Raw genomic sequence first — 144,179 nt, 5'->3', positions numbered from 1 at the left:
TTTTGTTTCTTAAATTCCATATATGAGTGATATTGTATGATATTTATTTCTCTGACTGACTTACTTCACTTAGCATAATACACTCGAGTTCCATCCACATTGTTGCAAATGGCAAGATTTCATTCCATTGTATATATATTCCACATCTTCTTTATCCATTCATCAGTCAATAAACATGTGGGCTCCTTCCAAAATATGGCTATTGTTGATAGTGCTGCCATAAACACTGGGGTGCATGTGCCCCTTCAACATTTTTGTATCCTTTGGATAAATACCTAGTAGTGCAACTGCTGGGTCGTAGAGTAGTTCTATACCCTTTCCATCTTCAAGCTGTCCTTGATTTAAGTCATATCAACAGGTTGGAGAATTTCACTGTGATTTGTTCTTGCTCTGCACAGTGTTTTGCCTCCAAAATCCCTGTGATGGTGCAAATACACAAGGGGTCAATACGTGTTTTGGGGTTGGTTTATTGAATGATGTGGATTGATCCTCATCTCTTGCCCCAACTCTGCCTGTTGTCACATACAAGGCAAAGAGAAAAATTAGAGAAGAAACTCTTAGGTTACAGAGGTCAAATCTTCACTTGGACTTTTTGCAATATAGTCTGACATCCATTGGAACTTGCCTGCTTTTGTCCACTACTTGTCTGAAAGCTCAAGTATCCCAAGGCAAGAACCTAGTGGCCAGTAACTGACTACTTCACCCATATTGTGAATTAACAGGTGTTAATGTAATCAAAAGCATCTGTTTCATCTTCTGTTTTGCAAATGGATGGGTAAACATTCACTATTCTTTGTTGTACCAAAATCGTAACTATACCAGAGCTCCAATAATTCACTAGCTACATGGGTATATTATTTCTCTCTGAAAGTAAATTTTCTCATTGATAAAATGAAGAGCTTAGATTCTGGTTTAAGGGTTTTTTTTTCAATTTTAACACCTTCCCCCTCCTTCAATGCATTGGACCCCCAAAACAATTTTTGTTCAGCTTTCACGTCTGTTCACAGGGGAAAAAATAAGTTTCCGTCTTTCCATAAATCTGAGGGTAAACTTATTTTTATTGTGCTTTTGTTACAATGGACTTTTCCTTGAAAATAAAATAATGGAAATATAGACTCTTTTATATTTGGCCATTAGGTGTCGCTCAACATCCAGGAAGTGCAAGAAACCAGCCTTGTATTCTAAAACCCCTGTTAGGTCCTCCAGGGCCCACACCTTTCCAGGGTCTGAATCTGTGGTTTGCCTAGTAACGGACCCATACTTGTGCATCCGTGCCTTGCTGTATGGAGCCCCAAATCCCCTCAGCCATCCAGAAAATATGTTTTCCAAATGTCTTAATTTTGCTGTTTCAGTCAACACAGAGTTAGTGAGCATTTGACCTCCTACGTGCCCCGATCAAGGCACTCCATGGCAGAATTCTTCCTTGTCCTTCAAGGCCACTCCCTCTGTGAAGCCTCATCTGACCCTCTTTCCTAACCCAGAGCACTGCAGGAAAAACTTTGTCACAGTACTTTTAAGTTGTGTTTCTCTACAAATCTCTGAACAGATTCTGAATCTCCTTCACAAGAAAAATATATTAGTAAGTAAGTAAATAAATAAATAAATAAAACTACAAAGAGAAGCCATTTTCACTTCGGAGATTGGCAAATATCCAGTTTTGATACTATATTTGGTTTAGAATAACAGGTATTCTTATACATTCTTAATGGGAGTGTATACTGTTTTATGCTTTCTAGGAGACAATTTGGCAATGTCTGTCAAAAATTTTGAAATCACAGCAATTCTTCTAGATATTTTTCCTCGTGATATATGATACTTGCACACATGTGCAAATATCCGTATAAGAAGATATTTACTGCAAAGTTCTTTGTGGTAGCAAAAGACTAGAAATGACCTAAATGTCCATTAACAGGGGAGGGGCAGAGAAAGAAAGAGACACAGAATTGGAAGCAGGCTCCAGGCTCTGAGTTGTCAGCACAGAGCCGACGCAGGGCTCGAACCCACGAACCGTGAGGTCATGACCTGAGCTGAAATCGGATACCCAACTGACTGAACCACCCAAGTGCCCCTAAATTGTACATCTTACGGTGAATTACCATGCAGCTACTAAAAGAAAGAAGTATATTTTTAGGTGTCAACATAAAATTATCTGCAAATATATTATTAGAAAATGGTTAGATGCAGAAAAATGGGAGAAGTTGTAGTAGTCAACATTTATCAAGTATTTTTTTTAATTAATAATTTATTTACTTTTTAATTTACATCAAGTTAGTTAGCATATTGTGCAACAATGATTTTAGGAATAGATTCCTTAATGCCCTTTACCTATTTAGCCCATCCCCCCACCCCACAACCTCTCCAGCAACCCTCTGTTTGTTCACTAAGAGTCTCTTATGTTTTGTCCCCCTCCCTGTTTTTATATTATTTTTGTTTCCCTTCCCTTATGCTCATCTGCTTTGTATCTTAAAGTCCTCATATGCGTGAAGTCATATGATATTTGTCTTTCTCTAACTAATTTTGCTTAGCATAATACCCTCTAGTTCCATCCATGTAGTTGCAAATGGCAAGATTTCATTCTTTTTGATTGCCAAGTAATACTCCATTGTGTGTGTATACATATATATATATGTATGTATATATATGTATATGTATATATATGTATGTATATATGTATATATATGTATATATATATGTATATGTATATATATATACATCTTCTTTATCCACATCTTCTTTATCCACATCTTTATCCATTCATCTGTATATATATATATGTATATATACATGTATATATATGTCTATGTATATATATGTATGTATATATGTATATATGTATATATATGTGTATATATATATATGTATATGTATATATATATACATCTTCTTTATCCACATCTTCTTTATCCACATCTTTATCCATTCATCTGTCAATGGACATTTGGGCTCTTTCCAGACTTTGGCTATTGTTGATAGCGCTGCTATAAACATTGGAGTGCACGTGCCCCTTCGAAACAGCACACCTGTATCCTTTGGATAGATATCTAGTAGTGCAATTGCTGGTCGTAGGGTAGTTCTATTTTTAGTTTTTTGAGGAACCCCCATACTGTTTTCCAAAGTGGCTGCACCAGCTTGCATTCCCACCAACAATGCAAAAGAGATCCTCTTTATCTGTACCCTCACTAACATCTGTTGTTGCCTGAGTTGTTCATGTTTGCCATACTGACAGGTGTCAGGTGGTATCTCATTGTGGTTTTGGTTTGTATTTTCCTGATGATGAGTGATGTTGAGCATTTTTTCATATGTTGGTTGGCCATCTGGATGTCTTCTTTGGAGAAGTGTCTATTCATGTCTTTTGCCCATTTCTTCACTGGATCATTTGTTTTTTGGGTGTTGAGTTTGATAAGTTGTCTATACATTTTGGATACTAACCCTTTATCTGATATGTCATTTGCAAATATTTTCTCCCATTCTGTCAGTTGCCTTTTAGTTTTGCTGATTGTTTCCTTTGCTGTGCAGAAGCTTTTTATTTTGATGAGGTCCCAATAGTTCATTTTTTTAAACTATGAATTTTTTTTAATGTTTTATTTATTTTATTTTTAAGATAGAGCGAGCAGGGGAGAGGCAGAAAGAGAGGAGGACAGAGGACCCGAAGCAGTCTCGGTGCTCACAGCACAGAGCCCAATGCAGGGCTCGAACTCAGGAACCGAACCATGACATCATGACCTGAGCTCAAGTCGGACGCTTACCTGACTGAGCCACCCAGGCACCCCAGATAGTTCATTTTTGCTTTGGTTTCCCTTGCCTCTGGAGACGTGTTGAGTAAGAAGTTGCTGCCGCCAAGGTCAAAGAAGTTTTTGCCTGCTTTCTCCTCTAGGATTTTGTGGTTTCCTGTCTTACATTTAGGTCTTTCATCCGTTTTGAGTTTATTTTTGTGTACGGTGTAAGAAAAGTGGTCCAGGTTCATTTTTCTACGTGTCACTGTCCAGTTTTCCCAACACCATTTGCTGAAGACACTGTCTTTATTCCATTGGATACTCTTTCCTGCTTTGCCAAAGATTATTTGGCCATACATTTGTGGGTCCATTTCTGGGTTCTCTATTCTGTTCCATTGATCCGAGTGTCTGTTTTTGTGCCATATTGTGTACTTTAAAGTGGAGTTTCTCATTTAATCTTCATAAAACGCCTAGGATGTAGGCATTTATTATCAACACATTACAGATACAACTGAGGCAGAGAGAAGTTAAATAATTTGTCCAAATGCTAGCTAGCAATTACAAGAACTGATATTTAAACCCAGTAGTCTTGATTTCAGGAGACAGGCTTTTAACCATTATACTCCAAGTATGTGTAGCAGTGTAGGAGATACAGAGCTCTATAAAAACCTGGTAATGCTGGCTGCATCCAGCAGGAGAATTGGGGGCTAAAGATCAAGGATAGAAGAGGAATTTTCTTTCCATTCTGCACCAGTGGTTCTCAACCTTGGTTGCATATTAAAATCACCTGGAGAGCTTTTAAAACTACTGTTGCCCAGGGGCATCTGGGTGGCTCGGTTGGTTAAACGTCCAACTTTGGCTCAGGTCATGATCTCTCGGTTTGTGAGTATGAGCCCCACAGCTGTGATGACAGCTTCGAGCCTGCTTCAGATTCGGCATCTCCCTCTCTCTCTGCCTCTCTCCTGCTTGCTCTCTCTCTCTCTCTCAAAAATAAATAAACATAAAAACAAAACAAAAACTACTGTTGCCTGGGCCCATTTCAGGTGAATTAGATGAGAAGGCCCCAGGCACTGGTATTTTATTCAAGGCTTCTCAGGGTATTCAAATGTGAAGTTAGCATAGTGAAGAAATGGTCAAAAGACATGAATAGGCACTTCTCCAAAGAAGACATCCAGATGGCCATTGACACATGAAAAAATGCTCATTATTACTCATCATCAGGGAAGTACAAATCAAAACCACAATGAGATACCACCTGACACCTGTCAGAATGGCAAACATGAACAACTCAGGCAACAACAGATGTTGGCAAAGATGTGGAGAAAGAGGGTCTCTTTTGCATTGTTGGTGGGAATGCAAGCTGGTGCAGCCACTTTGGAAAACAGTATGGGGGTTCCTCAAAAAACTAAAAATAGAACTACCCTACGACCAGCAATTGCACTACTAGATATCTATCCAAAGGATACAGGTGTGCTGTTTCGAAGGGGCACGTGCACTCCAATGTTTATAGCAGCGCTATCAACAATAGCCAAAGTCTGGAAAGAGCCCAAATGTCCATCGATGGATGAATGGATAAAGAAGATGTAGTATATATATATAATGGAGTATTACTCAGCAATCAAAAAGAATGAAATCTTGCCATTTGCAACTACGTGGTTGGAACTGGAGGGTATTATGCTAAGTGAAATTAGTAAGAGAAAGACAAAAATCATATGACTTCACCCATATGAGGACCTTAAGAGACAAAACAGATGAACATAAGGGAAGAGAAACAAAAATGATATAAAAACAGGGAGGGGGACAAAACAGAAGAGACTCATAAACATGGAGAATAAACAAAGGGTTCCTGGAGGGGGTGGGGGGAGGGACAACCTAAATGAGTAAAGGGCACTAAGGAACCTACTCCTGAAATCACTGTTGCAGTATATGCTAACTAAGCTGGTTGTAAATTATAAAAAATAAAAAATATAATTAAAAAATAAAAATAAAAAGTACTCCAGAAAATTCAACTTTTAGAAGAGTACTAGAAGAGGACTAAATAGTAACTTGGAAATTTCATGGTAGTAAAAGATGATTCAATATTTTGCACTCAGCAATTTGAAGTGTGCTTCAGTTTTTATTTTCATTTTTCTGGGGAATCTTTCATCAATAGAATTCTCAAAATAACTTCCTATGGGAACTTAACTGTTCATCAGTGAAAAGAGACAAAACACTTAAGGGAAAAATTGGTCACATTACACAACTTACATGGCAGATCAGCGCCTATGACGGTGGACTTTGCGTACAGCCGAGGGATTCTGAATACCAGCCGTGGCACAGTTGTGGCATGTTTGTGTGAGTGTCCGTGGGGGTGCCGTGGGCCTAAATGTACACGTGTGTTTGTAAACCTCAGTCAAAGCAGCCGCGGGAGCTCTGTTTCTGAATCTTGCTTGGCCTATCACATGTTGCATGTAAATGAACATGAGTAAAAGGATGAATATGACTGAAAAAAAATAGAACTACTCTACGACCAGCAATTGCACTACTAGGTATTTATCCAAGGGATACAGATGTTCTGTTTCAAAGGGGCACATGCACCCCAATATTTATAGCAGCGCTATCAACAATAGCCAAAGTATGGAAAGAGCCCAAATGTCCATTGATGGGCGAATGGATAAAGAAGATGTGGCATATATACACAATGGAGTATTACTCTGCAATCAAAAAGAATGAAATCTTGCCATTTGCAACTACGTGGATGGGACTAGAGGGTATTATGCTAAGCAAAATTAGTCAGAGAAAGACAAATGTCATAAGACTTCACTCATGTGTAATTTAAGAGACAACACAGATGAACGTAAGGGAAGGGAAGCAAAAATAATATAAAAACAGGGAGGGGGACAAAACATAAGAGACTCTTAAATACAGAGAACAAACTGAGGGTTGCTGGAGGGGCTGTGGGTGGGGGAATGGGCTAAATGGGCAAGGGGCATTAAGGAGGACACATGCTGGGATGAGCACTGGGTGTTATATGTTGGGGATAAATCATTGGATTCTACTCCTGAAATCATTGTTGCACTATATGCTAACTAACTTGGATGAAAATTTTATTTTAATTTAATTTTAATTTTTTTTAACGTTTTATTTATTTTTGAGACAAAGAGAGACAGAGCATGAACGGGGGAGGGGCAGAGAGAGAGGGAGACACAGAATCAGAAGCAGGCTCCAGGCTCTGAGCCATCAGGCCAGAGCCCGACTCGGGGCTCGAGCTCACGGACCGCGAGATCGTGACCTGAGCTGAAGTCGGATGCTTAACCGGCTGAGCCACCCAGGCGCCCCTTATTTTAATTTTTAAAAAAAGAATCACTTCTTATACTCTTTTGTATCATTTGAATTAATTTTTTTTTCTTTTTAAGTAGACTCCATGCCCAGAGTGGGGCTTGATCATGATCCCGAGATAGAAAATCCCACCCTCTACCAACTGAGCCAGTCAGATGCCCCTTAAACTTTTTTTTTTAAGTAAATGCTATGCCCAACCTGGGGCTTAAACTCACAACCCCGAGATCAAGATTTGCATGCTCTACTGGCTGAGCACGCCAGATACCCCTGCATTTTTTTTTAAACAATAGTTTACTTTAAAAAGAATCTCACGAGGAAGCATTGTGTCTTACAACACAAATCTCTGGAGAACATAGTTTCCTGGTTGACACATTTATTGATTGCACTAAAAATGGTCTCTCTGGGGGCGCCTGGGTGGCGCAGTCGGTTAGGCGTCCGACTTCAGCCAGGTCACGATCTCGCGGTCCGTGAGTTCGAGCCCCGCGTCAGGCTCTGGGCTGATGGCTCGGAGCCTGGAGCCTGTTTCCGATTCTGTGTCTCCCTCTCTCTCTGCCCCTCCCCCGTTCATGCTCTGTCTCTCTCTGTCCCAAAAATAAATAAACTTGAAAAAAAAAAATTTTAAAAAAATGGTCTCTCTGAAAGTTGATGTATTAGATGGGTTAATTTAACAAAAACAAAACATTTAGGTTTTTGGCAAAAATTCTTACTATACATACTTCAGTTGTCAAATTACCCATGACGTGGTATGACTGAGTTTATTCTATTTCCTTATAATAATATAAAAAGCCTCGGGCTTGATGTGTCCTTCAAATAATATAGAATTGTCAGCTATATCTGTTTCTTGTGAAAATAGTGACCAACAAAATTATTTAAGTATATTTTATTTTTATGTTCCTGGCATGTTCATTCCTCTTTCTCTCATCATATCGTTCTGCACAGAAGCATCTTTGTGATCTTATGTGCAAAAGAGCTGAGGTTGCATAAGTCAAAAAGACGCTGGCAATTTATAGATAAAACACTTCCAGAAATGATTTAAGTTCTTCAGTCACAATTCTGTTCTGTTTTTTTTAAGTTTATTTACCTATTTTGAGAGAGAGAGAGAGGAGGAGGAGGTGCAGAGAGAGGAAGAGAGAGAATTCCAAGGAGGCTCCATGCTGTCAATGCAGAGCCTCATGAGGGCCTCAAACTCACAAACCTGAGCTGAAACCAAGAGCCGAATGCTTAACCGAGACACCCCGGCACCCTAATTCTGATCTGTTTTATTGCCATATGACAGCCAAAGATGGGCTTTCCAGAAAATTCCAGTGAAGTCTTTACTAAGGCTGACATAGGACATGCACTTTGCAACCCAAGGGGTAAAAAAGTTCATGCCGAGTCAATGATCAACAGGTCCAAGGCTAGTAAACTGTAAAGATTGGGGTTGAGGAAGAATAACAGAAAGCTTGAGTGCGTTTTCAGCAGACTTGAGTTGGGGAAGGGGAATGTTGGCCTGAGAAGAGATGGGTGGTGCTAAGAATGGCAACTGGCAGGTGGGTGATCAAAGGTCCACTTATACCCCAAGACAAGTGGGTAATTCCTACCACCTTACAGTAGGTGGCTTTTTGATCGTCAACTTGGCGTCTTCTGACATATTTCTCTTGGGAAAAAATCTAGTAGTCACCACCTCCACCCGCTTTCATTCTTCAGAATGCTGCTTTTTATGTCTGAGCAGTGCTTTAAAATCATTTTTAATTGGTTGTGCATTTTACAACTAGCACAGGGAGACTGAGGCATGGACTTTCCCATGAAGTGAAATGCTCCAGTCTAATCTAACACCACATTTCAGTACGGAACCTCGAGTGTAATCGTGATAATGGTGAACTTTGGTTTCATTAGATAAAGACTGAATTTCAGCCCTGCAATTTTTATGTAGCCAATTAAGTACATGGATTCCTTCATTGTTCTCTCTCTCTCTCTCTCTCTCTCTCTCTCTCTCTCTTTAAGGAAACTCTACACCCAACTTGGGGCTTGAACTCACAACTCCGAGATCAAGAGTTGTGAGCTCCACTGACTGAGCCAGCCAGGCATCCCTTAATTGTTCTCATTTTTAAGATTTAAAAAGCCCTTCAGCAAAAGGCTCTCATTTGCCTCTCATGGGGTTGTTACCAGAAAAAGAGAAACCCAGTTACATCCTAAATATCTCCTGCTACCTCAACGATAGATCTGAAACAATGGTGGGCTACAATAAAAATAGAATCATGGAAAAAATGGCAAAGCTAGCTTAGCACAGAACACTTACAATCAATTCATTTTATATGTCACCAGAACTAGACATTTATTTAATAAACCGTTATCAAATACTTGGCCTTTTAATTTTCCAGCTGATTTATAGTTAATAAATATATTTGGATACTATGTATCCTTTGTGTCAGGCAATATCCTGCGCCCTTTATGTATCACCTTGTTTAAGCTTTCTTCCGGCTTTCCGCTTGGATTCCCCTCCTCCAACCTGCCTTTTCCCATCTTACCCCTCATATTTTGCCTCTGACTCCTATTTCTTTCCCCTGTTATTTACTCTGCTCCCTTTATTTATTTTTCTCTCTGTATCACCACTCTGTCCTTGGAAAACTTTTTCTATTTTTCCTCTTTGCCTGCTTTCTGTGTTTACTGATCAATGGGAAGAAAATTCAGAGGAAAGTTACAAATAGGTTTTCTTAAAATATTTTTAATACCTTTTTTTTTTTTTTTTTTTAGAGAAAGAGTGTGAGTGTGCTAGTGGGGGAGAGGGGCAGAGAGAGAGAGAGAATCCTAAGCAGGCTCCATGCTCAGCCCAGAGCCAGATGAGGGGTTTGATCCCACAACCCTGGGATCATGACCTGAGCAGAAATCGAGAGTCTGCCACTTAACCGACTGAGCCACCAAGGCACCCTTTAAAATACCTTAAGTCTACTTTATTCATTTTTCTTTTGTGGTCATTGCTTTCTGTGTCCTAAGAAACCTCTGCCTAATCTCAAGTCATGCTTATGTTTCCCTCTAAGAGCTTTATGGGTTTAGTTATTACATTTAGGTTTGTGATTAGAATCTTTTTTGTGTAGGGGCCCCTGGGTGGTTCAGTCAGGTAAGTGTCTGACTTCGGCTTAGGTCATGAATTCGTGGTTCATGAGTTTGAACCCTGCATCTGGTTCTGTGCTGACAGTTTGGAGCCTGCTTCAGATTCTGTGCCTCACTTTCTCTCTCTGCCCCTCCCCCTGCTTGTAGTCTCTCTCTCTCAAAAATAAATGTTAAAAAAATGTTTTAAAAAAGAACATTTTTGTGTGTGTGTTGTGAACTAAGGGTTGGGATTCATTTTTCCACATGAAGATTTAGTTATTTCAGCATAATTTGTTGAAATTATGATGAGTGAAAGGAAATTGGTGCCTTTTTTGAAAATCAGAAAGCCATATAAGGATGGGTGGTTTGCATTTTAAAATTATCTTTTTGTTATTAATTTTTCAGTTTATTGTCTTGTGATCTGAGGATCTAGGATCTTTTATTTTTGGATACCTTCTTTTTGGGTTACTACATTGTCAGTTTTATTAAATGGTCCTGTGTGCTTTTCAAAGTATGCTTTCTCTCTAATTGTTGGTTTCATAGCTCTCTCTCTCAGTCCTTTGAGAAAGTGTTTTTGTGTTGTACAAGTTTCATACTCTTTAAAAATGTTTTTTTTTTTTTTTTTGGTCTAAGGTCTCATTTTTTGAAATATGTTATAATTTCCTAGCTTGTCATGCTTGTGGGATGACAAGGAGGCCAGTGTGTGACTCAAACACAATAAGGGGGAGACGAGTAGGAGTTGAGATCAAAGGTAGCCAGATGATGTCTCAAAGGCTTTGGATTTTACTATGAGTGAGTTGAGCCATCTTTAAGGGCTGTGGGCAGAGGATTACACTGATAGAATAGAATAGGAATAGAATAGGATGTGAGGGGTGGGATTCTGTAAGAGACCATTGTAGAAGGTCAGGCCATATATATATAACCTGTGCCAGACATAGTACCATTAACATAAATGTAAATTTAATCTTTTAATGTACATTTATATTTGATCATCTAATCTCTACACAAACCTAGGTGATAGGTCCTATTGTTATCTCCAGGTGTAGCCCCTTACTTCTTCTTTAAAAACCATTGTTTTATGGGTGCCTGGATGGCTCAGTCAGTTAAGCATCCCACTCTTGATTTTGGCTCTGGTCATGATCTCAGGGTTCGTGAGTTCAAGCCTCATGTCAGGCTCTGCTCGGGCTCTGAGCTGACAATGTGGAGCCTGCTAGGAATTCTCTCTCTCTGCCTCTTCTGCATGCTCTCTCTCTCTCTCTCAAAATAAATAAATAAACTTAAAAAATAGTTTACTTTCAATTTTTTTTCTCAGCTACCCACTTCCCCTCCCATTGGCAATCATTCTTATTAGTTTCTTGAATATTCTTCCAGAGATATTCTATTTCTTAAATAAGCAGGTAAAAATGGAGAATGCTTTCCTCCTTTTTGTGTTTTTCACAAAGGGTAACATGCTTGACACACTACTTTGTAACTTGTTTTTCCACTTGGATAACTTTCTCTGGGGTCATACCATAATTTATTTAATTGATCCCCCATTGGTAGGCACTTCGTATATTTCCAGTCACCTGTTATTATCAACCGTTCTGCAGTGAATCACCTTGCATATACAGTATACCATTTGCAAAGGTGACAGCCAATAGTAAAACCTACATGGATGAGACCTTAAAGCTACTTACCTTCCACACCGCACTGCCTCCCCGTATGTTGTTGACTGCTTCATGAGGGTGATTCTTCTGAACTCCTCTCAATTTTATGAGAATAGTTTGTCTTTACCCTGTGACCCTTGGCTGCCGGCTCCAGGTGTAATCACTTCTGAACACCTCTTAAGTTCATAAACACTCAATCCCTCAGGGGATCTGGGACCCTCATCCACACTCCTATGACCCTGATGACAGAGTCTAGAAAAGGGAAATCATAAACTCAGAGCACTTGGGAAAGATTTTCTTTGCCTATTGGTTTAAGGCAAATGTACTTCGGGAGATAACCCGGGGGGTGAAAGTGTCCAGGGGAAGTGGAAAACTTTTTTCAAGTGAGACGATGATGTGATTCCTGACAAGATAGATTGCACACCAGTATCTTGAGCAATATATCACCACATCATCGTGACATTTAACATTCATCCTTTTTCTCTTGCACAACTTTTGATCGTGCGCGGGACTAACTTTGTTTTAGATCTGAGTCACGTCCTGTTAAGTTTTACATCCACCTTGTGGTGCTAAAAGGTTAACGGGTCAGATAACTTAGCAACTCTATCTAGCTCTGAACTTTGGTCTAGTTTGTGTTGCAATGACACGTACTCCTTTCTGAACTTTCATCTAGATACCTGTTTCCCTGAAATTACTAATAGTACTGTACATGGGCCTAATAATTCTTTTTAATACTGTATATTAATACTTGAGACATCTAGACATGTGTTATCAGCACATGCATTTGAAGTTAAAACCAGTCTTCCAATCTCAGCCAGAGAAAACAGCACTTGCAAAAAAAAAAAAAAAAAAAAAAAAAGTCCGCACTTGCTTATCTTTTTCATTCTGCAGTGATAGTAATAAATAATATTTATTGAGCCCTCACTATATGCTAGGTATTGTTGTAAGCCCTTTAGGTAGTACTCACAAGAGGTGGGTTCTATTACATTCTCTTCATGTTCTAAGCAAGGAAACTGAAACACACAGAGGTTAAATATTCACTGCAGGCTACACCAGATGGCTATCGGCAGGGAAACATTTGGAAGCCTTGCAGTCCAGCTTTGGAGCCCATACTGTTAACCACTCGGACATGAACTTGTTAGGACACAAAGCCCTCTATCTGCCTTACTGCTACTGCCGTTTCTGATCTGTTCTTCCTGTTTTTCTCTCCTACCCGTCACCACCTCTGCTCTCTACCATCTCAGCCAAATGGTGACAAAGCGGAGTTGAGCAACCAGGAACCCAATCTAGTGATGTGCCAGAAAGTCATGATTCTCTGACTGGGAAATGGTTCTATTACCAACGGCTCTGCGCTAGTTGAGAACGTTCCAGTGAGTGCCATAGTCCTGTGTAGAGGCCAAAAACACTGGTAAGGAAAGTCAAACTATGTTGTGGGACAAGTTTGTATTCTAGGAAGGATCTCAGAATTACCCATGACATTCAGCGTGAGGAAGGTATAGACAAGTTTTAGACTGAGGAACACTTGCTTTCCCACCTCTGGCTTCCTAGAGATTTCAAACTTCTTCAAGGTTTCCATGAAAGCAGACAAAACTAGTTCTTCTTTCAAAATAGCTGTCCTTCCTGAATTTTTTTTTTTTTTGAGAGAGAGAGAGAGAGAGAGAGAGAGAAGGCACAAGTGAGTGAGGGGCAGAGAGAAAGAAAGAGAGGGAGAGAGAGAGAGAGAGAAATAATCCCAGGAGGGGCAGAGAGAGAGAAAGGGAGAGAGAGAGAGAGAGAGAGAGAAGCAGGGCTCACCCCAAGCAGGGCTCGAGTTCACCCAATGTGGGGCTCGGGGTCTCCCGATGCTGGGCATGATCTCACCTGATGTAGGGCTCGTGTTCACCTGAAGCAGGGCTCGCGCTTACCCGATGTGGGATTCGAACTCAAAAACCGTGAGATCATGACCTAAGCCAAAGTCAGGTGCTTAACGACTGATTCATCCAGACACCCCTTTCTAAATATTTCTTGAATCCTCTGGTGATCTTGCTGCAATCTATCCTTCACACTGCTCCCAGAAACCATATAATCTCCTTCAAGGACTCCCCAGCATCACTGTACGAATAAAGGTTAAACTGTTGAGCTCATTGCACCAAGCCTTGATCTGCTTCCGGCCTCTTTGCCACCGCTTCCACCAAATACCCTTCATTTCACTCCCTTCCACAAGTGCAGTGGCTCACCTCTGTTCTAGATCAGCCCCTTAGTATGCTTTCCAAGGATCTCACAGATCTACCTTTCTGTCCTCATCTCCTTCCATCCTCCAGTGTACCCTCTGTCCCAGCCTCACTACACTAAGCTTTCCCCACATATATCCTGCATTTTGCCAATATGGTTCCCTTCCTTGCTCTTCACTCATTCTTGAAGACCCTGCTTCAACACCACCTCCTTTCTGAGAGCTTCCTGGTGCCTAGTGGCACCACACCCCCAGTTTGAATGAGCTTCAGCTTCAGCTCTGTTCTCAGGGCATGATTCTCTATTTAGATTACCTTATCTTCAATGTAGTGGATTTAATCGTTAACAATCTTTTCTCCTCCAATAGATTCCAGGCTCCTTGAGAATGGTGAAGGACACCATTTCATTTCTGCATCCTTCTGCAAGTTCTACTAAAGTAGCTGGTACATGGATCATGTTCATTGGAAATTCCCTGAGTAGTCTATTTCTTACAAGTAAAAGAAATGCCATGCAATATTTGCTAAGTCATTTGTTTTGAGGTAAGTCAAAGTAACAGATGATACAACTCCCTTAATTTTCATAATGAAGGTGTATCTTTCAGGTGTGGCTGAAAGATTCTAGAGTGGCATCGTCCGGTATGGTGGCTATTCAAGTTTAAGTTATTTAAAAATAAATAAAATGTGGAGTGCCTGGGTGGCTCAGTTGGTTAAGCATCCGACTTTGACTCAGGTCGTGATCTTGCGGGTTCGTGGGTTCGAGCCCCGCACCTGGCTCTGTGCTGACAGCTCAGAGCCTGGAGCCTGCTTTGGATTTTGTGTCTCCCTCTCCCTCTCTGCCCCTCTCCCACCCACACTCTACCTGTCTCCAAAATAAATAAACATTAAAAAAATTAAAAATAAATAAGATGCAAACCTCCCTTCCTTAGTCATGTTATTCACATTTTAAGTGCTAAATAGACTCATGTGGTTAGTGGCTAGTATATGGTTAGCACAGATATAGAATATTTCCATCCATCGCTTGCAGGAAACTCTATTAGATAGCATTGATCTAGAAAGATAATTGGTGCAGATCAGTGGAGTTCAAATAAAGTACACATACCATTAAAAAATTATTCTTACAAGGACTTTAGGATTAACACCGATACTACCATCTTGGAAAATATTTGTTAACTCTTTCCCTTTGGAATATTCAACACTTGGTCAGTGACTCAGGGTTACAGAAGAGAAATAAGGAGAAAAATAGAAGCCATTGGTAAAACATATGTGTTAGAAAATTGCTTTGAGGAAAATCTCAGCAATCAGAATCTTCTGCCTTAAAAGCAACTAATGATTGTTAAAGGCAGATCTCCGTGGGCCTTTTCCAAGATATATAGAGTTTTTTTAAAAAGGTATACAGAGTAAACTAAATATGTACTTTCATCTTAAAAATCTGGTCCCAGCAAAAGGCCAACAAGTTTCAGTTCATCATCCTGACCCTTCAAAAAAGAAATCTTTCAATCAAGAGATAATGAAAGTTGGTAAAAGCAATTTCAGAGGTGTGCTCAGGTAAATTTTTTTCTTATAAACCAGTAATACTGGAAACTCTGGACTTCCCATTTGCTCTGAGCTCCTTCTATCTGTCATGTACAGGCCCTGAAGGAGAAAAGAAAGAGGTTGAGGGTGCCTGGGTGGGTCAGTTGGTTAAGTGCCTGACTTCGGCTCAGGTCATGATCTCACTGTTCGAGCCCTGGGTTGGGCTCTGTGCTGACAGCTCAGGACTTGGAATGCTTCAGATTCTGTGTCTCCCTCTCTCTGCACCTCCCCCACTCACACTCTGTCTCTCTCTCAAAAATAAATAAACATTTAAAAAAATTGAAAAAAAAGAAAGTAAGAGGTTGTCTGCAGACAAGGTGCGTAAAGACTGGGGTTTAAAAATGTGTTCATGCATTTGAATTGTCTGGTAATCTTCCTGATGTGTATGTCAAAATAAAAAGTAGCCTATGCCTTTAAATGAGGCAAGGAATGGACCATATTCTACAGATGTCTGATAAACACAGCATTATGTACATTTCATCTTAGGAATTTACATTTGAAGACTAAATATTAATCCCCTCAAAACACTGCCATGAAGAAAGTACAGAGAGAGGTGTATAGAGGCATTTTATACAATGGGAAACAAGAGTATATATATCCTGTATCATTTGTCCTCGATTCTTAAAATGCACACTTTTCAAGGCATTTGGAAGAGAGAGGAAGATTTCCGATTTTTCATCAAAAACGTTCGAAAGGTCAATGGGTCAAGATTTACTGGTGCCAGTGAGAGCTGGCACTTTCCCCAGTGATTTCTTCTGACTCTTTTGGCCAGTTCCCTAAAACTGGGTGTCCTTTAAGGTTTTCTCCTTAAAACCCTCCTTTCTTTTCTCTCTGGACTCTTTCTTGACACTTCACCAAATTGCACAACTCCTAACTCCAATTACTTCCTCCAAGGTAATGACTCCTAAATCAACCTTCCCTACCCCGAGCTCTATGTTCATGGAGGGACAATGAGTGCAGGCTGACGTAGCTGGATGGGGACCAAATTTTTTGTAGCAAGTCTCTAGATAAGGGCTTGACAAACCTTTTCTGTACATGGCCAAATAGCCTCTGTCTCCATTACTCAACTCTGTCATTATAGCATGAAAGCAGCTGTAGACAATATATAATCAAACAGGCATAGTTGTCTTCCAATAGAGTTTTATTTTCAAAAGCAAGAGGCAGGCAGGATTTGGTTATAGTTTGCTGATTTCTGTTCATCACTGATTTTCAAAAAAGAAGCCCCTGCAGAATCCGCTCAGAGAGAAAGAATGACAGGGAATGAACCATTTAACTTTAATCCATTTTGTTTACACAGCTGAGCAAGATCTCATTTGCAGAAAGGGTTTCATGGCCAAAAAGTTTGAAAGCCACTCATCTACATGTTCTCGGAGGTTCATTCTAGGCATATATCGGTCACCTCCCTCAGCTGGTCAGTGTCTGCTTCTGCTGTGATCCATTTTCTGTGCCAGAGTGGTAACATAATTGTCCACTTCTGACCATATCACTTCTCAAACTTCAGTGATTCCCATGAGCCATTCCCAACTTACCTCCTTAATCTCCTTCTACTGGCCTCTAACATACTTTATGGTTCAGCCACACAGGACTCTAGCCTGCCACTCTGCAAAGACGTTTTCTCTTTTCTCTTTCCGCATGTTCTCCCCTTTCCTGTCACCCCTTTTCCCTCCCAACCTGCCTTTCCACTTGGCGATCCTCAAATGCTACTTGCTCTGTGGAGTCTTCTAGAATTTCACCCACCAGAAACAGTCTCCTCTATGCTTCTACGTGCTTCCCTCAGTGGGCTTTTATGTGTCCGGGTTCCAGCTCCCCTACTGGATTAATGTTCCTTAAGGGCAGGGATCACATTTTATGGGATCTTTCTACCCAGCATGGGTACCATATGCCTAGCAGTCACTGGAGTTCCTTATCTGGATTGAAACAGGGCGTGCCCTGGCACAGTGCATCCCACCTGCCCTAGGACTTCTTCACCTGCCTGTCATGTTCTCACTTCTCCCTCCTCTGCCGCCCATAGAGGACCACAGTTACAAGGCACAGGAGTTTCCCGCTATTCCCAGATAATAAGAATAGCTGCTTGATGCTTAGGAGCTGAGAGAACAAGTTCCAGGTAAGCTAGCAGTGAAAGGGACATGAGAAAGGGGTGGAGAGGGAGAGACAAATCCAGAAACCTTGGGTGACAGGCAAACACAAGGCCTCTGGCCCAGATGGGCAAGGTCTAGGAAGGGGCAATTGCCAGGGCTTTGAGAGCCAGAGTCATGCAGGGGAAAGAGAGCAGCAGGGCTCTGAAAGGGACACATCTATGCTGCACATTTACAGCTGTTTAACTTTGTGTTTCTAACTCTCTGAGCCTTATGTGCACATGAAGAATAAAAATATCTTTTTAAGGGGCACATGGGTGGCTCAGTCGGTTAAGCGTCCGACTTCGGCTTGGGTCATGATCTTGCGGTTCGTGGGTTCGAGCCCCATGTTGGGCTTTGTGCTGACAGTCCGAGCCTGGAGCCTGCTTCAGATTCTGTGTCTCCCTCTCCCTCTGCCCCTCCCCTGCTTGCGCTCTGACTCTGTCTTTCAATAATAAATAAATGTTAAAAAAAATTTTTTTAATATCTTTTTAAATGTTCTGAGGATTAGGAAAATAATGTGTCTGTTACAGAATAGGGGCTCAATAAGTGGCACTGGAGATTGTGAAGAAGGGGAGTGAAGAGGCAAAGAAGATTTTTAAAAAAAGAGGAAATGGGGGCGGCTTAGGTGGCACAGTCGGTTGAGCGTCTGACTTTATTTTGGCTCAGGTCATGATTTCACTATTGGTGAGACTGAGCCCTCGCTGAGCTCCTCAAGCTAAGTGTAGAAGCTCGTAGGATTCTCTTTCCCCCTCTCTCTTTGTCCCTCCCCAGCTCGTGTACACGCACACTTGCACACGCCAGCTCTCTCTTTCCCAAAATAAATAAAACAAAAGAGGAAATGTATTTCTCTTTTTTTTGATGTTTATTTTTTGAGAGAGACAAAGACAGAGCAGGAGTGGGGGAGGGTCACAGAGAGGGGTAGACACAGAATCCGAAGCAGGCTCCAGGCTCCGAGCTGTCAGCACAGAGCCCTACGTGGGGCTCAAACTCACAAACCGTGAGATCATGACCTGAGCTGAAGTGGGACGCCCAACCGACTGAGCCACCCAGGCGCCCCGAGGAAATGTATTTCTTAAGATAAATGCTGTTAATTGATTTTCATCTTCACCTGGGATTTATCTAGCAAATTACTTTGGTCTCCTTTCTAACTCTGGTTGAAGGGAGAAGGTTGAAGGGGTCTAGCATATGGATAGGAATCACCTGGGCACCATTAACATGCAGGTTTTTTTTTTAATTTTTTTTATTTTTTTTAAAAAAAAATTTTTTTTTTAATGTTTATTTATTTTTGAGACAGAGGGAGGCAGAGCATGAACGGGGGAGGGTCAGAGAGAGGGAGACACAGAAGCGGAAGCAGGCTCCAGGCTCTGGGCCATCATCAGCCCAGAGCCCGACGCGGGGCTCGAACTCACGGACCGCGAGATCGTGACCTGAGCCGAAGTCGGACGCTTAACCGACTGAGCCACCCAGGCGCCCCAACATGCAGGTTTTCACCCACTGGGTCTGGATGGGTCTGAGATCGGACTTTAATGATGTAATACAGCTGATCCATGCATGAACCACAGTCTAAGTAGCAAGGTGGTGGTCCGCGTAAGCTGTTGACATAAAGGAAGATGGATGAGCATGCTGGCCTGACTGGTTTCCTTTTGTCGCATGTCGAAAAGCTCCTGTTCTTCATTCTTCAAAAGAATGGAGACTTGAACCAAGGGAGGTTAAGGTCGGGAAGCATAGCACCACGTGCTACCAAAGGGCAGGGAAATTACGAGGGAAAAAGAGAACTTTTGTTCTCTGGGGCTTATGTGCAGACCACATTCAGACACAAGGGAACTTAGATCTCTTTGGACTTTGCTTGACTTTGCTTGAAATGCTGGACTAGAAAAGGAGTCAGTGAGAGGCAAGATGGCATCTGAGGGCTTTGCAACAAACCATTAATACCTTTCCCCCCCAGCAAAGTCGTGTGATGAGATGAAGAAAGTACTAACACACATTGTCAACAGACTTCTAGTAAATTACCTAGACCATCTGGATGGTTTCCCCACAACATACTGGAAACAATAACTAAAGCAAAGACAGCAAATTATTAAGCGGTGGGTGTGTACGTGTTCACTGAACAGTTCTTTCAGCTTCCCTGCATATTTCAAAGTATTTATAATAAAACCTTGAAAAAATTATGTTTCCTCCCTCTCTCGTGGTTTCCATAAGGTAGAAATGAGATAAATACAGTAGATGTATCCAAATAATGTTGGCTTAGTCTGAAAAGTGGGTGCCCTCTGAGGGACTTTCTCTCAGCCGTTTTAGAAATTATAAGCATAGGGGCACCTGGGTGGCTGATTTGGTCGAGCATTCGACCCTTGCTTTCAGCTCAGGTCACGATCTCACAGTTTGTGGGATCGAGCCTTGCATCGTGGTCCATGCTGACAGCATGGAGCCTGCTTGGGATTCTCTCTCCCTCTCTCTCTGTCTCTCCCCTGCTTGAATGCGTGTGTGTGCGTGCACTCTCTCTCAAAATAAATAAATAAATATACATAAAATGTATGAGGGGATACATAAGAAAATAGTAACATTAGTGGCCTCCAGGGAGGGGAAGTTTGTAACTAGAGGGCAAGAAGGGAAGGGAAACTTCTCACTGAATTTCCTTTTGCAAGTTTTGTACATCAGATTATATGTACATAGTACCTATTTGAAGATAAATAAAATAAAAATAGATGTAGACCTCTCACAGTCTAAGAGTCTGGCTCTTTCAGTACAATAAGTGTTAAATTGCAGAACTTGCCGTGCCCAGAAGCAAAGAAGTCAACGTCCAGCTCCATGAAGTGGGGCATCATGGGGCCGGACCAACCCAACAGCCACAAGCTGGCTCTGTCTATTTGAGGCTGTTTTTGGCTATGAGCCAAAGGTCTACATTTTCCATTCCTGCTTCCGGACGGCGGTGGGCCAGGAAGTAACCAGGTTGGGTAGCCCAGAAGAATGAGGGGTTCAGAGTCAGACTGGTGGTAGAGCCCATGGCTTTAGGCTTGTATTGAAGGAGGCAGACAGAGATGTGGCATGGGAACCACACTCATGACTGGGGCGTAGTCCTGTGTGAATAGTTTACATATTACATATGTGACTGTTTACAAAGTGTTCGTAACCACTGCTTCCTCTGAGTGACACAACTGCCCTAGGAGGTGAGTATGGATTTTGCCCTGTCTTACTGAAGAGGAAGCTAAGTGTGGTGGCCATGATATCCTTCCAGGGATATCTCAGATATCCTTCCAACCGCAGAGAGCAATTGACTGAGGGCCCCGCTGTGTTCTGAAATCCACCCATGTGTTTGAGCTGCAGCCAGGCTAACGGCTGCCCATGCCGGTGATGGAGTACAGCAGAGATATGAGGGCAGGCTCCTTCTCTGGAGACGCAGGACTTCTCTGGTGGCCTGAGTGCTCCCTGAGAGCCTTGCTGTAATTTCCTCAGAAAACATTGTAAACTAGGGCACCTGGGTGGCTCATTCAGTTAAGCATCCGACTTTGGCTCAGGTCATGATCTCATGGTTCATGAGTTTGAGCCCCATATCGGGCTGTCTGCCATCAGCATAGAAGCTACTTTGGATCCTCTGTCTCTCTCTCTCTGTGCCCCTCCCTCACTTGCACTCTCTCCCTCTCTCTCAAAAATAACATTAAAAAAAGAAAAAAAGAAAAGAAAACACTGAACTATTATGCTTCCACCCCCCCCCCCCCTTCCTTCCTTCTCTTCTTCACTCCCAGGACTGCATTACAGTCTGATGGCTCTCTCAGCCTCTCCTGGTTCCCTCCTACTTTCTCTTAGAGGCATTTCCTGCAAGCTGAATACTGTTTTGGCATCTAACATAGATCTGGGTGATTCTAGTTGTGCTATTTCTTCTTTTTACTTTTATTTTGAGAGAGAGAGAAAGCACACATGCATGAGGTGGGGGACAGGGGCAGAGGGGGAGAGAAAGAGACAGAGGGAGAGAAAGAGAGAAATTTTTAAAAATTTTCTAATGTTTTTTATTTTGGGGAGAGAGAGAGCATGAGCAGGGGAGGGGCAGAGAGAGAGGGAGACACAGAATCTGAAGCAGGCTCCAGGCTGTCAGCACAGAGCCCGACGTGGGGCTAGAACTCACGAACCATGAAATCATGACCTGAGCTGAAGTCAGACACTTAACCAACTGAGCCACCCAGGCGCCCAGAGAGAGAGAGAGAATCCTAAGCAGGCTCCATGCTCAGTCCAGAGCCTGAGATGGGATTTGAACCCATAACCCTGGGATCATGACCTGAACTGAAATCAAGAGTCAGAAGCTTAACCAACTGAGCCACCCAGGAACCCCTAGGCTGTGCTTCTAATCAATGCACTACATTGCCTTTCTTTTCATGAAATTCATTTCACCTTGAGCCACTAGATGGACACATCCTTTTTGCCACCAGCTTGCTGCATTTTTAATACTTCATTATTCAAAATATTTATGTATATGTGATTATGTCTGGCATATTACATAGGCATATAAGTAGAAATAATTCTATCTTGTTAAAGATGGAATTGTGCTTTATTAAATTATGATCAATCACTATTTTTTTTTTTTTGTTAAGTAGGCTCCACACCCATCTTGAGGCTTGAACTCACAACCCTGAGATCAAGAGTCACATGCTCCACCGACTGAGCCAGGCTAGTGCCCCTATGCTCTATTAAATTACACATGTAAACTTAACAAGATTCAGTTTCACGAAGCTTCTGTTTAGTTTAGATGCAGACTTTGAGGTTTCTTTTGCTGTTATTTTTTATTTTAAGAGTTCACATATTCTTTTATTTTTGAGTAAACTCTACGCCCAACCCGGGGCTCGAATTTATGACCCCGAGATCAAGTGTTGTGTGGTCTTCCGACTGAGCCAGCCAGGTGCCACATGTTGCTGTTCTTTGTTAATAATTTGCCATCTACCATTCGCCATCTCCACTTTCCATTGTCTTTATCAATATTCTGGGGTTTGTAATTATGCTGGCCAACTTAGAGATTCTAGAAATGTACACAGGCCAGAAGAACTACCATTTGAGGTCACCTAATGGTTTGGCAGAGAATGTTATAAATCCACAAATGCTAGTCTAAGGAGGAAGCTGTTTAAGTCTATCAAAATGGTGTCACTAGAAGAATGGGGACATTGTAAGCTGTGCACATGTCACCATATAATATGGGGTAGGGGAGGAGGTACAGGAATCAGCAGGCTCTTACTTCTAGGCTCTTCCTGGAACTGGCTGGCAGCAATCTGGCAGGCCTTTGACATGAGTTCCAAGGACTCCGTTGGGAGTTCCTTCTGAATGGACAGAATGTTTTGTCAGAACAATTAGGGCTTGCTTCCTAAAGTGCGCTTGGCCAGGAAAGAAAGCAAGAACGTTTAGGGGGCCAATGTTCTGGGAGTAGTTGGCCCTGAAGGGATGCATAGAAGAAGGGGTACAATAAATAAACATTAAAAAATTTTAAAAAGGCAGGGTGGGGGCGCCTGGGTGGTTGAGTCAGTTGAGCGTCTGACTTCAGCTCAGGTCATGTTCTCACAGTTCGTGGGTTTGAGCCCCATGTCAGATCTGCACTGACAGCTCAGAGCCTGGAGCCTTCTTCAAATTCTGTGTCTCCTTCTCTCTCTGCCCCCTCCCCCACTCGGATTCTGTCTCTCTGTCTCTCAAAAATAAATAAACATTTAAGAAAATCAAAAACAAAAAAGAAGAAGGGCTACATTGTAAGGATAGTAGAGGGGATTTTGAGCAACTTCAATAAGCAGTCTTGTGGAAGCAACCCTCATGGGCAGCCGACCTGAGCATTATAATGCTTACCTCCTGCTCTTATATCCCTAGAGATAGGAAGTGTGGCTGGAGAACAGGAGAGTGCCAAAGCTAGAAAGGCCAGAGGCAAGTGAGAGCTTGAGCAGCAGGACTTGATTTGGTGAAGAAATCACAAGGAACCACAGGAACAATAATACCTCGCCTCTTTACAACAGTCAGAATCTTCAGACATTAACTGTATTTGGGACTCTTCAAGCGTAGGGGTCGTGAATTCCCCATTTATTGCACTGGTTGCAAGTTGGGGCCTCCTTGAATACAATGTATTGTTCTTTTGGGCATCATGGAAGACTGTGTTCTTGGCCCCCCTGGGCAATATGCACTGTGTTAAATGATTTGCATACCCAAGAGCACAGAAGTTCCTCACCTCATCTCCAACATGCTCTGTCCACACGTTTTGAGAACTCTATGTAACAGTTTAGTTTTAACACACATCTTTGACTAAGCATGAGGCCTGTGGTTGCCAACAGGCAATACTAGATTAGACTCCTATGGCCATTAGCCATTTTATGAGAGGCCTGGGAAATCAATTACAAACAAGAAGTGGAGGATGAGGGCTATGGGTGATGGTGGTGGTGGTTGCTGGGGGGGTATGGGCAAGGACCTGAAAGGAAACTGTTCATTCTCATGGGGGGGGGGGTGGCGGGAGATAGTGCCTGCAGACCCAAGAGGAGTCACAGCAAAAGGAAGCCTGGGGGGTTTCCACTTTTCCCAAGATTTATATGTCTAATTTCCTATGTATTCAGAGGATTGGTGAGGAGTTGCCAAGTCTTCTCAGGGACTCCACAGCTGTTTGACGATCGTATTATGGATTCTCAAAGGTGGGCCAGACTTCAAAAGAAAGTTTTTGTGACTCTAATGATGGAAATATGAGTTACCCATGCTGCTTTCTGTGTATTAATTAACCTCGTATTCTGCAATAATCATTGCTATGATCACTTATTCCAGGAATGCTTTTTTCAATTCTTTTGGCTTTTCTACATGGACTATCATGTCATCTGTGAACAAAAACCGTTCATTCCTTCCTTTCCAAACTGTACCTTTTATTGCCTTTTCTTGTCTTACTGTATTAGTTAGGATTTTCAGTACAATGTTAAAAGGGAATGGTGAGAAGGGACATCCTTCCCCTGTACCCGATCATTGTGGGAAAGCTTCAAGTCGCTCACGTTATGATGCTTTTTGTTTTGAAATTTTGTTATGCTTACAAAAGTAGAAATACAGGCTCATTAAACATTTTCATATGTTTCAAGAAATATGTAATATGAAAAGTGGGAGTGTTTTCAATCCCTAACCACTTACCCAAGTTGTCATTGCCAGTTATTTGGTACGTCTCTCAAGATGGCATACTTTGTGATTTTGAAGCAGATTGTGTATGTCTTAGCACACATCTCTGACCAAGAAAAAAAAAATGCGCCACAAACTGAGATTCCTTGGTAGTTTGGGGTATAGGTATCAAGCTGTGTATATGTTTGAGTATAAAAGAGACAGAATAAATGTGATAAAATCGCTCCTACTCTTTTTCTGGGAAGTGCTCTCCAGTTCTTGATTTTTATCTTTCATGGGAAATTGTGCTACAACTAGACGGCTAGATCATTTATTTAACACGGATATGTTAAAATTGACTTCAGTTACAGAATGCCCTAGCGAGAATTACCTATAAATAAACAAAGTAACTGGTTATGAATTATGACCCACATATGCACTCACCTGTTGGACAGCTGTCCAGAACATGGTGGGCTATGTATGGCTTCTGCCCACGGATCCTTGAAGTTCTTATGAATACACGAAGGGAAGAAGCCATATCTTAGATGTCCCCTGGAGGGGAGACTTAAGGAAAATTCTTAAGGAAGTGATTGGTTAGAAGACCCCATCCTGGAAGTGAAACCTTGTACCTTTGGGGATGTACCACCACCAATCAGTTCCAGACATTGGTGCCAGCTGGTTGGGGATGTGTGTTGCTTGGAGAAAGCAGGTGCAGAGGCCCAAAAGGGGTCTAGGAATGGGTCCTGTGATACTGTTGCTGCCCCTGCTCAGTGTATGCTCCCACACCCAACTTTTTCAGAATGTTTGATAGAGTATGTCTTGGTTCATGAAATAGATTTGCAATTTTGAGACTTCCTAAATGGCCATCTCTAAGCAGCTATAGGAATTCCTGGCTCCAGTACATGTGTAAAGTTCAGTTGGGTTTTTTAGAACAGGTAAGCTGTGTCCAGTTACTGGCTTTCTGTAATCAAGTTGCTAGCTAGAATTTAGCAATCATCAAGGACTCCTGTGGCTAGTTGTTTAGCTTTTGAGCATTAAGTATGATCTAATACAAATCTTCATTAAGGGGCACCTGGGTGGCTCAGTTGTTAAGTATCTGACTCTTGATTTCGGCTCAGGGCATGATCTCAGCGTTCATGAGATGAAGCCCTGCCTCAGGCTCTGGGCTCACAGTGCAGGATCCTCTCTCTCATTCTCTCTCTCTCTCTCTCTTCCTCTTTCTGCATCCCCCCTCACTCTCTCTCTCTCAAAATAAATAAAATTTAAAAATCATCATTAAAAAAAGCCTTGGGGCACCTGGGTGGCTTAGTTGGTTAAGTGTCCGACTTTGGCTCAGGCCATGATCTCACGTTTCATGAGCTCAAGCCCCGCGTCGGGCTCTGTGCTGACAGCTCAGAGCCTGAAGCCTGCTTCAGATTCTATTTCCCTCTCTCTCTGCCCCTCCCCCACTCACGCTCTGTATCTTTCAAAAATAAATAAACATTAAAAAACATTTTTTTAAAACTTAAAAAAACAAAAAAAACCTTTTTATTCTATCACAAGTGTTATATTTTATTTATTTATTGTGATATAGTGCATTTTAAAGAATAGAGATAAACAATATGAAAAAAATGAACTGTAATCCTCCTACCCAATGATAACTATAATTAATATTTTTGTATATTTCCTTCTAAAATTCCCATAGTTTAGGGCACCTGGGTGGCTCAGTCGCTTAAGTGTCTGACTCTTGATTTTGGTTCAGGTCATGACCTCATGGCTCATGGGGTTTGAGCTTCACATCGGACTTTGACCTCACAGCACGGAGTCTGCTTGGGATTCTCCGTCTCCCTCTCTCTCTGCCCCTCCCCTGCTCATGCTCTCTCTCTCTGAAAATAAACATTAAAAGTAGATAAATAAAACTTAAAAAAATAAAATTCCCGTGCTTTAATAAGCTTTCAATAAATAGATATTTTATAGTTATATGAGAAGTTTTCCTTCCTCCTTTTATTTCAACTTAGGGATAGCTATGATGTTTCTTTTTTTTTCCCCTCCAGAATTGCTATATTGTTTGTATTTTTCAAAAACAGTTGACCATGAATTATTTTTATTCATCCTAATGACAACCTTGGGGGTTTTAAATACTGTATCTGTTTCCTTATCTTCTAGATAAAGACACTGGGAGCAATGATATTTCTTTATGAAAGTATGAAGATCACTGTGTTAACTACAAGTTCACATGCAAATAAAAAATTGGTTTGCTTTGGTTATTTAAACACACATTCTGTTCAAATGGAATTCTTTTGTACATACATTTTTAGGAAGATAATGTTTAAAAAAGAGCTTTAGAACTATAGACTGAAGTCCTTGGGCCTTGGTTAGCACTGCTTTAGTTTGAATCTAAAAAAGGCTATAACATTTCTGTCCTCCAAATCCAAACTGGGTTTGGGGCACCTGAGTGGCTCAGTCGACTGAGCGTACCACTTTGGCTCAGGTCATGATCTCACCATTCCTGAGTTCGAGCCCCACGTCGGGCTCTGTGCTAACAGCTCAGAGCCTGGGGCCTGTTTCAGATTCTGTGTCTCCCTTTCTGTCTCTGCCCCTCCCTCGCTAGTGCTCTCTCTCTCTCAAAAATAAATAAACATTAAAAGAAATTAAAAAAAAATAAATTTAACCTGGGTTCTGTATTCTCTGCCTCAGTGTTTATAAGTCTTTTGTCTCCAAAGAGACTTATTCAACTAAAGAGTCACATTACTCAGACTGGAGTCATGTGGGCCACTGGGTAAACAGCCAACCTGGACACACAACTGTTGAATATTTAATGTTCAGGATATATTTAGTGAAAAAGCTACCAAATAGTAGTCATAACATAAACCTAGTTTTATGAAAGTATAAGATTAGATAGATACACTTACGTAGAAAAAATATGGAAATGCTATAATCTAAAATATCAACAGTGTTTATCACTAGGTGATATAGAGTCATGGGTGATTATTATTTTATTCATGTTTACATTTAATTTTTTTCTTCAATAGGCATAGATTACATTTTCATATATTATTTTTATAATTAAACACAATTTTATTTTGCAGTAAGATCATAGTCTTTATTGATCAAAAATAAAATATTTCAAAAAAGGAAATTGTTATTTCCAACACATTCTCCCTCCCAATAACTCTCCTTTAAAAAAAAGTTTATTTATTTATTTTGAGAGCAAGACAGAACAGGGTAGGGACAGAGAGAGGGGGAGAGAGAGAATCCCAAGCCAGTCCACGCTGTGAGCACAGAGGCTGACACAGGGCTTAATCTCACGAATGTGAGATCATGAAGAGCTGAAACTAAGAGTTGGACACTTAACCGACTGAGCCATCCAGGCACCCCCCCCCCCCATACCTCTCCTTCTTATCTAAAACTTTAATCTAACTAAGTGCTATATGGTGTCCTCTCAACTCTGAGAGGATGGTTTAAGAAGCAGAAAATTTGCAAGAGTGGAGTGGGAAGAGGAATAAAACACCAGCATGTATTACATGTATGACATTCAATTTAATTCAGCTGTATATTACCTTGGTACATATGCATTTAATTATTTGCACTTTTAAGATTACATCTTTCAACCTGTAAAACCAGCCCAAAGCCCCTTTGTGTGGAAAGGGGGAGGGGGGGAAGACGTGTCTCTGAGTCCATATTCCATTACTGTGCTGTTAGTTATATTTAATCAGAGTAAATGGTGGAGGGGAGGTATAGTGGCTAGCTGATCTATTTCTCAGTTTCAGAAGAATGATTTTCCCTTTCTTCTGGAACAGCAGACTAGAGTGGTTTTAGTTTGCTAAAGCCAAACGTGAAAATTTTTATAGCCTTGGAAGAGCGACATTGTTATCGTAGATGCCATTCTCACAAGCATAACTTTGTTACATGCCTATTTTTTTTTCATTTCAGTATTCTAACATTTGAAGATTATCTAAGACAGATTGATTTTGCTTTATTTGTTTTTACAGATCTGTTAAAATGACGTCAGGATTACTCAATCCCAGTATGGTCTTAAATTTTAGAAGATCAACTCTGAAATCTGGATGAATTTCACAGCATTTACAGCAGTGTGCTTCTGCATATCTGCTGAACTTCGGAGATCATGATATACCCCTTTGTCTTCACTTACTGAAGCCTTTTGGATTTTTTTCTGTAATAAAATACTAAATCGAATGTAGAACTTGAATTAATTGGCTGGGATAAAAGGAATGACTCATCCTGGGTTGACGCAAATTGAACCTGACCTTGGAGGTTTCGTTCTGTAGCTCAGAGAGCAGGGCAATTCCGGAAATGGCACTGGCAGTGGTTCGTAAAGTCATGTTTCCCCTAACTTTCTCAGTTGTTTGTTGAGTCATTAAGGACCGTTAATTTTGGCTCTGTCAGAAGCTAGGAAAAAGAATGTTTGCCAAATCACGTTCCAGAGCTAGGATGTAGAATGACAGGGAACATAACAGCCAAGTCACTCCTGAAATGTTTGGTTCAGTCATCTTTCCAAAATTAACATAGTTAAACAAAACCCCAAAACAGATCACTCCTCTCCTGCCCCTACTTCCTCCTTGCTCTTGACCAATAGGAGGACCCCCAGAAGTGGAAGGCTCAGGCATCTTCACAAAAATGAAGCCAGGCCACAATGACAGGTTCCTAAGGGTGGCTGACCACAGCTTTTGCCTCCGACACAATTGCTTCACCTGAGGAGAAGGCACTTCACTGAGGATCTGTGCCCCAGCCCATTTTCATGCACACAGAAGCACAGACAGACCCACTGGTTAGATAGTCAGTAGGGTTTCTTCCTGCTGCAAAATTCTGTGGTTATCATTTGGGCTTTGTGGCCCCAAATTAAAATGACCTGATCATAATTCTTAATTCCTGAGAAAAAGCAAAAAAGAAATAAACATGGTTACCACAGGCCCAATGTCCTTTGGTAACTGATCAAGCCTGGGGACTGACACATAGGTAGTGTATGGGAGATGGCGTGTGTGTGTATGTGCATGTGTGTTTGGGGCAGGCTTTCTTAATTTCCTGTAACTGAAAGGGCGGACCTACGCCGGCCGACTCCATCTTGTTCTGTGTCCTCCACCTTGAGTGACTATGTCCCCGACATGCCCCCTTTCCAGGAAAATCGCAGGAACCTCAGACCACGCCTCCTCCCCTTGAGGAACCTCCCGTTCACCTGTTCAAACTTCCCGATCAAAACACGCCCGGCGACCTGCGTAACGGGACTCCGACCCTTCCCCAGCCAATCGGCCGAGGCCACGACCCTTCCCCAGCCAATCGGCCGAGGCCATGACCCTTCCCCAGCCAATCGGCTGAGGCCACAGCCATTACCTCACCAACTGCCCCTAGACCCCAATAAAACCTTTGTGCTTTTGAAACTCGCTCTCTCCCTCCGGCATCTCACAGCTGCGTCGGCGTAGGTAGGGGATTGAGCTCAAGCTAGCTGGAATAAAGGCTCTTTGCTTTTGCATCGGACTCGGCTCCCTGGTGGTCTTTGGGGATCATGAATTCTGGGCATAACATAACCTTCTTCCCTATCTACCAAGAACAGTTCCTTTCTGGTCTCCTAAGGAAATGGCCTTCGCCTTTGTTTGTTTTTCTTAGTCACTAGTTCATTCCCTCTTGCTCTTTATTTTTTTAATTTTTATTATTTTTTATTTTTTAGACAGAGAGTGTGGGGACGGGGCAGAGGGAGAGGGACAGAGAATCTTAAGCAGGCTCCACCCCCAGTGCAGAGCCCGATGTGGGGCTTGATCTCATGACTGTGAGATCATGACATGAGCTGCAGTCAAGAGGTGGACACTTGACTGACTGAGCCACCCAGATTCCCCATCTTGCTCTTTATTTTAATGTTCATTCAACAGACATTTACTGGGGACTTTCAGACATTTCTTCTTCAGAGACAGCATGACATAGCTGAAAGAAATTTGACTTTGAAGGTCGCAGACAGGATCTGAGACCCAAACTCCATCACTTCCACACCTGATAAGCTTGGACAAGTGACTTTGAGTCAGAACACAGAATGGGAATAGCATATCCTTCCTACTCCCGTGAGAATGTATTTTGCAAATTGTTTAAAAAGTAGAAAGATTTTTATTAATTTGTAGATGCCCCTAGGGATGGGGACCTAATAAACTTGTCTTTAGCATTTTGGTTTGAATTCATCTATAAAGTGCATTTGACTTTTTTGGTGAGAGCACAGGCTTGTCAGGATTGGGGTGTGTTGGGAGAGGATACCTCAGTAGAGAGACGCAAAGCAGACAAAGAACATTAAACCACCTTGCGAAAGGGAGATTCTTTAAGGAGAGAAAACGGGCTGAATGAATAGGTGAGGGGCCCTCAGAAAATACTTTGCCCACTTCAATTTTCCTGTGGTCAAGCCCTGATTGTTATGACCTGGATACACAGTGGACTGTGACCTTCAGGTGGAGCTGCTTAGGTTACTCAGGACAAAGGCCACTCATTTTGCAAACTGCTATGCTCTAGGAACCCCCAGATCATAAGTTCTTAGGTTGTTAGGTCTTGAGGTTAGGAATTGGTTCTCTTTCTAGCACTGGGGCTAGCCAGTAAGCTTGAATTAGAGTTTTTTGGGTTTCTTTTTAAGTTTAATTATTTATTTTGAGAGTGAGAGAGAGAGGGGGGGAGGGGTAGAGAGAGAGCAAGAGTGAGGATCCCAAGTAGGCTCTGTGCTGTCCACACAGAGCCTGATGTGGGGCTCAAGTTCCCAAACCATGAGATCATGACCTGAACTGAAATCAAGAGTGGGATGCTTAACTAACTGAGCTACTGAGGCATCCCAAATTCAAGTTTAAATTAATAAAAACAGTTGACTCTTGAACAGCACAGAGGTTAGAGATGCTGACCTCCTGCATAGTCAAAAATCTGCATATAAGTTTTGACTCCCCAAAACTTAACTATTAATAGCCTACTGTTGAGAAGCCTTACTGATAATATAAAGTCGATTAACATATATTTTGTGTTAAATGTATTATATACTGTATTCATACAATAAATAAGCCAGAGAAAAGAAAATGTTATTAAGGAAATTATAAGGAAGAGAACATATATTTATAGTACTGTACTGCACTTATTGAAAAAAATCTGTATATAAGTGGACTCATGCAGTTAAGCCCTTGTTGTTTAAGGGTCAACTGTATATACTATAAAGGGCAATTCTTTTTTTTTTTTTTAATTTTTTAAAATGTTTATTCATTTTTGAGAGACAGAGAGAGAGTGAGTGGGGAAGGGGCAGAAAGAGAGGGAGACACAGAATCCGAAGCAGGCTCCAGGCACTGAGCTGTCAGCACAGAGCTTGACGCGGGGCTCGAACCCACGAACTGTGAGATCATGAGTTGAAGTCAGACGCTCAACCAACTGAGCCACCCAGGTGCCTAAAGGTCAATTCTTTGTGTCAAAATGATTCAATGAAACAGACCTGCTGTTGCGTTATACTTTTGTACACTATGTGGGAAGGCCATGGAGTCAGGCATCTCGGGTTCTGGTTTCAACTCTGCCAGCTGCGGTGCCTTAGGCAAATCACTCACAAGAGTCTGGTTTGAATGCAGTATTTCTCAAAGTGTATTTCTTGGATTACCTGCATCAGAATGACCTGGGCTCCTTAAACATTTCTGAACTATTTCTTAAATCTGGTGAAAAAGAATCTCTGGGGATGAGGTCCCAGAATCTGTATTTTTAACAAGTGCCCCAGGCCAGTTGTCATGCACACAGGGACTCACTGGCTAGGACCCTCACGAGGATCTCTTCCTACTCTAAAATTCTGTTCATTTTCATCACCTGGATTTTACTTAGCTCTATTTTCTGTGAACAACATGAAATTAAAAGGAGAAAGGCCATGACATTGGCTAAGAACCTATTTGCCTCATGCTGTTTGGGGCCTTACACCCATTGTCTTATTTTTCTGCACAATAATCCTTTGAGGTAGGTGTTACTGTTAGTAGCATAGTATGTGTAGATTCCAAGTTGGAACTTTGTACAAACTTCTAGCTAAAAGAAGGATAAGTTCTGGGGATGTAATGTATAGCATGGTAACTATATTTACCAGTACTATTTTATAGATTTGCAAGTTGTCAGGGGGGTATATTTTAGAAGTTCTCATCCATACACATACACAAATTATAACTATGTGACATGATGGATGTAATAGCTAACCTCATTGTGGTAATCCTTCTCTCTCTCTCTCTCTCTCTCTCTCTCTATATATATATATATAAACACATATATACAATAACTACATTGTATACCTTAAACAATGTTACATGTCTATTGTATATCTCAATAAAGCTGGGGAAAAAAAGTTGGGACTCTGGTTTCAAAGTCAATGGTTTTTTTTTTTGTTTGTTTTTGCCACAGTATCAGGCTATAGTAAGAAACTACAGAACTTAATATAATTGATAAGCTCTAGTGCTGGCACCTTTATCTTCATACAATAGATTGCTATTTTAAGAACTGTTTCTTCATCCTTTCAGAGGTTCTCCTATTGTGAACATTAATTACCTAATGTGATGATGACAATATAAAAACAGTAAGCAGGGGCACCTGGCTGGAGCAGTCAGTGGAACATGAAACTCATGATCTCAGGATTGTGAATTTGAGCCCCACAATGGACACAGAGCCTACTTAAAAAAATAAACAAACAGTAAGCTTCATTTTAATTACTCTTTACCTTATTTTTCTGACCTATTTAAAATATATTCTTATTCTATGCATTTTATAAGGCAATTTAAGTCCTTTCTATGTGATAGGGAATAAACTGGATATAAATAACAAAAAGCTGTATTATGAACTCATTTAATAATTGCATTCATTAATTCAGAAAAGAAAATACATGAAGTTGTGATAGTCCATGATGATTTCAGTTTATAAAATCTCAAACTTATAACTAGCTACAAGATGGAGGGAAATAGTAATGAATCAGACAAGAAATAGATTTGAAATTTGATGAGATCTATCGTTTGTATGCTTCTACCCGAGGTTACCTACTTCAAACAAAGAAGAGGAGGGGTCCTGGCAGGCTGAAATATATAAAGGTCTTTAAACAAATTTTTTTTTAATTTTACATTTATTCATTTTTGAGAGACAGAGTGAGACAGAGTGTGAGCAGGGAGGGGGAGAGAGAATGAGACACAGAATCTGAAATGTTCAGCACAGACCCGGACGTGGGGCTTGAACCCATGAACCATGAGGTCATGACCTGAGCCGAAGTCAAACACTCAACCAACTGAGCCACTCAGGCACCCCTATAGAGTTATTTTAGAAGGAGAAGGAGGTTGATTTGTTTGGCAACTAAGTTAAGATAAAGTCCATGTGAAAGAGGAGTTGCTGTTTTCTCTCCAAACTATTTGTAGGTGAATAAGAGAAGAATGCCAGAGGATCAGGTTTGGGCATGATTAGGAAAGTACATTAATTGGGTCATCCAAGAAATTTTTCCTGCTGGTGACCAGTTTGAACTGGTCAAAACAGAAATCATCTGGCCTCAATACTTATTACTTGTGATCCATTATCTTTGTCTCTGGTCCGTGAGAAAAGCAGTTTTATCTAATTTCAAGCTTAGATGAAAAGAAAAGATGAGCATAGTATTATTTTTCCTATGTTTGGACAGGTCTGTGTTATGATAAGGGTATAGGAAGAGGCCCCCATGTGGTTTGGAATAAGGTTTATAGAAAGAACATTATAAAGCCATAAAGAACGTAAGGTATTGTTATTTTTTGGATTAAGACAATACAGCTGGAAGGAACCCTAGATACCATCTAACTCCTTCATGTTACAGGAACTGAGGCCTATGAGAGTCAAGTTCACTCATAGCCTAAGAGCACATACCAAGTAGTGGTAAGCAGTATAGATACTGGAGCCTGACGTAACTGTTTGAGGCTCAGTCTTGCCATGTACCAGTGTGTGGCTTTGGGGTTGAGGAGGGCCTCACAGAGGTGAAGGGCTGTGTCGCACAGAGTGAATAGAGTTTGCCAGATGGGCAGGCATTCCAGACCAAGAGACTGAGGGTATGTCCAAAGAGCAAGGGAGGGGAGGGGGAGAAGACTGTAGGAGGAGCCTGTGTGGATGGATGTAGCTGGTGCACACAGTCCTTATGGGTCAGCCAAGAGAAATAGTGGGGGAGGAAACCTGTTGCCCTGGCCCTTCCAGAGGACACTTCATTGCCACATTTTTTTTTTCTTGCTATTTCACTATTGCTTTGTATCAATAAGATACTCAAAGAAGGCTGAGTTGTTACAACTCTAGGACAGTTGTCTTCGGTCAACAGGGTCTCCCTTACTTTGCAGTCCAGGAAGGAAGGCTGGGCAGGAGTTGGGATATTGCTAGTCCCTTGGGATCCCTTCTCTTTTCCTCTGTGAGCTGAGTTCTCTTCACCCAATGCCCAGCATGGTTTTCTTGGACAAAAAAAGCTCTGGGTGTGGTTAGAAAACCTTAATAATAGCTACCATTCCTATGCACCTGACATTGTTCTGTTGAGTGTATTGATTTACTTAATCCTTGCAAAAACCTTATGAAGTAAGCACAACTATATTTTTTCCTTTTCTCAACTTTTCAAAACTTTTCTAGAGAAGTATAACAAATGCAAAAATATATAGAAGTTTAATATATTTTATTATATATATTAATAAATATTATATAAGATTATACCAACATACATTTATGTAAATTTTTAAAATGTTTATTTTTGAGTGTGAGGGAGAGACAGAGTGCAAATGGGGAGGGCCAGAGAGAGAGGGAGACACAAAATCTGAAGCAGTCTCCAGGCTCTGAGCTGTCAGCACAGAACCCAACATGGGCTCAAACTCATGAACCGTGAGATCATGACCTGAAGCCGAATTCGGACGCTTAACTGACGGAGCCACCCGGGGGGGGGGGAGGGGGGCTAAATTTATTTTAGTTTAATAAATTTTCACAAAAAGAGCATAGTCACTAGCTCCCAGCAGAAGAAACAAAATTAGCAGCACCCAAAGGGCCTTCGGTGGTCCCATCCAGTCACCAGTCCTCCTCAGCCCCCAAACCAACTACCATCCTTCTAACAGCAGAGCTCACTGAATTTGTTTTGTACAATATTACTTGTCTGAAGCCTCTTTGATTTACATTTGATTGCATGTAATGACAGGTCCGCTCATTTTCTCTCTTTGCTACATTATTTCCTCTACTGTGTATGTTGAAACATCTTAAGCTCCAGAAAAGTTGAAAAACTAGTACAGTGAACAGTTATATACCCTTTATTTACAGCATGAAGGACTATTATTTTCACTTTATAGATGAGGGAACTAAGACAACAGAAATTAGGTAAGGAGTCCAGGTCATGCCCTTAGGATCTAATCTTGCCTGGCTGGCTGCTAAGTCGTAAGACTGTGGGCAAATCTCATAACTTGTCTGAAGTTGTTCTTCATTTAGAAGATGGGAGTTAACAATCCCCATTTCATTGAGTTTCCAGACTGTCGTGAGGCTCAAATGTGAGGAATATGTGAATGTGCTATGTCAAGAGTAAAGGGGTGATATTCAAAAGGGGTGTTGTTAAAAATGCAGGCTCCTGGGCCTCACTCCCTGGAGATCCTAATTCAGTAGGTCTGGGGAAGGAGGCTGAATGTTTAACAAGTACCCAGGCGATTCTAATGCACTAATTCCCTACCGCACTATGCAAAAACAATTCTTTAAAAAGAATTTTTTTAAGTTTATTTATTTGGAGAGAGAGGAGAGAGAGAGCGCGAGTGCATGGGAGGGGTGGCGAAGAGAGTGAACTCACAAACTGTGAGATCAGGACCTGAGAAGAAATCGAGTCAGATGCTTAACCGATTTAAGATTAGTCCCTGGAGCCCTCACCTTTACAGAAATAAAAAAGCAAAAGGAAGCATGCTCAGCCTTACTGAGGACAAGTGACTCAGGGGTTTAAAACAAAAGAGGACAAAATGGAGCCATTGTAGGTGAAAGGGCAAGAGTTCTCTGTTGCAAAATGAGAGGTCAGATTAGAGGGAAGTAAAAAAAGAAAAAAAACCACTCAACTCTTTATTACTCAAAATTCAATACATTCCTGCCATCTTACATCACAGCAGGGGTTCGATTAACAACTGACACACCAAACCTCTGCAGATAGCCCTAACAAAGCTGGAACAACAACAACAACAAAAAAAAAAAAAAAAAAAAAAAAAAAAAAAAAAAGGAGAGAGAGAGAAAGAATTTGATTGCTTAAAGCATTGAAAATGTCAACATAGTGGGGGAAAACATAAACCAACCCAGTACCTTTTTGGACTTCCTAACATTTATCTTATGGTTTAGTATTGTGTTTCATTTTGAATCGCAGGGTGCGAAGGGAGGGAGAAATACTGTATTCTCTTGCGGAGGGCCTCTAGATGCAGGGCTTCGGTCTTGTATAAGGGATGTTTTTTTTTTTAATGTTTACTTATTTTTGACAATGAGTGGGGGAGGGGCAGAGAGAGAGAGACAGACAGCCAGACAGACAGACAGAATCTGAAACAGGCTCCAGGCTCTGAGCTGTCAGCACGGAGCCTTAGGCGGGACTGGAACTCACGGACAGTGAGAGCATGACCTGAACCGAAGTCGGACGCTCAACCGACTCAGCCACCCATTAAAAATGTACGGGATACATTTTTAATGGTCAGTTTGGAGCTGCAGATATGATACACAGTATCTACGTGCACGCACCATAAGTTAAGTAATGGAGCTGTATGTCTTTTGAGGGCTTTCCACAGTTGAAACGCCGCTGCTTGACACAGCCAGTCGCCAGGCCCCGGGAGGCGGCCATGACCTGGCGGCCGTCCCGGGCACTAGCTCCCCTTCCACCTGTCCCTTGTTTGCCTTCCCCGTGAGAGAGCGCGAGGGGGCAAAGGCTGGCGGCGACATCACGCGGGGATCCCCTGCCGCTGGTCTGTTCGGGGACACGTCCACGGAGCTCCTACCCTGCCCGGGGCCGTTGCAACTTGTTTGCTCAGATAATCTGGTTCAAGTCCCTGCCTTTTAAGACGAAAAAAAACTGGGACGCAAATGTTGACGATGTAACTACCCTTTCTTTCTTTGAAAAAGCGTAACAATTTTTTTTTTACAGACCATCTTGCATAATAAGCACAGGCAGATACCATCCTGGAGTGATTTGGAAATAACTGTTCCTGGGGGAAAAAAAGGAGACCAACCGACGGCATTCTAAAGCCCTTCTTGTGAATTAAATAAGTGAGAAATACATTTGAAAAACTAACCTTAAAGACAAAAAAGCAATAAAACAATCTCTACAGGACCGTCATCAGGTTAAAATGTCACCAAACGTTAGAAGTCATTTACTCGCTAAAAATAATCCCAGAAGCCGTCGTTTCCGCTTTTAAAGGCAGCGCTCTGTTCTGCGGACTGACGATAATCAACAGGTTACGGTTCGTTCGTAACGCGACTCCGCCGACTCCTTTTGCAAAACCGGCGAGGCCGCCGGCGCAACGACGACCTCCGCCACCCGCCTGGGAGGGCGCCCACGCCCGCGGGAGCGCGACCCTCGGGCGGGGCTGCGGCTGCTCCGCGTCGGGGCCGCGGGTCACGTGCTGCGGGGGCGCGGGGGGCGGGGCCGGCGGGGTATATAGCCTGGTGGCCAGAGCCTGGCTTTGAACGTCGCGTGGGGCTCGTCGGACCGTGGTCTCTGCGCTAATATCGGTTGGTAGGTGCGCGCCCCCTCTGTGACCCGCGGCCTGGCCCGGGTCCCCCGCGGGGCTCCAGGCTAGGGGACTGGGCGGTGGTCCCGGAGCCTGCCCGCCTCGCGGCCTCGGGGCGGTTTCCGGGTCCGGGCTGGGAAGGGGCGGTCTCCTGGGCCTGCGCTTTCCAGTCTTGCTTTTTTTTTTTTTCTTTTTGGAATTTCTGCCAGCGGCTTCAGTGCGGGTGTAGCTTCTTGGCTTGGTTGCGCGGTAACAGTTTCCATTTGTCCCCGAAAGTACATTATCGGAAAGGAAATGTGCTAGCAAATCGTCTCCAGGCAGAACTCTGTGGGGTTCACGGCGACAGCAAGGCTGTGGGTGCTGGCGCCTGACTTGCCCCTTCGGGGTGGCTCTTACTCATTTCCTGTGTCACTGGGACCCTCGGCGACCGGAGGGTAGACTGACTAGCCCTGAAGTGGTGGACAGCGGGCCGTGCAGATAGATTCTTCCTTCCCAGGTCTGCTGCTTAGCAGTTGAGGCAGTTTTATGTGGGTGTATAGTCCTTGGAGGAACTAAATGAACATTTAAAAGCCTCCTGGAATGTTTCTCAATTCCTGGGAGCCCGCCTTCCCTCTCGTGCTTTAGTCTCCCCTAGACTAGTTGCAGTCCCTTCAAAGGAAGGAATAAATTACCCTAAAGTGCTCCATTTTATCAATGAGGTATTTATCGGTGCCTCATTTTATCACAGATGGTCCTGTCAAAGATGTCTTCTACTTGAAATCTTTTTTAACAATATTTTACTTTTAGGGGCGCCTGGTTGGCTCAGTTGGTTAAGCATCCAACGTTGGCTCAGTTGGTTAAGCGTCCAACTTCGGCTCAGGTCAGGGTCATGATCTCCCGGTTAGTGAATTCCAGCCCCTGGGGCTCTGTGCTGACAGCTCAGAGCCTGGAACCTGCTTCAGATTCTGTGCCTCCCTCTCTCTCTCTGCACCTCCTGCGCTGTTTCTCTCTCTCTCTTTCAAAAAAAAGAAAAAAGAAAAACATTAAATTTTAATAAAAAAATATTTTTAAGTAATCTCTACACCCAGCATGGGGCTTGAACTCACAACCCCGGATCAAGAGTCGCATGCTGTACTGACTGACCCAGCCAATTACCCCTCTCTATAGTTTTATCATGGATTTTAACTTGGTTCCACAGTTTTTGTGAACAGATGTTCCTCTTCAAAAGGCATTCCTAATATCCTGGTGGAGAACAAGACAAACATCCCAATAACTTTGCTGTTTCCTATGGACCCTGTTTTCTATTGGAATTTTACCCATAAATTCTGAAAGCCGGCCTCAGAAGGTGTTTGCCTAGGGGAGAGCTGCCAGTTTGAGGCTGGGGAGAAATGCAGAAGACCACACCTACTGTATCTTGCATGTTTCTCTTGAAATTAACATTTACTTGAGTGGGGACTGAGTCTGGGAGAGTCTTACCCTGGTATCCTGAAAGAAGTTTCTCTTCCACAGATTTCTTTCTTCAGGAGGAAAAATGGCATCAGTCGCAGTTAATCCACAACCGGTATGACCTTTAAATACAGTTTCTTGATTCCTTTCCCTCCCGTGTGTTTTGAGGAATTAACAATTTCCTCTGCCTTGGTTGCAGAGTGTGGTCACTAGGGTAGCTAACCTACCCTTGGTGAGCTCCACATACGACCTTGTCTCCTCGGCTTACATCAGCACAAAGGATCAGTATCCTTGCTTGAAGTCCGTGTGCGAGATGGCAGAGAAGGGTGTGAAGACCATCACTTCTGTGGCTGTGACGAGTGCTCTACCCATCATCCAGAAGCTGGAGCCACAAAGTGAGTTCTGATTTCTTCCTCAAGATTCAGTCCAAGGGATTGGGCAGGGGTGAGCCAGGAACTGTCTAGAATATGTGAAAGCCAGCCTTAGACTCCTAGCACTTAGAGGCAGCCTCAGGGAACCCCCTCTGCCTTTCCTTAGGTACATACTGCCTTTACTTACAAACTGCTGGGTAGGGGCACTGGGGTGGCTCTTTCGGTTGAGTGTCTGACTCTTGACTTTGGCTCCGGTCATGATCTCACGATTCGTGAGTTCAAGCCCCACATCAGGCTCTGTGCTGACTGACAGTGCTGACTGTCTCCATCTCTCTGACCCTCCCCGTTTGTTCTCTGTCTGCTTGCTCTCCATTTCTCTCTCAAAAATAAACTTAAAAAAAAAAAGCCCTACCAGGTGGCCCTTATTGTTATGGAAAGCGTCTGCCTCATAACAATAGCAGATATTCAAGAGAGTTAAACAGTCCTCCAGTGATGCCTCTGTCAGCAGAGATCGCAAGGGGAGCTAGTGGGTGAAATGAATAACTGATTTCCTTGGGATCACACAACATGCATGAACTATTGTCAAAAGTAACATATTTTTTTTTTTCAACGTTTTTATTTATTTTTGGGACAGAGAGAGACAGAGCATGAACGGGGGAGGGGCAGAGAGAGAGGGAGACACAGAATCGGAAACAGGCTCCAGGCTCTGAGCCATCAGCCCAGAGCCTGACGCGGGGCTCGAACTCACAGACCGCGAGATCGTGACCTGGCTGAAGTCGGACGCTTAACCGACTGCGCCACCCAGGCGCCCCAAAAAGTAACATATTTTTGATGTACAATTAACACACCATAGAACTCAGCCACTTAAAGTGTACAATTAAGTAGTTTTTAGTATATTCACAGAGTTGTGCAAGTATCTCTATAATCCATTTAGAACCTTTTCATCACCTCAGAAAGGGACCTCATACCAGTTTCTGTTTAGGATGTTGAAAAAGTTCTGAAAATAATGTGATAATTTCATACCATTGTGAATGAATTTAATGCCTCTGAATTATGCAGAGGTAAAACCATTCTTGTTTTAAATAGTGAAAATGGTGAAGTGTATGTTTGTATTTTGCTACAATTAAAAAAAAAAAGGATGAAACCTTACACCCATTAGCAGTCTCTCCCCATCTCCTTCCAACCCCCTTAGGCAACTACTAATCTATTTTCAGTCTTTATAGACTTCTCTTTTCTGAACATTTAATATAAATGGAACCATAAAAAATGTTTTTCATGACTGGCTTCTTTCATTTAGCATAATGTCTTTGGGGTTTACCCATGTCATGTTGTATCAGTGCCTTATTTTATTGTGGAATCATTTTTCATTGTGTGGATAGATTGCATTTTACTTATTCATCAGTTGATGGACATTTGGGTTCCTTCTACTTTCGGCGATGCTAAATCTTTTTTTTTTTTTTTAATTTTTTTTTTTTAATGTTTATTTATTTTGGGGACAGAGAGAGACAGAGCATGAATGGGGGAGGGGCAGAGAGAGAGGGAGACACAGAATCGGAAGCAGGCTCCAGGCTCCGAGCCATCAGCCCAGAGCCTGACTCGGGGCTCGAACCCACGGACCGTGAGATCATGACCTGAGCTTAAGTCGGACGCTTAACCGACTGAGCCACCCAGGCGCCCCTCGGCGATGCTAAATCTTGAATGTTACTGTGAACGTTCGTGTACAAGATTTTGTGTGGATATATGTTTTCAGGTGTCTTGGGTATATACCTAGGAGTGGGATTGCTGGGTCATATGTTAACTGCTGAAGTTTTTGAGTAACTGCCGGCTTGTTTTCCAAAGCAGCTGCACCGTTTTACATTCCCACTAGTAGTGTAGGAAGGGTTCCATTTTTTCATGTTATTAACTGCTTTTGAGTAAAGGTTTAGATACTTCCTCTAAATGGTTAAATCGTGGCCTTCTGGGATTATAAGGAACCGTTAGGGACCAATTTTCCAACTCTGCTTCTTCCCAGATGGATTTGTTACTAGTGCTTGGCTTGGCCATCATTGGAAGGGAAGCTTGGAATCTGTGCTTTGTTGGTGACATTCAGGGTGCTGTTAGCATGCTTTTTCCTGCTAATAACCCAAAATACATTTCCACTTACTGAATTAAGTGTAGGTAGGGATTAAACTGGACAGGAAGTGCTAATTTTTAGAATTTTCAGATCCCTCATTCCCTGAATGAGGGTTCAGTTGAAGCCTGGCTTCTCTTAGCATTAACCTTAGATACCAGTTGGTGAGGAAGAAGCTTCTTAGCCAGCTTCCTACCTGGCACGGCGTTGCCACTGCCTGCTGCTCTCTTCCACTTCCTTATTTCCTTGTCTGTAGAAGACAATTGCCAGCAACCTGCTAAGCCTCTTCCATCTGAGCTAGAGAAACTAGGCAGTGCATTGTATTGTAAATGAAGATCAACATTCTTCCAATTTTTATAAAAATGCCAAAGGTCCAAGGTATAATAGTATACGTTCTTATTTGCACTTAACATTGTCTTCATTTGTGATTCTTCTAGTTGCGGTTGCTAATACCTATGCTTGTAAGGGGCTCGACAGGATTGAGGAGAAACTGCCTATTCTGAATCAGCCAACAAACCAGGTGAGCTTGGTTGGGCAAGAGTGCCAAGGCTTGCTGCCTCACACGTCTTCATGTTCTGTCTGGTTAGCCCAGGCTGTGCGTGTCATGAACATGCCATAAACAAGAGAAATAAATTCTCCTCCTGAATGTATTTTTGAAACAGCGATGGCCACTCCCTTACTTGCTGAATTACTGTCAGGTTATCTCTAAGGAACAAGATGAATTCACCCCCTTTGGTTGTCATGCTTTAGTATGATCTTTATTGATTTGTGGCTTTGCCTCTGTAGATGATATTGCTGTCACAAATAACTGATTCCCATATGGTATTAGATAAACGAAGAGGTGGTATATAAACATTTTTCTCACGGTGTCTGAGAGCCCATCCTTTAGGATGGGGAACTGACGTCTCTGCCCAGGTGTTGACCTTCTGGGGCTGTGCTCCTAGGGCCAGGTGGGCATGGTACCACCTGTCTATGCTCCTAGGTGTGCCTGGGCTGCTGCTCTCACTGTGAGCATGTCAACATGGAAAATGCCATTCTTCTCTAGAGGATCTTTTGTACCTTATTACATGTTCGTCCTAGTTCAAATGAAATACCTTGACACATTTTGTATCGTTTTACCTTATTGGCTCCTCCAGCAACGCTTGAGCGGTGGCAGATAGGGCAGATAGATCTGCTGAGGAAATTGATGCTTATTAACTCTTGGCGATTTGCCTAAGACCTAAAGCTAGAGAGTGAAAGGGCCAGATTCCTTGTTAAGCACTTCCAATGAGGCTGTCCTCGTTAAGACTATAATTCTATATTTATGCCTGTGTTTCTGATCAGCCAAGCAATCTGTTTTTTTACTTGTAGGTTGTTGCCAATGCCAGAGGTGCTATGACTGGGGCAAAAGATGCTGTGACAACTACTGTGACTGGAGCCAAGGATACCATGGCCAGCACCATCACTGGGGTGATGGACAAGACCAAAGGAGCAGTGACTGGCAGTGTGCAGAAGACCAAGTCTGTGGTCAATGGTGGCATTAACACAGTCTTGGGAAGTCGGATGATGCAGCTGGTTAGCAGTGGAGTAGAGAATGCACTCACCAAATCCGAGTTGCTGGTAGACCAGTACCTCCCTCTCACTGAGAAAGAACTAGGTAATTGGATATTTGTCTTGAACTCATAGTTTATATCTTAAATCTGTCTTTTAAAACTGCTTCATTGAGATCTACTTCATATACCAAAAGTCACCTGTTTGATTCTGAGTTGTTTCATATAGAATTCTACATAGTAAAGTTTGGAAACTTTGGGAGAAATTAACTTAGAGAAATTTTCTATAAATGGGTTATTTTCAGTGGGCTGCTTTACAGAATCATTAAACATTTTGTGCCTACTATGTGCCAGATACTGTGTTGCCCAAGAAGCTCACTGATGGGGGGGGGGGGCGGTTGAGACACGTGTAGATAAAGATGTCAGATGCAGTGATATGTGTGTTTTGGGTGGTCAAGCCCAGAAGCAGACAGGAGCTGTCCTGGGGGAATGAGAGCGTAATTGCTAGGTGGGTGGGTAGAATCAACAAGGTAAGATCCAGGTTAGAGGCCAGGCCTCCTCACTTCTAGGTGTGATCCCTTGGGATTTTTGTTCCTTTATTTCTAATTTCAGAAAAAGAAGCAAAAAAGGTTGAAGGGTTTGATACGGTTCAGAAGCCAAGTTATTACATTAGGCTGGGATCCCTGTCTACCAAGCTCCGCTCACGTGCCTACCAGCAGGCCCTCAGCAGGGTTAAAGAAGCCAAGCAAAAAAGCCAAGAGACCATTTCTCAGCTCCATTCCACTGTTAACCTGGTGAGTAGAACTTCATTTAAAGGTAGCTAAAGTGAGCCCATCCCTCTGGAGGGATGAGAGAAATGTAATCATGACATCCAGGAATTTTAATCTTGTGAGGGATGAGAGAAATGTAATCATGACATCCAGGAATTTTAATCTTGTGAACAACCCAGTAGAAAAATGGGCAAAGAGTTATACAGACAACTCACCGAAAAGGAACGATAAATGGCTGAAATACATGAAGCGATGTTAGTCTTCTTCTGAGGGGCCAAGTTCCAGGTGCTTCCCCTGGCCTATCACAGTGGCAAAATTTGATGCTGTGGGCAGTGAGGTAGAGAAAGAGGTGTGCCTGTACTTGGGCTTTCCTGGGGGATACGAGGGATTGTTCTGGGCAAGTTACAAACACACCTATGCCTTAGGCAGTTTTACTTTTAGAAATGTTTCCTTGTAGGAGCTCCTGGGTGGCTCTGTCAGTTAAATGTTCCACTTGGTTCAGGTCATGATCTCAGTGTTTGTGGGTTTGATCTCAGTGTTTGTGGGTTTGAGCCCTGAGTCAGGCTCTGTGCTGACAGCTTGGAGCCTGGAGCCTGCTTTGGATTCTGTGTCTCCCTCTCTCTCTGCCCCTTCCCTGCTCATGCTCTGTCTCTGTCAACAATAAATAAACGTTTAAAAAAAAATGTTTCTTTATAGATGCACAGATAAGTTTAGAGTTACAAAACACTATAAACGATGCCTGTCAACTAATCGGAAAGTAATTAAATTGATACATCATAAAAGACTTGTGTAGCCATTAAAGATTGCCAAGTTGCAAAACAGTCTGTATTGTACTATCCTTAGAAGCTAGTTTCTTCTTGGAAGGGGAAGGAGGTAGCTGGCAACAGGGAAGAGGGGGTTTTAATTCCTTTTCCTTTTGTAATTTTATGTTTTATGTATAGACATGTTAAATTTGAGTTACCTTACCTGTGCTAAAGTGGACGTAAATTTGGAGACAGTGGTTTAATAAATAGAGGCAGTAAAAAACTATGATTACTTGGTTAATTTACAAAAACTGGTAATAAGTAACAATGATAGTGGGGACAACTCTCCTTAAACTCTCATGGAAATTCTTGTTTTTTATATTATCTGATTTATATCCTCTGAGAACCGGCTAATATGAATGCATGTCTGACTGGTTTGTTCCTTTGTGTTATTTCAACATACTCTAGATTGAAATTGCCAGGAAGAATGTGCAGAGTGCCAACCAGAAAATTCAGGGTGCTCAGGATAAGTTCTATCTCTCCTGGGTGGAATGGAAGAGAAGCATCGGCCATGATGATACAGATGAATCCCACTGTGCTGAGGTGAGACACTGGGGAGAGTCATCCAGTACAGTTTTTGAAGATGTTCTTATTTTTCATTTCCATTTTCCCATTATTCCTCTTAGAATACTGTCTTCTATCACAAGTTTGAACAATACTGGGTACATAGGTTGTTCAGTGACAGAAAAGCAAAATGTGCAGTAATTTAACCTACAGACCCACGTCTTGCCCATATCAGAATACAACTAAATGAGAAACTTAGGCCTTGTCCTCATAAGGGGCACAGACTCACAGGTGATATGGCATTTTTATTGCCACAGTGCTTTCTGCTAGCATCAACACAGGTGCTATGAGAATGTATAGGAAAGGAACCTAACTCAGCCTTAGAGAAAGGATGGGTGAGTCAGATGGCTTCCTGGAAGAGAGGAGTGCTAAGTTGAGGTCTAATGGGTGAATAAACTAGGTGAAAGGGCAGTAAGGGCCCGGATGTTCCAGACAGAAGAAATACCATGCTGTAGTCCTAGAAAGTGGTTCTTTGGTTTCCCAAAGCTCATATGCCTACTGAAAAGTGGACAGAACTGCTCTTGTATTCTTGGGTTCTTATGAGGATTTTGAAAAGTCAAAGAATCCACATACATGGTAGACACATACCCAGTTTACTGTAATTGAACTGACTGCTAAATAGCACTGTTGGATTCACTGCTAATTTTTAAACTTGCTTTATTTTTAGCACATTGAGTCACGTACTCTTGCTATTGCCCGCAACCTGACTCAGCAGCTCCAGACCACGTGCCACACCCTGCTGTCCAACATCCAGGGGTTACCACAGAACATCCAGGATCAGGCCAGTCACGTGGGGGTGATGGCTGGTGACGTCTACTCAGTGTTCCGCAACGCTGCCTCCTTTAAGGAAGTGTCTGACGGCCTTCTCACTTCTAGCAAGGGGCAGCTGCAGAAAATGAAGGAGTCTTTAGATGATGTGATGGATTATCTTGTTAACAACACACCTCTCAACTGGCTGGTAGGTCCCTTTTATCCTCAGCTGACCAAATCTCAGAATCCTCAGGACCAAGGTGCAGAGAAGGACACAACCAGTCAGGCCCAGCAGCCTCAGCACAAAACACATTAAACCTGTCCTTGTCACCAGTAGATGGTTCAGCCAGCCAGATGATCCTTTCTGTTCTGTTGAAATTAACCTGCTAGACAACTTGGAATTGGGGAAGCAGCTAGCTAGGAAAAACGTCCCCAGTTGTAGTCTTTTCTAACTGGATTCAGAGCTTTAAAATTTCTGGCATCAGCAGATGCATTCTATTGTTTACCTGGCTGGTAAGAAAAGAATGCTAGATGATACATTGGTCGAACTCACAAAAAGTTTCAGTGCTTTATGGTCTCAGCGTGTTAGCCTTGTTGCTGTTTATTTGTATTGAATAAAAACACCTTCGTGTGGGCTGTGGTGTGAACTGGTGTCTGCTCCGGTTTGGTCTGAGCAGGCTTTGTCACTGATTGGTCTCACCAAGCATGCCTGTACAACTTCAGTTTTTTATTTTTCATAAAGGAATGTCCCCTATGAATTCAATAAAATTCACTGCAGAATAGATCGATTTTATGCTGTGTGTTCCATGTGCTTCGTGTGTTGCTTTCATAGAGCTGCTTGGCCTGCATGATGGGGTTATTAACACACATCTGTGAATTCCAACTGGCCCAGTGGGGAACTTGGCAGGGTAATAACATTAGAAGGCTAGTGCTAAAAATGGAGGGTTTCACAACAGGTCTTAAGCAAATTGAAAGCTAATGTGCATACCAGAATTTTTACAAGGTGACAGTTGTTGCCTTTATCTCCCCATTCACTCAACCTCTGAGGGGGTTTTTAGGCCAGTAGAAGGCTACTTATCGCTGAAAAGGAATCAAAACTGAAAGGAAGCAATTGGCATCAGTTTCCTGTAAAGGCAGTATGCCTTTCTTGGTAAAGGGCTGTTGAAAGCGAGAGCCCTGAACCGAGACTAGTCAGTGTCCAGTCTCAGCTCAATTTGACTTGCCATGTTGTCGCTTTGGGAGAAAGTCACTAACAATAGTTGGGGAGATACCTTTAGGAATAATTAGAAATAGAAAGACTTTTAGACTTTGGATCCTTCTGTAGGAAAGGATTCTTCTTACCTCCACCTGAGGGTGTTCAGACTTCTAGTCCCTCAGTGTTGGTCAACGAGGGAGGAAATCTCATGAATCTCCTTGTAACAAAGCTGCAGGATGCCAAACTGTTTAAAAAACAACTTGTCAAATAGAGCTACATACTTCTGCCTGTCCCCGCGAAAAGGATAGCAAGGCTGCTCTTTAGAGCTGAAGTCTAAGGTTTGTCTCTTTATATTCTGGTTCCTCCCTCCCCTTTCTCCCCAAGAAAACAAGGAGGCCGCGCGTAACCGCATGTGCCCTTGATGTGAATGAGACCATCAAAGCTTACAGAGTGACAGAACTAAGTTTTGCCCCTTGAGGTAACTCCAGGAATCAGTAAACAGGTGAGATGAATTGGAGGGGAGAGACTCACTGAGATACTTGAAGCCAAGAAGTATCTAGTTACTGGGAAGGTGGACTGCCACAATTCCATGGGCTTCCGGGGTGGGAACCCATCCATTCACTTGCCTGCCTGGTCCCAAGAACTGGAATTTTCCAGAGCAACTGACTCTTAAATATTTTTTAACTTCTTCATCCTAATTGGACATGACCTTGCCCCTCCCCCTCAAAACTCCAAGGCTCCTATCTTGTGGTTTTTTCTAATTGGTTGGTAAATTACATACCGTAGCTATACACATACTTCCTTACCCTGAACATAGACTTGTTTTCCCATTATGAAAGTTACAGGGCCAACTGAATTGCTTATGGAAAGGAGACCATTCTCAAAGCTATTCATGAACAAGACTACTTAGCTTCCAGAAAAACAGCACTAGCCCTCATTTTTTTTTGCCATGAGCTGTGCTCACTTGTGGTTTTGTCTGGCTTTGTGTCTCAAGTTTGTGCCCATGTGCATTCCATTCTGTTGTCAACATGTCTCAAAATCCATGGTCTTGCATCTTACAGCTTTATTGTTGCATAAGCTGTCAGTTTGGTTTAACGGACTTTTCCCCAAGGAGGACAATTCTAGTGAGAAAAAAAGCCGATTAAGCACAATATCCAACTATGGACGGTTTTTAAACATTTGGCTGCATGAAGGCTGACGTGGCATGCTTGAGTGTTCAATTTTTTTGTTTTTTGGGTTTTTTTCCTTTGTAATAATAACATGGACTCTGGTTAGTTCTGGGTAAAAAAATCAAAAGAATATGGTGTGCTAGCCATTCATCTCTTAGCCTTAGTATTTTCACCTGTAATGTAAAATTAGTGACGCTTCAACAGATGAAAGTGAAATGTTTGAGGATGGGATGTCTTTCTGTTTTGCACTAGAGGCATAGGGGGACACCACTGTGGGGCAGTGACATACAGCATCTTTAAGTTGCCAGTCCAGGTGTAATATCAGGACGTGATTAAGAAAATCTATCCACTATCAAAGTGCAATGTAGGTGTTGAAGAGCTAATGAACTGAGAAGGGAAAAACTGAAATTTGGTCTATCTGAAATCTCTCTTCTAGAATATCATTTAGCTCATAGAGGTGGCTGGTGAGGAAAGGAGGAATAAAGAACAGGATAGATACTTGTGCACCAGTCTTTAAGGAAATGGAGTCTAAATGATGCCTGGGAGAGCAGATGTGGCGGTATGGAAAGGAGGGGCTTTTGCCGGTCTGATCTCCCTGATCTCCCTGTGCTCTCATGGACTTGGGACTGTCCCAGCTCCAAGAGTGACCTAGTACTGAGTCTGCATGGATGATGGTCTCGTGAGATGTAGGTGGCTATGTTATCCTATCTATGTAGCTGCGTTACAAAGTGATTTAATTTGGTATTTGAGTTCCTAGTAGTATAAGGCATGGACTCTGCCCTGATAAAATGGTAAAACCAGAAACTGCTCAAGAGACTTTTTTTTTTTTTTTTTAATTTTTTTTTTTCAACGTTTATTTATTTTTGGGACAGAGAGAGACAGAGCATGAATGGGGGAGGGGCAGAGAGAGAGGGAGACACAGAATCGGAAACAGGCTCCAGGCTCTGAGCCATCAGCCCAGAGCCTGACGCGGGGCTCGAACTCCCGGACCGTGAGATCGTGACCTGGCTGAAGTCGGACGTTTAACCGACTGCGCCACCCAGGCGCCCCTCAAGAGACTTTTATGGTCTTAGGGGAAGCTTGTTGATGAACATTCAAGTAATATCCTGGTATAGGACATTGTTTATCCCTCACTCTGTTCCAGGCTGCCAATTTAAAAATTCCCTACCTATATTATAAAGTTAACCTGCAAAATATTACACTTCAGCATAAGGCAGTATAGGAATGGCAGGGCAACAACTTGAGTTTTCAGTTTTATTGACCAAAGCAAAAGGGAATGCTAACTTAGGTGATATTTCCTGTGAGAGGGGAAAAAAACGTTCTAATGTCTTCTAGAACTTAGGAAAGGAGTGCCTGGATGGTTCAGTCAGTTAAATAAGTGTCCGACTCTTGGTTTTGACTCTGGTCATGATTTCATGGTTCGTGAGTTCTTGGACAGTGTGCAGAGCCTTGGGATTCTCTCTCTCTCTGTGTGTGTCTCTGCCCCTCCCTTGCTCATGCTTGCTCTGTCTCAAAATAAATAAACTAAAAAAAAAGGAAAGTGTTAACTACATCTTACAAAAGTAGTGAATAGATTAAATGGTACTTTTACATAGGTAGTGTTGGAGAACTAGTTACCACTTAAATTATGTCTTCATGTCTCTTGGGTATATGTGTGGGAATGGAATGGAGAGTAGGTCATAGACACCATGTGTTTACTTGTTTGAGAAACTACCAAACTGTTTTCCAAAGTGGCTGTACTATTGTACGTGCCCACCAGCAAGGTATGAGGATTCTGTTTTCTCCACATCTTCACCAACACTTGTATTTTGGCTTTTATTCCATCCATCCACTTATTTATTTATTTTTTTAAGGTTTTAAAAAATGTTTATTTTTGAGAGAGAGACCAAGGAAGGGAGGGGCAGAGAGAGGGGGGAACAGAGGATTTGAAGCGGGCTCCATGCTGACAGCAGAGCCACTGATGTGGGGCTGGAAAACCCCAAACTGCCAGATCCTGAGCTGAGCTGAACTGAGATGCTTAACTGACTGAGCCACCCAGGCGCCCCTATCCAACCATTTAAATTAAAGCTTAGCGTTAATAAGAGTAGATGTTGAATGGTGTGAATGAAGCACTTCAACTTTTGTTTTGTCTGCACAGGCTAGAGCACAGGAAAACTCAGCTAAGGAGGTAGTTAATGGATCAATCAGGCTGTATAAAATGAACTCTTGGCGTGGTTAACAGCACACCAGGGAGTGTTCTGCCCTCTTTGTCTATGCCAGGGATTATCAACTGGAGAAATTGACAAAATGCAGATTCATGGGTTCCACCTCCAGAGAATCTGGTTACTAGTCTGGTGGCAGTACCAGACATCTGCAGTTTTTAAAAGCATCCCTTAGGGGCGCCTGGGTGGCTCAGTCGATTAAGCATCCTACTTCGGCTCAGGTCATGATCTCGCGGTCCGTGAGTTCGAGCCCCACGTCGGGCTCTGTGCTGACAGCTCAGAGCCTGGAGCCTATTTCAGATTCTGTGTCTCCCTCTCTCTGACCCTCCCCGATTCATGCTCTGTCTGTCTCTGTCTCAAAAATAAATAAACGTTAAAAAAAAATTAAAAAAAAAAGAAAGAAAAAAGCATCCCTTAAAAAAAAAATCAAAGTATCCCTTAAAATAGAAAGCATCATCCCTAGTGATTCTACTGTAGGTGACCCACTGAATACTGTTAGAGAAGCAAAGGAAACACGACTAGGGCTACCTATAGTTCCTTCTCTCCAAACAAGACTCCCAGTGTGGGTTCCATAAAGTGTCCTAAGACCTACGCTTGATTTACCTGCTCAAACGAATGGAATACACAGGAGTTAACAGTGACTAGCTGAATGCTGTGCAATGGATACATACCAAGGATCACTTTGTGATCGGTGTCAACCTGCTCCCTTTGCTAAGAGTTCTAATCACTTCCACAGACTCTTGTTGGCTGAGGACAAAGCATCAGGGTACAAGAGGGTGTTTCTACAGTAGGGAAGGTGATGTGCACCAGGGGATGGTACTCAGTGTTCATGTAAAACAGAACAGTGTTCATGTAAAACAGTGTTCATGTAAAACAGAGTTCTGTAGCTCACAAGCACATAAACAAGCTGCATATGCAATCTGTTCTGGGTGGTGAGACGTTTGTGCTAAATCGAACTCTCACCAGGGTTTATCTTATGTATTTGGTGATAGAGCTAGTCACTCACTACCTCTTGCATGATCCTTTCATAACACTAGAAATCAAATTACTTTTATACAAACTTAAATTTCAGTTTCTTCTTGTCACTACATTAGCGCTTCTATACTTACTCTATTTCAAAATAAACCAATTTTCCTGATTCTGTGTCATATCAGCATTGCATATACACCTTTACTAGCAAGTTACCTTCCCACAGATGTTATTTTTATTTCTGTAATAGTCTCACCTTAGCCAGGGCACCAGGCCACCAAGCATTAGCCTACTGTTAGGCAAATTAGAAAATGGCACCTTATAGTGCCACCTTCTGGAAAGTTGTTATAATAAATATGCGAATCAATGAAGTCTATGTTATGAAAGGTGCCCCAGAGGTTGTATGAACAGGTTGCAGGAATCCTAGCATGGTCACTTGGTTTCCTGAAAAGCATGTGTTGATGGTTTCCTGTCCTTTCAGGGGGGGACTATGATTATCTCATTAATTCCATAGTAAGTACCAGATTCTTGAGTGTGGCCTCTATCCCTGAATGGGTTTTCTCTGAAAGAGACTCCTTACACTCCATCAATGGTCCAAACTACACTTGCTCATGTCAGTGAAAAAGGATTTATTTTATAGATGTGCGAAATGATTTCTCTTGTGCCACATTTCTCATGAAGATGGTCAGGCACAATCACTACATTTTACATTAAACTCACCATGGAAACTTGATGGATTGTGACTACCCCTTAGTTGTCCTACCCTCTATTCACAGCCTCCAAATAGGTTTTACTGGTAGCCAAGAATTTAATGGACATTATACACTCTGGATCATTCTGGATATATGGAAGGGGAATTATTCACATGACTCTTGTAAAGCATCTCAGGTACTAGAGATTTTTTTTTTTTTTTTGATAGTGGTGCTGAAAACTTTTCTCCAAAAATTCTGAGTTTGGGATCCCCAACCTTCTGCAAAGATAGGACAAGTTAGGTGACTTTGGAGGTAGTGTGTGTGTGTGTGTGTGTGTGTGTGTGTGTGTTGGTATTTAAGGAACATATGAAAATAAAAGCTACTCTTTACTGAGCACCTTTTACAAGTTAGCTCATTCTACCTTCATTCTTCATCTGTAACCAAATCAGGTATCTTCCTCATGTGAGAGGTGAGGAGACAGGTTGAGAAGAGGTGGGTGGTAGGATGGGGTTTTAGTTTGATGTCTTACTGTTGTCAAAGTGCATGCATTTTTTTTTCTTTTTTTTTTTTTTTCTGTTCTAGCACTCTAGCTCTCTGATAAGAGAAAACTGCAGCTTGCCTCTTTGGGGCCCAGAAAATCTCTCTGCCTGTATCTTCTTGTGTTGTACCTTCCTGTTCTATTTTATATTTGTTAAAAACAAAGTCATATTGGATGTTAAAACATATTATTAACAGACATAGTTTAGAAGAGAGAGCTAAGTAAGGTGTATCTTTTAACCTACTAAAGCTCAAATTGCAATAGTTGGCTTGTCTGACTGATGCTCTGAATCAAATTGTATAAGCATTGCTGGCTTTGGTGGATGTCAGGTTGGATCGAATCTTTGCATGGCGAACATTGATAAATAGCTAGAATGTAGTTTGATCTACCCAAACTGAGAGCCTCAAGAATAAATGGTAGGAGTTTGTACCTCAGGCCAGACAGTTCTCTGAGCACCTGAGTTCTTTGGGAAGATAAGCAAGATTCCCTCTTCTTGTCTGTTTTTCCTCTTGTTTCATTTTTACTCCTTCTTAATTGTGAAATGTACACAGCATCAAATTTACCATTTTAGCCATTCTTTTTTTTTTTTTAAATGTTTATTCGTTTTTGAGAGACGGAGACACAGCATGAGGGGGGGAGGGGCAGAGAGAGAGAGGGAGACACATAATCTGAAGCAGGCTTCCGGCTCTGAGCTGTCAGCACAGAGTTCAACGCAGGGCCCGAACTCATAAACCGTGAAATCATGACCTGAGCTGAAGTCGGACGCTTAACTGACTATGCCACCCAGGCGCCCCCATTTTAGCCATTCTTAAGCGTACAATTCAATGGCATTAGGTACATTCACCATGTTGTGCCATCATTATCACTTTCTATTTCTAGAACTTTATCATTATTCCAAGCATAAACTGTAACTATTAAACAGTAACTCCTCACTCTTCCCTCCTGTTGTCTGCATTTTGATGGATTTTTGTTGTTTTGCCTGTTAGATAATTAGCTAACTTTTTTTTCTCTGCTATCAAGATTCCAGCCTTTAGTAATTTATTATACCTTACTAATTTTCTGCTTTTAATCTGCTGTCGCCTAAGAAACATCGCATAGCTTATCAAAATTGTATGTAAAGTAAGAGCTAATAGAACTTCTTATCCCTAAAAGCCTTTCCTATGCAGAGAAGAATAGGACTTTGGGATGGCTGTTTCAACTATTAAAACACCTTTTCCTTCCTCAGTTCCTAGACGTTTCCCAAAAGGGTTATATTTGTAAGTCAGACTTCTGGAAAAGTGGAATATTACTACTGATTTTAAGAGAATAGTAGATTAATAGATGAATAACTGGAAATGCCTTACATTTTGTATTTTCAAGAAAACTTTCATTTAGTAAGTTCCCCCCTAGTTAGTTTCATTTTAAAGAGAAGTTTTATAATATGAGTGAACTGTGGTAATATGACTAAACACCTTTCAGGAAGCATGGCTATGGAGAAAGGGAGGCTCATTCACATGCAGTAATCAGGGTCTCCATGAGGACAGTGCAGTTCACCAGTGTTTGTTTTAATATCCAAGGTTCTTCTTTTACAGGTATTTGATTTCACTGCTATAGACTTGACATCTGAGACTGATGAAATTCCAGATATTATTGCTTTGGAAGAGGAGGATGGATCAGATCATTCACATGCTAATGGCCCCGTGTCCTCTCAGGGCCAAATGTTGAATAACTAACAAGAAAATACTCCTTTTGGCTGAATACACAATTTGTGTCACAGTAAACTTCAAGCTTGCTTGCGTGTTTATTCCTGAGGTTTTGGGGATTAATCTATTGTGGGTTAATCTATTCTTTTTTTTCTTTGGCTGCTTGATCTTAATTGTAATGAAACTGATTGATCTAAACTTTTGTAAGAGAACCTCGTTCTGTATCATATATCATTTTATATGATTCTTCAAAATTTAATTATTGAAATGCCTATAATAAAAATGGTGCTGTATAATCTTGAGTTAGTGACTTTTTAAAAAAAATATACTAATGTAATGGACATTTGTTTTTGTTTTTATTTTTGGCCTCCCAGGATGGGGGTGTCTTAGTGGGTCTGTAGGTCAGGGGTTTTTTTTTGCCTTCTCCTAGCCTAGGGGTGGGCATCTGAAAACAGGTCAACTGGGAGGAAGTATATCAAGATGAGTAAAGATTGTGGATATTAATCTGGGCTCTGCCACTTACGAGTTGTGTGACTTTAAACAATTTACATAATTTCCCTGTACCTCAACTTCCTCATCTGTAAAATGGGGATTTAGTTTGATGATAATAATAGGTTTGCTATGAAGAATAAACAAATTAACATTTGTGAAAAGCTTAAAGCAATGCCTGGCACAGAGTAGCGTTAAATAAATTGTAGAAACTATGGTCAGGCCAGTAGCTATGAGCGTCCCTAGTGTCCAAATAGTAGTTTTTTTTTTTTTTTTTTTAATGTTTATTGATTTTTTGAGAGAGGGTGTGAGTAGGGGAGGGACAGACAGAAAGGGGGACGAAGGATCCGAGGCGGCTCTGTGCTGACAGCAGTGAGCCCAATGCAGGGCTCAAACTCACGAAATACGAGATCATGACCTGAGCCGAAGTCAGATGCTCAATTGACTGTGCCACCCAGGTGCCCCCAAATAGTGGTTCTGAAATACCTTTTTCCACTAAAAGAAATCAGGGCTTCTTGGAGAAATGGCTGATTTCAGATTTGAAGCAGAAAATGTACAAGATGCTCCTTGAACTTCTTGCTATTCCAGATAGCAAGGAAGCCAATTTGAAGGGTTTCCCATTGACTGGAGATAGGACGATTTGAACTTCAATGAGGATAATAATTGCAATCAAATATGAACTCCATTAAATATCTAAATATATCCCATTAAATGTCTAAATATATTATTATACATATAAACAATTTCATTGGTCACTTTCGGGGGATGATAGCAAACCAATTAACTGGTAAAATAAAGAGAAAGGATCAACAGTCTATCCTTCCTTGTATCTTTACCATGAGATAAACTAGACCATGAGGGAAAATTTCTATCATAAAAGTATTGCTACTAACAGAATAAAAAAATGGTATCTTGGTCAGTGTGGACTGCTATAATAAACTACCTTAGACCAAGTGGTTTAAAATGTTTATTTTTGAGAGAGAGCGAGAGAGAGAAAGAATGAGAGTACAAACGGGAGGAGCAAAGAGACAGAGGGAGACAGAATCCGAAGCAGGCTCCAGGCTCTGAGTTGTCAGCACAGAGCCCGACAGGGGGCTCGAACCCACAAACTGTGAGATCATGACCTGAGCCAAAGTCAGAAGCTTAACTGAGTCAGATCATGACCTGAGTCAAAGTCAGCTTAACTGACTGAGTCACCCAGGTGCCTCTAGACTGAGTGGTTTAAAAAACAAACATTTATTTCTCACAGTTCTGAAGGCTGTAAGTTTGAGATGTTTCAGCACAATTGGGTTTTGGTGAAGACTCTTCCAGGTTGCAGAGTCCACTTCTTTTTGTATCCTCTGATGGCAGAAAGCGCAGAGAGAGAGAGAGAGTAAGCAGGCTCTCTTGTGACTCCTCTAAGGGTATTAATCCTATTCAGGAGGGTTCTACCCTGATGACTTCATTTAATGCTAATTACCTCCCAGAGACCCCGCTTTCTAATACCGTCACATTGAGGAATAGGATTACAATATAGGAATGGAGTGGGGGGAGAGGGAGGCACCAACATTCAGTTCATAACAAACAATAAATTAGAATTTTCATTTTGCAATCCCCAAGGAATTAATAGACCTAGGCATTTAGCATCAATGCCTGTCAATGGCATAAATGAAGCTATGTACTGCCTGAAACAACATACATCAACTATCATCTAAACTTGCCAAAGGGATCATACCTGAATGTCATCAATCCTCTGGATCCAGGTGTCATTTTGAAGGAAATACAGAAGACAGAGACGGAGAAGAACGTGTTGAACTGCAGCAAGGATGCAGTTGTAAGGAAACATTATAAGAAAAAATTGTAAGGAAAAAAAGGAGAGGGGGAGGATGGAGGAAAGCCTGTATATTAAGTGATATTATTTAAAAAGAACCCAACCCTGTGAAAGACTAAAAAAAAAAAAAAGAAAAAGGTAAGGGAAATACAAATAGTGTCTAGAGAAGTACACTTACGTGGTAAAACTGTAAGACAATGCAAAGAAGTGATTACTATAAAAGTGAGAATGGCGTTTATTTTTGGGGAAGTGAGGGGTTTCTGGGATGGCTGGAAAAGTTTTATTTCTCGTCCTTGGTGGTGGTCACAAGGGCTTCACCTACAATAATACATTAAGCTATTTTTTTAGCAAGTAAATTGGATTGCTGGCATGTAAATCTTGAGTGGATTGCCACATGAATTTGCTGTTTTCTGAACTTAATTCTCTGGCCTTTCCATGCTTTATTTATGCTACCCGATACCCATTGAATAAAGCTCCTTCAGAAGCAGTTTCGATGCTTGCGAAAGAAGAATGCCAATTGATATGAGTAGCTTTGGAAAGTTACTATTAGCAGTGAAGTGGGTATAGAAAACTTTGGGGAGGGGGTGCCTGGGTGGCTCAGCCGGTTAATCGCCCAACTTTGGCTAGGGTCATCATCTCACAGTTTGTGAGTTCAAGCCCCGGGTCTGGCTCTGTGCTAACAGCTTGGAGACTGCTTCGGATTCTGTGTCTCCCCTTCTCTCTGCTCCTGTTCTGCTCATGCTCTGTCTCTCTCTCCTACAAAAATAAATAAACATTAAAAAAAAAGAAAAAAAATTTTGGGGAGAAATTTTGTTGTAATAAGAAGTGGAGTAGTAGCTAGAAAGGCATTGGGGTCAATGGATTTTTTTTTAAACAATGGAAGCACAGCATGTTTGTATACTTATGGGAAGAATGGGTAATGCAGGAGAGAATAAAGGACAGATGCTGGAGCAAACTCTTTGAGTAGGAGAAAATGAATACGACCTGTTGAATAAGTCAAAGGACTAATCTTAGGGAGGTGCACCTTAATTCATCCAGACTAATAAGATTAATATAGGCAAAGATACAGGCAGGTTGGTAAACTGTTGATTGAAGGTCTTTCCTGGAAGCATCTATTAACTAAGGACAAAAGACATCATCGAGAGGAGGAGAAAGGAAGCATTGGACATTTAAGGGAAGAAGATATGTACAATTGTGTGGAGAGTGAGATTTGGGGTAAATAGGGTGGAGAGGGACAGGCCTAAGAGCCCATTGGAGGTGTCATGAATTTTCAGTGACAGCAGGCATCATGGTTGTGTTTAGGGGCTAAGTTGCAGTTGTGGGATAGGCAGAAAACTGGATGCAATAGGGACTTGGGTTCTGCCAGATAAACCTGGCAAAGAGAAAAAGGGGCCAGATTATTGAGAAGAGTTCAAGGAACTGAGAGGCCAGGACACTGTAAGGTCATCTAAGTGGATACTGAAATCAGCAAAAATTATCCCAAGAGTAATGTGGGAGAGACAAGCAAGTCTAAATCTAAAAAATGAGGTCCAGCACCCTATCTTACACAAGACCTCTGGAAGCAAGAGTTGTGGGAGGAAGCATAAAATTCAAAGCAGCTGGTTTTAGTGAGGCAATAATTGCCAGAGGTGATAATAAGAAATAAGTATTATACCCCCTCTCCCCCCCATTTCCAGGCACTGTTGTATATGGGGTGTGAGGGAGAAAACAGTCATCAGTAGAGAGGGTTGCAGGAGGACGCTGTATACTTAGGGGAGAGCCAGATTTCTTACAGCAGGAAGAAGAAAGGAACATTTAGCATTTGAGGGCACACAAGATTTTACTAATAATAGACCTGGGGCTTAGTGGTTAGGTGTGTTTAGATCTCACAGCTAGTGAGACAGGTGAAGATGGAACCCAATGCTTTTTCACTACACCGAGTCTGAGTCCTAAATATACGGCTTTTAGCCAATGAAATAGACCTACATGAGCAAAAAGAATGAGAGATACTAAAAATCAGAAAGCGCGAAGCTGCACAACCCTGCAAGATACTTTTTGCAGTTACCCAAGAGCAAAAGAGTCGCTGGCAGCGCAATGCAGTGTGGGTCTTGTAGTGTTTCGTCTGGGTCTGACGGAAAGGGAGGGAGAAGGGCGCTTTGCATGGCGGGAGATATAGTCGGCCGAGGAAGTCCCTCCTCCCCCGGAAGCAGGGCAGCGCCGGCGTTTACCGCCTTTCCGGAAGCGCGGGAGTCTTGGTCTCTATTACCTTCGCTTAGGCAGTTGTACCGTAGTACCGTTAGGTTCTTCATTTCCCTGAGACTTTACGGCCGTTTGAGGTGAAATGGCTCCGGGCGAGAGAGGAACAAACGGTGGCAATGGAGGGGCCGCCACTACCTCAGGCTGCCCGTAGGGAGGGAGCATGAGGGGCCTCTGAGTCGTTTGGGCCTGCCCTTAGTTCCTTTGCAGTAATACTGCCTACCGCGAAGATGAGCTCGGTCTGGGTCACCTCTTTCGAGAAGGAGCATCTTTGGATGTATCTGCAGGCGCTCGGCTTTGAGCCAGGCCCGGCCACCATTGCCTGCGGAAAGATCGTGTCTCACACGCACCTCGGAGTGTAAGAAGCCTCGGGCTGGCGGGGCGGGGGAGTCCGAGCCCAGACGCGTTAGTGTGACCCACCCTTTCGCGGACCTGGCAGGTTGATGAATCGAGCGGTCGAGCGGTTACTTTGTGCCAGCAGTGGCTACAAAGCCCTTGCTCCCAGTGGCTGCCAGCCTGGTGGCAGAAGCTAATAATTGTGGGACCGTGCCGGGAGCGCTTTGTAGGGGAGCAATGTCTGCAGTTGGGGCAGAACTGGAGGGACAGCTTAATTCTGCTTTAGTGTTGACGTTGGGTGGTCTGTGAAGTTGAGGGAGGGGTGGCAGTGGGAGGGTGTGGGAACAGTATGTTCAACGGCTTTAGGACTCAAGGGAGCCTTTTAATTTTAAGGTGGTTCTTTATAATTTTTACTTTTTGAATTAGCAAAAACTATTTTTTCTGTAGTAAGCAAAAAAAAAAAGGTAGAAAAGGGTATTAAGTTGGATAGTAAAAGGACCTTTGTCACTGGTATAATAGTTATCATAAATCTAAATACTTTATGTTTCTGTGTCTAAACTTACCAACTTTAGAGTATTATCTTACCCGCTGTAGGCCAAGAGAAATTTGAGATACATAGGCTATTTCCTGTCCTCAGTCTTTTGACTTTTCTGATTATTTGAGTTCTTAGAGCGGCAGTATTTATTTATTTTTAATTTTTATTTTAGAGAGAGCGTGAGTGGAGGAGAGGGGCAGAGAGGGGGAGAGAGAGAGAGAGAGAGAGAGAGAGAGAAAGAGAGAAAGAATTTCTTAAGCAGGCTGCATACTTAGTGCCCAGCTGGACTGCAGGGCTTGATCCCCTAACCGTGGGATTAAGACCTGAGCTGAGATCTAGAGTCAGACACTCAACGACTGAGCCACCCAGGTGCCCCATAGATGTCCTCTTTAAAATGCTTCAAGCATGAATGTACCATCAAATTTATTTCAAAAAATTTTTAAAGATTTTTTATTCACTTACATTTATATATCGTAAAATTCATTGTTTTTTTAGTGAAGTCCTAGGATTTTCTAGTTTCTGTGCAGAAGTAGTTGTGTAACCGCTTATAAAGTTAAACATATGCTTAACATATATGATCCAACAATTTCATTACTGAGTATTTGCCCAGAAGATTTGCACTTTGGAAAAATCATTCTGGTTGTATTACAGAGAATGAATTAGAGGGGGAATTAGAACTTTGCAGTTAGATAGGCCTAAACTAAGGCAGCAATGAGAATGGAAAGAAAGGGTGATTCATTCAGTTTGTTTATTCAACAGGTATTAATCGAACCCAGTATTGGACCTAGATATACAGTGGTGAACAGAATAGACATAAATTTTTCCCTTACAGAATATCAGTCTAGTGGATGAACAAACCTTCATTCAACAAATATCTTTTTTTAAAAATTTATTAGGCACATCGTTTAATGTCTCTAATTCTCTCTTCAAACAGTTTATCTGGTGAGTTATAACAGTTATCTCAAAAAGAAGGCAAGATGATTAAATCATAAATAGGTACAAAAGGCCAAGAGTAGTGCTTGGGAATATACGTTCCCAATACATATTAGGACTTTTCTCTTTATTAGTCAACTTTGTAGATTTTTTTTAATTTTGTTTTTTTTATTTTTTAAAATTTACATTCAAATGAGTTATCATATAGTGCAACAGTGATTTCAGGAGTAGATTCCTTCGTGCCCCTTACCCATTTAGCTCATCCCCCCTCCCACACCCCCTCCAGTAACCCTCTGTTTGTTCTCCATATTTATGAGTCTCTTCTATTTTGTCCCCCTCCCTGTTTTTATATTATTTTTGTTTCTCTTCCCTTATGTTCATCTGTTTTGTCTCTTAAAGTCCTCATATGAATGAAGTCATATGATTTTTGTCTTTCTCTAACTAATATCACTTAGCATAATACCCTCCAGTTCCATCCACGTAGTTGCAAAAGGCAAGATTTCATTCTTTTTGATTGCCAAGTAATACTCCTTTGTATATCTATACCACCTCTTCTTTATCCATTCATCCACCGATGGACATTTGGGCTCTTTCCGTACTTTGGCTATTGTTGATAGTGCTGCTGTAAACATGGGGGTGCATGTGCCCCTTCGAAACAGCACACCTGTATCCCATGGATAAATGCCTAGTAGTGCAATTGCTGGGTCGTAGGGTCTATTTTTAGTTTTTTGAGGAACCTCTATACTGTTTTCCAGAGTGGCTGCACCAGCTTGCATTCCCACATTCAACAAATGTCTTATTAAAAATTATAATAAGTGTCAAAGTGAAGACAACAGGGTACTATGTGAAAAAAATATCTGGTTTGAGAGATAAGGTAGGAGCTTCACTTGTGTTTGTTGAGGAATAGAAATAATTTCAAGGACAAAAGTGTTGTTTGACATAGGAGTAAGCATGGGAATTTTAACTCTTTTTTTTCAACGCCAGAACATTGCTTTATGTGTTCATAGAAGGAGCATTCATGTATATTTGTCATGAATTCCAATGCCTCACAGCTCCTTTTGTAATTGCCTAACTTCTAAGCCAATTTCTTTTTAGATTCTGAAAATAAGGAACCACCCAATTGAGATATCCCTCAGATCATTGTTGAAAATGTATTGAACATGGAAATATCTCAGATCCCTGTTCTAAATGTTAAAAATATTTTATATTAAAATTTTTGTGCAACGCCTGGGTGCCTCAGTTGGTTGAGCCTCCGACTCTTGATTTCAGCTCAGGTCATGATCTCATAGTCTAGTGATTGAGCCCCAAGTCAGGCTCTGTGCTGAGCATGGTGCCTGCTTGGTCTTCTCTCTCATCTCTCTCTCAAAAAAAATTTATATTAGCACATAGAATATCCTTAGATATACTGTATTATGTTCTAGTGAGTTTCTGTTTTTCTCTTTTTGATAATGTCTTCAGTTTCCTTTGAGACCTTTCCTTTATAGTTATTTGGTTCTTTTGCTTTTAACTTTTGTTGATACTGCAGTGGCAAGCTGTTCTCTTTTGCACCCATGCAAATGACCTTTTTATGCTAGAGTAATGGGGGAGCACTCTCATAATTTCTTATCTGATAACTTTGGCAGGTTATTTCTTTTCCTTCTTGAGTGTAAACTTTAACTTTATTGGGGGTGTGTTCCATTTCTATCTCCTTTTCATTTATTCAGAGAACTTAAATTGCTTTTTTCATTTTCCATTCTACTACTCTGCCTTCACTGCTAGGCCTTTGAAAAATGGTGGCTGTATCTCCATGCCACGTTTCCCTTGTTTTGCCCTGGAAGTTGGCATAGTGTAGCTTAAAATCCTACAGGTAGGCCATGGAGTGGAACACGGTGTCTGAGGTGGATCCTTTCATTCAGCAGGTTGTTGCTGTAGATGAAGTTCAGAAAACTCTCCTCCTTTTGGCTCTGACAGTTCCTGAAGCCTGAATTTTCTGTGTCTTACCAGACACCAGGGGTTGAGACAGGGGCGTGAGGAGTAGACATCCATTGTAAAACAGTGGCTGATGACTCTGGCCCAGTGGCTGCCGTAGTGCCCTTATGTTAACTCTTGATTCCTTATAGCATTTCTTACAAGGTTTAGTTTGTTGTTGTTATTTTTAACATGTTGTATTTTTTTTTAGGCGTTGTCTTGATTAGCTAGGGAAGTTGGAAAAACCAAAACTTTAAAAGACTTGCTAGAATTACATTATATGATGGTGGTTCTGGAGTTAAAATGTAATGGTAAAGACATTGGACTCAGGTCAGATAACATACTTCAAATCACTGCTCTTGCACATCCTGGTTATATGATTTTGGGTAATTTTAGCAAACTAACCTCTAAATTAAAAAATTTTTCATCTGTATAATGAGAGTAATCAAACTACATTCTAATGTCATAAAATAATCCATAGTAAAACAGCTAGCACAGTATTTCATGGTTGTGGTGAAGATTAGATGACTTATTGCCTGTAAAAGGCGTAAAATAATACCTGGGAAGTGATAAACTATTATTAGTTACTTTTATTATTATTCAGTAAATGTTGGTTTGTATCATCTTCACCATATCATAGGCCATAGTTTTCTCTTTACCTAATTAGGCTTTCCTTTTTTTGTACGATATTCTCATTGCAGTAAAGGAAGTTCTACCAGTTTTCTTCTATTTGATCTGTACTTTCAGACTCAGAAAGTAAAAGTTTATTGTTTTTCTTACTTACAAAAATGAACATGAATGAAAAATTAATTTGCCTTGACCTCTTGAAGAGAATTAAAAATATTAATTTGTGTTAAACTCTTACACAGCTTTTAATGATGTTTACTTTTATTAACTATTTCTTCTCCCCCTCCCCCCCTTTTTTTTTTCCTGTTTCTATTTCTTTTTAAACTACTAGGAACATGTTTGACAAGCTGAATCGTGATGCCTTTCAAATCGTTTCTTATTTTTTGTTCCAAACGCTGGACCAGTCTCTCACCAAAGAAGTTTTCAAGTGAGTCAGGTTACTTTATTTTCTTTTTGTAGGTAGTCATTCTCTAATTTGAAAAGGGAGTATGCTTTGGTATCAACCAGAATTTCAACTTTGGCCTTTCACTATTATTTTGAACGGACGTCACAAAAATCAGGTGTGAGTCTTAGAAATTTAGTGTTCAAGCTTTGTATATCTGAGTGATTTTTCTTTGGTACTTACCTTAAAATCATTGATTATTTCATGGATAAGATAGATTTTGTTTTATAAAATTATTTCCTAACATTTTTCATAATTATTAGGCGAAACAGTTAATTGGTACCAATCTATCTATATGGCTCACTTTGTCCTTACTTTGTTTTTTGCTGGATTACCCCCTGCCTTACTCCTTTTCCTGTAGGCAGTGTTACTTGTTTTATTTACTTTTACATTTAGATTTCTGTAAATCCTTATTATTTTTGTTGGTGATATACAAAAGTGTCAAATGCTGTAGGTGAAAATCATTCCTATTAAGCTTAGTCTCATGTTAGATACTGTTGAATATTAAATAGTTCAAGGAGGAGATAAAAATGTGAATACCCATTAACCTTGGTTCCAAGTTCTTTTGCATGTGATTTGGGTTTCCTTCGTCAGAAAAAGTGTTAAAATATGTTTTAATATTTATATTATGCCATTGTCCTCTTAAATAGAAAAGCAACAAGTAAATCATTTGTTTAGGCTTTATTTTTGATAATTTATTCTTAATATTTTGTCTTCAGTTATGAGTGACCAGGAGAACAGGTATTTTTAAAACATTTTTTTGGAAATCTGTATCATTAAACTGTAGGGTTTTCTCTGCTAAATAAAAATAGATTTTCTGATTTTTTTTTTTCCTGATGATAAACAAAATACAGCTCATTTTAAGCAATTCGAGAAATACAAAAAATGTAAGGAAGGAAGTAAAAATCATGCCTAAACTCACCAATCAGAAAATATCACTGTTGACATTCCAGCCTTTTAGTCTATTTATTCCGTGCATACTTAATTTTTTATATGACTATAGAATGTATTTTATGCTATAGAAACATAAAAAAAAATTGCCTCAGGATACAAATTTATCAGGGGAAAGCAATAGGTAAATTTTAAAGTCTATTATTTTTGACTAAAACAGAGGCAAAACTTTTTAATAATTTTATATCTTGTTTAAACACAAAACAGTAGCACACACTGAGTATGATATGGATTATCTCTAGGAGTCAAAAGCTCTTATGTCATTCCTTCTGTACTCTTCCTGTGTAACTATGTTTCTCTCTCTCTCTCTCTCTCTCTCTCTCTCTCTCTCTCTCTCTCCAGGCTTAACGTACTAATTTATATATACCATCTTTATGCATTAGTCCAGTGAATCCATTGAGAGTGTGGTCTTTAGCTGATTCATACTAATTTTAATGGTGATTCATTCCTTCACTTAACATACCTATTCACTGATGATTTACAGTAAACTGACCTTAGTCTTATAGTTATTTATAAAGAAAAAGACCCAATTTCTCACAAGTTGGTATCTTTCTTTAGTTGAAATCTACAAATGTTAGTCTTGTTTCATTTAACACTAATGTTTCTAGTGTAGGAAATAAGTTTCATGTTTAAAAATTTTGCTGAGTTTTTTTTTTGTTGTTGATATTTCTAATGCTTTTATATTTGTTTTTAAGGCTTTGTTGGCCTCCGTTTGACCAAAAAAGTGACACTGAATTCCGGAAACATTGCTGTGAATGGTTAAAAAAGATTTCTGTAAGTATTCTCTTTCTGGAAGATACAAACTTTAAGAATTTAGAAACTACATTAAATTTTTTGTTCTGGCTTTATTGAAATGTAATTATACATTAAATTTTTGGAGGTGAAATCTTTTTATTTCTCTTAACGTTCACAGTATAATAGCAAGGAAATATTTGTTAGAATAACACTTTTGGATGGTTTTGGTTAGTATTCTATTTCTAGGAAATCAGCTTTATTGGCTAGATGCATTGGAAATAGGCTTTTGAGTTCCTAGGATCTTATATCATAGTTTTTGTTTAAAGAAAACTTTTTTTGACCGTAGATTATTTTAGCTTGTGTCCCCACATAGTATCAATAATTGTGGCTTTATATTGTAATTATTTTTTGTGACCCAGTCCACCAAGAATTTAGAAAGATTCAAATAGCTTCTGGTTCAAGTGGACTAATCCTGTTCAGTCCTGTTATGCTACAAAAACAGTATGATATAAGTATAAAGGTTATTATTGATAAGGTCTTCAAATCATCTGATTTCTTTTTTCCATAGGCTGAATGTGGAAGTGGCTTTCCTCAAGTTGTTGGTTCACTATTTCTTTCTCCTGGTGGTCCTAAATTTATTCATCTGATGTATCATTTTGCAAGATTTGTTGCAATAAAATATATAAAAACCCATTCTAGAAGTAAGTTAAATTTTTAGTAGGATTTTTTTTGTTTTGAGTTTAAAATTTTTATTGTTCTTCATAATGTATGAATCATAAAGAGATTTTAATACAACAAGGTAAGATAAAAACATTAATTTACCTCAAAAGATATATAGTTAATATTCTACTGGTACTGTAGTTTGAAAGTTTCTAATGAGTATAAGTAACTATTCAGGTTATTTTTGTATGTTCTATTACAGGGATTGGGAAACATTTTCTGTATAAGGCTAGATGGTAAATATTTTAGGCTTTGTGGATTACACAGGTCTCTTTCTCATGTACTTCTTTGTAGGTTTTTTTTAAAAAAAATGCAACCCTTTGGGGTGCTCGGGTGGTTCAGTTGGTTAAGTGTCTGACTCTTGATTTCAGCTCAGGTCATGATCTCATAGTTTGAGTTCGAGCCCTGCAACAGGCTCTGTGCTGACAGTGCGGAGTCTGCTTGGGATTCATTCATATTCTCCCTCTCTCTCTCTCTCTCTCTCTCTCTCTCTCTCTGTTTTTCTCCCTTCCTCCCCCTCACCCACTCACGTCCCTCTCGCTCTCTCTCTCTGTCTCAAAATAAATAAACTTAAAAAAAGAATACAACCCTTTAAAAACATAGAAAGCATTCCTAGCTTGCTGACCTGCCAAAACTAGCCAGAGGGCTAAATTAAACTTGCAGGTTATAGTTTGCCTCTACTACATTGTATTAAATGTTGTGTTGTGTGAGGTTTACTTTGGCTGCTATCAATGTGTTTTATTTTTTTGTTAGAAATTGCTGTTGTAAAGGGATTTGATCTGTTTCCTCATTCATGGAAACAAAATATTTGATTTTTAAGCTAAGACCTAAAAAGCATTCTTAAAAGAATGCTATTTGTAGTTTATTAAATATGCTTTTCTGTTTAATTGGTTTATGCTCATAAAACACGGGTAAGAAAGTACAGAAAAGTGAATGCGACAAAACCCCATCCGTCTTCCAGTTTCTGCAGACAACCATTGCTGACATTTTATATCATTTATTTTCTTTTAATATTAAAAAACTTTTTTATACATATTATTTCTATACATTTTAATTATTTTGAATAGGTAATATTTTTCATTATTCAAAATCAAAAAGTGAAAAAATTTATCTTTCACTTCTGTGCTCTACCTAGTTTGCCTTCATAGAAGCAAGCAGTGTAATTCAGAATATAGGCAAATACATATTTATATATTATACATATATTTATGCATATATTCTTTTTTTTAAATCCTAAATGGTGACATGCATTGGGTTTTGAATCTTGTGTTTTTCACACAACAGTATATATTGGAGATCATCTCATATTAGTTCATAGAGCTTTCTTCCTTATTCTCTTTTTAGAACAGCATATTTGAATGGATATACCATTATATATATATAGTATATGTATACATTATATGTATATGTATATATATGTATTTTTTAATTTAAAAAATTTTTTACATTATATATATTTAATTTTTTTAATGCTTATTTATTTTTGAGAGAGTTAGAGAGTACGAGCGAGGAGGGTCAGAGAGAGAGGGAGACACAGAATCAGAGGTAGTCTCCAGGCTCCTGTCTGTGCTGTCACCACAGAGCCTGATACAGGACTTGAACTCACAAATCATAAGATCCTGACCTGAGCTGAAGTCAGACGCTTAACCGACTGAGCCACCCAGGCACCCCACAGTGGATTTTCTTTTTTTTTTTTTTAAATTTTTTTTTTTTTTTTTTAAATTTTTTTTTTTTTTCAACGTTTATTTATTTTTGGGACAGAGAGAGACAGAGCATGAACGGGGGAGGGGCAGAGAGAGAGGGAGACACAGAATCGGAAACAGGCTCCAGGCTCTGAGCCATCAGCCCAGAGCCTGACACGGGGCTCGAACTCACGGACCGCGAGATCGTGACCTGGCTGAAGTCGGACGCTTAACCGACTGCGCCACCCAGGCGCCCCCCCACAGTGGATTTTCTAACTAGTCTTCTGTTGACAGACATTTGGCTTCCACCCCCCCCCCCCTTTTTTTGTTTTGTTTTTGCTACAAAAACAGTGCTACATTGACAAGCTTTATCCGTATATGACTTTGTGTGTATCTGTGTATATGCACGTACATACACACATATACATGTATGGTGTGTGTGTGTATATATGTATATGTAATTCCTGAAGACTGCTTCCAGGGTCAAATTTCCAGATTTCTAATTTGCTGGTTATTATCAGATTGTTTTCTGTAGGGATTAGATGATTTATGCTTCTATCACCAGTGTACAGTGAATGTCTGTTTTTTCCAAAGGCTCAACAACATTGTGTGTGGTCACACATTTTATCTTTTCAGCCTGATAGATTAAAATGGAATCTCAGGGTAGTTTTAATTTGTATCTCTCTTATTATTTACTTAGATTGAAAGTTGTTTCATATATTTAAGAGCAATTCATATTCTTTTTGCATTCTGTAATCGTCCATTTTTCTCTTATGTTACTGCTCTTTTTTATTATAGGAGCTCTTAATGTCCTTTCTCTGTGATGTGATATGTGAACCTTCTTTTTCGGTTTATATTCTTTGCTTGATTTTTAAAAACTTATACATGTGATCTTGCTGTATAAATATATGCATATTTAAAATTTAAAAAAAAATTTTTTTTTTTTTTAACATTTATTTATTGTTGAGAGACAGAGAGATATAGAGAGTGAGCAGGGCAGGGGCAGAGAGAGCTGGAGACACAGAATCCGAAGCAGCTCCAGGCTCTGAGCTGTCAGCACAGAGCCCGACGCGGGGCTGGAACCCACAGACCGTGAGATCATGACCTGAGCCGAAGTCAGTCGCCCAACCAACTGAGCCACCCAGGTGCCCCTGCATATTTAAAATGTAATGCAACATAAGCATTGCTACCAGTTTTTCTTTTAGTAGATGGTCTATTCCAACTACATGTAGCCCAAACTATTTTATATGAAATACATGTGGTTGAATTTAGCAAGAGTTTACTGTGCATAAGACTTCTAAGCATGAGTTGTCCTGTTTCTGATTGGAAGTAATTCCAGTCAACATGTTCAGTCTCTGGATGACTTCTACATTCAGTAAACTAATCCCCAGTTAAATATTTAGAAATTGTGGTTTCTTTGGAGTTAACACTAGGACTTGGATTAGTAGTGCTAAGTGCAATGAGGTGATCCCTGTTTTCCAGAATATGCATTGTTATTGTATTGAATCATCTTAGAGTAGGATGTGGACTCCGAAATGTTTGGACGGATTGTTCTCAGGATCTGCTTTGATCATTAGTAACATAGCTAAGAATTATTTGAGAAGTAGAGACTGGTTTTAGTTGGTTGTCCTATTAGTCTTACTAGGTAGAAAAATAAACTGATGGCAGCAAAGGTGGTGGTGTGATCTCACCTCATCTCTTTTAATTGATTTTCTTCCTTTGTTGTGAAAAGATTCTGTTAAGAGTAAGAAGTTCATGTATAAGAAAGTATTTGTTCAAGGCTATATCAAGCTGTGATAATAAGAATTATTTGGGACAGATGGACTCTCAAAGTTTTTAATTATGTAAAAGAACTTAACTTCAGATACCATTTTTAGTTGTCTACCTACAACTGGGTTTCCTTGTTTTTGTTAAAATTAATTGTATCTTTCTTGTGGATGTGGCATACCTGCTTTTAAGGAGTTGTTAGTTGTATGAGTTGTTAATCTCTTAAAATTAATAAATTTCAACCTTTTTGATATCCATTAGCTTTAAGTCAAAGTTTTCTGTGATCTTATTTGTGTTCCATGTAGATTCATCTATACATTTTACAGAGACATTTAATGTAAAGCCACAAGATATGCATAAATGCATTGCCAGATGCCATATAGCACGCAATAGATTTTTACATATTTTGCAAAGAGAAGATTGTGTTATCCGAGAGTATCAGGAAAATGCACAGTAAGTAATACTTTGATAGTTAGAAAATGAAATTTCCTTTCTTTTTGAGCAAATGTCATCAATATACTTTGAGTGGCAATAATCCATGCCTACCTCAGAATGTTTCCATTTTATTTTATTTTTTTTATTTTTATTTTTTTAACGTTTATTTATTTTTGAGACACAGAGAGACAGAGCATGAATGGGGGAGGGTCAGAGAGAGGGAGACACAGAATCTGAAACAGGCTCCAGGCTCTGAGCTGTCAGCACAGAGCCCGACGCGGGGCTCGAACTCACAGACTGCGAGATCATGACCTGAGCTGAAGATGGCCGCTTAACCAACTGAGCCACCCAGGCACCCCAGAATCTTTCCATTTTAAAGCCAGATAACTACTTCTTTTTTAAAAATGTTTTATTTATTTGTTTATTTTTGAGAGAGAGAGAGAGAGAAGGAGCAGGAGCGAGTGAGCATGTGCACATAAGGAGGGAAGGGACAGAGAAAGAGGGAGACGGAATCCCAAGTAGGCTCCAAGTTGTTAGTGCAGAGCCTGATGTAGGGCTCGAACTCAAGAACTGTGAGATCATGACCTGAATGAAAACCAAGAGTCAGATGCTTTAACTACCTGAGCCGCCCAGGCACCCCAAAGCCAGATAACTTCTTTTTTTTTTTTTTTTTTTTAATTTTTTCTTAACGTTTATTTATTTCTGAGACAGAGACAGAGCATGAACGGGGGAGGGGCAGAGAGAGAGGGAGACACAGAATCTGAAACAGGCTCCAGGCTCTGAGCTGTCAGCACAGAGCCCTACGCGGGGCTCGAACTCATGGACCACGAGATCATGACCTGAGCTGAAGTTGGACGCTCAACTGACTGAGCCACCCACGCGCCCCCCAGATGACTTCTGAATAAAGTTTGTTTTTTGTTTTTTGTTTTTTGGGTTTTGTTTTTTTGTTTTTTGTTTTTGTTTTTGTTTTGTTTTGTTTTGTTTTTAAAGGAGGCTGCACACTCAGTGTGGAGCCTAGTGCAGGGCTTGAACTCATGACCCTGAGATCAAGACCTGAGCTGAGACCAAGAGGCAGATGTTTAACTGGCTGAACCACCCAGGTGACCCCTTGAATAAGATATTTTAAATTACGAATACTGTAAATTAAAGTTTAGAGAAAGGGAAAATATTACCTTAGTTTAAGAATTTAGGGGCTCCTGGGTGGCTCAGTCAGTTGAGCGTCCGAGTTTGGCTCAGGTCATGAAATCACGGTTCATGGGTTCAAGCCCTGCATCAGGCTCTGTGCTGACAGCTCAGAGCCTGGAGCCTATTTAGATTCTGTGTCTCCCTCTCTCTCTGCCCCTCCCTCACTCGCGCTCTGTCTCCCTGTGTCTCAAAAATAAATAAACATTAAAAAAAAATTTAAACAAACAAAGAATTTAGTATCTTAGGTGTTTTTTCTTTTTATAACATGGATTTACATTTTTAAGCTGTAATTATAGCGCTCATTATATTTTGTATCCTTTTTGTCTTCATATTTCATTTTGTAAATTTTTCCATATTGCCATAGTATATTGCTCATTTACATATTTACTAAAATTAAATTGTTTTTGAAAATTAAAACATTAATTTTATTTTTTAATTTTTAAAATGTATTGCTTTTAATATTTAATGGTTTATTGAATATCTGTTAAGTAGATACTCCTTTAAGTAGGTATTCCATAGTTTCTTTAACCATTTCATACTATTTTATATTTAAGTTCATTCTGTCAACAAATTTTTATTTGAGTTACTTCTGTCTGCTGGGTATTGTTTAGCACTGGTCCTACAGCATTAATTAAGACAGGCAAGGTTCCTACTCTCAAGAAATAGAGTATGTTTAATTTTTTATGATTATAAACAACTCTAGTAAGGTAACTTTTTAAATGCTGTGTTATTTGTTGTGAAAGCTAGAAAATCCTTTGAAATCACCTTGAAACTACAATGTCGTCTGTCTTAGGTAACATTTAACTTTATCCCGTATGTATGTGATAGAAGCATTAGAGAGCAGGATAGTCTTACCTCCAACATTTTTACTTGAAGTCAGAGTGTCTATGAGCCAATTTTTTTTTTCAACGTTTTTATTTATTTTTGGGACAGAGAGAGACAGAGCATGAACGGGGGAGGGGCAGAGAGAGAGGGAGACACAGAATCGGAAACAGGCTCCAGGCTCTGAGCCATCAGCCCAGAGCCCGACGCGGGGCTCGAACTCACGGACCGCGAGATCGTGACCTGGCTGAAGTCGGACGCTTAACCGACTGCGCCACCCGGGCGCCCCTATCACTCTATAACTCTTAAAGGACTCTAGAGTCCTTTAGCTGGCTGCTGGGTGTATTTGGAAGATTAGTCTTCAGAAGTCTTGAGCAAAGATAAGAAATGGGGGAAAATATCAAAGTAGGCTATACCAGTTAATTATAATGGAATTATAGTCGTCATTTATATGTTTTCTTACAGATTGTCAGTTAAACAAGTACAAAATTTGAGATCAGAGTGTATGGGACAGGAAAACCAAATAAAAAAGTAAGTGACTTTTAGATTAGAGCTGAAAGTTGCCTTAGTTTAGCTCCTGGATTTTACTAGTAAGGAAACTGAGGGTCTCAGAAATATCAGTTAAAATAGTGTTATCAATAGCTACATGATAGGATTAGAACATAATTCGATTCCTAGTCCAGTTCTTCTAATAAATTTATTGCTTTGAGCTAGAATTTCATTTTTGTTTTTATTGTTTATTTTAATTTATATATTTATTTGAGAGAGAGAGAGAGAGAGAGAGAGAGAAAGAGAGCATGCGCGTGCGTACACAGGTAGGGGAGGGGCAGAGATAGAGAGAGGGAGAAAGAATTCCAAGCAGGCTTTACACTGTCAGCGCAGAGCCCAACCTCACGAGCTGTGAGGTCATAACCTGAGCTGAAGTCAGATGCTTAACTGACTGAGCCACCTGGTGCCTGATTTTTGTTTTTAATTAGAATGGTTTTTAGTGAGTGGGTTTGTAGATCTGTTTGCTTTTTGGGTGGTAAATTACCATGTGATTTTTAAAGAATGGCTAATGAAATAATTTAATTTTTAACCAGAATGGAACCCTATGATGACCAAAGTAATATACAAGAGAAAATCCAAAAGGTGAGGCAACTTTTTAAGGGACAGATTTAATCTCTTACTTTTGTCATATGTGATCTTTACTCATTTGGACTCTTTATTTTGTCTTTATCATTTCTTTTTGTAAGACTGTTACTATTTTTTAAAACTCATAAGTGATATATTACAGTGTCAACAGGATGCTTCTAAAAAGCATGAATATAATTGAAAAATTAGCTTATAATTTGTAAGACTATATATAAAGGCAGTGTTAAATATTGTTAATTTAAAATCTTTCATGTCAGCAAGAAAAGTTGAGCCTGATTGATTGTAACTTAATCAGTAGTATTAATTTATCTAAATCAAATATGTTATCTGAAGGGAGATGGTAAGTATGGAAGAAAAATGAGAAGTCACATTGAGGCTGGCTTGGCAGTAGGGAGGAATCTGCTAGATAGACATAAATGATACGAGGTTTTCAGAGGTTGGCTTTGATGTGAGATTGGAGTGTTTTCTTAGGTCTTTGTGTGTAGATGAAATCTCTGTCCAGCTCCTTGTTCTGCTTTTATGATCACCAGGCTGCTTTGGGTGTTAATTTGGCTTTCCAGGCATTTTGTCACTGGAAAAGGTGAGTGCCCTCCTCAGGAAATAATTATTCATCCATTCAGTGAATTTTTTTTTTTTTAATGTTTATTTACTTGAGAGAGGGAGAAAGAGAGAGAGCAAGAGAGAGGAAGAAGGAACATGAGTGGTGGAGGGGCAGAGGGAGAAGGAGAGAGAATCCTAAGCAGGCTCAGTGCCGTCAGCGCAGAGCCCGACATGGGGTTCAATCTCATGAACTGTGAGGATCATGACCTGAGCTGGAATCAGGAATTGGACACTTAGCTGACTGAGCCACCCAGGCGCCCCCCAATTCATTGAATTTTTATTGATCACTGCCATGTGCCAGGCATTCTTCTACATATTATACCTACAGTAGTGAAGGAAAGAGGCAAAGTCACTCTTTTGTGGATCTTCCAACTTAGTGAATATGAATATTCCTATTACTGAACATTATATCTTTGATTGTAAATTTAATAGGTTGAGGTGAAACATGTTAAAGTTTTCACATTGATCTCTCCTGAGTTTGTTTAATGTTCACTTTGCCCAAGTCCAGTCAGTTTTTAGCCATTGACAAGATAAAAGTAAATTTGATAATCAGATCCTGGATCTTTGTTCACCAAAGAAATGTCATCCTGTGAGACCTCTAGACCATGGGAAGACAAACACAAACATGGGTATAATTATTCTATTTCCCTACCTACCTCCCACTTTTATAAATTCTTTTGAGGCATTCTATACAAACAAAAAAGTGCAAAAATCTTAAGTGTATATCTTGAAAAAATTTCACAGAGTGATACACCCATGTAACCAGCATATAGTTTAACAGAACATTACTCCAGAAGCCTCAAGCCCCTTTTCATTCACAACCATTTCCTCCCCCCAAAACTAAATACTTTCCTCCCTTCTTAAAGATTTATTTGCCTTTTTTGAGCTCTATATAAAAGGGAGCATATAGAATATATTTTTTTGTATTTGTCTTCTTTGACTCATGCTGTTTTATCCATGCTGTTGTGTATGTAGGTCATAGTATGTTCATTCCCAATACTATGTAGTATTCTATTTTATGAGTATAGCACAACATACTTTTTTTTTTTTACTCTAGGTAAACTTTTGGGTTAATTGCAATTTTTGATTTTTACAAATAGAAATGTTATGAACATTCTTAAAAAATTTTTTTTTGTTATTTCAATTGAAGTATAGTTGACACATAATGTTAGAGTAGTCTCAGGTGTATAGCATAGTGATTGGACAACTGTGTTATGCTGTGTTCACCATAAGTATAGCTACTGGGACGCCTGGGTGGCTCAATTATTTGAGCGTCTGACTCTTGGTCTTGGCTCAGATCATGATCCCAGAGTCACGGGATTGAGCTCCACATAGGGCTCTGTGCTAAGTGTGGAAACTGCTTAAGATTCTCTCTCTCTCTTGTTCTCTCTCTCTCCCTCTTCCTCTCTCCCCCTCTTCCTCTCTCCCCCTCTCTCCCCACCTTCCTCCCTCTCTCCCTCTGTCCCCTGCTGTAGTGTGTGTGCGCTTGCTTTCTCTCTGAAATAAACAAGTGTAGCTATTATCTATAAACATACTTATATATGAATTTTAATGAACATAGACATGTTAATATATGCCTAAGATTCTTTGCTTTTTTTTTTTTTGAGAGAGAGCACACAGGTGCAGGCACACATGAGCAGGGGAGGGACAGAGAGAGGGAGAGAAAGAATCCCAAGCAGGCCCCATGCTGTCAGTGCACGGTTCATGAGCTCAGTCCCATAAACTGTGAGATCATGACCTGAGCCAAAATCATGTGTTGGAGCCTCAACTAACTGAGCCACCTAAGATTCTTAGCTTTTAAAGGAGAGTGGTTTTTTTGGGGTGCCTGGGTGGCTCAGTCTGTTAAGTGTTCGACTTCAGCCCAGGTCATGACCTTGTGGTCTGTAGGGTCGAGCCCCCGAGTCAGGCTTTGTGTGACAGCTTAGAGCCTGGAGCCTGCTTTGAATTCTGTCTCCCCCTCTCTCTGCCCCTCCCCTGCTCACACCTCTGTCTCTTTCTCTTAAAAGTAAATAAACATTAAAAAAATAATAAAGGAACATGGTTTTTCACATTTTTACCTTTTGAAACTTGAATAACTCTTAAAATTGATGTGTAGTATTTTTTTTTTCCCTCCTGAAAATCTTTACTATTTCTCCCTGAAAAGTTTCTGTTAGATTGGTGGCATATCAAAACACAGGAAATGCTAATTGCATCTTGGTACCATGCGATTTTTTAGATTTTTTTGAAAATCATGGTTGGCTAAAATCTTCTGAGAAATTCTTCAGTTTTAAAGCCCCTTTGGAAGTAGTATCCGTGCTTTTAGATGGTTAATTAATTAATTAATTTTAGTGCTTTTAGATGGTTAATTTTCTCGCCAGAAATCATTCCAGGAATACTTTATTCCTGGGAGTGAGTATATATTTGTGTTTTGCATTACTTTGATGTATGTACAGATTATGTATAGACCTTCTCTCTGTTTTCAAAGGTGCGGTCATTGTGGGCCTCAGTGAATGAAACACTCACGTTTTTGGAAAAAGAAAGAGAAGTTGTTAATGCAGTCCTTAGTCTTGTTAACCAGTATACTTTAGATGGAACTAATGTCGCTATCGATATTCCAAGGCTCTTACTTGACAAAATTGAGAAACAAATGGGTCAGGTAAGCATTTGATATAAAAGAAGTTTTTGGAAGAACTCTCTTCATGAAATTATTTTACATATGTATATTTTACATATATATATATATACACACACACACACTAAAATATATGTATTTAATATATAGTATGTATTATATATAGCAAATACATAATAAATATTGTATATTTTTCTTAAAATTTTTTTGTCTTCAGAATTTATTTTTGTGAATATATTTAGTAAAACTTTCATAAAGGGCTGTTGGTGTGTGTGTATACACACACACACACACACACACACAAGCTTTTATTAATTTGTTCATTTCTTTTATGGTGCTACATCATACAGTGTAGAGAGGAGAAGGAGGTTACTTAGTAGGAAGACGATCTGGTATAGTTCTTTAAAGTTTATTAATTTATTTTTGAGAGAGCACAAGCAGGGAAGGGGCAGAAAGGGAGAGAGGGAGACACAGTATACTAAGCAGGCTGTCATTCCAGAGCCCGATGTGGGGCTCTAACCCATGAACTGTGAGATCATGACCTGAGCTGAATTTGGGTGCTTAACCGACTGAGCCATCCAGACACCCTTGGTACTAGTTCTTTATAAATTCTCAAAGGGGAGCATTAATGATCTCCTAATTGCTGAATTTCTTTTTAAAATGTCTTTTGGGGTGCCTGGCTGGCTCAGTCGGTAGAGCATGCAACTCTTGATTTCAGGGTTGTGAGTTTGAGCCCCATGTTGGGTGTAGAGGTTACTTGAAAATAATAAAAACCTTTTTTAAAAAAAGTCTCTATCCTCTGGTTTCTCTTTCATCTTGATGCTAAGTATTGTAAAATTTTGCTTCCATTAGCTTTTGTGACCTCAGTGCCTTTGTTCTTGTGTTTTTTCATACTGCTGTTCTCAGTTTTCTACCACTTCCTTTTTCTCTGACTTTCAAATGAAAGTGTTTTCCATGGTTCCATTAATGCCTGCTTTTCCCCACATTATATTCATCTGTTTTTTCTTACTCAATTCTATGTTTTCATCAGTATCCTGTACAATAATATTCCCAAATTGGTATTTCAAGTTTCTTGCCTTCAACCCAAACTCCATGAAATTATTTCCACTTGCTTAGGAAACATTTCCATCTGGCTACATACATTTGTTTTCTTAGTAAACTCACACTCTATTAAGTATCTAATATGTCAAATATTAATGATAACATAGGGGATAGGAAGGTGAAACATTGTTGTGACCCTGAAGAGCTTTCACTTTAATAGGTAACATGCCAGGCACTTCAAATTCAGAGTACATAAAAGTCTGCAAGTTCAGATTCCTGTATACAGGGAGTAGGTAGGTAATATATGCTCTTTGGAGCATATATATTCCTCTTTGGAACATATATATTTCTTTTTGGAAAAATAGTAGTATTTATGTGAAATTTTAAGATTTTTAGTTGATTGGCAGCTAATTCAAATGATTTTAAAATACTGGAGTTGTGCAGGCCAAATAAACATGTCTAAGTTTGGATTCAGCCATTAAGGGACATCAATTTAACTTCTGTTAAAACATGAATTTATGGGGGTGCCTGGGTGGCTCAGTCGGTTGAGGGTCCGACTTCAGCTCAGGTCATGATCTCACAGTTTCTGGGTTCGAGCCCTGCGTCCAGGTCCGTGCTGACAGTTTAGAGCCTGGAGACTGCTTTGAATTCTGTGTCTCCCTCTCTGCTTTTCTCTCTCTCTCTCTCAAATAAATAACATCAAAAAAATTTTAAAAATTTTAAAAACAAAACCATGAATTTATGATCTTCACCAAACCTGCTTTTTCTTCTCAGTCTTCATTTTGCTTTCTGTTTGTTTGCATTTCTTTTATTCTAGTTTGCAACTTTTTTTGCATAATACAACAATATAGCACTGCATGTTAATTCTTTCACAGTAGTTTTCTTTGGACCAAAATTATTTACTTGGTTTCAGTTTTGGGTAGACATTTGACTTTTTTCACTCTTAAGGTAAGCTTTTTATATAATAAGAAACATAAATATATTTATGTAACAGTTCATAATCTTACGAACCACTTTCCCCCCCCCCCCCCCCTCTGAATCCTTAGTTGCACATAGGAAATGTTTATGAGGCTGGAAAATTGAACCTGTTAACAGTTATTCAGTTATTAAATGAAGTTTTGAAAGTAGTGAAATACGAACGTTATCAGGCTGACCCAGCAAGACTGACAATAGACCTTCAATTCCTTGAAAAAGAGACCAAACTTCAGAGAGAAAGATTATCAGATCTGAAGCGTATGAGGTATCCCAGAAATATCTTTTGTTATGGTACTGGGGGAGGAATAGGGTGGTTTTGATAATTTCTCAGTACAACTTGTGTAGTTGACAACTTTTCAGCTTTGGCAAACGAATGTGAGCATTTTATTAGAACTTAAAAACCTTGTCATTGACTCCTGGGGAGACACATAAAGTAGAAAGGAAAATTAATGTTGTTTTCTTTATAGAATAAATTATTTGCCCTAAGGGATTATTCTTTATGAAATAATTTCAATTTTTCTCAAGCTTTTCTTTTGTATAATAAAACTAATAAACTAAGCCTCAGAAAAAGTTGTTATTTGAGTGGAGAAGCTGGGAGGGACAGAGTAAGAGTAGAGTTTGGACTTGAGTTTAGAACTAGGAAAAAACAATATTTTAAAGGGATAAATGGAATAATTGATGTATGATTGCTTTCTGGTCTTAAAAGGAAAAGTATTTTCGGAACTGAATGTTCACTGTGAGTTTATTCATTTCATACATGCTGTATTGGTTGAACTTCCAGTTATATTTTCTTCCCTTTCTCTACAAACTGTTGTCTTAAATTTTATTCAATACTTGTTTTATATATTCATGTTTTGAAGGAAATTCTTTTTTATATCATAGGTGTAAAGTAAAAGAAGATCTCACAACTATAAAACATTCTGTTGCTGAAAGGCAAGGAGAATGGCATAAAAAGTGGAAAGAATTTCTTGGTCTGTCTCCTTTCAGTCTAGTTAAAGGTTCGACTCCAGTAAGTAATGTTGGCTTGCCTTTTGGAGAGTAGTTTAGTGTAAGGCAGTCTTTTGATTTATCATGTTACAAGTGATCTAGGAATGCTTTGCGTGTTTGTCATCTTGGCATCTGAGCCTAAAGTTTAAATGTTTTGGTTTCTCTAATTTTCTAAATACATATTCAAGTATTTATCAGGTTGCCTTCTGATTTATAGTTAATATTTTTAGACTCAGAGGATTATATTAAAAAGAAAATGAGACTTTTCTCTTGCTGTTAGGTAGTATTACATTTGAGGCACAGTTGGAGGACAGAGTAGTCCCCTTGTTCTAATATTGTACTCCTTTGTTTAAAAATAGTTATGAGATAATTGCCATGCTTGGTAATTCCATCTTTGCTAGGGGGAAAATCATCCATTCATAGATTAATTTAGCATTGTTACTATGGTAACGAGTAAATGTGTTTATTTCAAAATGATGATTTCTGTGTTTTAAGGCTGTGGATCTTTTACCACCAATGTCTCCCCTTTCATTTGATCCTGCCTCGGAAGAAGTGTATGCTAGGAGTATTCTTTTGCGGTATCCTGCTTCACTTCCAGGTTGGTTATTTGTTTTTGTCTCTCTTAAACCTCCCTCTGATCAGTTATTTTTCACTATGATAGCAGTTTCTTTACATTCTTGTTTTTTTTCCCCCCAATTATTTTTTATTGTGGTGAAATGCACATATTATTTCAGTCATTGCAGTGTACCAAGTCAGTGGCATTTAGTAAATTCACAGAGTTGTGCAACCATCACCACTTTTTTTTTTAAATTTAATGTTTATTTATTTTTGAGAGAGAGAATGTGAAGGAGGGGCAGAGAGTGAGGGAGACACAGAATCTGAATCAGGCTCCAGGCTCTGAGCTGTCAGCACAGAGCCCGATGCAGGGCTCGAACTCCTGACTGCGAGATCATGACCTGAGCCGAAGTCAGACGCCTAACTGATTGAGCCACCCAGGCATCCCCCCATCACCATTTTTTAGCTCCAGAATATTTTTATTATCTCAAAAGGAAATCCTGTACACATTAAGCAGTGATTCCCCATTTTCCCCTTTCCTGATCCCTGGCAACCGCTAATGTACTTCTTATCGCTATGGATTTGTCTGTGCTAGATATTTCATATAAAAGGAGTCCTATAATAGGAGGCTTTTTTTTTTCTTTTCGAATTTTTATTTAAATTCTGGTTAGTTAATATACAGTGCAATATTGGTTTCAGGAGTATAATTCAGTGATTCATCACTTAAATACAACACCCAGTGCTCAATATGAGGCTTTTTGTGTCTGGCTTCTTTCATTTGCAGAATTTTTCACTTTGCACAATGTTTTCAGGGTTTATCAAAGTTGTAGCATGTATTAGTACTTCGTTACTTTTTATGAATACATTCTGTTGAATGACTAAACCATATTTTGTTTATTCATCCATTCATCCATTGATGGATATTTGGGTTGTTTGGACTATTTCAGTATTATGAGTAATGGTGGTATAAACATTTGTTTACAAGGTTTTGTATAGACGCCCACAGCTGTTTAACATGAAATAGTATAATAATTATCCAAATACTACTTGTTTTAATCAACATCTGCCATATTGCTATATATATATATATATACACATATATATATATATTTGTATTTTTGCTAAACCAAGTAAGTTCTAGACATTGTAACACTTCACTGAAAGTGTTTCAGCATGCATTCCCATAAAAATTTGAAGACTTTTCCTATGTAACTACCATAGTAATGTCATATCTAAAAAGCTAATAATAATTCTGTTGTATCTCATATTCAGCTTCATCAACTATTGTGCTACTATCACACCTAAAAAATTCATTTCTCTACAATATCTAATATCCATTTTATATTCAGTTTCCCCAACTGCCCAGTACTTGTGTGCAAGAAATTATTGAGTTCAGTAAATATTAGATAAGAGGAGGAATAAATACATAAAAAATGTATGAATTATGTAGCTAGGCTAGGGCAGGCAATAGATGTAGGCCATATTTGAGTTCATGCAGGCCGAAGTGATCAAGCCTCGCATTGGGCTCACTCGTGCGATTTCACTGCACTCTCTCTCAAAATAAATAAACATAAAAAAAAAAAAAAAGTTTATTACTAGATATTCTGTATCTGTCCTATCGGTACACTTTCACAATTGAATGATTTTTTTCCTATTAGCATTCATATTGTGATTTTCTGTTTTCTTTTGTTTAGAAGTTTTTCTAGAATTTCAAGAGATCACTGAATATTAGAATATACAAACATAATTCAAGAGTAATTAATTTTTATGTTCCTTTAGATATACCTAAGCAACATAACCAAGAAAATGATTGCAGGAGAGCCAGTGATATACCGGCAACTTTACATGATCTAACCAACAGGTAGAACAAATTTGATTTTCATATTGATTTTTTCCCCCCTTCATTAATTTAGTTTCATCTTCTTCACCTAATTTTCAAGCTTCTGTACTATGGGGTCATCTATAATTTTCTTCTCTTAACTAGAGAATATTTTTCCATGTGGATCCATATTTTCAGGAAAGATTGAAACATTTCTGACACAGAGGCATTTTTATTTTTCCTTCTTTTGTTTATCTAAATGTTGGGAATTCATAGGGGATTATCTAATTTTTGAAGAAAAACGTATGGAAATTATCTAGTGCAAGTTTGGGAATTTTTGCCTTTTTGTGTCTGTGAGCTTCTTTGAAACCACTTGTGACCAGTTGACTAAATCCAAATCCAGGAGTTTAAGGGCTTCTGAGATGATCTTGTCTCCTAGTTTTTAGACTGTGTTCTGCAGCGCCCTCTGGTGATGTGGATGAAACTAATTTAACCTGTCACTGGTCTAACCTTTTTCCACTTCAACCTGAGCAAATCGTTTTTTATGTGTATTATATATTGAGGGTTTTATATGCCATTTGATAAACAGAGCTCCATGCTTTTAAAAAAAAAGGAAGGGGCACCTGGGTGGCTCAGTCGGTTGAGCATCCAATCTTGATTTCAGCTCAGGTCATGATCCTTAGGGTGGTGGGATTGAGCCCTGTGTTGGGCTCCCTGCTGAGCATGGAACCTGCTTAAGATTCTCTCTCTCCTGGAGAGTCTGGGTAGCTCAGTCGGTTGAATGTCCAACTTTGGCTGAAGTCATGATCTCAAGGTTCATGAATCAAGCGCTGTGTTGAGCTCTGTGCTGACAACTCAGAGCCTGGAGCCTGCTTTGGGTTCTGTGTCTCCCTTTATCTCTCTCTGCCCTTCCCCTCTTGTGCTCTGTCTCTGTCTCTCTCAAAAACAAATAAACATTAAAAAAAAAAAAGAAAAAGAAAGAAAAAAGATTCTCTCTCTCCCTTTGTCCCTCTCCCTTGCTTTCTGTCTCTCAAAACAAAACAAAACAAAAAAGGGAAGACTTCTGATTCACTCTAATCCCAAAATTTAACATGTGAAGAAAACTAAACTTTTGTTTATTAGAACATCCTTCAGGAGTATTCTTAATTTTTTTTATTGCCTGTTTTCTTTATTATCCCATTTTGGCTCTTAAAACAGATGCCAACTTATATAAGCAAAAATTTCTAAATGTATGTAGTCTACCTGGGGAATATATTTAATCTTTATTGACACTAAGTGTTATTAAGTGGCAATCAAACACAGACATACTCAACTGGTTTGTTATATTAAAGTTTTTTGTTTTCTGACTACCCTTTGATCTAAATAGGGGTCTTTCAGTCCAGTTTCCCCATATAATTGCACAGTTATGGAAACAAGTTACTTAGGATAATTCTAAAAGAAAATTCTAAATTTTAAATGAATTGAAGCTCTCTTCATTCTGTATACTCTAAGTAAGTTAATAGTTGAAACCCCATAACAAGAGTCAAAACTTATATGTTAATTGAAGTCTTCTTCATTCTGTATACTTTTAATAAGTTAATAAACTGAAACACTGTAACAAGAGTCAGATTATATGTGAAATAGAGCTATTGGCAGTTTGCTTGGCAGTAATTTTCACAGGAGGTCAGGATTTCTTGTGGAAGATTTATTTTTTTATTCTTAGATCTGGATATGATGTTGATTCTTGGGAGTACCTTAAGAAAAATAGTGCAATCTATTGTAGAGATTTGACATTGAAGAGATAGTGAAGTTATTGGGCTTCTCTATTTTACTCCCTTATCACTGTTCTTCAAGCATGCTAGAGGGGAATAGTTGATGCTTCCCAATCTCAATTATGTTTTTGGTTTCTCTTTCCTTGAGAGAGCAAATGAAATATTTGATTAAGGTCACTTGCTGCGACCTTAAGGGGCTAAATAAAGATTGATGGAGTTAGTAGATTGGTTCATAGATAGGATTTTATTTATGAACTCCATTGAATTCATTGAACTTCAAGATTCTTTTTTTTTTGGAGAGCGCATGTGCACTTCATGAGCAGTGGAGGGGCAGAAGGAGAGAGTGGGAATCTTTTTTCTTTTTTAATGTTTTATTTTTATTTTTGAGAGAGAGAGAGCATGTGTGCATGAGCTGGGGAGAGGCAGAGAGTGAGAGAGAGAGAGAGAGACAGAGAGACAGAGAGACAGAGAAACAGAGGGAGGTCAATGTAGGGCTTGAACCCACGAGCTGTGAGATCATGACCTGAGCTGAAGTCAGATGCTTAATTGGCTGAACCACCCAGGTGCTCTGAGAGAGAATCCTAAACATATTCCAGCGGGGCTTGATCCCATGGCCATGAGATCATGACCTGAGCCAAAAGCAAGAGTTGGATGCACAACCGATTGAACCACGTATGCATCCCTCAAGATTCTTTCTTGAAGTAGAATTTTGTACTAAGATACACTATCAGAATTCTACAAGAGCCAGACACTTAGCTCCTAAGAATTTAGTTTAGATGGAAATCACTTAGTATAGGAAAAGAGATTGTATTAAATACACTTAAAAAAATATTTTGAGAGAGAGAGAGAGCGAGCACGCAAACAGTGGAACGGCAGAGAGAGAGAGAGAATCCCCAGTGTAGAGCCTGATGTGGGGCTTGAACCCACGAAACTGTGAGATCATGACCTGAGCTGAGATCAGGAGTTGGATGCTTAACCAGCTGAGCCACCCAGGAACCCCTAAATACACTTTGATTTCCCGATTTATCCTCTTCCATGCTCATCTCTTTAAATTTTATTTTATTTTTATTTTTTTTAGAGAGAGTAAGCAGGGCAGAGGGGCAGAGGGAGAGAGAATCTTAAGCATGCTCCATGCTCAGCATGGAGTCTAACGTGGAGGTCGTGACCTGAGCTGAAATCAAGAACTGGATGCTCAACCAGCTGAGCCACCAGGGCTCCCCAAGCTCATCTTTGATACTTAATTTTTTTTTTTTTAATGTTTATTTTTGAGAGAGAGAGACAGACAGAGCATGAGCAGGGGAGAAGCAGAGAGAGAGAGGGAGACATAGAATCTGAAGCAGGCTCCAGGCTCTGAGCTGTCAGCACAGAGCCCGATGCAGGGCTCGAACTCATGAACCCCGAGTTCATGACCTGAGCCGAGGTCAGATGCTTAACTGATTGAGCCACCCAGGTGCTCCTTTAATTTTTTTAAAAACTGTTATATTTATTTTAGAGAGACAGTGTGAGTCAGGGAGGGGCAGAGAGAGAGGGAGACACAGAATCTGAAAGAGTTTCTAGGCTCTGAGCTGTCAACACAGCTTGAACCATGAACTGTGGGGCTTGAACCATGAACTGTGAGATTGTGACCTGACTTGAAGTTGGTCATTTAACTGACTGAGCCACCCAGGTGCCCCTTGGGATAGTTAATTGTAATAGAAGGTTTGGGATATTGAAGGGAAGTGTAAGGGGAGGCTTTTGGTGGTGAGGGATAAAATGCTTAATAGTATATGAATGATTATTACTGCCTGATAGCAGAACAGAAGAAAGGTGAAGAGTTGAGTCATTTGTAAATAAGCTTATTGCTTAGAATTCTTTACTGTAAAGGTGTTTTGAAATAAAATGTTTCATTAGTAATGTGTAATGTAGGTGGACTGTACTTAAAGAAAATAATACCCCCTGTGTTTTACGATTTTATTTTATTTTTCTAAGTAATATCCACATCCCACATGGGTCTTGAACTCACAACCCGGAGAGCAAGAGCTGCACACTCCACAGACTGAGCCAGCCAGTCACCCCTAATAATACCCTTTTCTTACGTGAAGTTCAGCTGTTGTTTGTAGTGGCATCTTAGGTCAGTATCAAAGTAGTTGATTGGAAATTCATATGTGGATATGAACAATACAACTATTCCATTAAAAAGCGTGGAAAGAATGTAGTTTTTAGCCGTAAGTTATTAGCCCCTTCACATGTGGTTGTCACCCACAGGTACCAAAATATAAGTAATGTTCTCCATAAATCTCATGGTTGTTTTTGATCAGAGTGAGCTGATGGAGGCTTCACTATACTTAAACCCAGAATCCATTGATTGGTGATACCTTCGCTATAATTGTGGACACTAACTTTCTTTGCAGTGGTTTCTGGAAGGGAGGGTTCCATGATATTTCTAGTGTGGTGATGCACTTTTAGACCTAGACCTTTAACCTCTTCAGTTTCTCCTTTATTGCATTTCAGAGATGGGGCAGTACGATCTTGCCTGAATGCCAGCTAAATATCTTTAGTCTTAGAAACCGAATTCTAATTTCCTTTCTCTTTTTATAATTTCTGTTTGTTATTTCTTTAATTGTAGATATATCATAACAACAAAATAAAAATGAGAAATAATTAGCTGAAATTTCTTTTTTAAAAAAATGTTTATTTTTGAGAGAGAGAGAGTGAGTGAGGGAGGGGCAGAGAGAGGGAGACAGAGGATCAGAAGCAGGCTCTGTGCTGACAGCAGCGAGCCCAGTGCTGGGCTCTAACTCAAGAACCGCACGATCATGACCTGAGCTGAAGTTGGATGCTTACCCGAGTCACCCAGGCGCTCCAATTAGCTAAAATTTCTAACAAATTACTTGTCAGACTTTCTTCCCAGGTTGTTTTTTGATGTTTATTTATAAACATACATAAATTTAATTCTAATCAAAATTTTCTAAACACTAATATAAGTATAGTTTTTTAGTATATGTATGTATGTTTTCTTTATATTACCATTTTTCACTTATAAACGCTTTGTAACATTTCATTTATTTAAAAATTTTTTTTTAATGTTTATTTTTGAAAGAGACAGTGCGAGCAGGGGAAGGGCAGAGAGAGAGAGAGAGAGAGAGAGAGAGAGAGAGAATCTGAAGCAGGCTCCAGGCTCTGGGCTATCAGCACAGAGCCTGACGCGGGGCTTGAACTCATGGACTGTGAGATCATGACCTGAGCTGAAGTCGGACACTTAACTGACTGAGCCACCCAGGCACCCCTCATTTATTTTTAGACTTTCAGATTTTCCTTAAATTTTTTTTTACTGTAAAAAGCATGTTGTGGGGCGCCTGGGTGGCGCAGTCGGTTAAGCGTCCGACTTCAGCCAGGTCACGATCTCGCGGTCCGTGAGTTCGAGCCCCGCGTCAGGCTCTGGGCTGATGGCTCAGAGCCTGGAGCCTGTTTCCGATTCTGTGTCTCCCTCTCTCTCTGCCCCTCCCCCGTTCATGCTCTATCTCTCTCTGTCCCAAAAATAAATAAAAAAAAAAAAAAAACGTTGAAAAAAGCATGTTGTTTCTTATTTTCTTTTGGAAGTACTCTTTCCTTAGGATAGAATCCCGCAGTGGGATCAACACCATCTCTCTTTATCTATTAAAGTCCTAGGATTTTATGGGCCTCAGTTTTGGCATGGCAGGTAGATAGAGAGTAAGGATTGAGCCAGGGCTGCTTTCAGGTTGGCTTGGATTGAGATGTTATTAGGGCTGATTGCATGTTGCTAATTCAGAAATGAGAGAGAAGCTAGAGAATAGGTGTCCATTTTGTTTTTTAATGAGGCTCTGTAAGAATGATCCAAATAAAATTTGGTGGCATAAATCTATAGAGCCTCTTGCTCAGGTGACATTTATTCATTGATTCAGTCAATCCATCAATTAGTTACAAACATGTATTGTACTGCCAAGTACCAGTTTGTGGGAATAACCTTTGGAAAGACATAGTCTTTGTCCTCCAGGAGCTCACAATCTCGTGGTGGCGTCTTAGTGGCATCTTAGATCGCTGGTCCTGCCTCAGAGGGCTTTTTGATCATTTTAATGTTAAAGTTTTAGGAAAATTTAGATAAAATCATTGTAGATGATTAATTTTTCCTTTGACATCTAGATTATATCCTCTTGAGGCAAAATTGAGCCTTAAACAGTTTCAGTGATCTTGAATTATGTTTGGAAGGTAGATAACAATTCTAAGAAGCACATAGTTGAAAAAGTTTGAAAAAGCGTATTTGCTGTTACATAAAATGTTTTAAAGCTGTTAATTTTATACTAGCCATGAACAGAAAGCAAAGCACCGACATGCTTGAGGTTGAAAGTGGCCTCTCAGGTCATCTTGCCTTTTGTATTAGAGTAGAAAAGCTTTGACCAGTGAGCATACCCATGATTGACTTTGAAAGTTCTTTCAAGATCAAGTTATAATTGCTTTGAAGGCTTTAAAAACTTAATAACTTGTTTCGTAATTGATGTGTGAGGTTTTATTTTGTCCAAAGGGGCAAGAGAATCTAAGATAGTAAGGAATGCTATATGTAGAATCCAGCAAACAAACTGATTAACCTTACGACTTTACTATAACTAACATACATGCTATAGAGCAAGAGTCAGCATAAGAGGAATTGATTTTGGACACAAAGTATCAAAATCACAAAGTCTCTGGTACAATGAAATTCTGTGATCTGAAGCCTAAAGGTAATGTAATAATGCGGTTCTAGTTAGTTGAATTTGTTTATACCGTGTACTCAAGTTTTTGAGTGTTCATCAAGTCATTCAACCTTGTAAAAAATGTTGATTTAAAATACGTAGTGGTTAAGGAAGATAGATGTTCACCATTTGGGAGGCTGATACACAAATGGGGCTGAAGTACTGCTCTGATTGTCACTGTACCTCCCTAGAATAAACTGCCTTTTGATGACCGGGACGAATTGAGGGAAATCGTAACGGACAGATACGGGGCAGACAATTTCTGTAGATTATTCAGATGTAGCTAGTGAATGGAATTCTTCCCTGTGTATAACTTGGATTTGATATCCTTTTTTCCTTTAGACCTGCTTCTTTCCTGTTGCAGCCAGTTTCATCATTGGGTAGAAACAGTGTTAGACTGCTTGAAAAGGTATATTTTAAAACAATTTTTAAGTAATTTTGGCTGTACTAACTTATGATAAAATATTATTTTTGTTGATATCCCAATTTGTATTTACGCTTTTCCTATTGCTTCTAAGTGGGAATATTGAAATTTTTTAATTGTGCCACTGACCATGATAACTCAAGAACCTCTAATGAAGATCAGCCATAATTATTATTATTCCATGTCTGTTTTCTTCAGGACATGAAGATAAGAACTCCTAGAGAAGGAAATGAAACACCTTCTAAGGAAACACCAAAATTTGAAATGGAAGGCTCTTCATCATCAAATACTGCAAGAAATACAGAGAATACTGCATTTGCAGGGTCTCTGCCAGCTAAAAATAGTGATCCATTCCAAAAAGAGCAGGATCATATGGTAGAAGAGGTTAGAAAAAGATTGTAATGAGTGTACTGAAATATCTATTATTTTCTCATTGGCGTTGAGATTGTAAAAGAAGTTATAATTATTGATTAACTGGGATTAATTTGGGAAAGGAGGGCACAGATAATGAAAATCATGTTTAAAGCAAATTGGTCCTCCCAAAAAGTAGATGTAGATATAAACTTAGTAGGATTATATCCGTGGTTGAGAACCCATGACCCAGTCTATAAATATCTCTACAAGTAGAAAAATAATACATGTGTGATGTTTTTGGAATCAGTCATTACGTAAATTGTTAGATAAATACACCCAATGATTATATTCTATTAAGATAATCTAAATGTCTGTTGCTTAGCCAAGCTTCCTCTTTTTTTAAATATTAGAACAAAGACTATGCAGTATCATTATTATCTCTAAGCATAGTTTTTGTCTTTCTACTTTCTAGATATTTAAAAAGTAATTAAATGCATCAAGATTGAGATAAAGGACGGAACTCCAATACCTGAATCAATATGCACCAAACCAAATTTTTCTCACAGTCTCCAGAAATATAAAGTAGCTGATTATTTTCTGGCTGCTTAATCAAATTCAAACAGTGCTAAGGGATGTTGTGGGAAACGTAATAAAAATAACATTAGAGAATGACTTGAGCATTTGCATAAACTTTCTGCAGTAAATAGTACAGTATTACTGCTGAGCAATAGTAGCATTTCACTTGCCAGTGAAAAGTCTCTTGTCAGGAAAAACCGACATCATGAGCAATGATGCATTTGATCACTTTTGAAATATATACAAAGTAGAAGGACGACAACTATGCTTAGTAGTAAATCCCCTAGAGTTCTGTTTTCATACTGTATACTTTCTTTTCTGTATTTCAGAATGTATTTCTTTTTTTTTTTTTTTTTTAATTTTTTTTTTTCAACGTTTATTTATTTTTGGGACAGAGAGAGGCAGAGCATGAACGGGGGAGGGGCAGAGAGAGAGGGAGACACAGAATCGGAAACAGGCTCCAGGCTCTGAGCCATCAGCCCAGAGCCTGACGTGGGGCTCGAACTCACGGACCGCGAGATCGTGACCTGGCTGAAGTCGGACGCTTAACCGACTGCGCCACCCAGGCGCCCCTCAGAATGTATTTCTATGCCTTGTTTACTAGTTTATGTCTGGTAATGAGGTTTCTGGCAAAGAAGTATATTGTCCGGGAGTATTTTATTTGTTAGTAGAAGTGTTATTGGGCAAATGGATTATAAATAAGAAAAATCTGCTTGCTTTAAACCTAGTCATTTTGGCAAATACAGAATTGTCAAGTTCAAAGATGTGGCAGATAGTAGCTTAGGTCACTGTGTAGTTAGAATTCCCTCTAAGTCTTCTCAGGTATAAAGATTTTTACTTTTTCTTTCCTTTATATGGGATATCCAGTTAAGGAGGGAGGAAACAGTTTTGTATTTGGTTTCACCTTATAGGGTCGTGCCTAGCAGACTATATAGAGGATTTGGGAGCTACGTTTTTGAGTGGCTTTTCATGCCAACTGCTCTTGGAGGGGTTGCTAACCATCAGGTGCTGATTTGTTCTCATCAGGGCTTTTGTTGCATTCTACCAGTGACTGTGGTAATTTTTGCTTTACCTTTTCTGTTTTAGGTTGCAAGGGCAGTTTTATCTGACTCACCACAGCCCTCTAAAGGAAAAGAACTAAAATTACAGGAACTAATTGATACTCTAGTTTCTAACCCATTCTTAACAAGGAACCAAATTCCCCGAACGCCAGAAAATTTGAGTAAGTTATAATGATTTCTGTCACTTATTTTCTTTCTCAGACATTACTGTTAGAACCAGGTCTAACATATAATCTAGAAACTCACTTTAACTTTCTTTTCTAGGGGGTAGGGAGAAACAAATAAAATTTTTCTGTATCTTTCAGTTTAGTGGCAATGGCTCTTAATTTGTTTTGATGTAAGGGACTTTTATTGAAGTATTAAGTGTGGGTGTTTTCACTGATACGGCAATTTGTAAGCAGTATTATGATGCCCTGATACTCTACAGTTTTGCTTTTGTTGTTTTACTTAGCTTTTTCCTGGAAAATACTTCAGTTGAGCATTTTTAAAACACCCTCTCCCTCCACATCTGACCTGCAATCAACATTTATAGAGTATATAGGCTAAGTCCTTCCAGTCAGCAGCATCAGCCAAAAATAGTGTGTATAGAAATCTTTTCTACCCCTTCCAAGCTAGCTAGACTGCCCAATACTTTTTTCTTATAACCTATAATCTGTGTTGGCAAAATTCTGATATTGTTGTCCATATGAAGGCACATCATCCTAGTTGAATTAAATAAAATTTCCATTTTGCTGCTAGAAATGACATATTCAGAGTTAACTTGATTCAGTTCAGGTTGAACCTAGCCACAGCCTAGATCAGTGGTCAGCAAACTGCAGCCTGTGAACCAAATCAAGCTTGCCCTGTGTGTTTTTGTAAATAAAGTTACATTGAACACAGCCTTGTGGATTTGTCACCATATTGTTTATGGTTACTTTCATGTTATAGTGGCAGAGTTGAGTAGTTGCCACAGACCGATGGCCTGCAAAGGCTAAAATATTACTATCTGCCCTTTTCATTTTTTTTTTCCTCTATCTGCCCTTTTCAGAAAAAATTTGCTGAACCCTGGCTTAGATGGACAAGAAAATATCTTTTTATTTTTATTTATTTAAAGTTTATTTATTTTGAGAGAGAGCGTGCACATGTGTGAGAGGGAGAGGGGCAGAGAGAAAGAGGGAGAGAGAATCCCAAGCAGGCTCCCCTCTGTCAGTGCAGAGCCCGACCTCCCGAGCTGTGAGATCATGACCTGGGCCGAAATGAGGAGTTGGACACTTAACTGACTGAGCCACCCAGGCATCCCAGAAAATCTTTTTAATGTATATAATTTCTATGTGCTGTGTGCAAATATATGCACATTTCAGGAACAGTTTTTGTTATTTATGTGTGATCAGTTGGAGAAGGAATTCTTTGATGTTGTTGTTCTTTGGTTTGTTGTAGAGTCTTGTCATCCAGTGGGCATATCTGTGGAACATATAGTGTAGTCAGTAGGTTTATATTGACCACTAGAAATGAAATTTTTAATTGCATGCTCTGTTTGGGAATATTAGTAAATTGTGTTTTTTCCCCTTTCATTTAATTAGTAAGCGAAATTAGGAGCTCATGGAGAAAAGCTGTGGAAATGGAAGGTAATAGAAGTACAGAACTAATACAGATGGATACCGAAGATAGAGAAATATCACCAGAATCCTTACCTGTGTTGCATAATCAAAGAGAATTTAGCAGGACCAGTTTTCTCTCAGCAACCTCTGTGTCCGATTCTAGCCATTTCCATTTGCCTGAAGAGAAAGTTGTTTCCGATTGCCTCAAGTGTGTGCCTCAGAAACATGCGGGGACCAGTCACATTGGTGGACTGTCAACACAACATCAGTCAGATGTGTTAAACAAGAAAATAATGGACAAGCAAGGTTTGGAGTGTGCAGCGTTACAGAACAGGCTTTTAGAAACTAGCCAAACAGAGACATTCTCCCCTGCTGTAGGTAATAGGAGAGTTGTGATGGGCAGCAGTGAAGAGGAACATGTTAAAATAGCAGACCACTCAAAAGCTTCTTACAAAGAACCTTTCGTGCATAAAAGTATGTTATGGGACTCTTTTCAAGTATCAAGTGGAATTAGTTCCACAAGTTTAAAGGATATTGATTTTGGCATATTACATGAAACTCTTCCAGAAGAAGTTGGTCACTTAAGTCTTAATAGCTCCAGTAGTACAGAGGCCAATTTTAAACTGGAACCAGATAGTCCTGTGCACAGTGGCATTTTTCCCGAGGATGTTGTGGGAGAAAGACCAACTACTCCAGAATCAGACTTTAATTTACAGGGTATTTGCCGTAGATATGAAGCTCTGAAAAAATCTCTGTCCAAGAAAAGAGAAGAAACTGACTTTTCCAATCCTGAAACACTTGAAAGACACAAACCAGAATTGAGCCCTACTCCCAGAAACATGCAAACAGATGATATGCTTGACTTTTTGAACAGTCATGATTTGCACACTGACTATACAAAACCGTCTTTACGCATGTCCCTTGGTGAAAGAAAACAGTCTCTTTCACCACTAATTAAGTTTTCTCCAGTGGAACAAAGATTGAGAACCACAGTACCATGTAGTTTTGGAGAACTTCTACCTAACTTAAAAGGTAAGATTTAACTAGACCTGTGCATATTGACTTATTGACGTCTTCTCTCAACTTCTAACAGTAGTATGCAGTGAATGCTACAGGACCTTTATTGTGAATGTGACAAAATATGCTCTCTGTTCCTTCGACTTGGATGAGAAGAGGGAACGTATCACTTCTGTTCTTTCTTTCTCAATCTCAAGTGATGTGTACATAGTTTACAGTAAGTGTGGGACAGGGGTGGAAAATGAAACCAAACCAGTTGCTTTTATAATACAAAGAAATCTTGTCAAAATCTTGGCTGGTGGAGGATGGTTCTAAAAATGTTGAGTAATGGGGGCACCTGGCTGGCTCAGCTGGAAGAGCATGTGATTCTTGATCTTGGGGTTGTGAGTTCAAGCCCCATGTTGGATGTAGAGATTACTTAAATAAATAAAAAAAAAATTAACACTATGTTAAATATTATTCTTGTAATAATAAGATACAGTGATTGCTTTGAAATAAATTTGAGGGGGACGGGTGACAAAATAGGTTAGTGTATTAGTTTCCTGGGGCTGCCATACAAAGTACCACAAACTAGGTAGCTTCAAACAACAGAAATTTATTATCTCTGGAGACAGTAAGTTCTGGAAGCTAGAATCCAGAATCAAGGGGTTGGCAGGGCCACAGTCCCTCTACAGCCATTAGAGGAAGATCCTTCTTGCCTCTCCCAGCTTTTGGTAGCCCCAAGGGTCCCTTGGCTTATGGTAGCACAGCTCTAATCTCTGTCTCCATCTTCACATGGCTTTCTCCTCTTGTGTGTCTCTTTGCCTTCTTCATAAGGACACAAGTCATATAGATTAATGGCCCACCCTACTCCAGAATGACCTCTTCCTAACTGATTATATCTTTATTGACCCTCTTCCCAAATAAGACCATGTTTTGAGGTATTGGGGTTAGAACTTCATATTTTGGGGGGACACAGTTCAACCCATAACAGCATTAATAATAATTGAAGCTGGACTAATCATAATTCTCTTGACTTTTGTATATTTGAAAATTGTCATCATTGGGGTGCCTGGGTGGCTTAGTCGGTTAAATGTCCGACTCTTGATCTCAGCTCAGGTCATGATCTCATGCTTTTTTGTTTGAGCCTTGCGCCGGGCTCTGCGCTGACAGTGCAGAGCCTGCTTGGATATTCTCTCTCTCCCTGTCTCTCTGCCCCTCTCCTTCCTGAGTGCTCTCTTGCTCTCTCTTTCTTAAAATAAATAAACTTAAAAAAAAAATTGTCATCATAAAGATTTAAAAAGAAAAACAACCCTAATCTTAAAGCATGTTAGAGCAAATGTAGATCCGGTGATATAGAGTCATTATACATCACTGTGTTTGCCAATGATAATTAAACACTCGTATATTGAAAAGTATTCTTAGAGGGATTTTTTTTTTTTTTTTTTCAACGTTTATTTATTTTTGGGACAGAGAGAGACAGAGCATGAACGGGGGAGGGGCAGAGAGAGAGGGAGACACAGAATCGGAAACAGGCTCCAGGCTCTGAGCCATCAGCCCAGAGCCTGACGCGGGGCTCGAACTCACGGACCGCGAGATCGTGACCTGGCTGAAGTCGGACGCTTAACCGACTGCGCCACCCAGGCGCCCCATTAGAGGGATATTTTGATACTCTGTGAGGAAAGGTATCGCAGTGAGAATGTTGGATTTTCATCATAGGTAAGTATTGCATGTGAACTTTTTATTTAAGAAGACTGAAATTTGCCATTACTTAGAATCTGTCCTATTTAATTTTTTCTTTGTAATGAACGTTTACTTACCATTTTCTGTTTTTAAAATCAATTTTGCAGAAGAAGAAGTCTTGAATAAGAGCCTTGATGAAACAAATCTCCATCAGACTTGAAAAGATGAAAGCAGAAGCCCAGTTAATTCAACTATGACGTACTTACATTTCAAGCAGTGTCACAGGATCAAAACTGGTTTATAATTTATTTTTTTTTTTTTTACGTTTATTTATCTTTCAGACAGAGAGAGACAGAGCATGAACAGGGGGAGGGGCAGAGGGAGAGGGAGACACAGAATCCGAAACAGGCTCCAGGCTCTGAGCTGTCAGCCCAGAGCCCGACGCGGGGCTCGAACTCACGGACTGCGAGATCATGACCTGAGCCGAAGTCGGCCGCCCAACCGACCAAGCCACCCAGGCGCCCCAAAACTGGTTTATAATTTAAATACACGTTGGAAGTGTAACTCTTCTTTCAAGGCCTGAAAATCCTAAATAATGCCTTTTAGCAAACATTAGTTTTTAGGTAAAGAGATCTTTGGATTTTCTCTTTGTATGGATATGGGGTTTAAATGTGAAGTATTTGTGAAGGGAAGCAGACCTCAAGTTATATGAAACCATTTTGATTCCTTGAATAATTTGTAAGCGTTAAGTAAATAGCAAATAGTAGTTTAATTTATTATGTTATAATTTCAGTTGATTAACATAAACATGAGTGGTTTTTGATATACTTGTATTAAGTGGTTAACATAATAGCCATTGAATATACTGACCTTTCATTTTAGGGAAATAGAGAGCTTTTATTGTTTCTTTATGGAACATTATAGTACTAACCAAAAAAAGTGAGAAAAGTAGTGCCTTGGGATGTGTAGTCAAGGTGAGGAAAATTTAAGTTTGGGAAAGCTCTAAGCAGGCTTAGTGATTATTTAAGTAGGTTGGTCCTGGAAAATGTTTGATGGAATAAAATGTATGTGATGATAAGTGAAGACTGGGGCAGAATGAATTTAGATAAATGGAAAATGATGGAAGACGACTAGACACTTTTAAGGAACACTGTCACACTATAAATCCATTCAATGGGTTTGCAGCAGATTTATATTTAGTCTAATTTAGACTTTGAGAATTTAACCCCTAGTTTTATATTTTAACAAAAGATGTAAATTAAAAAATTTATTAGTCTCTGTTTATTGTTGGTTTATTTGTGGGGGGCATGGTTTTTTAGGGAAAGGAGCTAATTTTGATTGTGTTACTTCTCAAAAACCATCAGTTTCCCACTGCCTATGAATAACCTCAAAATAACTTGAGAAAACTGAATTTGGGGTACTTGCTTAGTTACACAGTTAAGTCGGTGGTGAAGCTAGGATTTGACCCTATTTTCTTTCCTTAATATACTACAAGACCTTCTGGAAATAACTAAAAGGCTAGGATAAACAGTATGGCAACAGGGGTTGGCCTGTTGATCTTCTGGACTGAGTGGGGAATCAGATGTGTGGCCACTGGTTCAGTAACCTCCCTCAACTCTGTCATGCCCTCCGGCTGGGAAAATGGCTTATCTCTACCATCCAAGTGTATGTATGCCATTGGCCTCTGTGAACCAGGAGTAATGAGCATGCACTGGAAAGGTGATAGCACTTATGGTACCCTGTCTAGCCCCAACTCTTAAGCATTAAAACCTTGTTCATTTGTCAAGAAACTGTAGAGGAGAGGAGATGAAGTTGAAGGGGGGAGTTCTGGAAGTAGATGGGCTTAATTGTTCATCTTTCTTCACTCACTTTGGCCTTTTCTGAGTTGTTTGATCCCGATTTGAAGGCCAGTCTTTTTGTGAGAAAAGACAGAAGAAAAGCATATATAACTGCCTTATTTGCTGTGGAAAAGAAAGAGGAAGGACAGCTTCTAAGGTGCTATATTCTTTTATTAATACAACAATCAGTGACTGTAGGTCTACTGGGAAACTCTTCTATAGTGTGCCCTAAGAAAATGCACTAACCTGTAAATCCAAAATTAACATGGTAGGTTGGAGGTAGGCCTATCCTATTAGCATCTACAAGGTGCCAGGGCCATTCCTAGACATAATACATATTGTTTCATTTAATTGTCATAACTCTTAACTGTAAGATAGAGATTATTATACCTATTTTACAAAGATACTGAAGGCAGGGAGCTTAAATGACTTGTCTAAGATGGACTCAAGGAATCATCTGAGAACCTAAAAACTGGAGGGTCTGTAGGTCTTAAATGGGGATTAAGAATCTACATTTTGAATATGCTTCCCTGGTAATTCTTAGGCTCAATAAAAAGATTGAGAACCACTGCTAGGGGGTAGAGTCACATTTAGCCTTGGGGTACTTTAAAAAAGCAGGTATGTTATTACATATGTACTGCTTTAGAGGTTAACTAATAAGGAAACTCAAATTCACCATTAAGGGTCAGAGGTCCTTAATTACTGAGAATCAAAAGAACAAAATATCTCTGGAACAGTATGGGTTTACAAAAACCACATTATTAAGTCAGACCTGTGATAGGTTGGGAGTTTTGGCATTCTTTTCTGTCCTTTCTTTATATGCCAGTAGTATAAAAAATATCTCAGATCTATCTTTTCTGCTAAACCATTGTGGTTATGACTTCAGCTTCTTTATCCAGTATTGCCTGCATAGCTACCTTTTGACCTTAAGGGACTGTTTTAATCACTTAGTTTAAAATTTCATTCATGGTTTATTGGCAATTCCAGGATAGAGTTCGATTTTACAGGCATATAAGGTTCTCTATGTAGGTTCCTCTACTCCCTCTTCCACTATCGTTTCCTATTTTTTTACTTCTGAAATGAGTTGGTGAGCATGGGCCTTTAGAAATCTTAATTCACAATTACAGCTGTCTTTTAGGGCTCAGAACAAATCTTACTTTCACCTTTAAGTCTTAATCTATCCCTTCCATATTCATGGGCTTACCCCTTGTCTGCAGTCTATGGTTTTTTATTCATTTAGTATTTTTCACAATGCTTTTATCATATTTTATGGTTGTATGTGATCTCAGTCATAACAGATTATATACATATAGACATATATACCTATGTAGATGTAGGAGTTGTGTGTCCACACGTACATATCCTCAAGGGCCATGGATCATCTTTCGCAAATACTGAAGTATTGGAATGGTTTTCTTTGCCTATGTAAATTAAATTAAAATGGTAAAGACTTTATTGCTGTAAATGTACCTTTTCTCATTACATTCATAGGTTATACAGAACGTACCTTGTTTTATTCACTATTAATTTGTAAGATAAAGGTGTGTAAATTGACTTCTATGTCAACTTGAAACTTTAGTAATGAATGACAAAACGTCTTAATATTTTGTCCTAGTTGTTTTAAATGTTTAAAGAGGACAAGCATGTAATGTTTAACATGAAAAATGTTATCAGTCAAATGGAATAAGTATTTGAGACTAAAAAAGACATTTTGGGGGAATTTAATGAAAAAAAATACAAGTATTTTGAAATGATCCCTTACCATCATCTATTAAGTCAGTTTTATCTAAAGGAAAAAAAAACCCAGGAATTCTTGAGACTTTTATAAAGGAAACTTTTTTTTTTCCCCTACTCTTAGTATACTAAACTAAATAAATATTTAAGGACATTTTCTTTAATGTAAAAGTACTTGCAAAGGTAAAATTCTCTTTCACATTATGTTGCAGATAAATAGTTCCTCTTTCTCCTTATGCACCGTGAAAGTCAAGTCCACATGATAAATTTAAAATATTTGTGAGTCCTCTATGGGACTATTTGTAACTATGTTCTACTTACTATAGTCTTGAATAAACACTCAATATTATACCACCTGGCTCTGGAATTTCCTATATAATATCAAAGAACCATGCCCCGCAAATCCTAAGATGATCACATATAAAGGTATATCAGAAGGGTGCCTGGGTGGCTCAGTTGGTTAAGGGTCTGACTTCGGCTCAGGTCATGATCTTATGGTTCTGGAGTTTGAGCCCGCTTTCGGCTGTGCTGACAGCTCAGAGCCTGGATCCTCTTTCAGATTGTGTCTCCCTCTCTCTCTGCACCTCCCCCCTCTTGCATTGTGTCTCTCTCTCTCTCTCTCTCAAAAATAAACTAAAAATTTTTAAATAAAGGTGTATCAGTAACTTGATCAACAAAAGAAACGAGATCAGTGATTCAGGTAAAAGTATTTTTTTTTGCTGCCATTTTAATTAGATTTACTAAGTGTATTTTAAAATGATTTTAAAAAGGAAATCTATCCTTAAGAGTTTTTAAAATCTGGAGTCTTTATACTAACTTACTGCCAAAGGCCCCAATTAGAAGAGTTTAACAACTTATATCTGAATAGTTTCTTACTCTTCATGGGTAGGGACTTTGTCATCCACAGCTGCTGCTATAAAGGGTTAAAATAAGTTTATAAAGCCTTGGAAATCCTAAAGCTCTATTACTTACATTTAATGTCTGTATACAAAGGTAATGCTTCATTTCTAAAATGAGAGGTGAGAGGAGTTGATCGGAGGTGTCTTGGCTCTAAAACACTCAGATTTCATTAAAAGGCAGCTGGAATAGGATGTTTTAAGTGTTTTCTGATTTCACTATGCTGCATTGCCAGTCCAAATTAGGAACCTTGGAATCCTTTCCTAAAAACTGGTAATCTAAGAATCTGATTCAATATTACCCAATTTCCAATTAAGATGGGGAAGTGATTTTGCCTGTAGTGGATGAAACACTACTGAGAGTCCCTTAACTGGGCTGTGGCGTACTTCATCTGTAAAATTGGGATTATATGGAGGATACAATTGTACAATTGAAAATCTAGGATTTTTATGATTAACTTTTCTGTTAATGGACGAAGTAGTGGGGAGTAACGGTTAGGACAGGGATAGGTCTGCAATACCGCTTGGGTTCAGCTGTATGACCTTAATAAGGTCATATCCATTTTCTTGCCTATTAAGAGATTAAAAGTAATTTGCCCCAGGTTGTGTGGATTAAAGAAGAAAATACGCATCAAATATTTTAAGAATATCTCGCATTTAGTAAGGGCTCAGATATTTAGCTAGGCTTCAGTCTAGTAATTTGGGAGTAGGTAATCGGGGCCGGTTAGAGAGAGAATGGCTCAGGTGGTGGTATTCACAGCTGACACAACATAGTGTCAGGCACCATTCTAAAAGCTTTCCAGGTTAAGTTTTTTTTTTTTTTTTAAACAATGCTATAAATAGTGCTAGCCTTACCCACATTTTACAAATGAGACAATAAACTCAACTTAGGTGGTGTAGCCTCAGAGCCCCTACTCTAATTGCTGTGCTTACAGCTGGTGTGAAATATCGCTAAGGTGACAGGAGCTCAATCACAAAATTAAATTCACCAGTTAAGCAACACTTGTGGGCAATCAGAACCTTTAGGTTTACATTACATTTTAACCACCTTCAAATTATTTCAAATAAGACCGTATTTTAAATTGCTAACAGCGAATGTTTATTCATGATCGAAGCCAAGAAGAATTTATAAATGCATTTTAATACCTTGCTGATAAAATAGTAACATTCCATCTTTGCAATCTTGAAAGGAATACAGGAAGATACTGTAAAGGCTTTAATGTGTATATCTATTATAACCAGGTAATCAGAACACACACACGCACACGCACACACACCACCTACTTTAGTGTTACACCATACCAACTTTTCAGAAAGGCCATCTTGAAGGTCTACTGGATAGCTGAGTAAATAGCGTTCAAGGTTTAAAGACGGGGCGGGGGGGGGGGAGTAGAGAAGAAAGAGATGGAAGTAGTAAGCAGCACACATTTCAAAGCCCACTTTTAAGCACACGACAATTATGAATATTACAAAAAAAAAAGATGCGGGGGCGGGGGAAGGCAATTCAGCATTTTCTGAAAGAGCATTTGGCAACATTCAACGCATAAGGAGGCTGTGCTTGGGCCCATCCACTCTCTCAAGCTTCTCAAAGTGTTTCCTGGCATTGCGAATGTTGATCAGGGTAGCCGCAGAAGGGATCGACGGATCCGACATAACAACCATCACGTACGTGTTCGATGTGAAGATGTCGATAAAAGCGGCGAAGTTAGAATTCCGAACTTCCATGCTCTGGAAGGAAGCGGCCAATTTACTGCAGCTCAGCTTGAACTGCTTAATGATGTTGCTGATCTTCTCAAACCGGTGGACGTCACGCTGCTCTTTGCACTGGTAATGGGAAATGACCAAGAACGTAGCTCTCTCGAACAGCAGGACTTCGTCCGCCTCGATAATTTGGGCAAAATTCCTTAGGTTCATCTCCAGCTGCTGGACATTGGGAATCAGCTGGTAGACGATACTGGACCAGGCTTTGTAGAGCGTTTCGTCCCAGATGGAGGTTCGAAAACAAGCGCATTCCAGTGGGCGAGACAAACGCCTCAGGTCTTCCTCCCGCTCTTTAAAAATCAGGTCACGCTGATCCTCCTGAACCAGATCCATTTTGTGCACCAGGCAGAAGATTTTGGCATCCGGAGAGTTCTGGAGGATGGCCTCCAGACACGACTGGTAATAATGCATATCCTTTTCCAGTTCGCGGCTCTCCACGTCAAATACGTAAATCAAAACCTCGACATTACGGAAAATGTTGTCTCGCTGGCTGGTGAAGTAATTTTCCATGAAGGTGTCCTGACCGCCACAGTCCCACAGGTTGAGCACCAGGTTGCCTAGAAATCGGACGTGGGAGTGCTCCACATCAATGGTGGCACCTAGGCGCCGGGTGTCGCGAGCGATATAATTTGCAAAGATAATCGAGCGCATGCTGGTCTTCCCCGACCCGCTCTTCCCCATCAACAGCACCTTTTTCTTCATGGCTGTATTTGGCATCACCCGCCGGAGCCGCCGCGGACTGGGCCTCAGGGCGCGGCCTAACTGCAGCGCGGAGGGAGGGCGGGGTCAGGGCTTGCGGGGGTCTCCGCAGGCCGGGCCGCGCAGCTGTGCAGTCGGGGAGGCAGAAAGCGAGCGATCTGGGCTGGAAAGGCCGCAGCGGGGAGAGCTCTTCCGCGGAGGTGAGCGCCCTGGGTGAGGCGGCTGCAAAGCTTCGCAGAAAAGCTCGCCTTCCGGAGAGCGGAGCCGCGGCGTCCCGGCTGCCACCCACTTCCGGCGGCGATCTCGCGAGAGCGCCCGAGCTCCGCAGTCACTGCCCCACGAGCTTTGAGAAGCTGCTCTTTTAATGAAACCAAGCAGGGCGCACCCCCGAAAGATAAAATGAAAGGGGAACCCAGCACTCCGGTGTCGCGTTTTTCTTTTTAAATAGAGTTTAGGGTTGCAAGGTGTACGCGTGCGGTCGGTTGGGAGGATGCTGCCATCTGGTGGCCGAAACTCGCCAGCAGCCACAGCTCGCTTTCAGAGCGCGGTGTGCTTGGGGGCGTGGGTTAGGCCCCGCTGAAGACAGGTGAAGTGGACGAGGGCCGGGACTCTCAGCCCAGTGAGGCCTCCGCAGGTTCCCTGGTTTACTGAGCACCCGGGCAAGGCGAATGAACACTACAGATGAGGAAATTGAGACTTGGGAAAGTCAAGTGACTGCCCAGTGCCACACAGTGGGATGGTAGTAAATCCCTATTGAGAGATGTACTGATTCCCAGCTAGTGCCTTTTCCGCTTGGAAGCAAGTTCCTTTCTCACAACTGCTTTTCCGGTAACCTCCGACTTCAGAATTCCAAAACTTGAGGAAATTACTATGTAGAACCCGTGCAGTAGCTCAATCCTCACGATAACCCTATGAATAAACAACTCGGTTTCCAAGTGAGTAAACGGAAGCTTACCAACTTACACATCTATTGAATGATGCAATGCAATTTGTCTATTTTTGAAATATACATTGTACTTATTTTAAAATGTATTAAAAAAACATTTTAAGTTTATTTACTAGAGAGAGAGAGAGAGAGAGAGAGAGCGAGCACAAGCAGGGGAGGGGCAGAGAGAGAAGGAGAGAGAGAGCGAGAATCCCAAGAAAGCTCCGCAATGCCAGTGCAGAGTCCGATGGGGGGCTCGAACTCAACCAACCGTGAGATCATGACTTGAGCCAATGAGAGGGACGCTTAATAGACTGAGCCACCCAGGCGCCCCTAAATTGTACATATTTAAGGTATACAACATGATTTGATAGAATGAAATGGTTACCTTAGTCCAACTAACATATAATTGTTTCTATGTGGTGAGAGCACCTGATATCTCCTCTCAGTACATTTTCAGTGTTCGATATAGTATTAACTGCTAACTATAGTATTGTCATCATGTGGTAGGTTAGAGATCTACACTTACTCATCCTACAAAACTGCAACTTTGTACCCTTTGACCAATATCTCCCCATTTCCTTCACCTCCTTGTGCCTGCTATCCACCATTCTACTCTCTGCTACTAGGTATTTGATTTTTTAAGATTCTACATAATCGAGATGGTGGCAGCTTTTTTTCTGCTTCTAGCTTATTTCACTCAGCATGTCATCCAGGTTTATCCTTGTTGTTGGAAATGACAGGATCTCCTTTTTAAAGGTTGAATGATATTTCATTCTATATACAAACCATTTCATTTTTTTAATTTTAAAATTTAATTTTGATTTTATGTTTAAACGTAACACACTTTCAGTTTTATGAGACACCAAAAATGTTCTCTGACACCATATTCTACAAGCAGATATTAACATAGATTTTAGCTAAAATATATCAACAATAGAATTCCTGCTGTCCCTTGGAGAAGCTGAACATTTTTTATTTTTAGCATTCAATTTATTTAAATGGTTCTAGTATTTATGTTGGATTGTGGTGATGGTATTTTCCCCTAGTTTTACTGACATATACTTGACATATAACACTGTATTAGTTTTAGGCATACAACATAATGATTTGATATATGTATATATTACCGAATGATTACCGCAATAAGTTTAGTTAACATCCATCACCTCAGGGTGGGGTGCCTAGGTGGCCTAGTTAAGTGTCTGACTCTTAGGGCACCTGGGTGGCTGAGTCAGTTGAGCTTCCGACTTCCACTCATATCGTGATCTCAGGGTTCATGAGTTCGAGCCCTGCCTTGGGCTCTGTGCTGACAGCTCAGAGCCTGGAGGCTGCTTCCCGTTCTGTGTCTCCCTCACTCTCTGCCCCTCCCCTGCTTGCTTGCTCTCTCTCTCTCAAAAATAAATAAAAACATTAAAAATAATTTAAAAAAAGACAACAGAACAGATATCTATACAAAATATTAATGTCGGTTAAAACTAAATGGTGGGAGGGGTGCCTGGGTGGCTCAGTCGGTTAAGCGTCTGACTTTGGCTCAGGTCATGATCTCACGGTTCGTGGGTTCCAGCCATGCATCGGGCTCTCTGCTGTTAGCTCAGAGCCTGGAGTCTGCTTTGGATTCTGTGTCTCCCTCTCACTGCCCCTCCCCTGCTCACGCTCTGTCTTTCTCTCTCTCTCTCTCTCCCAAAAATAAATAAACATTAAAAAAAATTGTCTGACTCTTAATCTCAGGGTCTTGATCTCAGAGTCATGAGTTCAAGTCCTGTGTTTGGCTCTGTGCTAGGTGCGATGCCAACTTGAAAAAAAAATGTGTAACTCATTTTGTATGTTGATTTTGTATTCTGCAATTTCAGTAAATTTATTAGTTCTAGTGTGTGTGTGTGTGAAGTCTTTAGAGTTTTCTACATAGAGGATCATGTCATCTGCAAACAGTGATAATTTTATTTCTTTATTTCTGCTTTGGATACCTTTTATTCCATACCTCCCACCTTTTTTGTTGCTGTTGTTCTGATTGCTTTTGCTAGTACAGGCTGTATTTTGTTGAATAGAAGGAGCAAGAGTGGGCATCCTTGCCTTCTACCAGATCTTAGAGGAAAAGCTTTCAATTTTTCCCTATTGCTTATGATGTTAGGTGTGACTTTTCACAAATGGCCTTTGTTGTGTTGAGGAAGTTTCCTTTTGCACTTATTTTGTTCAGCGTTTTCATCACAAATGGATGTTGAACTTTGTCAAATGCTCTTTCGGTGCCTATTGAAAACATCATGTGGGTTTTATCTTTCACTCTGTTAATGTGGTATATCATATTGATTGATTTGCATATGTGAAGATAACTTTGCATCCCAGCAATAAATCACAGTTGGTCATGCTGTATAATCTTTTTGACGTGGTTATGAATTTGGTTTGCTAGCATTTTATTGAGGGGTTTGCATCTGTGTTGCATCTAGTTTTGTTTTTGTTTTTGTTTTTTTTCTTTCCCCTAATGGTGTCTTTATCTGGCTTTGGTATCAAGGTGATACTCATAAAATAAATTTGCAAGTATTTCCTTTCATTTCTTGGAAAATTTTAAGAAATACTGGTATTAATTCTTATTGGAGTCTTTGGTAATATTCAGCAGTAAAACCATCTGGTCCTGGGTTTTTCTTTGTTGGGAGGTATTTGATTGCTACTTCAGCCTCCTTAATAACTTGTTACTGTCCTGTTCAGGCTTCCTATTTTTATTGATTCATCTTTGGTAGGTTGTATGCTTCTAGGAATTTATCCACTTCTTCTAGGTCATCCAATTTGCATGAATATAATTGTTCATAATAGTCCCTAATGATCCTTTTTCGTTTCTGAGACAGGCATTGTAATGTCTCCTTTTTCATTTCTGATTTTGAGACTTCTTTTATTCTTAGTCTAGCTAAGTGTTTGCCGGTTTTTTTTTTTTAATTTTTTATTTTTGCCAGTTTTATTTTTTCAAAAAAACCCCGACTTTTAGTTTTGTTGCCTTTTCTCCCCTATTCTCTATTTGTTTAACTTCTGCTCTGATCTTTATTCTTTCTTTCCTTCTGCTAACTTGATTTAGTTTATTCTTTTTTCTAGTTCCTTGAGGTTGTTTATTTCAGATCTTTTTAAATATACGTGTTTATCACTATAAACTTCCCTCTTAGTATTGCTTTCACTACATAAGGTTTGGTAAGTTGTGTTTTGCTTTCGTTTGTCTCAAGATAGTTTTTGAATTCCCTTTTGATTTCCCGTTTGACCCGGTGTTTATTCAAGAGTGTGTTACTCAGTCTCCGTGTACTTGTGAATTTTCCATTTTCTTGCTGTTATTGACTCCTAGTTTCATTTCATTGTGATCAGAAGAGATACATGGTATGATTTTGATCTTAACTTTGTTAAGGCTTGTTTGTGACCTAACATGTGATCTACCCCAGTACGCTTGAGAGGAATGTGTATTCTGCTGCTGGGTGAAGAATTTTGTAGATGTCTATTAGGTCCATAGTATAGATGTCTGCTTGCTGCACACTGTGTTCTAGTCCACTTTTTACTGATTTTTCTGTCTGGATGTTCTATTATTGCAAGCAGGGCATGAAGCCTACTATTATTGTATTGCTGTCAATTTCTCCTTTCAGGTTCGTTAATATTTGTTTTACATATTTAGGTGCTTCAATGTTGTATGTATATGTATTCATAATTTTTATGTCTTCCTTTCGAGTTGACCCTTGTAGCATTAGGTAGTGACCTTCTTTTTAAAAAATTTATTTATTTTTTAATTTACATCCAAGTTAGTTAGCATATAGTGCAACAATGATTTCGGGAGTAGATTCCTTAGTGCCCCCTACCCATTTAGCCCATCCCCCTAGTTAGTAACCTCCCGTAACCCTCAGTTTGTTCTCCATATTTATGAGTCTCTTCTGTTTTGTCCCCCTCCTTGTTTTTATATTGTTTTTGTTTCCCTTCCCTTATGTTCATCTGTTTTGTCTCTTAAAATCCTTATATGAGTGAAGTCATATGATTTTTGTCTTTCTCTGACTAATTTCACTTAGCATAATACCCTCCAGTTCCATCTGCATAGTTGCAAATGGCAAGATTTCATTCTTTTTGATTGCCGAGTAATACTCCATTATATATATATATATATATATATATATATATATATATATATACACACACATATACATACACACCACGTCTTCTTTATCCATTCATCCATCAATGGACATTTGGGCTCTTTCCAGACTTTGGCTATTGTTGATAGTGCTGCTATAAACATGGGGGTGCATGTGTCCCTTGAAACAGCACACCTGTATCCCTTGGATAAATGCCTAGTAGTGTAATTGCTGGGTCGTAGGATAGTTCTATTTTTGTTTTTTTTTTTTGAGAAACCTCCATACTGGGAGGCTGCACCAGCTTGCATTCCCACCAACAATGCAAAAGAGATCCTCTTTCTCTGTATCCTTGCCAACATCTGTTGTTGCCTGAGTTGTTAATGTGAGCCATTCTGACAGGTGTCAGGTGGTATCTCATTGTGGTTTTGATTTGTATTTCCCTGATGATGAGTGATGTTGAGCATTTTCTCATGTGTCGGTTGGCCATCTGGATGTCTTCCTTGGAGAAGTGTCTATTCATGTCTTTTGCCCATTTCTTCAGTGGATTATTTATTTTTTGGGTGTTGAGTTTGATAATTTCTTTATAGATTTTGGATACTAACCCTTTTTCTGATATGTCATTTGCAAATATCTTCTCCCATTCTGTCGGTTGCCTTTTAGTTTTGCTGATTTTTTCCTTTGCTGTGCACTAGCTTTTATTTTGATGAGGTCCCAGTAATTCATTTTTGCTTTTGTTTCCCTTGCCTTCAGAGACGTGTTGAGTAAGAAGTTGCTGCGGCCAAGATTACAGAGGTTTTTGCCTGCTTTCTCCTCAAGGATTTTGATGGCTTCCTGTCTTACATTGAGGTCTTTCATCCATTTTGAGTTTATTTTTGTGTATGGTGTAAGAAAGTGGTCCAGGTTCATTCTTCTGCATGTTGCTCTCCAGTTTTCCCAGCACCTGAGCCGAAGTCAGATCCTTAACTGAGCCACGCAGGTACCCCTTAAAATTTTATTTGAGAGAGAGAGAGAGAGCGAGCGAGCATGTGAGCAGGGCAGAGGGGCAGAAGGAGAGAGAGAATCTCAAGCAGGCTCACACTCAGTGAGGAGCCCAATGTGGGGCTTAGTCCCATGACTGTGAGATCATGGCCTGAGCCGAAATCAAGAGTCGGATGGTCATTCCATTGAGCCCCTCCATAGGCTATTTCTCATTATGATTGTTCCTTTAAAAATATAAAGTTATTTTCTTGGATTAAATATCTTTTATCTTCCTGAGAATATTTGTAATATTAAAAAAGTTTTCATTTCTGTTTAGTCTTGGTTTCTTCTGAATTGTTCTTTGGATTTGGTTTTTCTTTTTTCACATTAGAAACGTTCCTCAGTTGTCTAGTGATCTTTGGCTGTCTAGTCCTATTTCACGTTATTTGAAACCTATGAGCAGCACTGGCAAACTATGAGATTCACTGAAGGGTGATCTGGATGAGCCAGTTATTTGAGGGAACTTCTGTTGCCTGCATCTTTAGACCTGTCCTCTGGCTGGTTTGATTTCTCCCAAGGTTCTTTTGGACTAGGGCGAATATACATCTGATAAACAGCATTCTGGTCATTCTGGGAGAAGTAAGCTAGGGTCCTAATATTCAGTTGAGAGACTTGCTTAATCCTCCTCTTTTGGGGGCACCTGGGTGGTTCAGTCAGTTCAGTGTCTGACTCTTGACTTCAGCTCAGGTCATGATCTCACAGTTTATGAGCTAAAACCCTGAGTTGGGCTCTGAGCTGACAGCCAGAGTCTGCTTGGGATTCTCTCTCTCCCTCTCATGCTCTCTCTTTCTCTCTCAAAATAAATAAAATAAAATAAAATAAAATAAAATAAAATAAAATAAAATAAAATAAAATAAACTTAAAAAAATCCTCCTGTTTTCAATATGGTACTTTGGTCCTCACTGTGCATGGTGTTCCCCCCACTTCAGAGACCCTCTGTTTTACTTTTTCCAGGAAATAAAAATGGTGATTGTTAGGTAGGAGAGGGACAGTTGCTCAGCTATGTGGAATGAAGGTATCTGTGGGTCTCATCGCTTCTTAAATAGATCTTCAGCCAATCATCCTTTATTTTGTGTAATTTTTACTCTCACTGATGCTGCCAATTCTTGAATATTTTGGACGTTCTGTGGTAAAAATAATGCTTCTTGGCTTTTGCCATTGCTGGATAAGGATTTCAGTTAGCATGCTTCCTTGTGCTTTTCTGCTTCCTCAAATTTGATTTTATTATCTCTTATACCATCTTTGTCCTTGTCTTCTCATCTCGTTAATCTCACTTTAGAAAGAGACCAATAAATGCATGTGTTCAATATCTGCCACCTGGTTTGGAAATGAGAGAAATATTGACCTAAATTATTCAAAACTGAATAATAATAATAATAATTTGATAATGTTACTAAAGGGGACTTTTTGGAAGGGATTTTTTTTGTACTTAAAAAAGCTTTATTGAGGTATAATTTACATATTGTAAAATTCATCCATTGTACATAAGTGTACAATTCCATCACCACAACTCAAGTTTTAGAATATTTCCACTATCCCCATAAGTTCCGTTGTCTCTGTTGGTAGTCAATCTCTGCTCCCACCCTGAGACCCAGGCGACAACTCTTCTGCTTTCTGTCTCTATATATTTTCCTTCTCTAGAAATTTCATGTAAATGGAATCATGTAATGCCTAGTTTTGAAAACATCTGGTTTCAAGTGTAGTTTTCAAGGCTCATCCATATTGTAGCATCTATTAGTACTTTATTTTTGTTGTTGAATAATATTCCATTGTAGGAATGTGGATGACTGCATTTTGTTTGTTCATTCTCCAGTTGATGGAGATTGGGGGTATTTCCAGTTTTTACAGTTATGAAAACTGCTACATGATCATTCATATCCAAGTTTTTGTGTGATCATATGTTTTCATTTCTCTTGAGTAAATACTGTTAAATAACAAAATTCAACCAAGGTAATTTGAAGATCTAACTGGCTTTATTTTTTATTTTTATTTATTTATTGTAATTAATTAATTAATTTTGAGAGAGAGTGCAAGCAGGGGAGGGACAGAGGGAAAAGGAGGGGGAATTCCAAGCAGGGTCCCCACTGTCAGTGCAGAGCCTGAAGCGGGGCTCCATTTCACAAACTGAACAGTGAGATCATGACCTGAGTTGAAATCAAGAGTCCAATGCTTAACGGACTGAGCCTCCCATGCGCCCTCTAACTGGCTGTATTAAATAATTCAAATTAGGCAGCATCCCATCTAGCAAGTTAAAGAGGTACTCTGAAGAGTTGTCCAAAATGGAAGGTTTTTACAGATGGAAGGTGGGGGCAAGAAAATGATTAGCAAAAGAAAAGAATTCAGATGAGGCTGTTTTAAATCAGTCTTGGTGCCAACGTCATCCATCTTGGAGCAGCCTGCCCTTGGCCCCTACAGACGTATGCACTAGCATGTTGACATGATTGAACCGAAATGCTTATTCAAGCTCCCTGCCCCCGCCCCTCACACACCGAAGAAAAGCTTCCTGTACTAAACCCTCAAGAAGCCAGTGCTTTGAGAGCTCTCTCCCTAGGGTTACTTGTAACAAGGAATATAAAGTTCCTTGCTTTCAATACGTCCTTGGGTTGTGGTCAATTTGATGCATGCCCAGCAGCAAACCCCTTGGGTTTGGTTGTTGTCTCTAGCATCTTTTAGTTTTCCAGCAGTGTCTGTGGTCAGGAGCACTTTGTAAGGACCTTTTCAATGGCATGAGGGCTGTCATTCTCTGATGACTTATTTTATTTTATTTTGTTTTATTTTATTTTATTTTAAATTTATTTGAGAGAGAGAGAGAGAGCAGGGGAGAGGCTGAGAGGGAGAGACATAGAATCCAAAGCAGGCTTCAGTCTCTGAGCTGTCAGCACAGAGCCCATGCGGGGCTTGAACTCACAGACTGCGAGATCATGACCTGAGCCGAAGTCGGATGCTTAACCGACTGAGCCACCCAGGTGCCCCTCTGATGACATTTTAAATACAAAGTCACAAGGCTCTAGACTGTGATCAGCAGGTTCCTGTGAATTAGGATCTAGGAAGCCTTCTTTAAGCTGTTGATGATAGGTTTGAGCATAAAACGTGGATATTTATGGGAGTGGTCATACGAGTATAACCCAACTCAACTGGGCTCAGGAGGTAATCTATTTAAAAAAAAATCTTTTGAGGATTCTCACTAGGTTTAAGAAATGGTTTACTTAGGGGCGCCTGGGTGGCTCAGTCGGTTAAGAATCCGACTTGGCTCAGGTCGTGATCTCGAGGTTCATGAGTTCAAGCCCTGCATCAGGCTCCGTGCTGACAGCACGGAGCCTGGAGGCTGCTTCAGATTCTCTGTCTCCCTCTCTCTCTCTGTCCCTCCCCCCCCCACTCACACACACACACACTCTCTCCCTCTCTCTCTCTCTCTCTCTCTCAAAACTAAACTTAAAAAAAAAAAAAAGAAACTGTTTACTTAGTCTTTGACCAAGGAGTGAAAGATACCCGAGGAAGATCACCTGCAACCTCAGGCAGTTTTATTTGAAAGGTTTATCTTTTCAGAGTGGAAAGGCTGCTCAGACAGAATATTGGGAGACTGAGTACTCAGGTAAAGAAGAATATGTAACTGAGCCAAATGAGTTGGTTCACTGGCTGTGCAGCAAGCCAATAAAGAGCCACCGAGCTTTTGCAGTGGAAACAGACAGAATATTTACTGCTGTGGCACCACCCAGGAGGACCAGGAGCTAATGCCCTAAAGTCTGGAACTCTCTGATGGTTTGCAAAGTGAGTATTTTTAAAGGCAAAATTGGGGTCTCCTGTGAAGGTGGAGACTGTTGATTGGAAGCCCGTGAAGTCCTGTGAGCAGGTGCTCAGTCCCCCAGGGGTCTTTTCCAACTTAAGAGGCTTGGAATCTAAAAAAAAAAATCTTTATTTTTTATGTTAGAGATTTCATTAGGTACATTTGGTGATTATGTCTCTAGGCCAGTGCTGGTTACTCATCTTACAGGTTCCTTTCCTTTGAATGATAAGCAAGCACTCCTACTCCTTGAGTCTAGGCCTGTGTGTTCCTTTGTTGGTCCAGACAGGCCTACTGGGGGCGGCGGGGGGGGGGGGTGACCTCTAAAGTTCTTAATTGACAAGAAGAATGCCTGGAGGCCAGCCTCAGACAGAGGCGAGCTGGTGGGAGTTAAGCCAGTCTTATTATCTTTTGTCTTAGGCAGCTCTTGTGGTTTTAATTTAATTTTTTTATTAGCCTTTTGTGATGACTCTTTCAATGAGATGATTTTGGAATCTTAAAGCCTTTTGGAAGCGTCTGTTACCAGTTAAACCAGGCATCCATTCTATTATTTAATTTGGGAACCTTCAAGTGCACTTCTTAAATGAACAATCTTGTCTAATTGGAACTTCCCCCATAATGGATGGCCACTGTACTTCTAGGTTATTTTTAGTGAAAAAAATTCTTATCCTGCTAGATGTCTGCAGCTCCTTGGGCTGTTGTTCCTAGACATAAAATGAGCAGGTGTGCTGGAAAGTAGCACACTTGACCTTTTAGGACTTAAAGATCCCATCAGCTGAGGCTTTGGGTTCCTCGGAGCCAAACTAATACCTAAAAGTGTATGTGCTGCAGGGTTGGGGATTTTGCATGTTTTGTAACAGTGTACCTCGTTGCACGGAAGTTTTCTTAAGCGTGGTGGGTGACTTAGTGTCACTTTAACCCGTCCCATGACCAACTTAGCCTATCACAGGAGTCTTCTTGAGGTTGGGAGCTCTCTAACAACCTCTAAATGCTTGACTGGTGCCCATCGGCTTTGCAGCTTTGGGGCCTTCATGATCCTGCTAGCGGTAGCCTTTATTTACACAAGACAGGACAAACATGTGCCTTAATATACTAGCAGTAATATGTCCTGGTCATAAGAAGGCCTTGTGCGCACCATCACCAAGTCCCATAGAACCTTGCTGAGGCTCTCAACCTGGGGAATTGTGGCCTGAGGGCCAGGGGCTGGCTCAGGGGGGAACTCTCCACCACCTCACTGGGGTTCCAGGCACAACTGCCAGCACAACTGGGCTCCAGACAAAGGGATCAGCTTAGGTGGCTCTGGGCAGAACCGCCTGTCAACCGTCTGCGGGCTCAAGCTGACCCGAAGGCCGATTAGACTCCAAAGCAGCAGAGCTCAGATCTCAAGCAGCTCACCCACGGCCCTTAGAAACCTGAGAAAGTGAACGTAAAGGGTTGCAGGTATCACGCCTGTGTTTCTCGTTGTCCCTGAATGCTTCGGGAACTTCGCTTCAGACCCGCCTGCTGCCACCACATCTGTCAAACAGCAAAACGTAACCGAGCACATGTAAAGATCTAATTGGCTTTATTAAACAATTCATGAATTGAGCAGCACCCCATCTAGCAAGCGGAGAGGCGCTCTGGGAGTTGGAAGGTTCTTACAGATGGAGGGTAGGGGCAAAAATGGTGTTTAGTAAAAGAAAAGAATTGCCTCAGCTGAGGCTGTTTGGGGGGCCTGGAGCAGGAAGCAAGGCATCTTATCATGTAGATCACCTCATCTTTCTCTGAGGGATGGAGAGGACCAAGGTGATAGACATATTGGCACTGATGGAAAGAAAAGTTTTCCTCACTGACCAGTTAAGGCCACATTTCTGGGGGAGGTGGAACCTGCAATTAGATTGGGTATTAAGCCCCAGTTTGGGGACTTGGTTTAAGTGACACCATGTTGGGCCTGCGGTTTTCTTTTTCAAACGGTACTTTAAGAGTGAAACTGCCGATCCTGTGATAAGTGCCTGTTTAACTTTTTAAGAAACTGCCAAAATTTTCTCATCTCAAGTAGCTGTACTGTTTTACACTCCTACCAGCAATATATGACGACTCCACTTTTTCCATATCCTCAGCAACAATGTTGAATTATAGCCATTGTAATGGCTGGGAAGTGGAATCTCCTTCCGGTTATAATTTGCATATCCCTAGTGATTATTGACAACGTGGCTTGTGTTCAGGGTCTTGACGGCTGCTTCCAGGTTCCGTAATTTGCTAGGAGCACTCACAGAACTGAGCTTGAAGTGACACTCATGGCTACGATTTATCACAGTGAAAGGACGCATAGCAAAGTCATCAAATGTCAAAGGAGCAAGGGGTGCAATCTGGAGGAAGTCAGGTACTGATTTCCAAAAGTCCCCTGTCAGTGAAGTCACCCAGGACGTACTTCATTCCCCCATGAGCTGTGACAACAGACTGAAATGCTGTCTGCCAGGAAATCTCATTAGGGACTCAGGCCCGAGGGCTTAAGGGGGCTTACCCTACGGGTACCATCTACTTGACATGTACCAAAATTCCACGTTCCCAGAAGAAAAAGCAGGTGTTCAGCATGAACCACTTTGTTTCAGCACAGCGAGGCATTGTTATCAGGGAATGTTCAGAACGTTCCTGAATTCCAGGTTCTTAGCCAGTGGTAATCGTCACAACCAGGACTTTCCAAGGATAACAGTTCTAGGCTTGCTGTGTTAACTCCTTTCTGCACGAGCATCTTTTCATCATACACTTATTAGGCATTTGTATATTTTCTTTGGTGATCTATCTCTTGCAATCATTTGTTTTTATTTAAAAATTGGGGTGTATTATTATGAGTTGTAAGAGTTCTTTGTATATTCTGGATACAAGTCCTTTATCAGATAAATGGTATGCAAGTATTTCTCCCAATCTGTATTTGTCTTTTTTGTTTTCTTAACAGTGTCTTTTGAAGCGTAAATGATTTTGATGAAGTCTGCTCATTTTTTATGGATTATTTTATGGCTCATGATTTTGGTGTATATCTAAGATATTTTTGTCTAACTGAAGGTCACAAAGATTGGCTTACATGCTTTCTTTTAGAAGCTTTATAGTTTTAGGTTTTACATTTAAGTCTCTGATGCACTTTGAGTTAATTTTTGTATGAACTATGTCACGGTGTAAGTTATACCCCACTCCGAATATGGGTGTCCAATCGTCCCAGCATCATTTGTTGAAAAGACCATCCTTTCTGCATTGAAGTGCCTGGCCACTTTTTTTTGGAAATCAATTGGTCATCAATACAAAAGTTTAGTTATGGACTCTCCGTTCTGTTCCTTGATCTGTACGTCCATCTTTAGCCAATATCACACTGTCTTGATTACTTTAGCTATAGTTTTGATAAGTTTTGAAATTGGGTAGTTTAAGTCCTCTTTGTTGTTCTTTTGAAGAATTGTCTGGCTATTCTCAGTCCTTTGCCCTCTATACAAAGTTTTAGGATCAGCATGCCAATTTCTATGAAAAAAGTTTGCTGGGGGCACCTGGGTGGTTCAGTCGGTTGGGCGTCTGACTTTGGCTCAGGTCATGATCTCACGGTCTGTGAGTTCGAGCCCCACGTTGGGCTCTGTGCTGACAGCTTGAAGCCTGGAGCCTGCTTTGGATTCTGTGTCTCCCTCTCTTTCTGGCCCTCTCCTGTTCATGCTCTGTCTCTCTCTGTCTCAAAAATAAATAAACATTAAAAAATTTTTTTTTAAAAATCTTGCTGGAGTTTTGACAGAGATTGCATTGAATTTGTAACTCAACTTGGAGATGATTGCCTTCTTAATAATGAATGTTCTAATCCATTCACATCATAAATCTCACCATTCATTTAGATCTTTAATTTCTTTCAGCAGTGTTTTGTAGTTCTTACTGTAAGAGTTTTGCACTTTTAGGGTTATATTTATTCCTAGCTGTTTTATTGATTTTGGTGCTATTGTGGATCAGATCGTTAATTTAACTGAATAGTGAAGATCTAGAAAGTCATTTTTTTTTTGTAATTGATCTTGTCTCCTGAAGCTTTGCTTCTTATTTCTAGTAGTTTTTTTTTTTTATAGGATTTTTAAAACTTTCTACATATTGGATCATAGCATCTGAACTAAAGACAGTTTTATTTTTTCCTTTTTAATTTTGATGCATTTAGTTTCTTTTTATTCCACTGAAGGGAACTTCCAGTAGGATGTTGAATAGAAGCAGTGAAAACAGACATCTTGTCTTGTTCCCCACATCATAGGGGAAGAATTCAGTCTTACAACTATGTACGATGGTAGTTGTAGCTTTTTTGTAAATACCCTTTATTAGGTCAAGGAAATTCGCTTCTTTTCCTAAATTGTTGAGGATTTTTTGTCACAACTGAGTGTTGATTTTACAAAATGACTTTTCTGAGTTTATTGAGATCTTGTAGTTTTTCTCCTTTATTCAACTAAAGTGGTGATGACATTGATTTTCCCCTATTAAAACAGCCTTGTATTCCTGGGCTAAATTCCTCCTGGTCATATTATATCATCCTTTTTATACCTTGCTGGTTTCTGGTTGCTAATGTTTTAAAAGGATTTTTACATTCATATTAATGAGAGATATTGGCCTGTCATTTTTGACTCTAGAATCAGAGTCATACTGGCCTCTAGAAGCGCTCTTTTCTCTATGTTTTAAAAACATTTATTTTTATTTATTTTGAGTGAGAGAGAGAGATGCAGGTGGGAGGGGCAGAGAGAGGAGAGTACGAATTCCAAGCAGGCTCCGCACTGTCAGCGCAGAGCCTGACGCGAGGCTTGAATCCGTGAACTGGGAGATCATGACCTGAGCTGAAACCAAGAGTGAGACACTTAACTGACTGAGCCACCCAGGCGCCCCACTTTCTCTATTTTTTAAGAGTAGGTATAGAATTGATATTATTTCTTCCTCAAATATCTGACAGAAATCACCAGACCCTTCTATTTTTGCTTCTTCACCCTTTAATAGTTTATAGTGATATACTTGGGCAATATTTTGGTTGCCCATTTCTCTGTCTAGATTAAGGGCCATGAGGACACTGTCTGTGTCTCCATTATTCAGCACAATGCCTGGTTTGAAGAGCTAGGGGACCACTAAGTGTTTGTGATGTTTCCTGTCAATGGCAATGTGGAATGACTGAATGGTTAATGTTAGGTGCTTAATTTGTGTCTTATGATGGTCTTATTTATGTCTTCTGTTGGTGCCAGTGAAATTTAGCAATCCTAATTATTTAGGGTGCTGAGAAGACAGTGTTTTCCTAAAGTGCTTTGCACTCAAAGCAATAACTATAGGTTTTTTAAACAATGTTCTACAAAGAGATTTTCAGATAATGTACAGCAAGAAGCTGGGGGTTGGGTGAGTTAGTTACAAGGCTAAGGAATAAAAATTGTGTAGCCTCACAGAGTAGTGTCAATTTTACAAAAAGATTTTGGGGAAATATTAAATAAAGATGGTCCTATTAAGAAGCAAATGGAAAATATTAAGAGAAAATACTGTTTGCAGTGATCTTTATGTTCTCCAAATTCCCCCATTCATTCTTTTACTATGTCCTTTTCTTAAGTGGAAAAGCTTAAAAAGAAACACCCACGTGAGCCTGAATCCCAATTTCAGGACTTATCAGCTGTGTAATCTTGAGTTTGCCTCCTAGCTTCAGTGTTTTGATTTGTAATACGATAGATTTTTTAAGTTAAACAATTTTTTGAGAGAGTGCATGTGCATGAGTGGGGGAGGGGTAGAGGGAGAGGGAGAGAGAATCTCAAGAAGGCTGCATGCTCAGCACAGAGCTTGACTCGGGGCTTGATGCCATGACCCTGGGATTGTGACCTGAGCTGACATCAAGAGTTGGACACTCAACCAGTTGAACCACCCCGGTGCCCCAGATTTTGCCAGTTTTCAGAGATAGATGAGAGAACCTGTGGGAAAGCATGCACAGGTGTTTAGCATATAGCAAGTGACAGTAAATTCTTTGCAGGCAAGGACATTTTGGTACAGGGTTAGGGAGGTGTTTAGATGGGGCAGGGTAGAGTTGGCTGGAACTAACAAAATGTGGGCAGTGCGTGTAGAAAGTGGGGGCAGGTTGTCCTGTCCAGCATGGGCTCTGCAGAAGTACCAGTGTTGAGGTTATTTTCTCCACACCCCATTCATCTTTCAAGATCTCCACTCTGTTGAAGGCAGGGATGGGGGAGGTTGGGAGTACTACATACAGGTTGTTGACAAGATCTATCCACAAAGGCAGTTTGAATGGGAGGTGGTTCTTATTAAAGTCTGTGGGCATGAATAGGACATCCTTCTTCTGGAAGACTCATGGATCATGTTTAGGCAGCTGTCAAGACATGGCTGGTGTTCAGGACTTTAGTTCTTCTGGAAAAATTATGTGATGTTCCCTGTCAATGGCAAGGGATGGCAGGCAGGCTTTGCCTTGGCTTTCAATAGCTCCCATCTCTCCGTCTTGTCTCCCGAACCCCCAAGGTTTCCATCTTTCCTACAGGAAGGCAAGGAGCAGCTTCATACTCTTCTGTTTTTATTTTTTATTTTTGAGACAGAGAGAGACAGAGCATGAGCAGGGAAGGGGCAGAGAGAGAGGGAGACACAGAAAGTGAAGCAGGCTCCAAGCTCTGAGCTGTCAGCACAGAGCCTGACGTGGGGCTCGAACTCACGACTGTGAGATCATGCCCTGAGCCGAAGTCGGACGCTTAACCGACTGAGCCACCCAGGCGCCCCCATACTCTTCCGTTCTTAAGAAAGATCAGTAAGCTTTGCTCTCCTGTGGATCTACCTTTTTGACTTTCTAGATCCGGGATTGGTAAACTTTCTCTCTAAAAAGCCAGATGGTAAATATTTAGTTCTTTTGTGGGCCTACAAGCAAAACCAGGAATATTTCTACCAATTTTTTGACAAAATTCAAAACTTTATTTAGAAACACTAAAATTTGGATTTTATGTTTGGTGAGTCATGTAATAGTCTTACTTTTTTCAACCATTTAAAAATGTAAAACCTAGGTTGCCTGGATGGCTCAGTCGTTTGAGCATCTGTCTGGCTCAGGTCATGATCTTACCGTCCGTGAGTTTGGGCCCCGCATCAGGCTCGCTCTGTCAGCATGGAGCCCGCTTCAGACCCTCTGTCCCCTTTCTCTCTGCCCCTCCCCCGCTCATGCATGCTCTCTCTGTCTCTCAAAAATAAATAAAACATTTAAAAAAAAGTAAAAACTATTCTTAGTAGACTAGCCATGTAAAAACAGATGGCCAGCTGAATTTGGCTTGCAGGCAATAGTTTGCTGCCCTCCGTTCTGGAGCCTAACGTGGAAGAAAGTAAACCCCCAAAACTTGGAATGTTAAGTGGCCTGCAGTTGAAGGTGCTCTGACTCATTCACTGAAATGAATGGGGAGGGTTAGCGAGCGTGGAAAAAAAACAACATAGGACTGTCCATACCTGAAACTCCTATTTCCCACAACCAGGAAGCCATGATGTCTGATTCCAAACAACTCAGCTTGCCTCATGATCAGTATCACCTGGCTTCCCGAGGGAACTAGAGTCCCAGACTGGAGGTGGCTTCTGGGCAGGATCTGTGGTGGTTCTCAGGATCAGGGAAGGATGACAGAGGCCAAAAGAACCTCCGCAGCTGTGCTTCTTAAAGTGTGGTCCCTGGTGCAGCAGCATCAGCAACACTCGGGAACTTGTCAGACATACACATTCTCCACTCACCCCAGACCTGCTGAATCAAACTCCCAGGGTGGGGTGGGGGCTGGCAATCTGGCTTTTATCAAGCCATTTCCGATGGCTAAACCTGGGCTCTAAAATGAGGACCACTGCCCAGGCATCATTACTAGCACCTGGAAAAGCGAGTAAGCACCCACCTGAGCAAGAAAGGCCTAGGCACCCTGAAACTGCTTTGTTCTCAAGAGTTCAAGGTGGATGGGAGGGTGGAGCCAAAGGTATGGATTTCTATGAGAAGACCCGGAAATGGTATTTAAGGCCAGCCGAAGGGAGGTCAAAGGATGCCTTTTTAAAAATTTTTTTTTCAACGTTTTTATTTATTTTTGGGACAGAGAGAGACAGAGCATGAACGGGGGAGGGGCAGAGAGAGAGGGAGACACAGAATCGGAAACAGGCTCCAGGCTCTGAGCCATCAGCCCGGAGCCTGACGCGGGGCTCGAACTCATGGACCGCGAGATCGTGACCTGGCTGAAGTTGGACGCTCAACCGACTGCGCCACCCAGGCGCCCCAAGGATGCCTTTTTAAAGGGGCATCACAGATCCTAGAGATAGAAAATGCCACCACATGTGATGACTGGCATTTTCGGCCCTTTTGCACACGTGGTCATGGCCTTTGCTGACTTGCGCACCTGCGAGTTTTCCAAAGATGTCACAACCTTCGCCTTTCGGTTTCTTTAGGGTTCAATAGGGAACATTTGTCCTGGGCCACCGGGTGAGGTTCTGGGAGCGTCCTGACCTCACAAGCGGCCCTTGTGACATCACTGCCACCCTGTGGTTCAGCTCCGGTCCCTGGGGACGTCACAGAGGCCCCGCGGGTCCCTGGGCGGCTCAGCTTCCTGGGCGCGGGCAGCTGCTCCAGGTGCATGGGTCGGGCCTGGAGAGGCCCGGGCTGCGCGCGCAGGGGGAGGTCACCTGGGCTGGTGCGCAGGGCATGCTCACTTCTGCTCTTGTGTGAGGCCAGCTCCGGGAAGGGAACAGACGGCCCGACTTTGCAAAAGGCCACTTAAGTTTGCTTTGGAGTAAATATTCAGAACTTTTGCCAAGGCCCTCGAGACTGGTCGCGTCCCCAGAGAGGAGGTTGGGGCCCACGAGGCGGCGGCGGCAGGGGATGCTCTGAGCGGACATCCTGGTGTAGGGATGGCCCCGGTGAAGAGGAAGTGCCTCTGCGACCTGTGCACCTGCGGGTAAGGGGGCCACGCCCTGGCCAAGGATCCAGGAGCGGGATTTTCAGACTCTGCGAGCTAGGCTGAGAGTAAGCCTGTGCTGAGTGGTGAAGCGGCACCACGGCGGAGTTGTCCGCTTGTCACCATTTTTTAGGCTGCAGTTTTGTCCACTAGCATTCAGGGCGGCCGCGTTGATTCAGTCTGGGCGAACGTGGCTGTCCTGGGGCCTTTAAATGTGTTCCTTCACCCAGAGCTGCACAGAGGTCGAAACCCCGGCAGCGCCCCCTCCCCCCCCCCAGTGTGCTCCCTTCCCTGCAGCCTAGAAAGTGTCAAAGATGGAAAGCCCCTCACCATGTTGGAATGAATCTTGCTGCTTTTGTTGGACTTTTGGAAGGGGGTAGGTTGGGGAAGAGGAGTCCTTTATTGTGTCAGAGTTCCTCCGAGTGAGAAGTTGTTGCTATTTCATCAGAGAAGTGGTAGGTATTTGCAACACCTGTTTCCCCCTGGTGCAGATTTGAACGAGAATAAGGAAAGGAAATCACTTTGCACACTTGTGCTGGCCAGTTGCCTTTAAAAGTTGTTTTTGTTTTTTTTAATTTGAGAGAGAGAGAGCACGCAGGAAGGGCAGAGAGAGGGAAAGAGAGAGAGAGAGAGAGAGAGAGAGAGAGAGAGAGAGAGAGAGAGAGAGAGAGAGAATCCCAAGCAGGCTCCACACTGTCAATGCAGAGCCTGAGGCTGAAATCTAGAGTGCGACGCTTAACCTTAACCGACTGAGCCATCCAGGTGCTCCAAGGCCAGTTGCCTTTAAAGACCAATCCTGGGTGAAGCTCCACAAAGGCAGGTAGTCCCAGGGAGAAACTCTGGGCTTTCCTTAAAGTTCTATGACTGACTTCTTTCTTGTATCTCACGGAATCTGACATGCTCCTTCCAGTTGCTTCCCAGGACATCTGGGGAACTGTTGGGCTTGGGGACTTCGGAGAGGCATCAGAAAGAAGGGCGGGCCGTAGGGTCTGTTCTGGGCTGTGGCTAATTGTGGGATCTTGGGCAGGGAACTGAATGTCTCCAGGATTCTCTAAGGATTAAATGAGATAATGTGAGTCTCCTGCTATTAGATTGTGCTTGATATAGCTTAACGTCTTGAAGTTACAAAAAGTGCTTGCCCACCACAATGTGCACAAGAGTGTAAAAGATGGCACTGGTAGTGGGGAATACTAAAGAGAACTCTAAAAACTGGATTAGAAGCCTTATACGTGTTTGGAATCAATGGATGGTCCTCAGTTTGGGCTGGCCATGAGAGTCACCTGGGGAGCCCAGGTCGGTTGCCCAGACTGTTCAACCCTCCTCTCTGAGGGTGGGCCTCGCTGGCCGTCTTCAGGTGATTCTGACCATTTGCTAGGATTGGGAACCACTGATCTAGATCATATATGAGTATGGGTCTTGCTTTTAAGCATTGATAGGTGGGGCCAAATTATATTTTAGTTTAGGGCTACTTTTCCACATGACAGAGGCAAAACCTCTATGGCTCACCATCCCCTGGGGGGGCCCTTCACTTCACCCTCCGGCCTCCTCCTGAGATAATGAGATCAGATTGTCATTAGGGTTTAATCTGCACTGTTGTGGGCAAGGGGATCGAAGGCCTATTTTCCATCTTTGCTCAGCACCTAAGTAGTTAGGAAGGTAAGCATGCTTATCCAAGAGGTGCAAAGTACATGTGGTGAGAAGTCCCCCTCCCATCCTTGTTGTAGGCGAACTGCTTCTCTGGATTTTCCTAATGATTCTGTGTCTCCTTCATCCCTGCAAGGGGGCTATTCACCATCACAGGCATCCTTGGTTCTCTCTGCTTCCTCCTCCTCCTGTACCTACCCCTCCACTCCATGGTCGCAGTCTGTGGTCTCTGGTTTGATCTACATCTGTCGCCCCACTTCTCTTCTCTGTCTTCTTTCACTTCTCAAAGTAGGTGTTGACCCACCTGGCTATCTCATTAACTTCAACAGCCTTCGAGCGTTCACCGTTTCCCCCCTGTCCCCGTATCTGCCCCATTAATGGTGCCAGCAACGTTCCACGTGCCCTGGGTTTAAAAGTTGGAATCTTCTTGGGGCGCCTGGGTGGCGCAGTCGGTTAAGCGTCCGACTTCAGCCAGGTCACGATCTCGCGGTCCGTGAGTTCGAGCCCCGCGTCGGGCTCTGGGCTGATGGCTCAGAGCCTGGAGCCTGTTTCCGATTCTGTGTCTCCCTCTCTTTCTGCCCCTCCCCCGTTCATGCTCTGTCTCTCTCTGTCCCAAAAATAAAATAAACGTTGAAAAAAAAATTAAAAAAAAAATAAAATAAAAGTTGGAATCTTCTCTTCTCCCTCATCTCCAAGATAGAATTATTTCCAAAGTCTGGTTTCCTCCTCTGCGGTCTTTCTTTAATTGGTCCCCTCCTTCTTATTCCCATAGTTCCTTCCTAGGGTCTCTCATTTTTATGTTTGGAAACTGATCCTAACACATCTTTCTAACGTTCTCTCCAATGATTGGCTTACACAAAGCCACTCCTTGAGGTGGATAGAGCTTTCTGGCATTTCCTGTGCATACCTCATGACCTCCCATCTCTGTTCCTTGCTCTTGCCTCCATGTTCTTTCAATGCCTGTGTCCCCTCCTCCTGCTGTGTGACCTTTTAAAGCCCTGTTTCGGTTGTAAGTCTCCACTAACCCAGTCCTGTAGCTCCCCATCAAAGAGTGACCCTTCTCCCTGTGTTCTCGGTTCTAGTTATGAGTCTGCCTGCTTTATCCGTGCCTACTTGATCGTATACTCCTGGAAAGCAGAGACCGCGTTTTCTATTTTTGTGTGCTCTGTAATATTACTATTCTCTATTTGTTAGTCAAACAGCTTTTTGAATAAAAATATATATTTTTTTTGTTAAGGTGATCTACTGGAATGGATTAGGAAGGCAAGATCTACAGCTGTACTGTCCAGTGGGGTAGCCACCAGTCACGTGGACCATTTCATCAAAATTAATTAAAAGCAAATAAAATGAAAACTTCAGTTCCTCACTGCAATAGCTACATGGGTGTCATGGCCACTCTATTGGACAGTGCCGATGGGGGATCATTTTCATCATCACAGAAACTTCACTAGACAACCTTGGTCTAGAGTCTCATTATCTGGGAGTCCTCATCCTTCTCACCTCAAGTTAAATCTCCAAGGTGTGTTGGGATAAAATGAGAAGAATTTTATAGGTGTTTTCTAAGCCCTGGATGTCAATAACTTTTGACGTTTCCCAGCCTGAGGTTATGGGAAAGTGATGAGAAATCTGGAGGAAAAGTATGTGTGACGAAGTCTGTCAGAGGAGAGGGCCCTTTGGTGGAAGAGGGGAGATTGGGGTTTGAGTCACTTGACCTCTCTCGGCTTGGTTTCTTTTAATTTTTTAGACCAGAGTTGTGGAGGTGTTTTGTACTGCTAAGGAAGCCCATACGTCTCCCTCTTCTCTCCCACTTCATCTTTCTCCTAAGGCTAGGTTTATGCAAAGAGTTGTCCTTTCAACTGTATTTCTGACGACTTGCTCTTGTTAGTGGAGAAGCTTGGGATGCACAGGTTCCTGGAGAGGAAGGCTTCCTTCCTGCAGCAGCAGCTGTCAGAAGCTCTGGGCATGGGCTTTGCTCTTGGAACAAGTTCTTACTCTTGGCCACAAGATGGCAGCCTTCTCCCAACCATCTCTCCTTCAGTCAGAGACCAGCCTAAGTGGGAAACAAAACCTTGGAGTTCTGGGTTTTCCCTTAGTTTAATTTTCTAAATTACCATATTGTTTTACCATTCAAATTTACCATATTGTTTGCTAAAATAAGCAGTTATATTTTAGAGCCCAGCAGAGCTCCGTAAGTGGTATACGTTGAGCAGTAGGTCAGATTAGAAAGGGATGGTGTTTCAAATATCTAAACCTAAAGATTCTAACATTCAAAACAAAAACACAAAACAAAAAACAAAATAAACCCTTTAGATGAACTTTGCTGGTTTGAACAAACCACACGTATTTTACTGCATCAAGCTCAAGGCTCTACAACAGTCCACTTGACCATCAAAGTCTGGCAAGTGGAATTATTACAATGAAATGTTATATTCTCTTTTCAATATAATCAGTCCCAAATAAGCCAAACTATTCATGGGTTGAAGAAACACAAGAAAGTGAACAGTTGAACATTTTTTTTCACCGTCTTATCACTTAATTGTCTGGACAACAGAGCTATATTGGGGGATTTGAGTATAGTGACCCTACTTTTGTGTCTGAGAGAATAGTATTTCCAATTACATTTGAGTATCATCAGCATTTCATATTATGGAAAAAAATGCTACTCTTTAGTTTTCAGTATTATACCACCTTACATTTATGTAGTGTTTAAAAATTGTAAAAGTAGTTTCTCATACATTATTATCTTCCTGGGGATCCCTCTACATGGGAAGCATTGCTTAGTTTGGAAGTTTGATTCCCTGATCTTAGCCTCTGTTCTCCCTGTGGATGTTTTTGGTTTACTGAGCTATTTATGTCCCAAATTATTAAATTTGAAACTGGGGTTGGGAGAGGGCTGTAGATGAAGTAAAATGTCAGATTTTTAAGGCCAAAAGGGATCCTAATGGTCACTAGCCCTTTAATTTTACAGATAGTGGAATTGAAGCATTGAGATTCATTTTAATACATAAGAACACATTTTGTTAAGCTTTAGGCACAATTTAGGTCAATCGATGAAATTTTATTCATCTACTGTGTGTCAGAGAGTGTACTGACTATTACAGTTCACAGTCTGTGGTCTGTTTTCAAGTCACACTGGGCTATTTTTGACTACAGATTGTAATATGAAGGCTCCTGTCCAGTTAAGAAATAATATTTGATGTTAAAAAAGGTGTAATTCTTAAAGCCTTTTAGTAAAGTAATAAAAATAGCAAATCTCTCTTCTGAGATTAAAGTGTAATAACACTCCTTTTTCTGAAATTCACGTTAAAAAACAGTTAATCGAGGGGTTGATATAGCTTGCTTTTTATATCTGATTATTTTATGGCTTGCAGTGTGCTATTTTAAAGACTTTGTGCAGCCTTGCAGAAAATTCCAAGACGGGGTAATGTATCATGAAATATTTATGTAGCATTGGTAGTATGTGCAGCATTTCATAAAAAAGGTAGTCCCATAGAGGACTTGCGAGTTGTTGAAAAGGATGTGGATTTGGCCCTTTCACAGAGCTTGGGGAGGAAGGTGATCTCAGGGCCAGTCATGTATCTGCAACTTAAATCAGTTATGTTAACCAGGGAGGAACTTGTTATTTTAATTTTGGAAAATATTTTCTTCACATTGATGGAAATTTCCTTAACCCTAGATTTTATTTTCTTAGAGTCTCTGTTACAAATTAAGAGGAAGGAAAAAAATCAAGGAATTGGTTTGATATTACATGTTTCAAGAAGAATTCTTGTTTTTAATTTAAATAAAATTGACTTCATAAATTCTGATTAAGAAAAAAGGACAAAGAACAGCTTTTAATAGAAGCTTGCTGGTGGCTTTTTATCTTTAGCAAATCCAGAGAGAGGAGCCAAGAAAAAAACCCCACCCTTTTCCTTTAACATTGAATTATTTTTATTGTAGAATTGTGCGCTTTGTGTTATGTTACGTGCTCTTTAAAAATGATGGCATTTTTTGTGATATCAGAATTAATGCTTAGTGTCCATAAACACATTTCATCTTATAAAAGATGAGTTCAGTAAGTATGAATGATTAGTCAAATTTCAGATAGGAAATCACAACTTCATAGTATTCAGATTACAGCAGTTAAAATGATCTCAGTTTTACAGACTACAAATTGGTCAGTTTAGGGTTTTGAGTGCCCCTGCTCTAATTCCATCTGCTGTGGGCACTTTTAACCCCCCTTTCCCTTTATTGATATTAAAATATTTTGGACTGACCTTCTGATTTACAGTTCATTTGGGAAGGTGACTGGTCTCCTCGGGGGGGAAAAGTAGCTAAGCTTCCAATGAACAAGACCGATAAAATAAGCGATGTAGGATTTCAGAGATGGGAGAGCTCCCTTAGGGAAGGGATAGCAGAGAAGGCTGTAGGAAGGGGAGTCATTTGCTTGGGGCATGGGGAAAGAGAGTTGCCAGACTTAGGCTACCCAGTTTCAAATCGTGGCTATGCCACTTTGAGCTTGTGCAGGTGGTTTAGTCTTTCTGTAGGTGTGAGGATTGTGGGGGGGGGGGGAGGGGAGCACATGCCTGGTACTTAGTGGCGAGCTCTGAAGGAAAACCTTGGGGGCAGGACTGTCTATACCAGCTGCAGAGGCATGGTGGCATAGAGAGGTGGACACATCACATCCAACTGAGCACTTGAAGCCTTGAGAGGGAGGTCAGGTCAGAAGCTCCATGGAGGTAATTGCGTGGGGCTCTTAAATGTCTAAGAGTGGACCTTGGGCAGCAAAGACAGCCACTGATGTGTCTGAGCACCTGAGCAGTGCAGATAAAACCATCTTCTCTGGGGCGCCTGAGTGGCTCAATCGTTGTCTGACTCTTGATTTCTGCTCAGGTCATGATCTCACGGTTGTGAGATTGAGCTGCATGTCAGGCTCCATGCTGAGTGTGGAGCCTGTGTGAGATTCTCTCTACCCCTCCCCCACTTGTTCCTTCTCTGCCTCTCTGTCTCTGACAAAATGAACAAAAACAGTTTCTCCAAAGTACTCAACAGAGCGGCATCTCCCCCTGCCATTAAAACAAATACCCAATATCTGAATTAGGTCAACTTTAAGTCTGTTGTTTGGTTAAAACTCCTGAATGGATGGGTAATTTGCTACTATTTCCTTGAAGGTACCTTCATGCCATTCTTGTCATTTTTCTTTCTTTATTCAACAGTGTGCTGATGGTTTACTATGAGCGGCAGTGCAATGTGGGAGTTAGGAGCACAGGTCCTGGGCCAGACCACGTGGGTTCAAATCCCAGCCTTTGCACTTACCAGCTGTGTCATGTGGAACCATTTTAGAGCAGAACCTTTGCACCCTCGTCTGTAAAATGGGGATCATAGAGCCTATCTTGTGGTGTTGTTGTGAGGATTGAGTCTCAGTATTAAATAGGCAAATAGAACAATGCCTGGCATAAGTAGTAAGGCATAGATAAATGTTATTAGGTAAATATAAAGCTGTCAGTCTGTGTTCTAGGTCGTGAGGCCCTGGGAGGAGGGAATCAGCTCTTTTGCTCCCATGGAGAACTTGCATTCTAGGGAAGGGTGTTAATTCTGTTTATTGGCTGGCGAGTAATGAAAAATACTCTGCAGAGAATTCATACAGCCTGATGTGCTTAACTGCTTGGGGAATTTGATTAAGCTTGGAGGATAGAGTGGGTTCATAAAGATATAATCTGCTCCTCACCCAAGTGGGAAGGCCCTCTGCCCTCTCAGGGATGCTTACGTTTGAGTCAAGCAATGATTATGCTTATTAAGTTGACATTAACATTCAGGTAAAGTTTCTAATTCAGTTTAGACATTTCCAAGTCTTAAAAACAGTGACTTAGGGATTAAAGGGATCCTCACTGCCTAGCATATGCTGCCATTCCCTTCTATTCTCTTCCTTATTGGCTCCTTCCAAATAACTTGGAAGCATCTGTGATGGTCTTCAAGGAAAGTGTTTCTAAATGGCTGTCAATGTAACCACTTACCTGAATACATCCGTATATCTTGGGTATTCAGAATATCCCAAAGCATCTCGTTCTAAAGTTAACAAATAATTCTGGGGCGCCTGGGTGGCGCAGTCGGTTGAGCGTCCGACTTCAGCCAGGTCACGATCTTGCGGTCCGTGAGTTCGAGCCCCGCGTCGGGCTCTGGGCTGATGGCTCGGAGCCTGGAGCCTGTTTCCGAGTCTGTGTCTCCCTCTCTCTCTGCCCCTCCCCCGTTCATGCTCTGTCTCTCTCTGTCCCAAAAATAAATAAAAAACATTGAAAAAAAAATTAAAAAAAAAAAAAAACAAATAATTCAAGGAAGAAGTTATGGGGTGCCTGGATGGCTCAGTTGGTTAAGCTTTGACTCTTCATTTCAGCTCTGGTCATGATCTTGCGGTTCACGGGTTTGAGCCCCATGTCAGGCTCTGGGCTGACAGTGGGGAGCCTGCTTGGGATTCTCTGTCTCCCTCTCTCTGTCTTCCCCCCACCCCAGCCCTTCCCTCACACATGCATTATCTCTCTTAAAATAAATATTAAAAAAAGAACTTACATTTCTGCCTATGCTGGTCAGTTACTTAATTTTGGAAACGTTATCCTATACATGATTATTTAAAAAAATCAAAACTTTCCCCCTTAACTATCCATTTTTTTCTTTCAAGTAGGATGTAACTTTGTTCTTCAAATAAAGAAAATCTATATATATCTGAATAAGAGCTCAAAATTAAAAGCAGAAGATTAATTGAACACATTGTTCTTCTGTCCTGCCTCAGATGAGTAATGTCTGGGAAAGAACATGGGACAATGAGTTTGAATGTTTGAATTCTAGTCCTGGTTTTGATTATTAGGTTTGTGAATTCATTCAGGTCCTTTAACATCTTTGGATCTTTTCTCTCTCTCTCTTCTTTTTCTTTTCTTTTCTTTTCTTTTCTTTTCTTTTCTTTTCTTTTCTTTCTTTTTTTTTTTTGAGAGAGAGAGAGAGAGAGAGAGAGACAGAGCACAAGCAGGGGAGGGGCAGAGAGAGAGGGAGACACAGAATCCGAAGCAGGCTCCAGGCTATGAGTTGTCAGTACAGAGCCTGATGCAGGGCTCGAACTCAGACTGTGAGATCAGGACCTGAGCTGAAGTTGGACACTTAACTGACTAAGCCTCCCTGGTACCCCCAACATCTCTGGATTTTTAAAATTTATTTTAGAGAGAGTGTGAGCAGGGGAGAGGGGCAGAGGGAGAGCAAGTGAGCATGCACAAGAGAATGTTAAGCAGGCTCCATGCTCAGTGTGCGCCCAATGCAGGGCTTGAGCCCATGACCCTGGGATCATGACCTGAGTAGATCAAGAGTAGAATGCTCAACTGACTGAGCCACCCAGGCTCCTCTAACATCTTTGGACTTTTAAAAATTAGTGATCATCACTTGTCTTTTTTTTTTGAGAATAGCCAATTGACAAGTATAAGGTGTTATCTGTGGTTTTAGTTTGAATTTCCCTGATGATTAGTGATATTGAGCTTTTTTTTCATGTACCTGTTGTCTATTGAAGTTCTTAGCTCATTTTTAAACTAGGATATTTTTAAATTTTATTTTTTATTTTTTAAAATCTACATCCAAGTTAGTTAGCATTTAGTGCAACAATGATTTCAGGAGTAGATTCCTTAGTGCCCCTTACCCATTTAGCCCATCCCCCCTCCCACAACCCCTCCAGTAACCCTCAGTTTGTTCCCCATATTTATGAGTCTCTTCTGTTTTGTCCCCCTCCCTGTTTTTATATTATTTTTGTTTCCCTTCCCTTATGTTCATCTGTTTTGTCTCTTAAAGTCCTCATATGAGTGAAGTCATATGATTTTTGTCTTTCTCTGACTAATTTCACTTAGCATAATACCCTCCAGTTCCATCTGCATAGTTGCAAATGGCAAGATTTCATTCTTTTTGATTGCTGAGTAATACTCCATTGTATACATATGCATTCATCCATTGATAGACATTTGGGCTCTTTCCATACTTTGGCTATTGTTGATCGTGCTGCTATAAACATGGGGGTGCATGTGTCCCTTCAAAACAGCACACCTGTATCCCGTGGATAAATGCCTAGTAGTGCAATTGCTGGGTCATAGGGTAGTTCTATTTTTAGTTTTTTGAGGAACCTCCATACTGTTTTCCAGAGTGGCTGCACCAGTTTGCGTTCCCACCAACAATGCAAAAGAGATCCTCTTTCTCCGTATCCTTGCCAACATCTGTTGTTGCCTAAGTTGTTTTAAAATTTTATTTTTTGCTATTGAGTTATGGGAATTCCTTCTATTTTAGAGATTAACTCCTTATCACATACATGGCTTGCAGATATTTTCTACCATGTGTAAGTTGCCTTGAGAACTGGAGGGAATGCAAAATGATGCAACCACCATGGAGAAAAGTATGGTGATTCCTCAAAAAATTGAAAATAGAGCTACCACATTATCTAGCCATTCTGGCTCTGAGTATTTATCTAGAAGAATTGATATCATGATCCTAAAGAGATGTTAGTACTCCCTTGTTCAATGTAGCACTACTCCCAATGATCAAGATTTGGAAGAAAACTAAATGTCCAGTGATGGATGAATAGATAAAATGTGGTGTACACATACAATGAAATATGCTTCAGTTTTTAATAAGAAGGAAATTCTGCAATATGCGACCTTATCGATAAACCTTAAGGGTATTATGCTAAGGAAAATAAGCCAGTCACAGAAAGACAAATATAAATGATTCTACTTGAGTTTTCTAAAAAATTTATAAAATCAGTGAGTAGAATGCTGGTTGCTAGGGGCTGAGGAGAGGGGCTAAATGGGGAGTTACTCATCAATAGGCATAAAGTTTCAGATGAGCAAGATGAGTGAGTTCTAGAGATCTGCTGTACAACATTGTACCTATCATCTGTACTTATTGTACACTGAGTTTTAAGAGGGTATATCTTGTTTTAAGTGTTATTACCACAATACATAGGGAGTATAGTCAATGGTATTGTAATAGTGTTGTATGGAGACAGATGGTAGGTACACTTGTGATGAGCATAGCTAAATATATAGACTTATGGAGTCACTCTGTTGTATATCTGACACTAATATAACATTGTGTGCCAATTATACTTCAATTAAAAAAAAATCCCGCAGGCTCTAAATTTTGAAACTGCATTCTGCTATTTTTAAGACTTATATTACAAAGAGAACTAGGGAGAATGCTCGTCAGCCAGGGTCCAGGCACTATCATGCCAAGTTCTCAACACATTAATTTACACACAGGCTTTCTTATGTAGCCAGGTATACCTAAGATCCACCTATACCCATGCAACATTTCAGAATTTGCTTTGTGGTCCATGGGGGACAGAGGCCCAGCTGTGGCAAAAAAAAAAAAAAAAACTTGAAAGATAAAAGTGATAACCCGAATATGCAAACGGGTCAGATATACATTTGCAAACGAGACAAGTCAAGGTATCTCAAAGAAGTAAGGGGAGGAGGACGTTGAAGATGTGTAAAGTGGTCATGATGATGGGTCAGAGGAATAAAATATTAAGGATCAAAAAATTTTCTTACCACAGTAAAATTAAAGTGGAAAAATTGATGCTCATCAGACAATGAGATAGTCCCCTATTCTCTCTATTGGTGTTTTCTGAGTGCAGTTAATTTTTATCTTGGGGTTTTGAAGGGGTCTGAAGAGATCTTCTAGAGCCTCTGTTGGTGAGCCTAAAGAAGTGAGGGAAAAGTGGAGGTATGTCACAGAGCTGAGGAGGGACAGATGTTTTCTTGACTTTTCCAAAAATTATTGAATGGCTAGTTAGAATGAATGTCTTTCTCAGGCCTCGTGGATTCTTGGGGACGTGGCTGATCCAGTTTATTCTTGGTACTCTGAATTCCTCTGCATGTCAGCTATATGTAGCTGCCCTGTTCTAACTTTATAGAACTTAACTCTCTGATAACCAAAAAGACTAATTAGTGTACTATTTCCAAATTTCAAGAGGAAGAGGGGCTCAGCCTATGATGTGGTTCCTCTTGCATTCAGAGTCCTTTCCCTTGGTCCAGTCAGCTGAGCTCTGGGGCTGTGGGGTTGTACAGACTGGGTGGCTGGGGGAGAAGGGTGTTCTCAATAATATGGGGTGGGTGGAAAAAAGTGACTAGAAAAAAACGATTGGCCCCTTGGGGATTCTTGCCAAGATAGTCTTAGAGATAAAGTTGGTGAAAGATGGATTGGACGAAGGTATAATTAGGTAGATTCACAGCTCATTGAACAAGCTTGTCCATAGAGCCATCAGTTGACTGGCTTTTTGCCTACTTGGAACAACATCACTAACACCATGCCACAGGACACCACCATTAACTTTGTCTTGTTCAACATTTTTGTCAACACTTGGATGAATACCTAGAAGTCATCCTTATCAAATATATTGAAAGCACAAAGTGGGAAGACTATAGCAAGTGTGATAGATGACAGAATCAAGATTCAAAATTACCTTGACAGGCTGGAATGTTGGGCCCTGAACCAAGCTGAAACTTAACAAGAGTAAACATGAGGTTCTGCATTTGAGATGAAAAATCGATTATACGTATTCGTAATGGGAGAGGTTTGTCTTGGCCATAGTTCACTGAAAGGTCTTTGCGTCTTACTTAATCACAAGTTTAACGTGATTTGTGGGTGTGATGTGGCTGCTAAGAAACATTAACTTGGTTTCAGGCTGAATGGAAGTAGGGTGTGCACGTCAGAAGAAAGAATTACTTTATTGATCTTGGTCTTGGTCATACCACAACTGAAGGATGCTTTTCCTTGTGGACACTTCATTTTTTTAAAGGATCACAGCAAGTGACCAGGAGGGCCAGGTCACAGGGAATGTGTTCTAGCGGTGAGAAACCTTGAACTTGACAAGATCAGGGGATGGATAGACAGTCAGCTAGTAATTGAAAGGCTGAAATCTGCAGAGCAGGAGCTGTACTTGTTCTGGGTCATTGAGAGGGGAGAACTAAGACCACTGAGTGGTCACTTCATGGAAACCGATGTGGGGTCAGTACAAATGACTTTTATAGCAGGACCATGGAAACTTGAAGTGGACTGTCTTTGGTTCTTGAGCCAGGCGTGTGCCTGTTGGGATGCTGTGGAAAGAATTCCTGCCTTGGACAGGAGGTTTGACAAAATGATCTCCAGGGTCCCTTTCAACACCGAAAACCCAGATTTCTGGAAAGGGAGAAGAGCATTTATTTTAATATGATGATTGAACTTGAAAGACTATTGCAGAGCAAAGAACTATGGATGCATGTGATATGAAGAATAAGCTGAGATCCATATGTGCCTGAAAAACCCAGGAAGTTAAGAGGGTTCTTCAGGCATTTATATTTAATGCGTAAAGCACATGTGCAGACTTCAGCCTCCTGTCTCTATCCACCGCTGCTACTGAACCTGTCTTTTCACTTGGTGCCCTTGTTTTTCTGCAGCCCTTTTAGTAGCCTTGAGTAATGTATAAAAATGCTTCATCTGTTGTTTCTACAACTTTCCCTGATAGTATCTACATGTAGCTGTGCATGTTTAGAAGGCTTTTGTGGGCTAGCCTGGGATACTAGCCACCATGTGAAGCCATGCTTTTGCGGGAAATACTTTTCAAGCTTCTGGCAACCAGTGTATGGACTTTTGAAACATGTTGCCCTGCAATACCGGGATGACCCATGATTCTCTTTCCTTATGACATTCTACTTCACACTACGTTGGAGCTTTTCTAAACTGCCCTCTGAGCTAGAGAGCCCTCCTTGCTCCTTACTGCCAACATGACAGTTCCTGGGATTCTGACACTTGATGAATCAAGCCTTCCTATTTGTCATCCATATAAATGAATTTTATTTATTATTTATGAATTTGAAAAATCTTAAATAACCTCACATCCTACAATACGATAAGGGAGAAAAACCATGGGTAAAAATATGTTTTCTGTCCCAGTAGTGCACTTGCATGCCTGCTCTGGGTCCCCATCATGTGTGGATTTAGGGTTGCTGTTTTGGTCTCCCTCGCTTTTCAAGTTTCCAGTCCCTGTTTCAGAAGGTGCAGGAACCAGCTGTGGATATTTTAAAATGATGATGCTCGTGCTTAGGAAAGCTCCTAGCATGGTTCTATTATTCAGAATTCTTGCTTCAAGCAATTGAAATGGACCCTGGCTGGCTCAAGCAGGTTTAAACAAATGAAAAGCTGTAGGATGGTTCACAGAATTAGTAGGAGGGCTGGAGAAGCAAGGATGGGGGGATGGGAAGGTATAAGAGAAGCAGGAGGCTAGAGCAACAGCCCCAGTCACTCTCTGGAGACCATCTGGTGAGGATACTGCTGATGCCCTCTTGGTATTGAACACACTGCCCCTGCAGTGATGACCACTGGACACAGCCCTGGCCCTGCCAGTGTCCCTGCCCAGTGGAATGACTTCTTCGCTGTTGGGCCAGCTATTTATTCTTCTTGCATCACTTGTTGTACATTAAAATCTCCAGATGGGAGCTTCAGATTTGCCAGGACTTTGTCAGATGCTGAGGCCTCACTGTGGAATTGGGGGTTGGTGGGGGTGTCTTACCTTTTGGTTTCTCTAGCGGGAGATGGGCACTGCCTCTCACAAGATTGACATAGTTGAGAATTTCTCAAATAAAGGAAGGGCTTGAGATGTTAAACAGCTAAAAAAAATGGCTAAACATTAGTATGTTTAAATTTCTCTATTCATTTATGAAAACAGAAGGCTGAACTTAGGTTAGAGCAGCTTCTCAACTGTGGCACAAGTTGGTGTTTTTGTTTTAGGGACCTGTCCTGTGCATTGATGATATTGAGTAGCATTTCTGGCCTCTGTTCACTAGATGCACATGACACCCACCCAGTTGTCTGGAAATATTTTTTATTGTCCTATTGCCAAATGCCCCCCTGGAGGGGGGAAAATTGCCCAAGGTTGAGAATCACTGGGCTAGAGGCTTTCTCAAACCATGGATTATAATTTGATAACCTTGCAATAATGGCTTTATCACAAGAATGGATCTTTCTTCTCTTGTTCTTGGAGAGAGACACTTTCCCCATGACAGTGCCCTTCCCCTGAATGCAAAGGAAGGTCTGAAATTCCAATGTGTTTAAGCATCAACTGGAGAGCTATTTCAAAGATGCAAATTCCCGGGCCATGCCCCCATATAGTTTGACTCTGTGGGTCTGAGGTCCAGGAATTTGCAGGTTTTAACAATGAACTCTGGTGATTCTGATGTACGTGGGCTATGGACTAAGCCATGAAGCTACTTCATTGATTATCAACCCAAGAAACTAAAGGCATGTGTTTCTTCAGGGAGAAGAACTGCAATTTTAGGGCTTTCAAATCTTTCTAGTCATTGGTGAAAAAGAAGCATTGTAAAGGTACAGTCTGTTTTATAGGAGTTTTTTGGCAAGGGTTGTTTGGAAGCAGCCTTGACATGTGACACTGGCACTCACCACCCTCTGTTGCCATCAGCGAGAAGTGTCTGTCCTCTGTTTTGAGCTCCGACTTGCCTCTCAATCCTCCTTTGGGAGGGACCTTCACTTCATCCCCCTGCCCACCATAAGTGTTAGTCAAACCTTGAAGGGAGGTTTTCGTGCTTTCCAGGTCTCCCTGGTCTATTTTGTGGTCTCCTTCACTGACACCCTAACCTCCACAGATGCAGAGAACATGGTTCCTCAGCATCGTGGACTCTGCTTCCCCTGCAGACCCTCCATGGTGGTAGATCCCACATTCTAATTGTGCATCAGGCACAGGAGGCATGAGGCAACATCTACAACAAAACTGTGGCCCCCCAGGGGCACCTGGGTGGCTCAGTCGGTTAAGCATCTGACTTCAGCTCAGGTTATGATTTTGTGGTTTGTGAGTTCGATCCCCACGTTGGGCTCTGTGCTGACAGCTCAGAGCCTGGAGACTGCTTTGGATTCTGTGTCTTCCTCTCTGTCTGCTCCTCCCCTGCTCATGATCTGTCTGTCTCTGTCTCCCTCTCTCTCTCAAAAAAAAGCTATTAAAAACAACAACAACAACAAAAACTGTGGTCCTTCTGGTCTCGACAACTCTCTCTCAGGAAGCCTGAAATAGTATCAAGAAGGTTACATTCGTTGATGAAGGATTTTGTCATCTTCTACCATGTTTGGAGAGCTTGCTTGAGACACTAGGCTCCATTTTCATTTCTGCTCTAGCGGGAACTAGTCATAGTGCTATTTCTTTCCTCTTCTTCTTTTTTTAAACGTTTATTTTTGAGAGAAAGCAGGGGAGGGGCAGGGAGAGAGGGAGACAGAGGATCCGAAGTGTGCCCTGCACTGACAGCAGAGAGCCCGACATGGGGCTCGAACTCATGAACTGTGAGATCATGACCTGAGCCAAAGTGGGACACTTAACCCACTGAGCCACCCAGGCGCCATGTCACGGTGCTATTTCTGACAGCAGTTATGCTAAATCGCAGATCACATGACTTTGATTCAAAGCCTGTGGGATTGTCCACTGATCAAAGAACAAGCTACATTTATTCAAGCCCCTACCCTCCCTTTCCAGCTACCTCCTATCGTGCATCCTATAGTTTAGGCTCCCCAAACTGTGCTGACACCTTGTTTACTAACTACTTGGGATGCTAACTATACTATCACCCTGTATTCCAGACTCACCAGACCATTCTGCAGACTAATATGCAATACCCTGTTCACACATGGCATGCCTCCCAGATATTTTTCTAAAAGATGGAAACAGTTGCTAGAATTATATGTAATCCCCTGATTTAAAAAAAGTCTGGAATTTATTTCTCTAGAAAGACTAAACGATGTGACAGAACTGTGTCCGTGTTCCAGAAGGGTAAGGGTCTGTGCTTGCCCCAAGATGGGACATGTGCCATCCACAGTGACCTTGCTTGGATAAAGGCAAGGGGAGATCCCATGAAACTTTACCTTCCTATTTCCCACAAGAGGGCAATCTAATCTCTAAAAACGTCAAGGAGACTGAAATCGCACCAGCTGCTAGCTTGACTTTGCTGTTGAAGCTGTGAAGAACTTACGTAGGAGCCTACCTGCGTTTCGCATCCAAACAGGCGTGGAGCTTGCTGTGAACTACTGTTAGGCACCCTTTCACAAACTCCTTTCCTTTGGCCTGGATCCTCTCCAGCTTCTTAATTCCGTTTGTCTGAAAGCCAGCTTGCGCTCAACGTGTGCAAGGAGGGCCTCCACTGAGCTTCCTGAGCCACCTTTGAGCTTAGGTGGAGGCTGTGGAAATTTGGAGGCCTGAGGAGGCAGAGCTGTTGCCAGGGAAATGCCTGATTTGTGGAGACACCCTCACGGCCCAGCATTCCTTGGTGGTGCTTCTGGTTGGCACAGAATCTTGCTTTTTGTCAGCACCCCGAGAGGAGGGCAGTCACTGCTGGGCATGCCTTAACGCTGACCGGGCCAGCAGATTGATGTGTTGGCCCCCAGGCCTACTTATTAGAATGTAGTGTATCTGCTGAGGGGGCCTAGAAACTCAGTGTCGCTGGCCGGTGTGTACTTTCCCCTTGGAAAAGTTAACAGTAGAAGCCAACATACAGTCACCAGTGTTCTTGTCTGAGTTCTGAGCAAGGTGGGTGGTAGGATTTGCACGTTTGGAGGTCCCGTCGTGATGTACTGGCTCCTCCTCTTACGGTAAGGGGCTAGCTGGCTGGGGCACTTTCGCCAGGCCTTTCTACAGGGACAGTGCTGTGGGTGCCTCGCTCTGTTTGCCTCTCACGCTCTGTGCGCCCCCTCCCCCTTGGTCTGCCAGATTTACAGGTTAACAGACACCACCACCCGGTCTTAGATCACGTTCACGTGTGGCATTCTTTACTTTTGGTTGTTTACACCTCAACTGCTTTGGTTTTAATAATTCAGGTCAGGGTATTTTGGGACGGTCAGGGGCAAGGTGCCTTAGCACTTTTACGTCTCCCACCTGAAGACGTCTCAAAGATTTAAGAAAACAAGAGCTCTTAACCCCCATGTGGCAACTAAGTATGGATAAGTGAAAACAAAGTTGCCGAATCCGACTCTCTCTATTGGTTTTCTTCTCTTTGCTTGCCTTTGGTTAAGACAACAAATCAACTAGAGGCACCTGGGTGGCTCAGGTGGTTCAGCCTTTGACCCGATCTTTGCTCAGGCCTTGATCTCAAGGATGTGAGTTTGAGCTCCATCCGTATTGGGTGTGGAGCCTACTAAAAAAAGACAAGACAGAGCGACTCATCTTTACCTTGGTTTTTCTCTCTCATTTCCTTTTTTATCCATCCTCAGCACTGGTAAGATTTGAAATGATTCAATAGGCATGTGGAAATATGGAAAATGAGGGAGAGAAAGAGCATAAATGGTATAATTGGTCTTGGGTTTTTGAAAAATTGGCTTGGGTTCTTACACTTGTGTTTTTGTGTTTTTTTTTAATCCTTGGGTTGAATAACCTATCCCTCTGCCCTTACAGAAAGCTAATACTGAAATATATATATAGTTGATCCTTGAACATGGGCCCGCTTACACAGATTTTTTATTTCAGTAAACACAGTACAGCATCATAAATGAATTTTTTCTCATTTTCTTAAAATTTTCTCTAGCTTTCTTTCTTGTAAGAATACAGTGTAGAGTACATCAAACATACAAAATGTGTTAATTGACTATTATCCGTAAGGCTTCTTGGTCAACAGTAGGCTATTGAGTTTTGGGGGAGTCAAAAGTTACATGTGGATTTTTGACTGTGTGGGGGTTGGTATCCCAATCCCTGCCTCGCTCAAGGCTCACTGTGTATTTAAGCACAAGGATCCTATTTTTGATAGGATTTAGGTTCCACTGGTTTGCCTACAGTAAGGGATATTGATTCAGCCTTGGGCCTTAAAATCTAAGTCTTAACTCTGGGCACACCAGGAATTTAAGGTTCATTAGGCACAGTTTTTGGAGACTTTTTAGTGTACTCAGTTTAGTTGAGTGGGAATCTCCATGTGTTCCAAGGCATGCCTCGCTCGGTCGGTTCTATTTTGTTGTTAACATCACCCGTGGCCCTGGGGTTCCCAGCGCAAACAGAAGGAGGTGACACTGTGGTTGAACCCTTTCCTGCCTCTCCCAGAGGCAGAGACCCAGAGGCACTGTCTCTGCCAGAGAGGGTGGTGATGGGCTCAAATTCCTCATTAGGTAGTTTTATAGGGTTCGGAGAAATAGGATAGGCAAAAATGTTATTTGGTACTGATGTCTAGTCAGCATGTATTTAAATGCCTTTTTAATGCTCTGAACTTCACTTAGATTTCCTGGGGTTATTATAAGTGAAAAAATTAATCCTTATTTTCAGGCAGTTTAAAATCTATGTATTTGGAACATGGACTAACACAATGAGAGAGCAATGCAGGACACCATAATGTTGTGACTAGGTTAGAGATTTTGGGGTTAGATCTGAATTTTTTTTTAACCTTTTGTGTCTTAGTTCCTTTATGTAAAATGGGGTTGGTATAAAGATTATATGAGATAATGTATGTAAAGTACTTAGCCTAGAGTCTCATGTGTGGTTGAAAGGTCAGTATTTGGTAGATAACCGTAAAATTAAGTTTCCTTTATGCAGTTTTATTGAGAAAGTGCTCCCATCTCAGTGCTCACATAAATCACTTTGAAAGAAAATTTCCCCAAATCCCACTATGTACCATCTTGATTTCTTTAATAAATTGTTTTCTTTTTTTTTTTTTTCTGATACAGAAACATGGACCTGCCTTAAGTGTTTCTCTTAAAATCGGTGTGCCTTCCTGGAATTGCTTTTTTAACCCCTGTTATTTATCAGCTGCTATTTATTCTGGAGAATCAGCTAACTGAATGCATATAAAGGAGTAAAGAAGAGGGTCTGCCCTTGGACTGATGATAAGTAACAGCTTCAGTGTTCTGGGTGCTCAGAAACCTTTTGCTCCCGTCTTCTTGGCCACATCCTAAAAGATTGGGGTTTCTAGAAGTGTGCAACCTAGCTAAATGCAGTGTCTGTTTAGTAGGACCAGAAGTGTAAAGAAACAGCGAGTAGTGCCTGGGTTATCTTTATTTCCTGCCAGAAGGGAGCTTGATGGAAAGTCTGATTCATAGGCAGTGGGGGAAATGTGGGTTCCAGCCCTGTGAGTGTCAGGGCCGTCTCCCCACAAAATGAGGCATTCGCTGCCTGAGGAGGTCTTCAGCTTACCAAATCACTTTAAACCCTCCCGGGAAGAGTAAGGTCAGAATGAGTGACAAAGAACTTCAGCCTGACATAAGGTTGTTTGTGTGTGTGTGTGTGTGTGTGTGTGTGTGTGTGTGTGTGTGTGTTATGGTTAATTACGTTTCTTTGTTTATAACAAACACAAAAACCTTAATGGACTTCGCCTCTTCAGAGAGGGAGTATTCTCTTCTGAGGGGATGGAAATTGCACGAGCAAAGGAAAGTCTGACTGGCTCTGGTAATGAAAGAGTGTAAGAACGTGGGGATTTCTCCCAGCTGTTTTAGTAGGCAGGGAGCTTCCACTTGGGGAATAACACCACAAGAAATCTCAATTTTCCCTGATGTGCATTCCCTTTCATTCTGTGTCCTCCTCTGCTCGCAGATTTAAATACCAAATTGCTTCTATTACTTCACAGTTTCCACCTGGGGTCTCAGGAGTTAGCCCAGAGCCAAAAAAGCAGCAGCCGTTTCCCCCATCCCCCCCCCTTTTGCCACATCTTCTAACTGGGGGCAGCTTTGTAGGCTGTTTATGTCATCATCGCTGTATCTCTGGGTATTCCTGCTTGAGTTTTTAGTTTCAAACTGGAGCTCTAATCTCCAAGTGTCTCCCCATGCCGAAAAGGCAACATCATCTTGGAGAGTTTTCTGCTGTGACGGTTTGGGGTGACTTAATCCTGAAAATCCTTTTGTACCTCACTCCTCTCCTCTGGGTTTTTTTTTTTTCTTTCAATTTTTTAGATTTGGCAGATTAAAAAAGAAGATAAAGATGATTGTTATTTTGCCTGGAGATGCAGAAAATAACTTCTGTACCATCTTGTCAGCGTCAAGCTTTTATTCTCTCACAGAGCAGCAACGTTACAGGCAATGCAGAGTCAATTCTGTCTGCTGATGCTGGTGTGGCACTGATTAAAAAGGGGCATCTTTGTTTATTTGAAGGCAGACTATGGATCTTTGTTTGGAAATAGCAGTTTGCTGCATGCGTAAATGAATTTGGCCATGTTGACTAAATGGGTCCATCAATTAGCTAGATGACGAATTGCTTTCAGTTTGGGGATTAATAAATTTTGGGTGCTGTGATCAGCATTCGCTTCGCTGAGTTGCTAAGTTGTATGAAGGCTTAAAAGCGCTCCCAGAGAATGTGCCTGTCCTTGAAAAAGTCTCCTGGCTGTGGCTGGAGCATGCTTCCCCACCCCACTCCTTTTAACTGTGTGTGGGAAGGTTTTTTTTTCTTTTTTTCCCCACCCTAGCTTTATGGACGTATAATTGACAAAATGGTAGGATATTTAAAGTCTATATCATGAAGGTTTGATAAACATTGTGAATGGATTCCTCCTGTTAACACATCCATCAACTCATCTGTGTGTGTGTGTGTGTGTGTGTGTGTGTGTGTGTGTGTGTGGTGGGGGGGGCATTTAGGTTCTACTCTGAGCAAATTTCAATTCTACGATATAGTGTTATCCCCATGTAATATATTAGATCCCAGACCTTATTCATCTTGTAGCTGAAAGTCTGTACCCCTTTACAAACCTGTCCTTATTTTTCCCACCCCCCAGTCCCTGGCAACCAGTTTTCTACTCTGTTTTTATGAGTTAGACTCATTTTTTTTTTTTTTTTTTTTGGTTCCACATGTAAGTGATACCATGGAGTGTTTGTCTTTCTCTGTCTGGCTCATTTCACTAAGCATAATGCCTTCAAGGTCCATCCATGTTGCTGAAAATGGTGTGGTTTCCTTCTTTCTCATGGCTGAATAGTATTTCACTGTGTATATGTACCATATTATTTATTAATATTTTGGAGGACACTTAGGTAATTTTTATATCTTGGCTATTATGAATACTGTAGTGAGCACTGGAGTATAGATATGTCTTTAAGATTCTGCTTTTATTTCTTCTGGGTATGTATTGTGAGATGGCTTGCTGGAGCATAGGGTAGTTCTATTTTTAATTTTTTTGAGGAACCTCCATACTGTTTTCCAAAGTGGCTGTGCCAATTTTCTCTCTCCTCATGCCCCCTCCTTGATTTGTCCTGTTCTTCACCCTGTGACATCACAGATGGGCTGAGTGGGGCTGGATAGACAGCCTGACAGGAGGTGAAAGGCCACCTTGCTGGAGTCTGAAGTTGGATGTGAGACTGGGGAAAATTTCTCCCAGCTTCCTTTTGGTCCTTGTGTCTCTTCTGCTTCTTGGCTTTCTACTTTCCTGTTTCTCAAGGGTTCAGTGTCCGGTGGCTGGCGAAAGACTGCCATCGAGACCCCTGCCCCTTGTGTCCCAGACTTCATGATTACTTTTCCTTCCTTTGCTGGCTTTCAGTACTCCCTTTTGCTATTCGCAACTTGGATTTTAGTTGTTTGATTTTTGTATTCCGATCCCTAGGAGAGTGGCACATGGTGGGCTTTTAAGTATTTGAATGAATAAATGACTAATTTGTCTATTGATGGAAAGCAATCTGACTAATCTATATTAAAATACAAACCACTGTCCCAAACCTTTCATCAGTATTCTTTCAAGCATCATAGGGGATTTAGGTTTGAGTTTGTAGCATTTGTACTATTACTTTATTATTTTTATTTCAGCAAGTAAAAAATTTTAAAGGCAATATAAATTCATGGTTAAATAGTTGAAATGGTCCCCCAGGTCCTGGGGCACCTCAGTGGCTCAGTTGGTTGAGTGTCCGACTTTGGCTCAGGTCAAGATCTCACGGTTGGTGAGTTGGAGCCTCACATTCGGCTCACTGCTGTCAGCACAGGGCCTGCTTCAGATCATCTGTCCCCTTCTCTCTGCCCCTCCCCTGCTTGAGCTCTCTCAAAAATAAACAAACATTAAAAAAAATAATCCCCCAGGTTCCTTTACCAAAGACAACCGCTGTTCTTGACTTCTTATATATCTTTTCTGAGTTTCTGTCAGATACAAGCATATGTTTACACAGTGTATCCCACTAACAATATGGACCTGCCCGTGTTTTACTCTTTGTTAATGTAAGGCCCTGACCCAATGGACCACCTGCCTCTTCCCCATTTGCGATTCCCAAATAGGTCCTATATTTGTCTTAAAAAAAATCTTACTCCGAT

At 40.7% G+C, this 144,179-nt stretch overlaps 3 protein-coding genes, 1 non-coding gene and 1 pseudogene across 7 annotated transcripts; 3 read left to right on the top strand and 2 right to left on the bottom strand.

Moving 5' to 3' along the window:
- The first annotated feature begins 38,287 nt into the window (after window positions 1–38,287).
- PLIN2 (perilipin 2) lies at window positions 38,288–55,453 on the top strand. Of its 2 annotated transcripts, XM_030293139.1 has the most exons (9): window positions 38,288–38,388; window positions 39,872–39,923; window positions 40,008–40,203; window positions 42,727–42,809; window positions 43,640–43,925; window positions 44,431–44,612; window positions 45,800–45,934; window positions 46,623–46,913; window positions 55,041–55,453. In XM_030293139.1, exons 2-9 carry the CDS (start codon window positions 39,894–39,896, stop codon window positions 55,179–55,181), a joined length of 1,344 nt encoding a protein of 447 aa, XP_030148999.1. In that variant the 5' UTR covers window positions 38,288–38,388; window positions 39,872–39,893; the 3' UTR covers window positions 55,182–55,453. The 2 variants fall into 2 exon arrangements, with proteins under 2 accessions (XP_030148999.1, XP_030149000.1); XM_030293140.2 differs by lacking the exon at window positions 55,041–55,453 and having other exon boundaries at window positions 46,623–47,494.
- A 4,185-nt stretch (window positions 55,454–59,638) lies between these two features.
- On the top strand, window positions 59,639–95,930 carry HAUS6 (HAUS augmin like complex subunit 6). Of its 3 annotated transcripts, none has more exons than XM_030293655.1 (17): window positions 59,639–60,043; window positions 64,395–64,490; window positions 66,152–66,230; window positions 66,760–66,892; window positions 70,687–70,813; window positions 73,268–73,333; window positions 73,885–73,933; window positions 77,001–77,171; window positions 79,235–79,428; window positions 80,046–80,172; window positions 80,646–80,748; window positions 82,485–82,566; window positions 89,345–89,411; window positions 89,625–89,810; window positions 91,443–91,578; window positions 92,977–94,026; window positions 95,841–95,915. In XM_030293655.1, exons 1-17 carry the CDS (start codon window positions 59,916–59,918, stop codon window positions 95,891–95,893), a joined length of 2,847 nt encoding a protein of 948 aa, XP_030149515.1. In that variant the 5' UTR covers window positions 59,639–59,915; the 3' UTR covers window positions 95,894–95,915. The 3 variants fall into 3 exon arrangements, with proteins under 3 accessions (XP_030149515.1, XP_030149513.1, XP_030149514.1); XM_030293653.1 differs by having other exon boundaries at window positions 59,640–60,043; window positions 70,666–70,813; XM_030293654.1 differs by having other exon boundaries at window positions 59,641–60,043; window positions 70,666–70,813; window positions 95,844–95,930.
- LOC115499900 lies at window positions 62,907–63,803 on the bottom strand (annotated as a pseudogene).
- Window positions 89,133–89,263, top strand: LOC115500198. Its single transcript, XR_003964444.1, has one exon.
- A 5,286-nt stretch (window positions 95,931–101,216) lies between the features above and the next one.
- RRAGA (Ras related GTP binding A) lies at window positions 101,217–102,851 on the bottom strand. Its single transcript, XM_030293745.1, has one exon. It carries the CDS (start codon window positions 102,617–102,619, stop codon window positions 101,678–101,680), a length of 942 nt encoding a protein of 313 aa, XP_030149605.1. The 5' UTR covers window positions 102,620–102,851; the 3' UTR covers window positions 101,217–101,677.
- Window positions 102,852–144,179: the final 41,328 nt, after the last annotated feature.

The sequence above is a fragment of the Lynx canadensis genome, chromosome D4 (assembly GCF_007474595.2).
Source record: "Lynx canadensis isolate LIC74 chromosome D4, mLynCan4.pri.v2, whole genome shotgun sequence".
NCBI lineage: Eukaryota > Metazoa > Chordata > Mammalia > Carnivora > Felidae > Lynx > Lynx canadensis.
The sequence above is the reverse complement of the archived record's forward strand: the minus strand, read 5'-3'. Positions and strand labels throughout refer to the sequence as shown.

What these genes read in the sequence shown, in the direction of transcription:
- PLIN2 (XM_030293139.1), top strand. Translation starts at nt 39,894, where the DNA reads ATGGCATCAGTCGCAGTTAATCCACAACCG. An exon ending in TGAATCAGCCAACAAACCAG is followed by an intron (nt 42,810 to 43,639) that starts GTGAGCTTGGTT and finishes TTTTACTTGTAG; the next exon opens with GTTGTTGCCAATGCCAGAGG. An exon ending in TCTCACTGAGAAAGAACTAG is followed by an intron (nt 43,926 to 44,430) that starts GTAATTGGATAT and finishes TTCTAATTTCAG; the next exon opens with AAAAAGAAGCAAAAAAGGTT.
- HAUS6 (XM_030293653.1), top strand. Translation starts at nt 59,916, where the DNA reads ATGAGCTCGGTCTGGGTCACCTCTTTCGAGAAGGAGCATCTTTGGATG. An exon ending in CAGGAAAACCAAATAAAAAA is followed by an intron (nt 73,334 to 73,884) that starts GTAAGTGACTTT and finishes ATTTTTAACCAG; the next exon opens with AATGGAACCCTATGATGACC. An exon ending in TACAAGAGAAAATCCAAAAG is followed by an intron (nt 73,934 to 77,000) that starts GTGAGGCAACTT and finishes CTGTTTTCAAAG; the next exon opens with GTGCGGTCATTGTGGGCCTC.
- RRAGA (XM_030293745.1), bottom strand. Translation starts at nt 102,619, where the DNA reads ATGCCAAATACAGCCATGAAGAAAAAGGTGCTGTTGATGGGGAAGAGC.